We start from the raw sequence: 144,179 nt of genomic DNA on the forward strand, positions 1-144,179 counted from the left end.
TTCCGACTCCCCGACTCCTCTGTATGTATATACTATGCTAATGTATTTTCTACATCCATTGAAGGAAAGGAAGGCAACATACATGCCATTTCACCACAGAACTACTGGCTAGGAAGCCAACACTCTACTATAATGCCAGATTAAAGACAAACACAATGAAAACAAGGTTTCAAGGGTAGCGCATAGCGAAGGGGAGCCGACGGAGCTGAGAACACACCAGATGATTTTTCAGGCGTTTGACGCGTGATGACTCGTTGAACGGCCGAAAAATCGGCAGTGCATCTGTAAATGTATGGGGGGCTTTAGGCTAGGTTCACAGTTCCCTGTAACAGTGGAACACGACACAATGGAAAGCGGTGCCGCACCTTACCTGTGCATTACATCCCATATAGTGACGCATACAGTCAATGAAAAGCATGCTTCATGGTTACTTGACATGTTCGTTTTGTGGTAACATTATGCACTGCATGCATTGGGCTTTATTCTTACAGCAGAGAAGTAGTTCATTATGACTGTTTGTGAATTGGGACATTTCAACTTACTTTTTTAATTCCCATTTAAATTTAGTAGGAGTCGGAGTCGGAGTCAGTTAACTTTTTGCCGACTCCGACTCCAGGTACCCAAAATTGTCTCCGACTCCGACTCCTCGACTCCGACTCCACAGCCCTGGGAAAAACTCTAATTCCAACATGACGACTTTAACCCCTACCCAGCCCTGACCTTAACATTTTTACTTTTTTGATTGCATTCAATAACAGGTACACATACACAGAAATCTTAAAATCTTAATTATTATCAATTATACGAAAATATATGAAAATCTGCCATCCAGAAGGAACTCAAGAGGAAATTTAATCTAAAATAGTGAAAAACATTAATGCTTAAAATGCTTTATTCAATGTCATCCAAATAGCACACTTAAAACCATGGTGTCATACAAATGTCTCCATATTTATGAAAGTCAACACATCTTAGTTACAATAGAAGTATAAGGTAGACTTTATTGCAAAAAAAACCTTAGAACACTGTTTAAATTGTATTTATTTATTCATTCTTACAAGATACCAGGGAATAAATAAAAACCCATCAGGAAGTTTAATGAACCACAGAAAGACAGCATGATGGTGCCTGAAAGCCTTGATCTCCAAATGCAGTATTACATTATAATAGAATTCAGTGAAATATTTTGCTCAAAAATGACTAAGCACGTCATTAAAAATTGTCATCAAGGTGGAAAAAAGCCTGTGCTTCTTCAGACTCTTCAGATATATATACATACGATAACTCACAGCTGCAGATTAGCGTACGTTATTTTCATCATGCAGAAAAGCCACACAGCTTGGGCTGCATTTCCCATATTCATTAGTGTATGAAGTCACGTGCTCCATCTCTCTGATTCAGCTGGGGTTCTTGGTCAGCACTAATCAAATTTCATTTTCATTTAATCAATTATCACCAAATAAAGAGTTTGTAGGAATGTCCATGAGGATTGTCACAGTTGTTTTTAGGGGTGGTTGTATTTCCCAACCCAGTCCGAGGAAACACCGACAGTGGGTTGGGACACACCGTCCTACAGGACCTGTAAAGATGTACTGTACCTGTGGAGTAATCCATTTTCATCCAACATATGCTTGGGGCCTATACTTTCCAGCCAGCCTGCTTACCATCAGCCTCCTTCTCATGTGCACGGGTAAGAATCTCCTTGTAGAGGACCTCAGCCTCCCTGTACTTTCCTTGTTTCAGGAAACAAGATGCCTGCAGAAAAGAAATACACTTTGATGTAAAATCAAATAATAATATCATTGGGCAGTACTGGGGTGCGTGTGCACACACACACACACACACGTCTGTACATAATTAATCTAATTTCTATGAGAAAAACCCTAATCCCAATCACAACACCCTTAACCCATACCCAGCCCTTACCTTAACCATAAGTAACCAAACAAAATGCAGTCATAGATTTTTATAAAATTGAGTTTCCCTTGAGAGGACCAAAAAAACTATTCCCACCATGTCAAAATAACAGGTGTTATCACATTGTGGGGGCATTTTGTCTCCACAATGTAATCTATACATGACCCCCCCAAACACACATACACACACACACACAGACATTCTAAGAATCACAGACACCCATGTAAAAATTATATCTACTCCACTGAAAAGCTAAATATCATCATCGTCATCACTTGTGAGAGCTTCAGCTTGAATATAGAGTAACATTCTTACTAAAACCACCCAAAGAAGAAAAAACACAGTGTATTAACTTTTGCCCCATAGCTGTCAGGTAGAACCAAGGCTGGACCAGACTGGATTTACTTTATCCTGGTTATTTGTTTTTTTTTCTCCAATATGATAATGAAACTCAACTGTGATGGACAGGCTTAATGGTTCTCTGTAACCCAGTCTATACTAGGGAAATTAAATTCAAGCCAAAATCTGGAAGAGTTTGACAATATGCATTTAATATGCTATAATAGTACTTCACTGTAAGATCTACACCTTTATGAACTTCTTTATGACAGCAACTAATTTTGTTTAATACTCAAAGATAAGGGCTTTTTGCAGACTTTCTCTCACCAGGTTGTTCTTGGTCTTGGCCACATTGGGGTCGTCTGGACCGAGTCTGCGCTCGTAGATTTCCAAGGCTCGGCGATAGTAGCACTCAACCTCCCCATACTTGCCTTGGTTTTGACATAACAAAGCCAGGTTGTTCAGCTGTTTGGCCACATCTGGATGATCCTTCCCCAGCACCTGATTGCAATACCAGAACGTTAATGAGGAGAGAAACCAAACAAGGGTAAAAAGGCTTTCAGGAACTCCCCATACCTGCGTTTCCGCTTGCCTCTCCCTCCTACGAATGCTGCCATAGCCACACCTGCTGGCGCTTACATACTGGACTCACATAACTGTTTGCAGTTTCTCTTTGGCTAATTGCACATTTTATTTCCCCCACTCCTCCTGGGCTGTGCTGCTTGGAGACACCAAATTATCAAGATATCCTGCCTACCCTGCTGCCTGTGACATCTCCACTACCTGTGGCGTCTTTCCGGCCTGGTCACCCTTCTGCCTGTGACATCCCTCCTTCATGCCCTGCTGCTGTACCGCTGTTCATCCTGCCATCAGAAGCAGCACCAGCACCTGCCTGCCCCCTGCTTTTAGACTCAAATGTTAAAATTGGGACAGTGTGAATTGGGACATCTTGCTCATTTGATTTCCTCTGCTGGCCCTTGGAGGATGGGCTCCCCCCCTTTGAGTCTGGTTCCTCCTAAAGAATCTTCCTTCTAGGGAGTTTTTCCTTGCCACTGTCACCTCTGACTTGCTCACTGGGACCTCACTGCAGGATAATGTAAAGCGCTTTGAGGGAAAGTAATGATGTAAAAATGTACTATACAAATAAAACTGAACTGAATTAGAAGTTCTGCTGACCATGAATATCTGTACTTGACATTGTCCCATCAGTCACATGACTAACTTACAATCTAATACAAACTACTCTCTAATATGAAATACCTGCAGGATATCGGCACTCCAGGATTTGGGCTGCATACCGCTGATTTAGATGAATAGTCACTGTAGAGCTTTTCACCCACCAATCCTCAATGGCCACTCTTACAGTGAACATTGAGGGACAGGCAAATGCTGCATTTCCAGTAAACACACTGTTCCTCATTTGAAACCAAAGGAAGTCACACGGTCCAACGATTGCTTGGCTGCACAATGACAGGTGCTTTCCATTCCGCTTTCCCGTGGACGTGTCTTTCCCTACCTTCTCTCGGATCTCCAGCGCCCTCTTGCAGAGGGGCTCAGCCTCCTTGTACTTGCCCCTCTTCCCATACAGCACAGCCAGGTTGTTCAGTGTTGCAGCCACCTGTCAGTCACATTTCAGACATGGTCAGATTCCTGCTCCTAAGCTGCTTGTACTCATACTGACTTACATGGATACACTGGTAGCCTGTCTCTGATTTGACCTCTGCGCTGCTCATCATACTGTGACTTAGCTATCAAGTCCCAGAGTCCTCAGTTCCCAGCATCCAAAGGACATTACATTCTAGAGTCTATGTTCTATTAAGCTGACAGTCTCTGTGTTTCACATGTAATTACAGTGCAATTCAGACAGGGGTCGCTGTGGCACCGCACCTCGTATAACCAAAACTCTAACCCTTTTACTCTAAATAATGAATGGGGGTTTGACTGACAGCTACTCATTCTGACATCACAAGTGATGGTTTTGCTTATACCATATTTTCCCCCACTTTCAATTCATTTTGTAAAGGGAATACAAAGGGTATTCATATGACAATGGATACTTAATAATAATAATATTATTCTTCTTCTTATTATTATTATTATTCACCTTGGGGGAAATGTTTGTTGTTGAACGATTTTGAAAAATGTTGTTGTTGATAAATTGGTTCATCATTAATGAGCACTGACAAAAATAACCAAGATGAAAAATGCATTTCCTTGCATGACATGGTTATTTTGATGGTTATCATATCAGTCAAACTAAATCCCTCCACAGAGTGGGTTCACTTCCTGCTCGCCACTTACTGCTGGGTGGTCTTTGCCCAGAGTCTTCTCACGTATAGATAAGGCATCATTTAGCAGATGGGCAGCCTCCTTGTACTTGTTTTGGTCCCTGAACGCAAAACACAAAAATATACATATAAAGCTACTTAGCCACACACACACACACACACACAATAATAACAATAATAAGTATCCATTGTCATATGAACATCCTTTGTATTCCCTTTACAAAATGAATTCTAATTGGGGGAAAATATGGCACAAGCAAAACCATCATTTGTGATGTCAGAATGAGTAACTCTCAGTCAGACCTCCATTCATTATTTAGAGTAATAGGGTTAGAGTTTGTATTATAAAGGTGCGGTGTCACAGTGACCCCTGTCTACATTTTGCTGTAATTACAGTATGTTTTCCACTGCACACACGCGCACACACACACACACACACACACACACACACACACACACACACACACACACACACACGGTGTTCTTCATTGTGTGGTACAGGTATGCCGGGAGCTGGGAGGGACATTCTCATGGTCCCCGACAATATGGCTGAGAAACACTTGCATACACTGTTTTAATAGTCAAAAAACCTACACATTTTTGCACTTGTTTGTGTGTATTTTCAATAAAAAGGGGCTCTTTCTGTCCCCGGCTAACGCACCGGTACACCAGCGCCAGGATGTTGAGCATGGTGGCCACGTCGGGGTGGTCGTGGCCGGAGGTCTTCTCCAGGTCCTCCAGCGCCTGCTTGCACAGGGGCACGGCCACCTCGTAGCGGCCCTGCGAGGCGTACTGGATCACCAGGTTGTGGAGGGTGCGCAGGCGGGCCGGGATCTCATAGCCACCCTGCTGGGCCGCCGCCGCCGCCGTGCTGCTGTGCTGGTGCTGTGCTGTAGAGGAACGGGGGGGGGGGGGGGGGGGGGGCAGTTAAATGCTGTCACAGGAACCCTTATATCACACAGGCTCCTTTTAAATGACCGTCTTTCAGCGTCCAGGATTTTGTACATTACATCTACTTTCTCGTAAGAATAGAAACAAAGCCCAGTTTCATTCTACTGCTGCATGTTCATCAGAAAGATAAAGTAACATTAGAGCTTACAATTCAGTTTCACAAATAGTATACAGAAATGAGCATAACTTTTAGTAATGCAGCGTAATAATTGTATTATTGTTTGAGTAAACGCAGATGATCATGTAAACCAGTGTTTCTCCCAGCTCCCTGCCAGACAGTCCACATTTTTGCTCCCTCCCAGCTCCCTGCCAGAAAGTCCACATTTTTGCTCCTTCCCAGCTCCCTACTGATGTAAACAATGAAGACTGCGTACTTGCATGAGCGTGCTCCTCTGCTTCACTGGGAAAGAGATCATCCAGGCACTCCTTATGAGGTTCACCTTCCTTTTCTTCCTGTAAAAGTGTGTGGGGGGGGGGGGGGCATTGCAGTCCAATGGGTCAAATTCACAAGCAATCAGAGGCATTGGGGAGATATCAAGCATTGCTGTTGACTGAGGTACATGCAAGAAGTCAAAAATGTTCTGATACTGTATTTCCCCCTTAAATCTCTGTATATTTCAGAGATTTTAGGTTATTCGCCTCCTTTCGCCCCTTCTAATGATCCACTTCTTTCATTATGTCAGATTTCTTCTATTTTATACCTGTAACTATATCTGGCCATGAAAGCAAGACAGCAATTTGTAATGATGTGGAATTGATGCAAATGCATTTGGTTACTCATCAACTCTGGGTCTGCAACTCAGCCGCAGGTCATTTCATTTAACTGCGGCGTGATTTACGGTATTATACTGCATTTAAAGCCAACTAACTTTCCTGTTTCAGGCTAGCTCAAGGTCCTCAGGCTATAAAACAGCTTTATTTTTCAGCATAGAGTGTCAAAGTCTTGAAGAGCCAGACAGAACATCTGCCCATGAAGTTGCTTAGCTAACTTATAAAGAGGCAAATATGAGACTGACAAAGAAAAGCCTGGACAATGCTGAGAGGGTTGTTGATAAACTCATTGTTGGTCTCACTACGAGGAATCTCTTGACTGACTGTGAAAAAACACTCAAGTCCTCTCAGGAATTTAATATTTAAAGCCGGCTGCATTTCACAGCGTCCTTTCAGCCCGAAACACAATAACGGCATTCTTATTTTCGATCCAGAAGGAAAGTACATTTGTGCTTGTCGTCCATTTACTTCCGCATTTTGCAGGCCAAGTTATACGATGCACAGACAAGGAGGCAAAGTGAATACTGTTACCTTGAAAAGGAATTTGTGAAGAAAGAAAAAAAAATACTTCAGAGAATTTTTCCACGCCTCAGTTTTTCACAAAACCGGTCATTTTTGCTCTGTGAGAGCTGCTCTGCTTTTAATTCTGTCATCTGAAAGAACAAATCCACTTACAAATTCTGGATAGAAAGACAAGCTGCATGTCTCCCGAGCCACAAAGCTGGAGAGCGTGTGACGACGCCCGATAAGACGGCCCCGCTCACCAAGGGGGAGGCGTCCTCGTCGTACTTCCTGAGCTGGCTCATGAACTCCAGGTGCTTCACCTCCTCCTCCAGCTGGGCCACGCTCTGCTCGCTGTGCTGCAGCTTCTGCTGGCTCGCCGCCAGCTCGTCGCGTAGCCATTGGTTCTCCTGGCAGAGGCGCCGCACCTGCGCCCGCAGCTTCTGCTTCTCGGACTCTACTGCGTTCAGGTGGCCTGACAGCGCCGTCATCACCTGCGCGGAGGGGACCCGGCGTCACCTGGCAGCTCGCAAAATGACTCAAGTGTGGCCGCTTTAGGAAATGTATTTTCCGCTATTTCAGCCACACCCACATCACTACAGTGTTTAAAACTGAGAACAAGTGATGTTAATTAAGCAGTTGCCACACTCAAGGGCTCAGACTTCACCACATTGAAACATATATGTCACCAACCACTACTCCCCCTGCTGGCCAGCATGATATCTGCCACATCTGTCAATGCCCCACCCCAGCCATATCGTTCGCTCGTTGTCTGGCCTACCTGTGCCTCCTCCAAGCCCAGTTCGATCATCTCCACCGACTTGTGCAGCAGGCTGGACTTCTCCTGCACCACATTGGCCTCCTCATCCTTCTTCAGGCTGGTGATCGCCTCCAGCAGGCTGTGCAGGATGGTGTTGTGCTCATTCTTCAGCGTCTCCAGGCCCTGGATCACCTGCTTGGTGCTGGAGATTATCTCCTCCTGCGAGAGCTTCTCCAGCTTTTCTTCCCGTGGGTAAACTATTACGGACATGTTCCGAATGGGCCGTCCTAAGAGTGGGTGGGGGGAGGGGGCAGCATTAGAGTTAGGCCTGTACCCAAACTTTCTGCAGTACACTCTTATTTGAATTTGATAAAATTAAGCAGTTGTTCTGAAATTAAATAACAACAATAATAAAAATACACATTTAATGTGAGTGCAAGATATATTTAGAAACAACATTCTGTCCTAATACTGACATAACGAGAGCAGTCTAACACGAGTACTAAACAAGACCACAATTTACTACTTTACTGCACTTAATCTACTCCTATGCAGCACTTTCACAAATGAGGGTTTTCTTTGAAAGTTATCATTGCATAAGAGATATTATCAATCACATTAACGGTAGATATTTATGACAAATGCACCCTGTCAGTCTCCATGAATCAGACATGTCCCAGCACGGGATTATATCACCAGGGTTCACACAATAATGATCGGGACAGAACTGAATGGATGGATAACTTTAATCCCAGAGGGAAATTATAATTTCATTAAAACATTAAAACGAGCTACTGCCTATTCTGAAATAAATAAATAAATACACAAATAATAAATAATACATAAAACATAATACTGTATTTAAATACAAAAAACCAAAACCCTCAGCCATAGCCCCAGAAATGTCTGTGTTTTGATCAGACACACTCAACAAGCATGCAAATGGATTTGTTCATTGCACATTTAAAAATAACTACATAATTTTTAATAAACGTGTTCAGAGCATTACCAGGAACCAGGTGCTCTACCTAGCATCCCACAGCAACTTAAGTTAGTGGCCATCCTCCATTTATGAAGAATCTGCTACTTAACACTGCCACACACTACAGGACAAATATGGACAGGTCCACGTAATGACCAGGTTATTAAAGCTTCCAGGAAGGCTCTCTAAAGCCCTGTTTTCCAACCTGATCCTCAGGGAACCTGAGGCAATCCACGTTTTTGCTCCTTTGGAGTGAGCAAAAATGTGTACTGCCTGGCAGGGAGCTGGGAAAGAGCAAAAACGCGGACTGTCTGGGGTCCCCGAGGAACAGGTTGGCAAACTTCGCTCTGAAGTAACTTAATATGGGTCTATTTGAAATTCACCATTACCGTCTCTCATTTTAGTTAACAGTGGGGAAATGTTAGAATGATGATGTTAGAAACAATTCGGGCTCCTCCATCTCAAGAAGTTCTCATTTACCACAGGAATAGAATAGAATAGAAGTTCTGCCATGCTTCCTGAATGACGGACTAGGATATTGTCAGATAAAATGTGATTATGATGAGCTTTAATTGCCTCATAGCCTGCAGTGTTGGTTCTTAAACACACCACGAGCAGCCCCATCCTGGGGACTCAGTAAGTGTTTGTTTGTCACAGCCCTCACAGGCTGTGTGTCTACCATGGGGTACACCCGGATGGGGGGGGGGGCGAACACCGGCGCCATCTGCGGTGGAATGTTGTTTTAGTCTAATGACATAATCAATGCAGCCTACAATCTGTGACATTATTGGTGCAGCCTACAGTCTATGACATCAATGGTGTAGCCTACAATCAGTGATATCATTTCTGTGGCTTACAACCCGTGACATTACTGCTGAGGCCTACAATCTGTGACATCATTGGTGCGGCTTACAATCTGTGACATTATTGGTGCAGCCTACAGTCTATGACATCAATGGTGTAGCCTACAATCAGTGATATCATTGCCGCGGCTTACAACCCGTGACATTATTGCTGAGGCCTACAATCTGTGACATCATTGGTGTGGCCTGCAAACTGTGACATCATTGATGTGGCTTACAATCTGACATCATTGGTGTGGCTTGCAAACTGTGACATCATTGGTGTGGCCTGCAAACTGTGACATCATTGGTGTGGCCTGCAAACTGTGACATCATTGGTGTGGCCTACGATCTGCCGACTCACACATACCTGCACAGAGAGCTGTCTCTCTCATGGGCTTTGACTATGACCATAGCATTCAACCTGCTTTCATTCTCTGTGTATTATATAAAAGTTATCATGCCTGGGGGGAGGGGGTGGCTTCTCTTCTCCATTGCCTTCTGCTATTATTATTTAAGTTGTTTTACTGGGACATCATGACATATTTATACAGTATGTATAAGTACAAACATACCCAGTTTTGTATTTGCTCAAATAGAAACAGTCACATGCAGATAACCAAAAGTAAGAGAAATGAGGGGGGGGGGGGAGACAAAAAAAATGGAGGGGCTCCACCTTCCCAGCTCCCTGTTGGTCCTCTTCTGGTATTGTGTCCTGTTTTCCCTTTATCATGTATCATGAACTGTTTAGCGTGAAGGAACTATTATCAGATTGCCCCACATTCTTGTCAAGTGGCTTGGGGCGACTTTGTTATGCGGGAATCCATTTGTATGCAAGTATACACTCACCTAAAGAATTATTAGGAACACCTGTTCAATTTCTCATTAATGCAATTATCTAATCAACCAATCACATGGCAGTTGCTTCAATGCATTTAGGGGTGTGGTCCTGGTCAAGACAATCTCCTGAACTCCAAACTGAATGTCAGAATGGGAAAGAAAGGTGACTTAAGCAATTTTGAGCGTGGCATAGTTGTTGGTGCCAGACGGGCCGGTCTGAGTATTTCACAATCTGCTCAGTTACTGGGATTTTCACGCACAACCATTTCTAGGGTTTACAAAGAATGGTGTGCAAAGGGAAAAACATCCAGTATGCAGCAGTCCTGTGGGCGAAAATGGCTTGTTGATGCTAGAGGTCAGAGGAGAATGGGCCGACTGATTCAAGCTGATAGAAGAGCAACTTTGACTGAAATAACCACTCGTTACAACCGAGGTATGCAGCAAAGCATTTGTGAAGCCACAACACGCACAACCTTGAGGCGGATGGGCTGCAACAGCAGAAGACCCCACCGGGTACTACTCATCTCCACTACAAATAGGAAAAAGAGGCTACAATTTGCACGAGCTCACCAAAATTGGACAGTTGAACACTGGAAAAATGTTGCCTGGTCTGATGAATCTCGATTTCTGTTCAGACATTCAAATGGTAGAGTCAGAATTTAGCGTAAACAGAATGAGAACATGGATCCATCATGCCTTGTTACCACTGTGCAGGCTGGTGGTGGTGGTGTAATGGTGTGGGGGATGTTTTCTTGGCACACTTTAGGCCCCTTAGTGCCAATTGGGCATCGTTTAAATGCCACGGCCTACCTGAGCATTGTTTCTGACCATGTCCATCCCTTTATGACCACCATGTACCCATCCTCTGATGGCTACTTCCAGCAGGATAATGCACCATGTCACAAAGCTCGAATCATTTCAAATTGGTTTCTTGAACATGACAATGAGTTCACTGTACTAAAATGGCCCCACAGTCACCAGATCTCAACCCAATAGAGCATCTTTGGGATGTGGTGGAACGGGAGCTTCGTGCCCTGGATGTGCATCCCACAAATCTCCATCAACTGCAAGATGCTATCCTATCAATATGGGCCAACATTTCTAAAGAATGCTTTCAGCGCCTTGTTGAATCAATGCCACGTAGAATTAAGGCAGTTCTGAAGGCGAAAGGGGGTCAAACACCGTATTAGTATGGTGTTCCTAATAATCCTTTAGGTGAGTGTACAATTGCCATATAAAGCAATATGAGCATGAAATCAATCAAATTATTTGCGCGGTTGTAGCTGAAACAGCAGGAATTAAATTTCCAAAAGGATCTGCACACTTATGAGTCACCTGCATCAGAATCAGCTTCAGTCAGTGAAGCATTGATTTTATGAGGTGTGCAAGTGATAGAATCAAAAAATACACTGCCCGGCCAAAAAAAAAATTGGATGGATGGATGGAAATTTGAATTTTTTGTTGGACCGCCTTTACCTTTGATTATGGCGCATATTTGTCATGCCATTGTTTCCACAGGCTTATGCAACATCTCATCCTTTATTTTCATCCAGATTTGCATTCATTTCTCACCAAGATCTTGTATTGACAAGTGAGTTGAACCACTCCATAAAGCCTCCTTCAGCACGTCCCAAAGACCATCAGTGAGGTTAAGGTCACAACTCTGTGGTGACCAAGTCATGCGTGAAAATGATTCCTCATGCTCCCTGAACCACTCTTTGACAATTCGAGCCCAATGAATCTTGGCATTCTTGTCCTGGAATATGCCCATGCCAACAGGGAAGAAAAAATCCATTGATGATGGATGGAAGTGTAACCTGGCCATTCAGTAGATTCAGGTACTCAGCTGATTTTACTTTATTGCAGCATAATATTGCTGAGCTGTAATAATGATTCAGTCATTGGCTCTTAAGTATTTGCTGATACAAATTCAAATGCCGACCTTTTTATAGCCAGGCAGTGTACATTGTCTATTGGACAGTTACTGTAAATACCGGGGTAACATTAGGGAAGGTTATAAAATGCTTAAGGTAACACACTATTACAGACATAATACCATAGATTTACAGTCGGCTCCAGTTAAGTGCACGATCCGCCTAACTGCACGACCGGTCTTCGGTCCCGTTTTTAGCCCAGCCAAGAGATAGGCAAATGACATCGGTTATGCGCACCAGCGATAAGCGCACGATCCGCTTATGTGCACGCACTCATTTGGTCCAGCCTGCATGTTGCTAATGCATATTGAGTTCGGATATCTGCACGCCTAAAATCTCAAAAATTTGGCTACAGTTAATTAAAGTTTAATGAGAATATGGCGTCGACATCTCGTACGACCAAAACGTTATCACTTGCAGAACAAATGGACGTTTAAAATCGACTACACAGAAAAGAAAGTCAGGGGGCAGTCGCGCTTTACGGACTAACAGATCAGTTGCACGCACTAAATCGTAAAACCAGCACTCAAAAGACGATTAAGGACTACTTTTCGTAGCGTTAAACAGAACATTACGCGTTTTGTGCTTGGACTATATTATGCTGTCATGCTTGCCGTCATTGCGGTATGTACAGAACATGTTTTGCTGATTGAGATTCAGTGTGTAGTTCTTGTAGCGTCAGGTTTGTAGCGACGGGTATGGTGGGGGTGCACTTGATAACCACGTGGCTGGGTCAATACGGATAAGCGCACGCTCCGTTTAAGTGCAAGTTGTAGTCTGGACCGGAGACCGTGCACTTTACCGGATTCGACTGTACATCAACATGAAGATTGCCTAAGACTTTTCCACAGAAGGTGTTTGATTGCCTAAGACTTCTCCACAGAACTATATATAAAATCTAGCTCTACTCCACAGGTCACAGGATTTAACTGACACTACTCTCACACATCAATCAGATGGCTACAGCAAAGCAAACAATGTAAGAATGCAGTATGACACCTGCTTAGTGCACACATTCAAAACCACAGGCAACCTGTACAGACAGGAATAACTGGGGGGTAGAGAAGTCATACAATTGTTCAGGAGCATGGTGGGAAAGAAGATATTCAGCTGCCAGTTCGTGCTGAATTAAAGAGATCTGCGGTGTTTTCTAGAAGTGGGTCTTTGTAACCAGTCATTCCCAGGATTTGGGGAACAGAAGAGACACTCCCTTACTCAGGAGTCATGTAGGTTCGCAATGAAGGGAAGACTGTCCAATTAGTAATGATTTAATGAGGTCAAGGGAAGCTGTCCTCAAAAGTAGTAATTTTGGCTTGTGCTGTATTAATGTTTTGGCAAAAATAATATACAGTATCCCACAGTCCTGAACAGGGCTCAGGGGTGCAAGAAATGCACACACAAGGGGTAGTACTGTACAGAGGGTGTAAATTTAACAGAGGAAGGTCATCTGTTAGCAATGCCCTGGTACCAAATGAGGCCAATGTGCAGCACTGGATGACACCTGCCAGTGCCCTCTGCCCATCACAATGCTCTGCAGTGTGTCTTTGAGGCTGTGAGTACAGCCATTTGGGATTTAACCTTAATAATACCACAGCCGGCTTTGCAACTAAAGTGAATGTGCAAATGCACAGAAGGTCCTTCACAGCTGTAGGCCAGCTATGGCCAGTCCAGCCATGTTCACATATAAAATACATTAAAGCTGGACGAAGACTCACTGCTGCTCCCAGATGTCTATCGTACATCTAAGAAAAGATCAAGGTGGTGTGCGGCTTGACAGGTTAGGTGTCTGTGGTCAGAAAGTCATGGGTTTGAATCCCATGGCTATCAGAGTAGAACATCACCACTGGGCCCAGGAGCAAGGCCTTTAACCCTAGTTGCCTCAGGAACCTTAGATAACCCTCCTCTCCATTCCTCACTGTATGTTGATTTGAATAAATGCTTCTGCTAAATGCATAAGTGTAACAAGGCAGTAGGTTTAAATCAGGGGTGTCAAACTCCAGTCCTGGGGGGCCGGAGCCCTACGCATTTTTGGGTTTCCCCTCATTTAACACACCTGATTCAACTCCTTGCATCTCCCTGTGCTAATTACCACACAGCTCTTGAGTTAAATCATTTGTGGTTAAACAGGACAAGAACTAAGTTACACAGGGCTCCGGCCCCCCAAGACTGGAGTGTGACACCCCTGGTTTAAATCATGAATCTCTTAGGTAAATAATCAGTGACATCTTTATATTGAGTTCCCTGCTTGTCTACTTGCCCAAAGCAGTAAGTGGCTACACAGAAAAATATATTATAAACAACAAATAAATAAAATCGATGCTCAGAAAAGCTACAGCAGAAACTAGCTGGCATATCTCACTGAGCAGCAAGAGAGACACGATGGCTGAAAATGGCCAGACCTGTGCTTGCATAGTGCCGTCCACACTGGAGAAACACCAGTTTGGCTTGGCTCCAAGGGAACCTGCCCTAGTGGCTTCTGCTGTTTAACTACAGGGGTCACTTCCTGTTCACAACAGGCATTATGTTCAGAAGCTTGTAGACGGAATGAGAGAAGCGGTATGACTAGTCCTGTTAATTCCCCATGCCACCTTACACTAATGGAAAGGGTGTTGCCTTTTTAGAGACATAAACAAAATAATCCTAAAAACTTGTCACTACTTGCAATAAAGCCAAATAATATTAACGTATCTCCAGTAATGCTAATTATTGCATCAGTGTTTCAGTCAGCATTTACCAAATAATAACCCACCAAAAAACAACTATGTAGCTCTAACAGCAATACTTCTCTTTCAGCTCTGAAGTTTATCCAACCTTTATAGCAATAAATGTGAAAATAAGCCAACTTTTTAAGATGGCGCCACAGTATAAATCGTTATAAAAGACAGTGTGAAAAACAGTGTTACTTTTCAAAAGCTGCTGAAATGGATCTATCGCTTCTGAACCCGCACATACAGTACAAGTCGAAAATTAAGAAGAGCCAAGTGGGTTTTTGTTATCTATCAGACAATGAAAGAACAAGTGAATTAATAACCCAGCTCAGCACAGAATGTTTTTGTCTCTTATTTGAATGGTTTGCATGAATAAAACATCTTCTGACTTTAATTTCACCCTTTGATAAATCGGAGAGATCAGCATCCTTCCCTTGGAAAAAAACCAGTGGTGTCAGCCTTCATGCAAACTGAGAACATTACAGTTCCTATGTCATCTTCCCCTACAATCGTTCAGCAGTTCTCAGAGCCTCTTAACGCTCATTGATGCTGGCAGCCTTGATCTATGATGCCTAGCTGTGCTTCCGAAGGAATGACGTAACCTCATCAGAATGAACCAGACATGAGTATACCAAGAGCAGAGGTGCACCATTCAGCCCAATGGGTGTGTTCTTCTAATCCTGCAGGCCACCCACAGGAACAGTGCAAGGATGATGCAACAAAAATAATTAAGGACTCTGCCCACGCCAACAAGGGCCTCTTCTCACTGCTGTGGTCAGGGACGGGCTACGACTGAAGCCTGAAGGCCAAGAGACTGAGGAAAATCTTCAACCCCCAGGCTGTCCGTATACTGAACAAGGAGTCCCATAGCTTTATGCACTTTATGCAATAACACACTTTAATTGTACTCGCACTTATGAACGGACTGCCTTAATGCCTATTATATGAAAAATTTGGGTTGAAAATAATGGTTCAGAATAACAAACGCAGGCACTACTTTGTGATGCTCATTAAAACATCGCACGGCTTCAGCGGGTCATCGCCTCCAGGAACATCATACTACTGTACGTAGTTGCTGTTATTATTGCTGTATAATAATAATAATAATAATAATAATTATTATTATTATTATTATTATTATTATTATTATGCACTGCAGTATAATTTTTCTGACTTACCTGAAAGTTCACCTTAAAGGCAGACTTGGAGAATGGAGCTTGTTCGTAACCTGGGCACTGCCTGTATATAGACAGCAGGGAAGACCGGCACCGAACTAGTGCAATACATTTTAGGCATTGTGGTTGGAAACATGGGTTGGAATAGACCTGGGATGTTTCTAACTTTCAGTAGTGCATCCACAGTATAGCAGAAGTAGGCTTCCCTCCAAAAAGCTGTTGAGATAATGACTATGTTAGCGTTGGTGAAGATGCTGATATGGCAAATGCTTCACTGGGAGGAAGGTCATCAGAGGAAAACTCTGAGATGGAACTCCCCCCCCTCAAAAACTCATCTAGCAAATGTCAGAGTAGCCTGCCGCTGAGGTGATGATGGGAGAGCCTGCAGGCTGAGAGAAGGCCTCCACAATCCAAACGATCACAGGATCACATCTAGAAGCTAAGGGTGCCTAAAAATGACTAAGCTCCAGAAGTTTTTCTCGCTGTGAAGAAGACCAGCTGAAAAAGCAGCGATGACTCACAAGTTAATGCTAAGGACAGGCTGCAGCACATTCCAGGGCTTATGGATAGACCACCATGACTCACTACCAAGCAGACCACCCTCTGGCATCAAACGAAACGCTCAAGCAAAAACAACAACAAAAAAGATGATGTCAGAATGAGAAACACAAGGAAAGTCATATTCAAAGTATCTGGTGATAAACAAAACCAGGAACCTGGGGTCCTGTAGGTCGAAAAGGAGTTCTCTATAGACCACTGTTACACACCTCCGTTTTAAAGAACATATCTTACAAAACATAAAACAACAGCGGAGGTGAAGAAGGTTCACCAATACTGTCCTGTAGCAACTGCGTAACATGAGGAGCATTAGGATAAGAAGGGGCTGGGACCACCAGCTCCCACCAGCACCGGTCCTATCAGTACTTCCTCTATAGCTGGCACTAAGAGCTGCCATATCCACTGTACAGGAAGCAGCAATAACACCCAGTTTAGAGGGTCTGGATCAATGTCAAGGTGCATCTGACATCTGAACAGATCTGTTGGTGCAATCATTACTTTGCATCATGTATTTAGCATTAAACTCTTCTCCAAAGCAAAGAAAAGACGAGGCAAATTGCACAACTATCATATTTATCATTAACTGCTAACCAGACCAGTGAAAAGCACCATAAACATGGCCAGTCACGGACTCATTTCTCGAGACCCTCTGCGCAGATGTGGTCTATCTTGCAGACAGCTGACAGTGAGGGTCAGGAAGACAAACTGCCTAAATATGGCCTTTGTTTCAGCTCCCAAACACCAGCAATGGACAACACAGAACAGAGCAGCGGCCAAAGGCCAGCAGGACACCAGCCTGCTGGTGAACGAGGCCCTCAGACTGGTCCAGGCCGCCGAGGCTTATTTACCAGGGGGTCCGATTCAAAGCGCTGTTTGTTCACACTGCTTTTCTTCCCTCAAACCTCATGAATAAAACTATTAAATAAACAGGATGTCAGCTGCAAGAGTTTATCAGAGCGTTTCTGCAAGGACTGTCAAGCTGCTCACTACTAATGGCGTGATTTATGCCGACTCATACAGCATTAAGGGACGCGTTCCCATTAAAAAGGGCCTCATCCGACTTCAGCCTGAAACACGGTGAGATGCGGTTTCCATTCAGTCCAGAGTATGACACAGAATTCACACACCGGATTTAAATGAGAGGCAAGACTGACAAGTAATCATAAATCTTTGCTGGACATATCAAAGTGAACGGCTGCCACAGGTTATGCTGAAATATCTTAAAGAAAAATCCCAACAGAATCTGAAACACCAGGATGCAGAGTCGACAACTTTGACAGGCAAAGCAAAGCGCCAGCGGTCTGAAATCTGTAACGTTACATGACGAACAAAAAGTCTGAAGGGGCATTTCGCTTACCACGCTTTTTGAAAACCCCAAAACAGCACTCTCCCACACAGTTCAGCTAGCTTTGTTTGGATCCAGTACTTCTCTGTAATGTGTTTCCTCCTTCCCCCCCAAACCTGTTTGTTTTGCCACGCAAGCTTGCATCTGCCCAGAGCACCTGACGAGCTGTCGTCCAGGAGACCGGGAGGGAGGGCAGAGGGTGTAATGGAGTCCCGGAGAGCGAAAATGACCAAAACACACAGGATGAGAGAGCAGCGAGGTTTACTGTTCTTACACTCTCTGTGAAGTGGAGAAAAGCGTGTCACCAAACACAGAACAGCACCTCAGCATTTGTGCCTGACTTCAGTAGTAAATACTAACGTGCTCCACTCTTCTGCTATTTGACCTGCACAGACTATGTGGATGACATAAGCGCCTTTGACGCTATTCTGAGGAACCAGTGGTACTCATAGACAGTAAGAAGGCCTTAACTGTGGTCAGGGACTGTATGCAGCAGAATTACATTTTATTTATGTAGTAGATTCTTTTCTCCAAATCGACAGACATTTTTGAGAAAGCAGGATCAGGCAGTCACTGGCCCAATGGTGAAATCACTCTGACAATGGGACTTGAACTAGCAACCTTCCAATCATGTCCTAACCTGCCCCTAACCCAGCACATACCACCCCCACAAAAGCACTGTCCGCTTCGCCCCATCAGGGAACGTTTGCCGCCATGAGCTGGATTGAAACCGGAGCAGCTACAACCTGACTCAAAAGCTACCAAGCGCCTGTTATTGCATGAGAACTTATGACTGAGAGGTTTTAGGATCACGCCTCCTGAAGTCTCCAACCGGGGTTTCGTCATGTGGCGGGCGCGGCGATGCGCTGTACAACTACATGCTCAACTTGTCCTGACCTTCCACTTAAAAATAACATGCCCGTTTAATTATTGTGACTTCTGCCATTTGCCACATGCCGACTGTACAATCAATAAACAAATTGCTAGCAAATAATTTGCCCCCTAGCTAGCTGGGTGTTCACCTGTAGACGTCTTGACTTATTGTCTGTAAACAATACGTGGACACTTTACACTCCCACAAATGCTAGGTATTTTTTTCTTTAAACACTGGATTGCGCCTGTCGGATTATTTAGTCCAATAACCAGTTACTGGGTTACTGGCCTGACCAGCTCCTAGTTAGCAGGACCTACCTACATGACATAGGGAAGAGTTTCATATTGGAGGGGAGGCAACTTAATAATTTAAATGTAAAGGGAAATGTATACACATTATATATATTTTTTATATATTAGGTTTTAAATTTTTTTTTTGGGGGGGGGGGGGGGTGAGGGTAATAATACTCCTGTATAAGTGTTCCTGCCACAACCATGAAGAGCTGCATGCTGCTGTGCAGGTGTCAGTGCCACAATGGCCAATTGAAAAGATTCCTGGTTGTGGGCTGGTGTAACTGGGAAACACATTGGAAAGGAAATGAATATAAGATTAGATTAGATTCAACTTTACTGTCATTGAGCTGAGTGCAGGTGCAGAGTCAATAGGATGTCATTAGCATTAATAATGTGTCCGGGACCCAAATTTTGGTGCTAGGTCCCTGGGTAGGAAATACGACAAGACGCAATGTCAGTCCCACTCCTGCGAATGCCAGCATCAGGTCGTGAAAAACAGGGGAAGAAATCGGGAAATATGGGGGACATGGGAGATGCGGGTAGTAATGTACTCCGGAGAAGTATGGACGAGGAAATGAATTAACCAACCACTTCGGTCAGCAAGACTATAGACGTTATCTGTGATGAAAATATAAAAATACTTTTATTAGCTGTGATTTTTTTTTTTTTGGGGGGTGGGGGGGGGCAGTGGTTTCTAACAGTATAAAAGCCAATAAAATATTTGCGGCTATTTTAAACTACAGCCTATGAAACTGGGGGTTCAAAAGAGGATCGAGATACCATGCAGCTACTGTACAAGCCGCGACATACAGGACAGGATCGATACAGCCCGTGATTCAAGTTACAAGACTGGTTGACCGACCTTCTTAAACCACGTGAGGGAATATTAACATTTCTCAAATATTCAAGACAGCTCATCAGTCTGGCATGAAATATTTATATTATGAACCACACCTCAATGTCCTAATTTAAATTTACATTAATTAAAGCGCACACATGTTTGACACACTGCAGGAAATTTCCACTAGTCTACATGGAAAGTTTGATTTTTTTGAATGCTTATTTCTAGAGATATGGTAACTTTACGCTGTTGCGTTTCATTTTCCTTGACAACCTAATATTTGCCGGTTGCACAGTAAAGCACAATGCTAAAATAAATCCGACCTAACTGACATTTTACTTTAATCATTCGACCATTTTGATGACCGCAAACGCTTTAATCCCAGTAAAACACGATTAAGTTGTGGTTGAACCGGTCATTGCAATCTCGTTAATTAAACAATGCACGACATAACCTTGCTTTATACGATAACTTAATCAGCACAAAATTAATGGCACTGTCAAAGAAATGCACACAAGTACGACACATGTGAACACATTCAGCAGGACAATAATTACACGGATTACTTTTTACTATACGTTTTGCAGGCTCATTTGGAAAATTCTAATTCTAGCTACCTTTTAATCTATCAGCTAATTTGATCTGGTCACTTAAAAAGCGATCTACCTTCCCTCAGTCCAGATAATCGTCAGTCGATCTGGTACTGGTATTAATTAAACAGGCGATTTCCACACGCCTGTAAGACACACGGTTACAGACGGGTACCGTAGACGCGCGGAGTTACAGTAACTCTTTGCCTGTATATTTGCAGTCAGTGACGATAACATTCGGACGTCAACTGAATAAGATAATATCCGATCCTTAAAAAATATTCAACTAAAACCAGTAACGTGCACACAGTCAGAACCGGTTAGTAGTTCAACAACGCCATACTTTCCTTTTTTCCCTTCAAGACTAAACGTTCTTCCTCTTTTCACCAGACGTAAGTAGAATTAAAATATAGAATAACTTACGATCGCACCACACGATCGGAGTCCTTCAGCGACAGGAAAGCGGCACAGACACCGCTTGGGCTCTCGCAGCTGTTCAGACCTTCTGAGACCTTTGAAATGAAGCAGCCTCGCCTACTATACCGTCCCGAAGGCTGCTGCTCAACCGGCTCACACCGTGACAGTATTGCCACCGTAAACATCTATCATAGTAATTGCTTTTGTGTAGAAGTCATATGGTGCCATGTATCTCACAGTTTATTCAACAGCGCGCGTGATGATTATCGTTATTATTACAATCAATCAATGACAGAATTACAGCAGTTAACAACTTTTCCCAAGTCCCTTTAAATCCAATATGTCCGCTCTCCAGTCTCCCAGTAGCCCTAGCGCGCGCTCATAATAATAATAATAATAATAATAATAATAATAATAATAACTAGAAACTGCAGGCAGTTACGAAAGGGTCCAAAGCGCAGGACGATCGGACTGGTAGGACAGTAGAGGAATAACGGCAGAGAACTGGCGGCAAGGGTAGTAGAAAGTCAGACAGAATTAGACTGCCATAACAGGATAGGAGATGTAGGACAGAGCAGGACAGTCTCAGTAGTAGGCAGACATTACGATGTAGATGCTTTTAGTGCAGGTGTAACAGGCCAGTAAACATCAGAGAGTACACCGTGCACATCAGGATACCTAGCTGAAACACCAACCTAAGCTGGGTTCGAACCAGCGACCCTCTGATTACAGGCACACAGGATTAGCACACTGAGCCACCCACTGCTGTTGGTAAAATGAGTGAGATCAGTAGACACCTTCCTACCTGATCTGGTAACTCATTATACAGTAGCTTAATTAGACTAGGTCGGTTTTAGACATATATGGACAGTGGCTATAGCGCTCCCGTTTGACCTATTGACACAAAATTTCAAGGGTCTCTCTGCGGTACAGTCATACATCAGTGAGCCAAATTTTGTAATGATTGGCTGAAGCATCCCTGAGATATAGCTGTCTGATTGAAATGGGCAAGACAACAGTACAGTCAGGGTGTGGCTGGTGGCTGTATCTTACTGAAAGTTTAAGTTTTTTCTCTAAATCTTTAAAAGGACTGTCTCCTGGTTTTAATGACACCAGATTTATGTATGTTGGGCGAAAATCCTACGAGGTTAACAAAATAACCTATTTTTAAACAACTATAAATCATGCAAAAAGGCAAAGATGTAGAACCAAGTTCTATATGCAGTTGAAATTCGTCATGACATAGTAAATTGGACTGGCAATAAATTTCAACTGTAGGCTTGACAGTTCTGTAGATATAGGCATAAATGCAAATCGGGGTGCTGTAGCGCCCCCCTCTGACTGACTGCGACGGGTCAGTGGGACTGAGTAGTGGGTAGGAATAGGAATCTTGTTGCCAAATTTGGTCAGTCTAGGACTTACGGTTTAGGCTGGGCATTCAGTTGTAGGGAAGAAAAATAATTATTGTTCAACCCTATGAAGGAGTCCCTGAGCCCGTCTAAATTATAAAAAAAGAAGCTTCATTAATCCACATCTCCCCAGCTCACTTTATGGAGGGTATGCTGTGCACATCAGGATGCGTAGCTCGAGTACCCACCGAAGCTGGGTTCGAACCTGCAACCCTCTGATTACAAGCATACAAGTTTAGCCCACTGAGCCACCCACTGCCGTGGGCAAAATGGGTGAGATCGGTAGACACCTTCCTACCTGATCTGGTAACTCATTTTAGCTCAATGAGCCTAGGTGGGTCTTAGACACATACAGACAGTGGCCGTAGCATTACCGTTTGACCGATTGACAAAAAATTTGTATGGTATCTCTGCGGTACAGCCATACATTTGCGAGAGAAATTTTGTAATGATTGGCTGAAGCATCCCTGAGATATAGCTGTCTGATTGAAATGGGCGAGGTACCAGTACAGTCAGGGTGTGGCTGGTGGCTGTACCTTGCCAAAAGTTTAAGTTTTTTTCTGTAAGTCTTTAAAAGGACTGTTTCCTGATTATAAAGACAGCAGATTTATGTAGGTTCGGTGAAAATCCTTGCAGTTTAATGAAATAACCTGTTTTCAAAGAACTATAAATCATGCAAAAACACAAAGATGCAGAACCAAGTTCTATACGTTGTCAGGTTTGACATGACGTTGTGAATTCGATTGGCAATAAATTTCAACTGTAGGCTTGACAGTTCTGTAGATATAGGCAGAAATGCAAATCAGACTGCTGTAGCGCCCCCATCTGACTGACTGGGATGGGTCAGTGGGACTGAGTAGTGGGTAGGAATAGGAGTCTTGTTGCCAAATTTGGTCAGTCTAGGACTTACGGTTTAGGCTGGGCATTCAGTTTTAGGGAAGAAAAATAATTATTGTTCAACCCTCTGGAGTAGTGCCTGAGCAGGTCTTAATTAACAATAATATAAGCTTCATTGACCCGCGTGGGGAAAGCGCCTTCACGTTTCCTCAGCTCACTTCACGGAGGGTATGCTGTGCACATCGGGCTGCCTAGCTCGAGTACCCACCGAAGCTGGGTTCGAACCTGCGACCCTCTGATTACAAGCATACAAGTTTAGCCCACTGAGCCACCCGCTGCTGTTGGTAAAACTGGAGAGATCGCTGGACACCTTCCTACCTGATCTGGAAACTCATTGTACCTCAATGAGCCTAGGTGGGTCTTAGATGTATATAGACAGTGGCGTAGCGCTCCTGATTGACCGATTGACACGAAGTTTGGAGGGTCTCTCTGTGGTACAGTCCTAAATCAGTGAGCCAAATGTTGTAATGATTGGCTGAAGCATCCCTGAGATATAGCTGTCTGATTGAAATGGGCAAGACATCAGTACAGTCAGGGTGTGGCTGGTGGCTGTATCTTACCGAAAGTTTAAGTTTTTTCTCTAAATCTTTAAAAGGACTGTCTCCTGATTTGAATGACAACAGATTTATGTATGTTGGGCGAAAATCGTAGGAGGTTAACAAGAAAACCTGTTTTAAAAACAACTATCAATCATGCAAGAAGGAAAAGATGTAGAACCAAGTTCTATATGCAGTTGGATTCGTCATGACATAGTGAATTGGACTGGCAATAAATTTCAACTGTAGGCTTGATAGGTCTGGAGATATAGGCAGAAATGCAAATCGGGGTGCTGTAGCGCCCCCATCTGACTGACTGGGATGGGTCAGTGTGACTGAGTAGTGGGTAGGAATAGGAATCTTGTTGCCAAATTTGGTCAGTCTAGGACTTACGGTTTAGGCTGGGCATTCAGTTTTAGGGAAGAAAAATAATTATTGTTCAACCCTCTGTAGTAGTGCCTGAGCAGGTCTGAATTAACAATAATAGAAGCTTCATTGATCCTCATGGGGAAAACGCCTTTACGTATCCCCAGCTCACTTTACGGAGGGTATGCTGTGCACATCGGGCTGCCTAGCTCGAAGTACCCACCGAAGCTGGGTTCGAACCTGCAACCCTCTGATTACAAGCATACAAGTTTAGCCCACTGAGCCACCCGCTGCTGTTGGTAAAACGGGAGAGATCGCTGGACACCTTCCTACCTGATCTGGAAACTGATTTTACCTCAATGAGCCTAGGTGGCTCTTAGATGTATATAGACAGTGGCGTAGCGCTCCTGATTGACCGATTGACACGAAATTTGGACGGTCTCTCTGGGGTACAGTCCTACATCAGTGAGCCAAATGTTGTAATGATTGGCTGAAGCATCCCTGAGATATAGCTGTCTGATTGAAATGGGCAAGACAACAGTACAGTCAGGGTGTGGCTGGTGGCTGTATCTTACCGAAAGTTTAAGTTTTTTCTCTAAATCTTTAAAAGGACTGTCTCCTGATTTGAATGACAACAGATTTATGTATGTTGGGCGAAAATCGTAGGAGGTTAACAAGAAAACCTGTTTTAAAAACAACTATAAATCATGCAAGAAGGAAAAGATGTAGAACCAAGTTCTATATGCAGTTGGATTCGTCATGACATAGTGAATTGGACTGGCAATAAATTTCAACTGTAGGCTTGACAGGTCTGGAGATATAGGCAGAAATGCAAATCGGGGTGCTGTAGCGCCCCCATCTGACTGACTGGGATGGGTCAGTGTGACTGAGTAGTGGGTAGGAATAGGAATCTTGTTGCCAAATTTGGTCAGTCTAGGACTTACGGTTTAGGCTGGGCATTCAGTTTTAGGGAAGAAAAATAATTATTGTTCAACCCTCTGTAGTAGTGCCTGAGCAGGTCTAAATTAACAATAATAGAAGCTTCATTGATCCTCATGGGGAAAACGCCTTCACGTCTCCCCAGCTCACTTCACGGAGAGTATGCTGTGCACATTGGGCTGCCTAGCTCGAAGTACCCACCGAAGCTGGGTTCGAACCTGCGACCCTCTGATTACAAGCATACAAGTTTAGCCCACTGAGCCACCCGTTGCTGTTGTTAAAACAGGTGAGATCGGTAGACAACTTCCTACCTGATCTGGTTACTCATTTCAGCTCAATGAGCCTAGGAGGGTCTTAGACACATATCTGGCCAAGTGAGGTGTCCTTTACAGGGAGGGCTGAGGGTCAGAGGACAAATATACCACCGAAATTTGATTTGGATTGCTCATCGTTAAACCTGTCAAATAGCTGCTTGATTTTGATTGGCCGATGGCAGCCACTCTTTAAGGACTGATGACTGCCATTGTAGGTGACTGACCTCAGGCTGGGTGCTAGTACAAATATCCTAAATTTCAGTTGGATTGGCCAAGGCAGTCAGGAGATATTGGCAGATTTTAGTTGTAGCGCCCCCTATGGACGAAATGCGGCCCGCCTCGGACCATGCCCCCAGAATGGTGTCCAGAGATAGGCTTTAAAATTTGGTCAAGGTATGCCAAGGCACGGCCAAGTTATAGCAGTCAGACCAAAACGGGCCAGTTTTGGACATTGTTTGGTCGTGGCTAATGGCCGTAGGACATAGAAATGTCTGAAATTTGTGGATGATTCTTGATCAGCTCAGAGTTGTGATTCGTTTGACACCTCATTTGTCTGATTTGGTAGGACAAGCTTGGACTGTAAGGAAAAAGTAAGATTTGCAAAATATGCAAATAAGCAAAAATCTACGTAGACGGAGCTTCATGGTCCCATTGACTTTTTGGTAGGGCATGGCTGTCTGCATCAGCAGAAAAAAAAATTTCAGTTGTAGGACAAACAGGACAGGAGATATCGACCGAAACGTGTTGGGGGGCGCTACGGCGCCCCCCTCCGGCTGAGTCGGACGGGTCGGACAACCTGAGTAGTGGGTAGGAATACCAATCATCCTACCAAATTTGGTCGGCCTAGGACTTACGGTTTAGGCTGGGCATTCAGTTTTAGGGAAGAAAAATAATAAAAATAAAAATAATAATAATCTTAACAAAAACAATAAGGTTCCATAGCACTACGTGCTTTGGACCCTTAATAAAAAGAAGAAACACGCTGTACTGTAATAAGCAATGCAGTAGTAGTGTGCGGTTTTGTGCGTTGTGATCAGTTTTAATTACTGAATTTTTAAGATGTAATAGATAAATGTAATAAATTCCAGCATGTAAGGACGGAATATACTGACACTGATGTCAGGAGACATTAATATGGTGAATATTTTTTTTTTAAACATTCATACACTTATAAATAGGCTTACAGTAGGCCTTATTATTTAGTTCCTAACTTTATTCATGATTTTAACTAGGCCTACTTGCTACCAGATTAGTAATTTAAAATCATATAACGACAGTAAAGGGTCCTGGTTTAATATTAATATAAACTCGATAAGCCTTCTCTATATCCCACCTGCTAAATTGCGTTTCCCTTCCTTTTCCCCTGATCTGCCTGCGAAGCGCTTAAGCCTCCTTCCGAGACGATGCTGGGCAAGCTGGCTGCTCTTTTTATTCGGCCTATTGAAGGTTTGTGTTCATTCCTCATTATAGGATTTGTGGGGGTTACAACCGCCTATGCTCCTCATTTTCAATTTTTAGTCAAAGACGGCAATTAATTGTTGTGTGCCAATCAATGAACCATTCAGGTGTAACTGAAGTAAATGGTGTCTTAATTAACCGTAGAGTATAACTCTGTTTGTGAGTGTTGTGGATATGTGCTTTGCACTGGACAGGCATCCCATGCACAGTGTATTTGTTCATCGTGATATTCCCACGGCGCATTTAAAACGCTCCACAAGGTGGTGCTACAGGCCATATTGTCTAGTCTTCCGGGACGTTTATCTTACACGTTATTTAATTCTAATGGTATGTGCATGTGTACTGAGAGGGTAGCCAGAGAATAACAAAAGGGAAGAACACAGAAGGAAGATTAAAAATGTTTTAATAAACACCGCTGCTCATGAGAGCATGAAAAAAAAACAAAACAAAATATAAAATTACAGTATATATTTACAACCATTGTAAAACATGCAAATATTGAACCATGTTACCGTTAGTGGTAAATTAAAAAATACTGTCATATAATTTAAAACAAAGTTTGTGCAAAGGTGCCTGCTATCTAGAGTATTAGTAGCAGACATAGCCAAAAATGTTAAATACAAGTATGACGACAGGCCAGCTTGAACAAAATTTTGTGTTGTCTCCTTAGATTCTTTCCAAAATTAGTGCTTAGAAAAAGCTTTCTTTTCATTGGCCAGTGACAAGTGTCTTAGACAGTCTGAGATTAGGAGGACACCCAAACAGTTCAGAAGCCAACCAGAAGTCACACAGGACATTTTAAAAGGTGTAAAATGTATAGGAACACATATAGTCCTTTTATTAACATATCATGTGAAGATGCACCACTTATGGATAAAAAGTAACACCTAAATAACCTGTCGTCATATTAGCCACAACAGACCTTTCACACATAACAAGAAGAGAGTATCCCTCATAGAAAGATTTACTGCTTAAAAACAATTTTATAGTGCTTCGTAAAGTGAAAGTTTAACAGAAATGGCTGTTAGAGCCAGTGGGTGTTTTCCTTTTTACCAGCTTTATGCAAAATGATTTGTTTGATTCACAGTTCATGTGATATATGCTCATGTATATCACTACTTTAATTTATTTTATTAATGAAGTTTACCAGGGGGTTTAAAATTGTGCTGTAGTGCTTAGAAAGTGCATACCTCAGAAAAATAAAATATTTTAACATCAGTAAAATGTAACAGTATCAAGGCTAAAATTAACTTCAGAATCCATATGTTACTATTTCTATTGAAAGAATATTTAATTCCTAATATGTCTCCCTTTGGCCATTAGAACATTCATTAAAATGAATTAAAATAGGAGGTCACTAATGGAGCTGATCTTTCAGTTTTAATTATTCAATATGGCTTAAACTTTATCAATGAATTAAAGTGTGTGTTAATATACTTTTCAGAGTTAGTGGTTTTCTACAGGGTATTAAGTAATATTTTTTGTGCTTTCTGCATTAAATAACCGATGATGCACAAGACATCTATAAAGGCCTAGAAGAGATACTGTGTGTGGAAAACAACACAGCAAAAAAGACATAGTTGTGGTTCAAAATTCAAATAAAAACTGGGGATTTCCAAAGCGGGGCACTTTTAAAATTAAAGGAAGGTTTTGAATTTTCCACCAGCAACAGCGAGCAGCACATCAGAACGAACAAAAATGCAAACGCAAACACACGGAAATCATCGCCTTGTTCGTATGTTGAAACTACCTGTCAATCAACAGCAATCAAAATCCTTTTACACAGCAACCTTCAATTAAAAAAAAGCCTTTTTTTTTATTTCAAATGTGAAGCTCTTCTAATCCATTCATGTCGGAAGGTGGATTTATAAACAAACTCAAAATTCATAGTCTTTGTGTAAGTTCAATGGCAACATCAGGTGTGATGCAAAACGTATCAAAACATTAGTATTAAAACTTCTGCTTAATGAATATCCTGTAAAATAGCATCAACGCACTTAAAATGAACATTTTATCCCTTTGTACAGGCAGGTAATTATCAATCTAGTGGAGTTTATGTGACATAATACAGTCTACTAGACATCAGTCTGCCAGTTTGTAAAGGGTTTGTCTGTAAAATCCCAGCGGTAGAAAAATGTTTAAAAAAAAAAAAAAACTTGGCTTGACACACAGAGCATATGTTGTGAAATGTGTCACTTATGAAGACATTCAGTGTCCGCTGGGAGTCACGAGGGCGTCATACTGAGAGCCAGCCACTTCAATGAGGCCTCACTCCCTGCCCCCAACCACCCGCCCCCCCCCCCACCACCAATCAGCACCTATGGCAAACTCAAGCTATGAGCCAAACTGCAGAGATGCTGCATGTTTGCAGATGCAAAAACACAGCAAACCCCTGACCCCCTCCATTTCAGAGTCCTTTAAAAAATTGATTCGGTAAAAAATCTCATCAAGAAAGCACATGACCTCACACTTGTGGGCAGTGACATGCAACCCTCCCCCCAAACCATCTTCATGACTATTTCCTCATACATAATACAAACAATTCAGGTACAAACAATAATGGATGGGTGTAACCACATAGGGGTAATCAAGTAAATATACCATTTGATGTTTGCCTTGTGATTTCATTAGGAGTGACCTGGTAACAAAAACATTGCAAGAAGAGAAGACAGAACATACTTAATCTGAATGTAACCTTAACGTACTGCAACGTAACCTTTTTTTAACAAAGCCATCAGCAAAAGGATTCAGAAAAGTCAGATGAAATGTGAAAAACTACCAGCAGGGGGAGACAAGCATTCCATGCCCAATAAGCAAAAGAAGAGAGATTTTGACAGCCACACGCGATGCACACGCCTACACACAGGACCCAGGTAAATGCACATCTAAACAGTCAGACGCACTTGGTACTCAGCTGCTAGAGAGAATTACAAAAGAGCGAGAAACGTGCCTCGGCGATGAGGCAGCCGGCGATGACGCAGCGTCTCCCGCTGAGAGCGGCTTCCGTCGGTTCGCGCACCCGTGACTCCTCACACCGCTGAGATCCTCCGAGGCACGCTTCTGAGGCCGTCCTTCAACGTCAGTGCCAACATTTTCTATACTGCCTTCTGTCTGTAAGGTATAGTTCGTTTTTTTTTTTTTGCTTGTTTACACAGTGTTCTTTAAAAGTAAAAGGCCAGTTTGCTCAGAATACGTGAAGAACGCGAGCAGGTCACTCACTCATCCACCCACCCACACCCACACACACACACACACACACACACACAGAAAATTAAACAGCATATCTGCTGGAAGTGGTGCACTGAGGGTATCACAGCAGCATTCTCATTGTGCATCTAAAGAAAACCAGCATCTGCACAACACAGCCTGAAACCCATCAAAGAAACATTGTACATGGAACAGTTACCCACATTGGATTTCACAGAAATAATAACAAGATAACAATACGATACAAACACAGCAAACACAGCTGCTGTCATTGAAGAATGACGTCTCTCTTCTAACCACAAAATTGATTTCAGTGGCAACATAACGCTTAAAAAAAGATTCATTGTTCCTTCTGCTGGTGTAAAAAAAAAACAACAATAACATCAACAGCTGAAAAAAAATAAGAACACTGGTTTGAGATTGTAAAGTTTCCACAGGAAATCGATTACGGTTTTTGCTTGGTCAATTTCTTTTCCCGAAAAAGTCTATTGGCTGCTACCAACATCACACAGGCTTGCTGTAGCCGAAGATCCCCACTGGGAAGTGCTTGACGTGGGTGGGCCACTGGGCAGCCAGCTGGAAGAACTTCACATCATTCCACTCCACACCATCAATGGATACTGTGGGCAGAGGACACAAAGCTCAGAATGTTCTGGAAAGATGAGGATAATCAGGATAATATATATTTTTTGATTTCATATATAGATGAGAAACTACTGTATATATTACTGAAAGAGATAATGTTGAGTCACAAAATTGCTGCTCATTGTTATACCTCCATATACCACCAGGTGGAGATCGTTCAGTAGACGAGCTACAGTTAGTAAGATTTAACTCATATCAAGCAGTGACACAACCCTGGAAAGTCCAAATCACTGGAAAAAAAATGTCCTGTGACAAAGTTACAGCTGACTGAACCATTAGGAAGGGACTGGTTGTTACACAAACCACCGTTTCAGCCGTTCAAAGTGAACACTGAAAAGGTGTTGTGAGGTGTATTTTGCTAAAAGAAAAATGCAGAGTGACAAAATTACACTTGACTGTAATACATAATAAGATCACTAGGAGACAACTGGTTACACAAACCACCATCACACAAGGTCTATTTGTTCTGAAATTGAGTGTTGAAAATGTCTGAAAGGTTAAAAAATTAAAGGTGCCATAGAATGATAATCTGACTTTACCGTGGCATAACTGAATAAGGGGAGTTTGGTACATGGGACAGACATACTGTGAATCTCAAACACTGTTCTTCCCTCTTTCAGATGTAAATCCCGCATATGTAAAAGGCAGTAAGACAAGCCGATTCAAAAATCCTAGACTGTTACGTAACAGTCTTAACCACACCCACAATCTTAAGATACACCCGCCCACTTCCAAGCCCAATGGACCTGAACAACCTGCAATACACATTTTCTCTCTCGAGGGGCGTGAGCGCATAGTGTCCACAAGGGCACCTGGCGAGGAAAAAAATACCAACAGCCATTGATGTGAGGTTATTATTTACCAGTAGGCTAAGAAGGTAAGTCCTGTTCAGGTTAGCAGGGGGGTAGCAAACATTACGAAGTCTGTGACACTGACAAGAGGCTTTTGTGCTGCCTGTAGCTGAACAAGCATGTAATCGACACTGAAGTCAAAAACACTGAAAGCAGAAGTCCCAATTCATTACCAACACATTTACGCGCTGCTCAGCTTACTGTTTGGAGTTCTTGATTAAAATTGCATGACGAAGCTAGCATTGCACAATCATTTGTTGACTGAGGTGCAAAATAATTACAGTGTTATGATGCTAAAAACAAAGTTATGATGATGCTAATATTGTGCCTAAGCTGAAATGGGAGTATTACAGTTACAGAAAGAGGACAATAATGGTAGAAGTACAGCATAGTAAATACATAAACCAGTAACACAGTTGTTTATTATCAAGTACTATGCACTGTACATAACTGTGCGTGTTATACTTTTACATGAATGGCAGTGCAGTAGATTTATTTACACCAGCATCACCACAAACACGTGAGTAAAGCGTTGCGCTATGACATCACAGGGCGACAGGAATTTTTTAGCTCCATTATAATCTTATTGGACCACTGTTGAAAATGCAGTGTCGTTAACCGAAACGTTAAGTGGTTAACTGTACAGTTATGGGTTCTGTGTGTGAAAATGCAGTGCCTCACTATAAACCAGCCAATCATGGCAGAGCTCATCAACATATTAATGAGCACACCAAAAAAGGAAAAAACAGCCTGTTTTATTCTAGGGCCAAATAATAAGGTTGTAAAACCGCTTCTGGACATTTTTCAACCAAACTAAGTTCACGCACCTATTTAGACGCCAGTGAACAATTTAAAATAATGAAAAAAATACACTCCATGGCACCTTTAAAAGCAATAAATTCCGTGCTTATGGAATTGCTTTGCTCATCAATCACCATAAGCGGCTACATTTTAAAACAAAGCTTTAACTCATTCTGTTCTACCCATCTGTATGACGGGGCGTGTCAGAGTTTAGTCTGCAGTCCACAGCTGGGCGCTCACCTCTCAGCATGGTGTGCTGATGTTTGGCGGTGCAGATCAATCTGCTGATCCCGTCGATCACCTGGCTTTTGGAGTCTAGCTCTTTTTCCTTGGGTTTCTTACTGAGGAATATCACTATTTAACGTAGAATAAGAAAGCACCGACATGACATGACAGTAAGAAGCAGCTTAAAAGTGACGAATCCCTGTTACTAATAATTAATATAACTGGAGACCTCAAGTTCGTTAGAGTATGCATCAATGTTAGCTTGTTAGTCTGCTTCTCTGTTCTTCTATAATTGGGGTGACCAGATAATCCATAGGGACACATTGAGCTACTTCATAACGGCTCGTCTGTCTGGCTAAATAGTTCAGTATTTAATGTGCTTTCACTGGCTTGTTTCTTCGATGGACTCATCCAGCTGTTAATATCAATGACACATGCATGATTATAGGAGACTGACCAATCAGCACACAGCAAGAACTCGGTGCTTAAGTGAAATCCAGGTCCATTTAATTGAAATGTCAGTTTACAAATCCTGTCCTAGCTGAAACACCTCCCTGACATGGATTATCTGCTCACCCTATTTGAATCCATTCCCTATGTTTATTATCAGCGAGGTGAATAGGAATGTCAATGCTTGAATGAGCTGATGAAGCCTACTGTTGTATTTACATTGATATTTCATTCTCAGCACACCCCCTGGTCCCAGGTGACGAACAGCAGAACATCTGATACCCAGGCAATTGTGAAAGTGCACAGATCGCATGCGGATATATTTCCAGAGTCAGTTGGCAGGAGTTTTACTTGCAAGAGAGGAAACTCACCTTTCTTGTTTTTCTCCTTCATGACCACTGTCATGGACATGCAGGGTGGGGGCGTGAGCTCCCCCCCGCTGGGGATGCGGCTGACCTGCAGAGAGCGGAAGTTGCTCTTCAGGGTGTTCTTGACGCCCACGTCCCTCTTCTCTCCCTCGCGCTTCTTCTCCTGACCCTGCCAGGTCCAGTAGTCCACCTGCAAGCCCATGACCTCGCCGCCTGAGCCCGGAGACCTGCCAACCACACACGCACACACATTCGTATTCATCTCTTTCTTATGCGCACTGTCCATTCATTCCTAAGGGAAAAACCCTTACCCCAGCAATGACGACCTTAACCCCCACCCAGCCCTAACCTTAACCATAAGTAACCAAGCAAAAGACAAGACTTTTTGCATTTTTAGTTTTTTGATTGTAGTCACAGATTTTAATTAAATCGCTTTTCCCCTTGTGGGGACTGGAAAAATGGTCCCCACAAGGTAAAAAAAAAAGGGTTTTGTTTATCACATTGTGGGGACATTTGGGCCCCACAGCGTAATATAAACATAACCCACATCCACACACACACACATAAAACCCTTTATGGGGACTTTCCATTGATTTCTATGTGCATAACCCTAATCCCAACTACGACAACCTTAACCCCAACCCAACCCTAACCTTAACCAGGAAAAACAAGACTGTTGGCCATTTTTTTAATTACATTCTCATACTGACATGCAGGGGAGTCTTTCAACAATTTTCTTGTATAAGCAGTGTGGCACCTCCTGTCTGTCAATGTCCAAAAAGATAATTGATTGGTCATCCATCCATCTACTTTCACTCGGTACTTTATCCGATTATGCAGTGATGGGTCAGAATCTATCCCTAAACACACAGTGCGTGAGTGCAGAACATTGTAGATTAGACATCTCAGACCTCAGGTACCCTGAGCAAGGTCCCTCCCCCAAGCACCGCTCCCTGGGCGCTGAATTAGCTGCCCCCTGCTATGTCACAATGTCACATATGGGTTAAATGCAGAGGACACATTTCGTTGTTGTGCAGTGTGCGCTGATCACTGATCACCAAATTCCAATAAACACCTTTGTTCACACATGCTGGGGATGCACGCTAATGTAGATGCTGAGAGCAAGTTAGTCACTCGGACTGCGCTGAGTTTTAATCACCTGACGACCTGCTTACTTTTGTTTGGGGGGGGGGGGGGGGTTGAATCGGAGTGTCAGGAGAAACCCATGGAAACACACAGTACGTTTACAGGCACAGCTAAGTTGAGCTACGGCTATAACTCGACTACACCATTTAGTCAGACTACTGTCCTTGTCCCAGTATACATGCATGGGAGGGGAATCGATTTATTGACCGAAGTATGTTTGACTCCGCTCCAATAGGGGGCGATATGGCTCCTTTCAGCTCCTTAGTACTGGGCTTTTTCTGGTTGACCCATTACATCACAAACATAAAACAATCATAACACTAATAATAATGGATGCGTGGACGAATGAAGTGACACAAGCTTTAGCTGCGATCTGGTCGGAAGAACCAGAGATCAGGACGGCATAACAAGAAAAAGTATTTTACATAATATACTACGACAGTATGCTGCTGGAAATTTTTGCAATGTGATTTTGTTGTAATAAATATTGAGGTATATTGAGGAGTTAAAAATAAATTTCTCATGAACCTGTCTAGGAGTGATTTAAACAGCATGGATGAAAATGATTGTCTGGGAGAACACATGCAGCGCTCATGCAAAAGCAGCAGAGGTAGACTTTAAACTGATTTTTAAACATTTCCTAGATAATCTTGAAAAGGATTAATCATTAAAATGGCAAAGCTAGGTAAGTTTTTCCCTTATGCCAGAGGAAAAATGTTTTAGCGAGACTTAAGCTCCCTGCGCTATAATCTCTATCCAGAATGAAGGTAAGAAAAAGCCTAAACTTAATCTAGCTGACTAGTGAAGTAAGAACTGCATGTGCATAACATGCGATGCTGGTGTTAATACCAGACATTGAGCAGCCCTATAGTATACTACAGCCATTTTTCGAATTCAGTACAAAATACCCCGGTTTGCGTTGTGATGTGTGCGTGCGTGTGTGTGTGTGTGTGCGCGTGTGTCAGTACAGTACCAGTTCTTACGCCAGTGGACAATCAACACCTCTAAGTACCATACTTTTGGTACCTTCTTGAAGTACCTGGTGCAGTACCTGGTGTGGCGGAAAATCTTGAATAAGGGACTTAATCTCTGTAAACTTCTGCTTATGAGTGATATGTAGAAGTGTGATTTTTCTTTGAGTTGCTGTTACTGGGACTGCTGTGTAACACGACCGTATCTGATTATGCTGCACATTTTGTCGGCCTCATATATCGCTGTGTATGTGGAAGCGAGGGGGGGGGCAGGTCATACCCAGCTCCGGAGAGTGCAGCAGAGACGGAGGGCGATGAAGGGGGGGTGCATGCCATCTCCTTTCCGTACTGCCCCCCTGTTTGGGGTGGCGGAGAGGCCAGCATGTTCATACTCCCAACCATGGCGTCATCGGAATCCACTGGAAAGGGGGAGGCAGCATGTGAACTACTCAGGCTGGACACTGTACAGTAACACTGAGTACGAAGCAGCATGAAGTGACTATGCACTGCCTACTGCACCACAATCACCCAATCATGTATTTTTCATGTGTTTTTTAATTACTTCATTGCTTAGTGATGCAAAAACCACAACATCAACCTACTGTACAGATCAGCACTTTATAAATGTGAATGGATGCAATACAGATTCTATTCTGAAATCCGCTGTGCTGTGCAGTGATTGTTTTTTTTAATCTAATTTTATCAATGGAGGTCTGGTACTGACTGTACACATCTTGTGGTGGTAGATCATAAAATACCGAGAGGGAGAGAAGATCTACATTAACATTTAGATGTGTAGCTCTGTGTGGCTGGTCATTGCTGAACCCTCTATGGGATTCTTTAAATGAAAGGCTAATGGTTTGACATATGGCAGTCTCTGGCAAGTCAAAACACAGACCAAAGTCAGAATGGGCTTCAGCTGCCTAGTAAGGCATCCAATACAAAGACTGGGTGCTTTTTCAAAAAGGTCAACTAGAATTCGGATTAAGTCCGAACGTCTCCCAGCTCGCTGGGCTGCAATAATTACTCATGGGGTCGCTGACGATGTCCTTTATCAACGACCCAAAAAGAGACACACAGATTGAGAGGGGTCAGCGAAAGAGCTGACTCTGCCCTGCTGACGTTCATATCAATCCAGGGCAAGTCAGGGTTGAAGGACAGATATATTTTTCACCTTGTTGTACAAGCCCAAGTGACATCTGCTGCTTTGGACCTGCCACAGAATCTGTCTGCTGACCTCTGCTCCAAAGCCAAACTCTCACACGAAACCCGCAAAGCTTCAAGTGTTACATGCAACAGAAAACCATCCTTCTAAACCTTCACTTGAAGATATTGTTATATCTTGCTGTTATATATAAGATCTGAACTCTGGACATGTAATCGCTCATAGTGAGAGAGTTATTTAACAATGAAGAAATGAATGAACATTTTAAATCCAGCGCATGTGGATGCCGGCGTCAACTGGCTTTGTGTTCTCTGGTTATCAGTTTGAGGAACGCAAATGATGGAGATTTTACCTGAGGTGGAGAGGCTGTGTTCCACAATGCCCACTTTCACCACCTGCAAAAGGACAAAATGACAGGGTTGCATTCTGGGAAGCCTTTGCCTCTTTGATTCAGATTAACCCCCCAGTCACTGCTCTAACGTTGACTCTCAACGCAGTGTTTCCCAACCCAACCCACAGGGGCCAACAGACGACCCACATTTTTGCTCCCTCCAAGCTCCCTGACGGACAGTCCACATTTTTGCTCCTACTTACAGTATCTGCGGGATCCTGAGGACTGGGTTGGGAGACACTGCCCTAACGTATCTAAAAGCGGCCTCATTTAGCGGCTACAGGGCCTGGAACGGCTGAGCTCGCTGTGAAGAAGCATTTACAGGTCTTGTTGCCCCCCCTCCCCCCCACCATCAGAAGAACAAGCACAGAAAATGGCCTTACTCCAACAAATGGCACGAACTTCTGACAGGAGTCCTCATCCGGGCTGGGGGTGAAGAAGAAAATGTCAGTTCAATGGTGGCAGAAAGGGCCAACTGTCTTTTTTTTGCGGGGTGGGGGCGACAGGGGGTGGGTGGGGAGGTTTTACATATGGAAACCCTGCAGGCTGGAGGTAGAGTGCAGGGTTACATAGATGTTCATTTGACCTGGGAGGTGCAATGTTCTGGAGATGTATGCATGTCCATCTGTAACGACAGCACATGGTGGGCGTCTGGAATGGGCTCATTTTCCTGGACGGGGTGGGGCCAGGAGGTGTAGTGACATGGATGTCCACACAGCTCTTACAACCACAGCAGAGGATGTAAGACATGTAATGTTCATGGAGGTGAAGACTGTAGATGGAGCAGGCTCCAGTATGATTGGCCATCCTGACCAGTAAACTTTCCTGACCTTCCCTATCACCACATCACCAGGCCGGAGAGACTCACTGGTCCTGTATGGTGGGAGGGGAACCTCTTCCCTAACATGTTGACAGTGGGACACGGAGCCCTGTCTGTCTAATGTGGGGGGGGGGGGGGGGTGTTGAGGAGTGATACTCCAGCCCTCCCAGCGAGGCTCTTCAATTTTTGGACCTGAGTGTATCTGTTGGGTAGAGGAACAATGGTACTATGTGGTCCAGATAGGGGGATTATGTGACAAAGGTCACCTCTCAGGTTTTGCTCATTAAAAATGCAAAGTCCTCACACAGTGCAGCGAATCGCTACCTTTCTGTTTACGCAAGAGAGTGTCAGGCAGCCCCGGGCCCCCAGGAGCTGGGGAGGTTTGTAAACTAAATAAAAATGTAGTTCACAGCTAGCTAGCTGGTTAGCAGAACATGCTGGTTCAGCGTCTCCTAATTAAAGAATACATTTATTTAATATTTAGTGTAGTGACTATTTGTGACCAATAGGGGGCCTCTAGGGCCACATGCGGATGAGTAGTGTGAGTAGTGGTAAACACTGCCCAGAAGTTCCCCTTCTGCCCACAAAGGCCAGCCTACCCAACTATAAATCATGCACTGTCAGCCAGGGGATTGGCTGGCAGTTTCCTTCATGAACCAATGGTGTGGATTTGCACACTAACGTGAGTTAGCAATGCCAGCCCCTCCACACTGGGCCTTTCGGGGGCTCTTATAGGTGGATCATGGCCAATCTCATTTACGCAGATATTGCAATTTCCCAGTTACAGCCTCAGGGAAGCTGACTGTAGCTAACCTGCGCAGACACAGACCATGACGCGTGCCAGTGTCTCATGCCTTGGTGTCTTATGATTACTTGGCCTTTTGTACTTATAACAACTCCGTCAGGAAGCTACTTTTGTGTCCCCATGAAAAGTACTAAATCATTTTCAGGCTTTTCCCATTAGTGGTCAAGTAATCACCCATGTTCACCCCCCAGTGTCAGGTTCTCTTTGAAGCTTTGAGATCAAAATAAAAAGGGCAAAAGGTATGGAAAGCACATCAGATCATGGGGATGCATCGTCATTGTTTAAGGCTGTTGAGCATGCTGGATCATTCATGGCATTGATCACAATATATAAGGTTAAAAACAAAACAGGCATAAGGGGTCATTGTTAGGCTTTGGATAGGTATTTCCACACAGAACAAAAGACAAACGAGCATGGTTAAGATCAAATCACGACAGGGTCTCAGGAACGGAGGCCAGGACCGACATGGGCGAGAGAGTGAGGTTACGTGGACGGGAGATCAGACACGAAGCTTGACAAACCGGCAAGGAGTAAGAAGGAGGAGTAAAATTATAAAAAGGGATACCTTATGTAAAAATCAAAATACAAACTTCTCTTCCTTGAATGCAAAAAAGAAAAGGGAAAAAAAAATCAAAGAAAAGCAAAATGTTACATTTCACACTCACCGGACTCCTGCAGTTCAGTAAAGTAAAAACGAACCAAACCCTCAAATAAAAAATAGACTGGAAAACTCACCAGACAGAAATACAAAAAGGACATACGTCATATTTAACGATGAACTGGGAAATTCTTTACGAGGCTGAGAGAAATTACTGCAGCTGAATGATAAACATGCCCTGATTCTCCATTAACAGAACGCTTTGACCTAGAATGACCCATAGATCAACGATAACAAGAGTGACAGTCACTAATGACATCGTGCACAGCAAGACTGGGACACAGTTACAATGCTAAAGGAACAATACGGACAACGGGTGCAGGAATCCCGTCCGGGATGTGTATGCGAGCTCCAGGGGATGGATGTGGTGGGGGTGAGGTGGTTAGTTGCCCTGTTGCCCAAACGAGGTGTCCTGCCACATCCCCGCCTAGATGCACACATGAAGACACAAGGATGGCCTACTTTACCTCTTCTGCTTGTAGGTAAGCATGGCTTCTGAGATGGGGAACTGATGGGACAGGTTGGCTCCAGTCAGGTACTGTGTCACGCGACCAGCTACGTCAATGTTGTCTGTGTAGATAGGAAGGAAGATCCAGTGACTCAGGGGGGGGTGGCGGGGGGCACGGACCAAGCTCTGTCCTAATCTAAAGTCTAATGAATTTTTTTATTATCGTCTGCAGGTAGTGCCAGGCCGAGGCATGAGCAAACTAATCGGCTTAGTGCCCAGCGGCCACCAGGGGGCCCCCCATCTGATCAGCCTGTCAGAATGATAAGGAAGATGACAAATGACAACTAGGTTAATCAAATTTTGCTTAGGGTCCCGGAAAAGATTGAGCCAGGCCTGCCTGCAGGCCTTGTGAAAGGATTTTTTTGAGATCGAAATTTTCCAGTGCCAACGACAGTAAATCAGGGTTCCCCAGTTCCGGTCCTGAAAGGCCAGAATCCAACAGTGTTTACCAATTCCCCTGGTCAAACATACCTACCTAGAAATCAGATGATTAATATGTGTTTGAGCAGCGAAAATGAGTCGGATTCTGGCCCTTCAGGGGAACTCTACAATACATCCTTTAGTCACTATGACATTATTTACATTATTTATTTGCCGAGGCCATATTGTAATACAAGATTATTACATAGATCACAATATGTTCAAGGGACATAAAAATGAGGCTTAAATGTTCAAAAATAAATGACATAAAAATAATGATTTTCCTAGTTAGTACAATGGAGATTATCAGCAGGGCGCCCCTAGACCTCTGATTGGTCATTAGGAGGGATCGCAGATGGGCCCGGCACCGTTTGCACAGAGCCTCTGACGGCACATTAATTCAATCACTCTGCTGGCGTGAGCACTGTGGTGAGTCACGGCTGTGCCGGCGTGTCACGTGGCGGCCCAGAGCCGGGCCGTACCCGAGAGCGGTGGCTCTGTGCGGCCAAACAGCTCCCTCCAGGCCGTGTCCATGAAGATACTGTTGAACTTGCCGTCAAAGGACGCCATGTACTTTGCCAGCGGATGAGAGCCTGTGGAGATCAACACGATGTTAGGAAAATGGCACCTTTTTCTGACTCTAACAGGACTGTAGTCCACAGGCAGTGAAAGCTTCTGCCCTGGGTTCTGCCTCTTTAAACACTGACTTTATATGTGATTAGAACTTAGGACACCTGTAAACAACTCAACACTTTCAATGATCTCTGTTTCTTGTCTTTGTGCTTTGACCTATGTGTCACTTTGGCTAAAAGCCTCATCATAATGAATATATATATACAGTAACAGTCAAAAGTCTGGACATGCCAAGCCAGCTACAAAGGAGAGTGATAGAGTGTCACATCACATGACCTGGCCTCTTGACCTAAACACAGTAGAAATGGTTTTGGATTCTGATCAGAGAGTGAAGGAAATGCAGCCAATGAGTACTCAGCATATGCGGGACCTCCTTCAGGACAGCAGGAAAAGCATCCCAGGAGGCCACCTCATGAAACTGGCGTAGAGGAGACAGTAGGGCCAGCCAGCCCCTGGAGCAATTGGGGTTAAGGGCCGGGCTCTAGTGCTCAATGGTGGGATCACTTTGCAGACCCAGGGATTTGAGCCAGCAACCTTCTGAGTCCCAACCCACTGAGCTGCCCCCCCAACAAATCATAATTTTTTTGGTCAGTGTATTATTCCATATATGTCATTTTATAGTTCTGATATCTTTACAATTATTCGAAAATGTAAAGAATAGTTAAAATAAACCTTTCTGCGGTTAGGTGTGTCCAAACTTTTGACTGTGAATGCATTTTTTTTTTTTTACACGTCCTCATGAGGTTCAGAAGAAAGATCTGAAGCATGGCTGGCAGGGGTAGGTGGGGTTACTGTCTAGGCTATCACCAAACCTACCGATGGGGATGACCAGGAAGCGGATGTAGCTCAGCCAATCGGGCGTCTTGTTGGCCAGCTGCTCCACGAAGAACCTTAGGATGGTGCTGAGGTAGCTTTGGTCCCCTGCCATGGCCACCTTGATGGTAGGGGGTGTCTGGGCATTGCAGTTGCAGCTGATGAGAAGAAGTGACAGCGAAATGTGATGGGGAGTTGCTCTAGTCATGGCCTGAATTTAGGCCCAGCGGCACAAATGAAGGGTGAATTTCAAATTCAAATTTACACGCTAAGTGTGAACTTTTCAGTACGGTTCAGATATTCTGATTATGTACCTCTCAGGGGCCTGCTGTGAGATAACAGCATTCAGGCCAGTTCTGCTAAAACAGCAGAGGAGCACTTGAAAATAAAAACAAGCCTGTCAATGGAAGTCGTCTCTCTGTGCCGAGAACTGCGATGTTCAAAAGTGACAGAGTGACTCATTACGAAAACAACAGCTCCAGCAAGAACCAACATCTGCAAGCTACACTTCTGTAGAGCGCTTAAAAATGTTGTTAATCCTAAAATTTTATTTGAAATACACGCACCAGTGGCAAAGATTCTGAACTTGTGGCAGTGCTGGATATTATATGTTTTGCTTTCATTTAATAGAGTTAGTAACGTTATGTGTCACTAACATCAACAGTTATAAACTACAGAGCCAATACACTTGTACCATAGTGTGGACGAAAGAGAACAAAGTAATTATTTACTAGAAGAAACCAATTGTTCTGTTAACTGCTTCAGGCTATTAAGGCAGTTTTTCCTATCCAAAAACAAAAAAAAATTCCATTAATTCACCTTATAGCTGTGCGACCAGTAAAGATTCATGGGGAAGCATTGGAGCCTGTCTAAGGAAACAAGGGTACATCAGACACAGGACGCCAGTCCGTCGCGCAAACACACACACACACACACACACACACACACACACACACACACACACACACACACACACACACGCACGCATACAGACACACCAGGGTTGGCACCATTTTGGAATGCATTCATCAATTCCAGACCAAATCAGGAAATGGAACTGGAGTTAGGATTGGAAAAAAACTATGGGAAACAGAATTGGAATTGAATTCGAATTTCAGGGAGATTTAAATTCCAACTCCATTTCCATTTCCTGATTTGAATTGGAACTGACGAATGCATTCCGGAATGGCCCCAACCCTGACAGACACACACACATACAGACACACATACAGACAGACACACACACACTTTGAGCAACTGAGAAATGCTAATTAGCTTAATGGTGTGTCTTTGGACTGTGGCAGGAATTCAGAGAATGTAGAATAAAATCACACAATACAGGGAGATCATGCAAACCCCCAACCACAGAGGTGCCACCCACAAAAAAAACAAGTATCATTGGCTAAGGTTAAATCACATCCAAAATTCAATTGCCAGCTGAAACATCCTGCACATTAAGATCCTGTTGGAAAAAACAGCAAAATTGAACTAGGCCAAGACTATGACAGAACACCACTCTACTCCAAAAGCGGATCAGAGCCCATAAAAGCAGGACCCTGCTTCCTAGCAGGCCTGGCCCGTGCTATAGGTAATCCAGGCCACATGTCACTGTGGCACACTGCACCCAATTCTACAATCCTGCTGGCAGATGGGATCTTAGGACCCAAAGGCAGAACCTGGCTGTGATCTCAGTACGGCGGCGAGTTGGACTCACAATCTCTGAATGCGCGTGACGATGGTGTTGAAGGCGGCCTGCACATCGGCTGCCGAGCAGGTGGAGACGATGGGCTGGTTCTGCTCGTGGAGGATCTCTGCCAGGTACTGGAGCGACGGCAGCGAGAGAGACAGACATGGCAGAGAGTCAGTGTGTGACTAAGCTGGGCAGGGGAGAGCCACTCCAGACGCAATGAGCTGTTCGTTATGATCGCCTTTGTGTAGATGGAGAGAAGCATACTCTAATGATAATGGTACTCTATTTGTCATTTATACAAGCATAAGTACATCGGAATTCTCTGCTTGTAGTATATCCCATCTTGGACTCCTCTGAGACACACAGTAATGATGGTAAAATCTGCATTCGACACGGTCAGCCATGTATCCCCCTAAAGCAGGTATTTTATTAGCGTTAATTGCCTTGTTCAATAACCCAACTATGATATGAATACTCTGCCGGCCGTGGGATTTGAACCAGTGACATTCCGGATATGGGTTTGTAACCCACACACAATGTTTACCGATTAGCTGCATAGAGTAGCATGGCTCTTCCCAGGCAAGCAGGCAAAACAAGAACATGACATAAGGTGATTATCTACCTCACAGTTACTCAATCCGCCTCATGGTGGGGAGCTCTCCACCAACGTATAACTGACTCAAGTAAATGTGGAGTTACGCAAAAAATATCTGTAACACACAGAGATTACAGAAACACTTCTTTAGTAGGAATTACTAAAATATTTTGGCTTATTTTTACTATAAATTGTGTTGAATGGTATGGGAAGGTAAATGTGACATATGTAAAATCTGACTTGCATAGAAAGGATTACTATGTGGAGAACTGCCTTTATATGTAACCAGTCCAAAATGTGACTGAATTGCTGCCTGTTCATATTCTACTCATGTACTTTTTGTATATGTCAGACTCTGAGAGCAGGGATTAAAAGGACACTGATGAAGCTGACAGGAGATCAGATTTACGCTGCGCCCGCAGACTTAAGGAGGAAACCACAGCCCCCTTCAGTAACGTATGCATTCTGCCTGGGGCGGCTCTCCACCTGGCCCTGTCACTCAAGGCGCCCCTGTAGCTCCTCAGTCTGGGGCTCCGCTCTGGCCCCCCTGAGCAGGTGCCGGACTTAGCGCCACCTACTGCCGGCCCCCTGTCCTGCAGGCCGCTCCTTAAGCTTGGGCTCACCTGGCCCTGCCAATCCGTGGTGTTGATCAGGATGATGCTCTCAGGCAGCTGCTCGTCCGAAATCAGGATCTGGTTCAGCTGGTCGTACACAGACTTCCTGGGGATCTGGGAGCAGGACCAGGAGGTTGAGTAAGCGAGAGGATGAGCGGGGGGGGGGGGGGGGGGGGGGTTTAGTCACACGCTGACTGATTCACATTACAGCTACCCACTTAATAACGAACTGATCCTAATTCGAATTCGGATCTCTGTTTTAACTTGTTTTAGTTTTTTATTAGAAAAATGTCTCAAAAATAATGTATTTGTTAACACTAAGCAAATGCAGTCTTCGGGCTGCAATAGAGTGATGAACCTCATCAATGAAAAGTGGCTTTAATCTAAATAAAATACAAATATCTAAGGTCCATTATATGAGGTTAGGATATGTGAGCAGAGCTAAGACCAAAACCTTTCTATCTGTTTCCAGAACCATCTGCAGGACTCAGGACAATCACACATGGTTCTGAGAGCCTGGTTAAGCGGGCAGGGGGCATCCTAGTGCAGGAGGCACTGGCAGAACGGTAAACGGCACGTGTGAGAAGACCTGGGCGGTGAGCCGCGAGTCGGGAGACGTCTCGCTGTCGATGCTGCTCGTGCGGTCGCTCTGGGCCTTGGAGTTCTGCCGGTCCTTCATGGAGGTACTGCGGGGGCGTCTCTGAAGCTTGTTTTCCGCTTTGCTGGGGAGAGAGAGACGGGCGTGATTTCCCCACGGGCTCCCAGCGGCGGCAGGGACCCTCCCAGGCCCAGACGGTATCACGCCGTGCTTTTCATTCGGCGAGCTCCAGAAACCAGGCAGCAGAGCCAGTGTGGATGGAGCAGCGGCGATGCCGGGAGGAGCCGCATCATCAGCTTCGCGGTGAACCGCTTTCAGGGATCGCAGTAATGAAGACGAGCGGGATCTGAGTCCGAGCTACGAACACAGCTGCGTTCGGGACTTTGTGGCAGGCCTCTGCGGGGTTTGCCGTTCGAGGGGCAGAGAACCTCAGCGCGCGACAGAAGTCCAACGCGATCCGTCGTAATACGCACAACCCCACTGAAGGTGTTGTCAAAAGGGCGAATCGAAGCCACGGAGATTGAGGCAATTAATGCCGCACAGCCCGAAGGTGGACTTTCACAGAGCTCAGAAATCCCTCCGGGCTGAGAGGAAGCCCACAACATCTGCTGAGTCAGTTGGGCTTTTCGTTCGCGAGTGCAGAAGGAAAGCAGAGGACCTGGAATGGGCTGAGCGCAGCTCAGGGCGGAAAGAAGAAAAAAAAAAAAGAAGGAAAAAAAAAAAAACGAAATCCAGCAAACAGCGGCATTAAATTTAAATTGCTTGTCTAAATCGTTCCCACCTGTTACATGAAAATGATACGTCTAAAGGACATAATTTGGATTTCACTCGAAAGGAAAACAATAGTTGTTAACAGCAGCTATCAGAAATAAACGCAATAACTGCTGTTTTTTTTTGCAAAGTAAAACACGGCAGATTAAATTAAAAGTAATAGAAATAAAAACTGGGCCAAAAAACGTTCCAAACAAAGCATGCCACTGCCAAAAATATTTAAGCTGGACGTTCAGCTGGTTGTAAGCAAGTTTTTCACCCATTTACTGTATTCATATATTTTTTTATGGATTTTAATAGATCCATGTCAGTAGTAGCAAAATCTGAAGACTTCAGGCAGAAAATGAGGATTAAAAGAGGCGTTTAATTAGCTTTCATTAGTGATATTCTCCCATGTGAATGATACCTGGGTGACATGTGTGTCTGGGACTCGGTCTTGCAGAGCTTCCCCCCTCCAGAAAGGGGTGGCTTATCAGAAACATCCCGGCTGCCACCTGTGTCCCCTGTCCCTGTCCCTGACCCCACCTCCTCGATTTCCACCTCCTACAAGCAAAAATAAAAACAACATTATTCAGTAATATTTACCAGACACCAATGCAAACTACATATCCTCTGCAGATAGATAGATAGATAGATAGATAGATAGATAAAGACAGACAGATAAACTGACAGACAGACAGACTGGTCGACAGACAGGCAGACAGATAGATACTACGCTCCCTTAAATGGCCAATAAGACTCAGATTGAAAGCCAATTGACAGGTAACATCTACGCTGTCACAATAAGTAGGTGCTGGAAAGAGAGGTTCGTAATAACAGTGGCCATGACGATGCGAGGAACTCAGGCGTGGGGCTCCTTTAAGAGCCGGATCACGTGACCGAGCATTTGATCAATACCGGAGAAGCACTGTGAAACTGTGTTCCCTTTGGCAAAAGAGGAGGATCTACATTTCAGACCTGGCGGAGTTTCAAGAAGCAAGGCCTGACAAATGCGGGAGTGAAGGTAGATAAGGGAAGATCATGATGCGACAGGCCGGTGTGGCAGCAGGGCACTGTGTGGGAGGGGTATGAGGACCATTAGCATCAGCCAGAACACTTACTCCAGGCCCAGCTTCAATAGCAGTATCGTCCTGATACCTGGACCCAGGCACCTTGCTCAGCTCTGCAGACATGAAGTCTCGGCCCTGTAGAAGAGCACATATTTAACAATTACTGCTCCATCCTAAAGGGGGCACTGCTGAGACTTGTTTGGCATTCCTATAGCATGCTCAGTTACATACATTTTCTGTTGTATTGTTTAGGTCATAAGGAATTTTTTTTAATTGAAATTAATGGTGGGGGAGAGGTGTTGGGGTCGGTGTAGACTCTGAGGTCCAGGGGCATGGGTTCAAGTAAAAACACTGGAAAGTTCTCCATGAGTTCATAAAAACACCGTTTGTGTTTTTTAAAACAATCTGCAAACTATTAAGGTAAAATTCAACTGCCCTTCTTATATGACTAAATTGTACTGTGATCATGTACTGGAGATGCGGTGAAGGCAGATGGATGGATGGATGTGACTAAGATGTGTTTACATGTGCCTGTGAGAACTGACTGGTATCCCATCCAGTTTGTTATGTCCTATTGCATTCTGGGATTGCTGCCAGCATAGCTGATGCTTGGCTATATAACTGATATAACATATGGATGAGGATCTGCTGGCTGCGCACCTGTGCATACTGGGGTAGACAGTATGGCAGCAAGGCCGGAACACCACACGCTAACCAGGTACTGACCCAACACTGACCCCTTAATTGTCAATTATGGCTAAAGAGCCAAACATGGACCCCCATCAGTATCTGTAGGTCCAACTGTAATCAGGAAAACAGGGTGTCAATGCACTGATGCCCTAGGAACTAGCTGATCGCTACTCAGCCAATGGCTAATGGCTTGTCTTAACGTGTGGGGCAGGGAGGTCAACTCACGGCACAGCTGGTGTCCCTGTGCTGGCTCTTCTGGCTGTGCAGGCTGCCGATCTCCGTCTGCGAGCTCGAGTGGGACATTCCTTCGAAAAAGGGCCTGGAAAGAACAGACGGGGTCTGCTGAGTGTGCGGGCAGCCGGGCAAGCAGGAGCTCTGCTCCGCAGCAGGTAATGCGCGTCCACAAGGGGGCCGCAGGAAAACACAAAGTCCAGAAGATGTCAAAATGCCAGGCAACCGGCAAATCATGCCAGAGGCGGCCAGCTGTAAAAGTCCATTCACATTCAGGAAGCCAACGCACAGCATCTCACTGGCTAGTGTGATCGCCACAACGCTAAAACTCCTATCAACGACTCCTAATCTGCGACCTTGAACATATTTCATACTCAACATAAAGTGATACACAGAAATGAATAATGAAAGAGAATTTGACGAAAGATTCTTACATAAGAACTGGAAGAGCACCTTGTTTTTTGATAAAATGTCACTGCTTCAAAAGAGTCTACAGATTACTCACTACATAAATTCTTATTTTCACTATTTTTAGTGTTATTTCCATAATTTCTAAATTACTTTTTTTATTAGCATTTCAGCGTTTGAGAGAGATTAAAGCATGTTTATGGAAAATTTCACAATTTATGCACATTAATTTAGACAAAGTGCAAAATGACAGGCAGACAAATATCTGCAGAAGATAGAGGAATCAGGAAACAGAGATTCTCCACAGAGTCTGAACCATACCTGAGTTTGGGTTTGGGTGTGCTGAGGACACTTTCATTGTCCTCCATCTCAGGCCCACTGTCACTCTGGTTGTACACCTCCAGGCTGTCATAGAGAAGGTCCAGATCCTCCTCAACCTCTTGTGTCTGGTCCACTGGGTCTGAGTCCAGAACCTAAATTAGCATATCAATAATACATTAAAAAACACATACCGAAAGTCTTAACACGTAAGACTTAAACTTAGCATATATAAGGCATAGAAACCCAGATCGCCGGCTGGGAAGCAGGTTTATAACCAGCAAAGTGTCTGGCCTCAAGGAGGATTATTTTAACTTCTTAATTGCTAGGTTAAATAGTTAAAAAGGCGAAACGACATTCACGGTTACAAATAAGATCTCTGAATGATGATGGTAATGTGACGACATGAGGAGAAAGCAAGAAATGAAGGGCTTTATTGCTTTATAGCACAGATGGCTAAAATGTACAATCCTGTCTATGTCAAACGGATTCATTTTGGATGTAAATCGGATGGGTGTTTACATCCCACTCCAGCTGCAATGTTACAGTATGTTGCAATCTGGCAACTTTCACCCAATCAGGGGCCTCAGGCCTTGTGCAATAAAGGCCCCCTAATATGTTGAGATGCACCGATTGCAATTTTCTTTACTGATTCTGATTTTTTTTTGCAAGCGTGACCTGCCGATACCGATTTTTGCCGATTGCAATTTTCTTTCCAAGAACTATAATCGGCAGCATATACAAACAAAAATGAACTTTTCTTCAATGCAAAATTTTAGCTTCATAATAATAAAAGAAATTGTTACACTTTACAATTTCAACAAAACTGCACTAAGTTACAGGATCTTCTCTTGCTTAATCAAGTCTCAAAATGAAGTGATTGGAAAGAGGTACAAATTGAAAATGAATTGCTGTACAACCAATTTTATCTGACACATCTTAATTTACCAAACAAGAGCAGGTGCAACAGATTTAAATAACAAATGTCAGTTACTTGTATCATTTTCCAGCATGTATAAATTCACCAGATACCACGACCTTTTTCTCTCTTTTTTTTCTCGTCTTAAAATAAAAAAGTCCATAGGTTACAAACCGAAGTGTACTATACTATTCCAAATAATAATAGGTGCAGAATAATATTATTAATACCAACACTGTGTGTTGTGCACATACAATTCTTACATGTCTACTAAGCTAGATTAAGATCAGGCTTTTTCATGCCTTCATACTTTACAGACATTATAGCGCAGGGGGCTAAAGTTCAACTAAAACATTTTCACTCTGTCATAGGAAAAAACCTTTAGCTTTGCGATGTTAATGATTATTCCTTTTTAAGATTACCTAGTATACGTATGTTTAATAATCAGTCCAACATTTAACTGAGAATTTTCACTGCATTTTCTTGGTGGTTCCCCCACGGTTTACAGGTACTTCGGCTTTTCATGTATTAAAAATTGTAAGCTTTGTGTCGTCTTCACTCACAGTAAAGAACTTCCTTGCTGACGACATGTTAGCGTGTGGCTGTGGGTTTGCTGGCGGCTGTGGGTTTGCTGGCGGCTGTGAGTTTGCTGGCGGCTGTGAGTTTGCTGGCGGCTGTGAGGCTACTGCCTGTGCTGCTGTGCGTATGACGTGTGGTGCATCTGAGAGGTGATGCTGTCGCCCCCCCCCCCCAATCTGCAGGACAGGAAAGCTGCACTTTCGACAGCTCAAAAATGGAAAAAGTGACTTGGACAAATGCCACCTCTTGGCAGGAGACAGCACAGGTCACAGCCCTCCTGATTACGGCCTGAACGGTCCTTTTTCACCTGCCAATGTATGTGAAATCGCAGAACTCCACCATGGGTCTGAATACCCAGGAGCAGGAATCCAGGAGGATTCAGCTGAAAATGATAATGAAATGAAACCCAATCACGCAGGAACTGGGGGCGTAGAGGACATGTGCTCCTCTGTGAATCACCCATCTAGACCCTGCGAGTACGAGCAGGCCGAAATGGAGCGGTGCGATTTCCGTATTGAGGGGTGTGACACTTGACAGCAAGTAACTGCCTTCAATCATGTTTACAGTAATGGACCATTTAGATTGCGAGCAGAACAATTTATTATTACACGTCACTGTGCTGGGGCCTTTCTGCCTTGATTTACCTTATGTCAGTCGATTTTGATTGAAATGTGAGTTTTGGTATGACATCCGTCTCGGGGTGAAATTCCCAGCTTGTTATAATATCCTGCAGCCCTATGTTACACTTGAACACATTCATAATGCTTAAACATAATTAAGTTAAGCAGCCTATTAAGAATCAGCTTTAACACTTTATCTGAGTTCTTTGCATGTTTAATAGCCTAACCGATTAATTGACTCATCCAACGTGACCTACGGTTGACAGACAGATAATAAAATATCGTTCCGGCCTGTCGATTTCTTGTCTCGATGTGTAACATCCTGAGGTTTGAGATCAATCGAGGCATTTCAAAACATGACATAACAGCTCAGACTTCCTCTAAAGGGAAAAACACACAGGACGGTGAGCCCAGCTGTCCACCACAATCTAGGTATTTCTAATGACGCTTGAAACTTCCTCAAGCGTGTTTTAACAATACTACCGATAAATCATCATGCATCACTGGATGGGAAACCTTAAGGGAATTTCACTGCCAAAAAAAACTGTAGCAGTTGTCAGTTTGCTGATTACATATGGAGGAAAAAACCACAGTTCCCCTACTCAGGTCTGACATACGGGCAAATGTTGTGTTTAAAGTATAACCAGGTTTAATTCCACTTTCTTTATGTCAAGCCACAAAGCAGATCATCGCAGTCATTCAAGGTTTTCAGGGAGCGGAAAAAATAAACCCCAGCAATCGCACAGGCACTACCCTTAGCTAACCGGCACCCAAAAAAAACATTCCCCTGTTGACCAGGATGTGCTTTAATTCCTACAATCGATTTAAATCATTTAAAATAAACTGCTCCTGATTAAATCAATGGAGGAGGAGCTCTGATGCCTTAGTCCTTGGGCAGCACGCCTGGCCTCTCTGGGGGAGGGAGAGCGAGAGGCTTCCTGGAAACCACCCCGGTGCCCGTCCTGTCTAAACTGGCTCCCCGCTGGGTGTGTTTAGAGTGCAGCTTGGGGCACCAGACTTGGGTGGCAGCTAAGCAGGGTGGGAGATGGAGGACCAGTGGCTGCAGACCAGCGATGGCCGGAGGCAGAGGCGAATCCAGGCATAGCCAGCAGCCTACAGAAGGAGGTGCAGATGTGTATATTTATGCAGCATACGAAGGGTTAAATCTGGCCAATCGATCAGCAAATTTCACCCTCAGCCCTCCAGCCCCACTCCACCCTGATCAACAAATTTTATCAAAGTGAATGATTGACATTTTAAATTCTCTCTCCTTTCGCTCATAAAAATAGCTCAACGGGCCCACCTTGGGGGGGGGGGGGCTGCCATGTCAGCCTGGGGACCTCAGAGATATTAATCCGCCCCTGACCAGGGGTAGAATGAATGGTTAGATCTGCTCCAACTAGAATTGCAGCCCGGACAACACAAACACCTGAGCTGCCCGAAATTAAATCAACACTAATTTATCTACTGCAGTTTGCTTAGAGGGTCATTCATCCAGTGCAGTTTACAGTGGTTACCAGTGCACACTTCCTACAGCTGAATGAGGAAGCTCAGATCTACATGCTCAAGGGCATAACAAGCGCTGGTTTAGTACTAGTCCATGTCTGGCTATATATAGGTCTATCTCCTGACCTATATATCATTACAGGAGAGGCGTTGGGGTGGGGCAGACATGAGCTAAGCAAGGATCCGTTACAAAAGCCGCGCAGCGTGACCCGCGAGCCGTGACACACAACCAGAGATATCCTGCCCATCCCCCGCAGCGTTGCCAAGCCCTAATGCAACTACAGCCCAGGACAACAACTGCAATGACCGCAGGTGGCTGGTGCAACCGCGGCCACTTAACTAACTTACACCTTATTAGATTACCGGGCACATGCGACTCGGGTCATTCCAGACGCGCTAACTTCATATTCATCTTCAAACGCAATAGAGAACCGGTGGTCAGATGTCCTGGCCAGCCTGCGGCACGAGCCTGACAGAACGTCGCTGTTAGAACATTTACTGCTGCGATGATATATATTTTTTATAGCCCCACATATATTAGATGATGCCCCAGAAAGTCGCTTGGAGAATCGCTCACCGGGGACTTAATGTCAAAGAGCCTGCGGCAATTTAATAAAGGCCATATTTCACAGTTGGCTGACCGTGAGCCACGGATGCGAAAACCATAAACGCACAGCTGAGGAGGTTAATGTTTCCCAAGCAGCCCACCCCCCCAATCCCAACCACCCCCCCACCCCCCATCCCAATCCCAACTACTCCACCCCCTGGGCTGACTGTACTGGCCAAAGCAGGTTCAGGAGACACCGGCTGAGGTACCAAATGACAGCTTTCTCCTGGACCTGAATTTGATCACAAATAACCTATTTTCACTCCATCCACATTATTGTCCAATCAGATTTACTCAGGCTAAGCCTAACCCACCAGAGAGAGAATGTTCAAACGAGTACACTAACCCAAATAAAAAAGCTTAATGCATTTGTGATATTATGTGAGATTTGATATTATGATGCAAGTGAATAAGTATTGTAATAACACAAACACCCGCGAGGTGAATGACATCGTCGTGGTTTTATGTTTCACACAGGAGTACAGATGGATAAAATGTGTGCTGTGTAAGTTGTGAAACATGCAGAAGATGTGTAATTTGCTCTGGATAAGAATATCAGCTAATCTTAAGAAGGCATATAATAATAAACGAATTAAAACAATAATACGATCGATTACCATGCAGATTATGGGTATAGAATATAAATTATAGGACAACAGAATGAATCGATGGGGATGATTTTCTGCCTGGCCTGCTTTGACTGGCTGACAGACGTGATTATAGGGCATGCCACGTTTGACATCCAATTCTAAACCTCTGCTGATCAAAATTCATCAACCTGAGGCGTGATGATCCTCCCCGACACGATAAAACCAGAATGTGCCGGAAGGCCGCATGACCGTAAGCAAATTTGTTAGACCTCCCTAAATGTCACCGCGGTGTCAGACTTTACACTCACCTCGTCTGTCACTTTAAACCTCTTCAGCAATGCCACGAACTTCTGCTTGAAGTTGGGTTGCTGCCAAAACCAAAGGGGGAGAGGTATTAGAGCTCCTGCGGTCGAGATCACTTCTGAGCCTCGGGTCGAATGCAGCGTTTGGAATGCGGCGTATCCTCGTGTATCCTGTCACGGCCCTGTCGTCATGGTAATTGTGGACAGGAATAATAACATGCTGGCAGACTTTATAAAGAACACTCTAACACTCTAATCTCTCAGGCAAACATCAAAGCACATTTATATGGCAGAGTTTCACACATGGACTGGAGGCCGTGGTGCAGAGGACGGATCTTTTTCTCCATTTCCTGCCAGTGATAGTTAATGCCCCCGCCCCCCCTCACATGCACGGATTAACAGCACAAACCCAGGTCACCTTAAGAGACTGGGGCTAGTTTCACAAGTGACTAACCAGGTCACCCAGAAATGGCAGAGAACACAGAACTACAGGAATGACTGATATTTTCAACCTGGAACCAGCAAAATGAAGGGTGCATGAAGGGGAAGGGGTGATATTTAAATAGAAATGACGGCAGGTTATGAACTACTTCCTGCGCGCGGCCGTTTCTCATTTTACGCTGAGAGGATTAAGGGGAGACATTCTGCCGGCTTCCACAAAGCAGTGAGACTTCATTAGACGTCAGGTCAAATGGTACACAGGCTGGTCCCCTCACTGACCCCGCTGCTGTGTCCCTTACAAGACGAGCCTCTATAAATAGACAGTCTTCCCCCATAACGACCAATTACGCGAACCGGAGCCAATGGTTTGCATGGATAATTCCCCACACCTATCTTAGCATTAATTTTCATTTCCCTTGCCAACTGCAGAAGAAAAAACAGACAGAAGTTGTTCAGCGGCAGGGTCCTCGTACCCGGGTCATGGAGGTGGTCCTGATCATTTTCCTGCGGGACTTCTTTGGCTTTCTGACCTCATCGTCTTCATCGTACAGGTCCTGCGGGGTTTGTCCGAAGAGTTAGCCATGTCTCTCGCCATCACACCATCCTCGCACATCGCTGCATTTTCACTTCATTACTGGGCAGCCAATGAGGAGCGGGACGTGGTCCCTCTTAAGTAACCAGGGAGACGACACGTCCAAACCCGTGAATCACGCGTCAGGTTCTACAAGCCGCCTTCCTCCCAGACATCTCTTGCATCCCTGGAGCTGAGTCTAATGTATGTTACGGCAACTGGCGAATTAACATAATGGCTGGTCATGTGTGTTACCTGCGAGTACACTTCCTGTTTTGCTATCTGGGCCGTTTTAAATTAACAAGTAAACAGAGATAGTGTGGCGTTTGGGAATGCCATTAACAGAAACAACGAAAAATTAACTGTAAAATGGTGAGGCTTGATTACTTATGAAACGAGGACACAGTAATGAGACATTGACATTGACACCTGTGGCTCCCCACAGCATGATGTCATCACCTGCCGTGTGGCCTTTGTACTCAAAGCCCACCAGGGTACAGAATGGCAGGAAGCGTCTCCGTAATACACCGGACTAATTAGACTGGCTCTTTTAAACCCCCTTTTTGTGGTGAAAGTGCAAGACAGAGCAGAAAAAAACAGCAGCCTATGAAATCACAAAGACTCACATTCAATAATGATAATTGGCACACACTATGCACGTATAAAAATGGAAAACTGGGAGAATTTGGATTCTCTGTATTAAGAGTTTATAGAGCTTCAGCATCGTATTTATTAAGCCTCTCCCCAGGTTACGATGGGGTTACGTTCCAATAAAGGCAAAAATGCATTTTAATTCAGTATACCTAACCTAACAAATATCATAGTCTAGCCTAGCCTACCTTAAACATGCTTAGAACACTTACATTAGCCTACAGTTGGACAAAATCATTAACGCAAAGCTTATTTTAGAATAAAATGCTGAGTATGTCATGTAATTTATCGAATAATGTACTGAAAGTGAAAAAAAATTACCCATCGTGAAGTCGAAGTATCGTAACAAGGACCATCGTAACCGTAAGTATTGTCTGTATATATGTGCAACGATATTGCAACTGAAATGATGGACGAACATGATTTGAACAGGAAAGACAGCACAAGCTGAGGCCTGTGTGTTTGCCCACGTGCATGTCTGGATTTCAGATGGTCGACTTGGGTGCGGCTCTTACTTGGCCGTGGACGGCATCGTCGCTGGCTTCTTGCTCGGAGGAGTAGCTGTCGTCATCGTCCTCCGAGTAGTTGTCGATGTCTGGAGAGCGATCTGCAGGAGACAAGCCGACACCCTGTGAGTGAGCTCACTGTTCCCACACTTGAAGGTCACTCCTGGGGTTTGTGCTCCAGATGCCTCGCAGGCCGGCAGCAGCTCTCAATCACATCACCAGTAAACCACATTTCCACAGAAATGCCAAAAAGACCTTAGAGCCTTGATACAGAAACACTCTGTAGCCATGACGACCATGTTATTCTGGGTTAGGGATTTCAGCCTTATTTGCATGCGATAAGTGATATGTGCTGTACCAGTCACTACAGTCCCATGTCAAAAATGAACAATAAAATGGATGATAAAACAGATGATTCTGCTTTTGCTCAGACTAAAGGCAACATTTTCTTCAAAACCGAATTCATCACATCTGCAGGCCCATCATCATACAATGAGCCCACAGGGGGTCGCGGGACTGTGAAAAATTCTTTGGTGGAAATGGTGAACAGACCCATGACAGAATGCATAAAACCCCAATCACTCAGCTAGGAGATCTGGGTGCTTACATTATATACCACATGATATGGGTTACAGGCTGAAACCAGGCCCAACATGGGGTATAACCTTTCTGAAGGACAGGTGGAAATAATCAAAAACACCCCAGTCAAATGACTCCCAAACCCCTTCTAGCAGTAATTTCATCACGATTTTAAATTGCAACTCATTTTGCGTTCGATTTTAGTTTTTAAAAGACCAAGAAGATTTAATATGCAGTAGCAATGCTTCCCACTGATCTGTGGGTGACCACAGATTGTAGGGTGACATCCCGTTGTTCTCATTATCCATGCAGAAAATGTACCACTGGGGGCCTGTTCTAAACCTCTAGGTCGTGGGGGGGGGGGTGCCTCCCATCTTAGGAAGGTTAAATTCTTTTCCCCAGCTAACAATTAGCCTGTGGCTCAGTGCCCGAGGTCTCCGCTTACATCTGCTCGAACGTCGTATACTAGTGAGGATGGGGCGTGGGGGGGAGACTGCAGAGTGACCCCCCTCCAGGGATCAGACCCTTAGATGTGGGCGGGGAGATGGACTGCGGGCGCATTTCATTTTCACAGGCACCCGACCTCCTCCAGATGTTCATGCTCGGCACATCAGCCCTCGGCACCGCGGGGCTTAAGAACGCGAGGTATTAGCGGGCAGAATGAGGGAGTCCGTGTGCATGTGTGCATTCCAGGGGTTCTGCAGGCGAACTGCCAAGAGGAGCAGCAGCCTGGGGTCTGCTTCTGGAGGGGTCTCCCTGGACCATGCGATGTGCGCACTTCACCAGTATAATACTCCAAATGCATTATTCTATAAACTGGGACATACAGATATCTATGCCGAAGGCCTGAAGTCATCAAAGCAAGAATGATGCCATGGAGGAACTGCGATGCAGTTTTAATGCGCTGATACGCTATGCGTATCTGCTCTGACATCGTGCATTTTATGCATGGACATTATGCGATTTATTATCAGCACAGTCATGTATCCATGGTAATGAGGAGAGATAAAGTTAAAGCATAACTGAATTAGTGAATCAAATACATGAGACAAGGCTCCCACCTGAGGCCTTGGTCTTGGGACCCGCCTGGACGCTGCTGTCCTCGTGGTCGATTGGCTGGCTGGACAGCGAGTGCACGCTGATCTCGGCCGCACGGACCGGCGCCTCCTTCACGTTGCTATGGAGACCCAGGATCTGGCCTCCCTCTGTGGGATGCTGCATCACCTGCAGGTCCGTAAGTGGGGCCTTAACTTCACCCCGCACAGTCACACAGTCCGTCCACTTCCTGGACTGGGGATTCCTTCAAAAACCCATCATGTTTATGCAAAACGCAGGAGGGTTTTAAAGACCATAAAAATTGTTTCACCCTGTTGTAAATATATTCAGAGACAGAAAATGTTCATTTCAAATGTTCTAATACCATAGCATGAAATCCAAGGCAAAGACAGTGACTGTAAAAATGACCAGTTGAGAAAATGCATCCATCCATCCATGCATCCATCCATCCATCCATGCATCCATCCATCCATCCATGCATCCATGCATCCATCCATCACCACTTATCTGATACAGGGTCACAGTGTGCAGCCGCCTGTATCTAGATCAGTGTACATGTTGTCCATTTTCTTAGCTGGATTTTTCTTTGAGTGATTCCCGGCGCTGTTCCCATGATCTGCATTCCTACAGGCAGATTCCTGCACTACAGCTTCCTCACTCTCCTTCTCCCCTTCGTCGGCCATCGTTCAGACCCGAGCGTGCTCTGGAACCCACGACATCCGGAGCGTGCTCTGGAACCCACGACATCCGGAGCGTGCTCTGGAACCCACGACATCCGGAGCGTGCTCTGGAACCCACGACATCCTCCAGCTTTGGCTCTGCTTCACGCAACATACGCCTGCCAGCGCTCAGGCCGCAAACGTCCTCCTCCGTCCCAGATGACGTGCGCTTGTTCACTTTCGCAAACCCTTTATTTCCCTAAGCACCAGGAGAAATGTCACTAGACATTTATGAAAAGGCTAAAGCCCCCCTAGAGTTCCCACACCATATACAACCGCAAAATAGCAGAACGCCAACCGATGGCAGATATGTTGAGTAGTATGGAATTCTATCAAACTAGCCATACACATATAACCACACTGGTAGATTACTATGTATGGCCTGAAGTCCACACTAGTACCCTTCAGAATAAAATAATGACTGAAACCCCATGGTCCCCCCCCCCATTCACTTGGACTCCCCTCCCCCACAAGACTGGCCAGCTGAGGGCACGGTGGTACTATTCAATTGCCTCAAAACATAATGGTCGCCTCTACGAAGAACTTTAGAAAACATGGAGAAGAAAATGCATTAGCACGGCTCACCCCCACAGCAGACAGACAGCATAATTATCTCACGGGATCCAATAAGCAACGATCAGCGCAGTTATTGTGCCACCCCCTCCCCCTCCCAAAGAAGAGCATTTTAATCAACAGGAACCAGGCATTAAGAGAAAATGGAACGTGACTGAACAGAACAGGGTCTGTAACAGACACCCCCAGGCACAAAAAACTGTGGGACACGACAGCTCGCGGCCCATTCCGGGCTCCCAGTAGCCACCTGCGTCAGAAGCCAGCTCCAGGATCCAGCACGCCAGGGCGCGGACACTCACCGCGGAGCCGCTTATGAAATCTCGTCCAGATGGTCCACAATTTCAGCTATTTTTTTTTCCCCTTTCCCCGTGTTTGTTCTGTGAACGTGATTCATCTCGCGTACACAAGCGCCCTTCTCGGACGACAGCAGAGCCGGGTGCGCCTTTCGTTTGTAAACAAGGCGTACGTGATCATGAAAATGTATTCTTCCTCGTGCCCCGCGAGGGCAGTCACTCGGGCACCGGTGCCCGCCTAAAGCCGCGCCCTCACGCAGCCCGGCGCCAGCTCATTGGAGAACGCGGGCGTTTGGTGAGGGAGGCCTGTCTGATGGGGACGGGGGAAGCGTAAGCAGAGACTTTTAAGCAGAAGGAAACGCTAAACTAGACAAGAGATCTCCGCCCGATGGTGCTAGCTGACCTCAGCCATGTTGAGAACTCCCACTGCCAGCGTCTTGTAGCCCAGGATGGTGCGATTCTTATAGCGCTTCCTCCGCTGCAGCATGATCTGCAGCCTGTTGGCATCCCTCTTGAGGAAATGTGGATACTATCAACAGAAAGGACAAACACATCAGGGAGAGTGCGATTGAGTCACTTTTTCCCACAATACTTACAAACTTATGTATTCACGGCAGCTCCCTTGTAATTTTTTTAAAAATTTAATTTTGATTCAGAAGGTTGTTTAGAAGCTGCTGATCAGGCCTCTTCCCGCGCACAGCGAGGCCCAGATCCACCTCGCAGGCAGAGGAAGACAAAGAAGCCGCTTATCTGCCACAGTTTACCTGCAACGAGAACGTGAGCTCCAGGTCCGTCTCCATCAGGCCACTGGGGGGGAGGATGTACTCGTTCGACCTCAGGATCCGCTTGGAGCCCTGCAGGGAGACCTCAGAAGATAAGCTTGGAGGTGCTACTCCTTGGCGTGGATTTTTACTGTAACCCACCCTGGACGCAACTGCTCCCCCCCCCGGCCCCGACAATATCTGGATCAGCCTGAGCATTATTGTGATGACCATGCCTGTAATTACACTATGTAAGTCCCCGCGTCCCCTAATGAGTTCTGTCCTTTGTGCATTCAGACTTCCCAGCAATAAATGGTTCGGGCTGGACAGCACAGCCGGGGAGAGCGGGGTGCTGTGAGAATCTGCCAGCGGGTTCCGGAATCCTCTGCGAACTGGGCGCAGAGACAACATTGGGCAGAAAGGCCACAAAGCAGCTGAACACAGTCCTGGCTGCTTCTGCCTGTAATATAAAAATTGCAACCTCTGTAACAGTCACGAAAAGCAGCCTCTCACGTCAGCCCCATTTTCCTCCAATCTTATTTTTTAAATTCCAAAGCTTACAGCTCATTACAACCTTGAAACGAACATGTAGATGTAAGAAATCGCACAAGAATAACAGGGGGTTCCTGCTTACAGATTTGAGATTTACACGCTTCGTTATGAACCCAAAGAGAATCAAAGAGGTCTATTTTATGTAGAGCACATCTCAGAAACACACGTATCCTCACATCAAGCGAGCGCTTTATTTGTTTTTCCATTTATCCGTTTGTCACATACGGATTGCATGTTGAAAGAAAAGTAGTACTTGCGGGAAATGCATACCTATTTCACCCGACAGAAACAAACAAAGCAGACGTGGGAGGACCTGAACTCCGGCGGCACGGTGAAGCGAGCGAGCGGAATGCGGCTGGTGAGCGGCAGGCTCACACTTCACAAATCAGAGCTCTCGGCTCATCCGTGTGATAAGCTGCTTCACCGGCAGCTTCAGACCTTGAAAGGTAACAAAAATGTTCACGGTGAAAAGCGCAGAAGTGATTCTCATTCTGGAGCTCTACCATCCACAGCCAACGGGCATCGAAGTTACTGCCTTTGGCTTCATCGTGTGTCACAGGAGTGCAGACAGCACTGGGCCAGGAGGTCAATGTTAGCGTCCTATCAAGTCAATTAGTTAATCCAAGCACTGCTGGTTTCCAATGGACAAAAAACAGAGAGGACTGACCTTCAATGATATATTATACATTTTCATTGTTACACTGTTCTGTATGTCGATAGACTGCCAGATTGAAAGGCTACCAGGCTAATCTTCATCGGCACGCAAGAAAACCAACAGATTAATATCTTCCAAGCATTTGTTTTCACAGGGTTAATCGGTTTAAGACATACGGGCTGTTAGTATGTGCCCACACTTGATGATTATTGTGTATGGCCTGAAATCAGCAGCATTACGCATCAGAATATATTTTTTTTTTTTAGTTTTTGATCACATACTATGGGGGAGAGCAGGGTGCAGTCAGATGACCAGGGCTGTCAGGTGATTTGAAGGCATTCATTGATGTCATCAGTTCTTTTCTGCTCTGAATAAACATGATCCCATCATGATACTTGCTACCATTTAATAATTCAGCAAAGCGCATATATACTCATTCATACCAAAAAGCTATTCTTCATTGTGATGACCCTGATCTGGCCAAACCCTTCTGAGTCCTGAACAATGAAACTCTGAACTCAATAAATGTAGCTTTCACTACAGTTACATTTGCCATCCAGACTGACAGCCTGGGGGAGAGTATCCACGCCATGCCGAGTTTGGTTCAGTAATGGTAAAGAACCTATACCCTCCTGCTCTCCATAACAGTCAGAGGAGAGCATGCCTGAGGGTCACAGCATGGGGACCTGTGGAGCTTGGCTTTAAGGGCCTTGCTCAAGGGCCCACAGCCGTGAGGCTATTCTGCTGAGGCCGGGCTTGAACCGAGCACCTTCTGATATCGGCCAGAGAGGTTTAGCCCGCTGAGCCACACACCGCCATAATTCAGCCCTGATTAAAACCCAAATTTCTAACTGAAATTCTTTTCATTTGTCATTTTACAGCTACTGGATGCCAATAAGTACCAATCACTTCAGAGTCATCTCTTAATTAAAGAAAACATTGCCTTCCTGCAGGGAAACCATATTACTTAATCATCGCAAATAACGGTTGTTTTACAACTCACCGATAAATTTGCTCTCTCGGTAATGAAATCTGAAGCACTCGTCGACACTCAATATATCCAGAGAAAACACCTGACACTTCACTCCTTTCAGTAACTTTCAACATAGTGCTTCGAAAGGCATTTTACAGAGGCAGGCCTGCGCGGGATGCTGCAGGCCTGCTACTATACCTCTATAGAGCTTAGGCGTTACGCTCACGGTGCCCAGAAACAGCAGAGCACTGACCCGTGCCTAGAAATTCTGCCAGATGAGTGTACATTTTACTCAAGATTATCAAATCTAATACTATTCACAAGCACACTCATTATTTACACACCAAGTGTCAGCGGGAAAGGCAGTTTCAGATAAACATTTAAAGGATAAAGTGGGTCTGTTTTGGCTGTTCAGGTTCCTGCAGATTTTCAGGCTCCTTGCCACCCCAGACTTTCAGGCTCTGTGTCAGTATGACATCTAAACAAACCTGTACAAACAAAACCACATGCTGTCCATCAGTGGCAAAAGAGGCTGTAATCACTGCTGGATTATCTATGCAGACGCTGCAGGAATATCAGGCACATTTCACTAGAACAGGGTTCCTCAACCCAGTCCTTGGGGACACCCAGACATTCCATATTTTTGCTTCCCAACACGCCTGTACCAAGTACCAAATGTTCTTGATTATTTGGTTTATTCTTGATTGTTTGGTTCAAACGTGCTGGGAGCTGAGAGGGAACAAAATGTGGACTGTCTGGAGGTCCTCTAGGACTGGGTTGAGGAACACTGCACTAGAACAATAGTCCTCAATCCTGTTCCTGGTGTCTCCACTGCCAGAGTGTACTCATTCCAACTCACACTACGTTCAACCTGCCACATCCATTATTAGCCTGTTAAGGACCATATAAGCCTGCTTATGGTAGGGTTGGAATGAAAACATTCTGATGTGGAGGCAGGGGGGCAGGAACAGGACTGACAACCACAGGACTAGAATAATTCAGAGGGTTTCTGGCAGCATTCATGACATCAGCAAGAAAGCAAACTTTAAAAAATAATCTTAAATATAAATGTAACAAAATTGTAAAACAAAAACAAAGGTTTTATTTACTTGGAAAAACAACATTTGCTGTACCTCCAGATAATTACTTGCTACCTACAATAATGAAATTGCTCTAACAGCAAGTTTGCTAAATGTAACCTGCCAGGATTGTTTCATATAAAATATGCTGTTTCATTTGCATTGTTGATGTTGCAACATCTTTCTGACAGTGCCTGCGTCGGCTGCCCTGGACGAGGCAGCCAGCGAGGAGAACAGAAGATGGAATGTGTGAGGTAAACACTGCAGCCTTCAGTTGCTGTATTTCATCCAGCCCTCACCTTTGTGTAACTCTTGTGCTGCTTGTTGCTGCATTGTGTCCTGGCACAACACATTTTTCAGGGTGAAATACAGTGATGTGCAATCCTTCCAAGCTCCCTGCTCTCTCTCTCTCTCTCACACACACACACACACACACACACACACACACACACCGGCATTTAGCTACAGTCTCGTTACCATGACGATACTGAAACAGTGCCACGCAGTTTTGTTAGCATTATTTATCCCGTGACTGGCGTTTATGATCCCAGTCTACCAGAAGCTTCTCTCTTACATTTTGTGAAAGCCAGGGCTGTGCTTCTCAGCCGGACAAAGAGCTGCTCCTCCTTAATTAGCTGCACTGCATTCACAGCTTCATTATTGGGACGCTTTCTTAGGTCAATCAACCCTGTGTGATTCCCAGACAGATCGAACGCAATGACACTGACTCAAAAGCCACAGATTCTCCTACGGAACAAGCGGCACGTGCCGGTCCCATTAGTGGGCACTGGGCAGGAGAATTAAACTTACTAACTAACAAGGCAACGAAGAAACTTTTAATGAGCTGGTGCTACAGTACGTCAGCGGAGTAACGACCCATCAAGGCAACAGAGATGGGACTATATAAATATCTAAATAAATATATTAATGGCACGTAGGAAAGATGGATAACGGAAGCACTGAAACAGAAGCTTAACAAACCAACAATAATTTAGAAGGGACTCGGCAAACTAAAGACACCCTTAATGTTGTATAATTAATCCCTAGCTGATGAAAATACAGACAATTGGCATAGCAGTGACAATGGTAGAATCAAATGCAAACTTGGACAAGAAAAAGGGTGTAAATCACCACTTAATAGCAGCTAAACAAACGAGTATCTATTACATACATTATGGCTGAGCGGCTGTACTTCTTAATGCTTCTTTCTAAATAACCAGAGCAAATTAGGAATGAAGAAGGCTTTGCATGAAAATTCAAACAATCAGCCTATTGGTTCAAAATCAATGGTTGTATTCTCTCTCTCCATGTCTCATGTCTATCGATGTGTGACAGAGGAACAGCTTGACCTTGAAGCTCCAAAAATCTCGTAATAAATCAAGAGAATTAACGTTCTGTCCATAACTGTTTCCTGGGACATTTGCTTTCACATTCCGATGTGTTGACCAGAGTAGAATTCAAATACTTGGCTGGCTGACAGGTTTGATGCAGTCAGTCATATTTTATTAGCTTAGAGCATGAGTTTTGAAAACACAGACGATGCCTTCGGTTTAAAAACGTCTCCCATAAACATCTACTGTAACTGGAGGCACTGGAACACTGGGAGAGGCTAATAAATGGCATGGCCAGAGGAGGTTCTGGAAAGGACAAGGCTATAGCTTACTTGGAAGGAGCACTTGGTCCCTGAGGAGTAAGACGACACCCTCCGGGGCTCCAGGAAGGAGCATACCACCTGTCCTCAACGTAACCCACCTACTCAAATGCAAACATTTAGATCAGGGTTCTCCAGTTCCAGTCCTGGAGGGCCAGAATCCAACACAGTCTGCAGACCTCCCTGCTCAAATATACCTATAAACCTGGTAATTAGCTGGTTAACTTGTGTTTGAGCAGGGAGGTCTGCAAACTATGTTGGATTCTGCCCATCCTTGACCAGAATTTGGGAACCCCAGTTTAGATATCGAGAGATCAGTTGAAAAAAAGTTGAGTAAGCTTGGCAGTCCTTAGGGACCTGTAGACATTAAGGATTAAGGATGCAGGATTAAGAAACACCGATATATAGAATAGGTTGCAATATAGCTGAATTAAAATCCCACCACAGCAGATCTAGAGTTTTTTATATTATTTTTAAAACTTCACAATATCTGGATGTTGAAGGTTATGATGTTCACAAAGGAAATGCTTGATCGACCATTGAGGCAGTAGCTGAAACAGGATCAACCGATTCCCCGGACACTCTGCTTACTGCATGGATTTCTCAACCTGCCAGTTCCTTAACACCATAGTTCACTGGATTTTTCCTCCTTTGTGAACAGATTGAAAAGCAGCCTGAATGAGGACCTGGAAACCACATATCCAATAAATATTTGCATTCATATGTCAAAATAACTTTTTAAACAATTTTCAAGGCCTTGTCCAAATTGGTTGAACCCCGTAGTTTAAATGTCCCATTATGATAATCTGTGGTAAAAATTTATATGTGACTAGTAAAGGAATTTGCTGAGGGCTGAGTTTCAGCAGTCAAACAAGTTCACTTTGCTTTAGTACCAAAGTCTGCAGAATTCAGAAATGACTTGGAAATATAACAACTACAGTAGAGGAACAGCACTGAAAAGTGAAAAAACCTTTCAAAACCTTTGGAAATTAGAAAGATACAATGAGTGTGCTGGAATGCTATGAGTCACAATTAGAAGTAAAATTGACAGTAGAAGGGATTAAAATATGATGATAGCTTTAAAAAGATCACATTCGAACATCATGTTTATACAAGTCTCCAATACAATACCACAATTAGCTTGATACTACCAGAACTATTACCTTATATTTTTTTACTGATCATAAATGGTTTCACTTTAAAATGAAAATAAAACAATAGTATTCACACAGAAAGGCGAACACTGCCAACTGAAATGAATGGCACTTGGATGCAAACTATCTGTCCATTCCAAGTAGCGTGCTAGTTACACTGAATAGGACTGCTATTTTAAACTCACATAACATTAAGTAAGACTAGGTGGCTTAGTGGGTACCTCTGGAGTCTCACATCACCACTTCTGGCTCTGCGTAGACTGTTTCCATGTGCTTTGCATTCTCTGCTTTCTCCTGCAGTCCTAGTGACTCCATCATATACTCTGTAGCCTTCAGCAAACACACAGCACCTTCTAAATATAAACCTGTAGCATGTGTTATTTAAAATTTATAATATGGGTATACAGAAATCTACACTATTTAGTTTAAGAAGCACAGTGAGCTGGCATGTAGCGGTAGTGTGTCCTTCCATTCGGCCTCCGATAGGCCGTAAACACTAAAACCCAGGGCAGCGTTGCGAGTACATGGTCGCCAGGTTACTGCTTCCGCCACCCCTGCCTCTGTGCCCCCTCTTCCCTTATGCCCACCTCCCTGCCAGGGAGGGCTTCCTGGAAATTGGATTTAATGCTCCAGTTCCGCACAGAGAGACCGCTTTCATTCCCTGGGCTGTGTGGTAAAAATGAAAGGATTTCATGCCTCGCAGAAAACATGGGATTACAGAAAGCTCACTCCGCTGCTTTTTCTTTAAGAAGAAAAAAATCTCAATGGCCTTCGGAATGGGAGAAACACGCAGCACAGAATGACTCAGTCCTGCAAAAAGTTTCAAAATTTCACTCTGCAGCGACCAAAAACAAATCACTACTTTCACAGAATGCACTGAACAAAATCTGAACTCCAGCAATGAAAAAATATCGGAATAAAATTACATACCCAGCTTCTTTCCACAGTGAACATCACCTGCCATACAACTACAATGCATCTTACCTGGAGACACTTTTAACTGTCAGTCAGATTGGTTTGGGTAAGTTTTGGTAAATGTTTTTCTTTCAGTTAACAGGTTGATCATTCATTTAAAAATGAATGTTTCCGATTGATTAGGTTACTTTCGGCTTTGAGGTATAGTTAGTTTCTTAAACTTAAACACACTACAGAATGTAATGTGTGCATTAATCGCACATGCTGAGTTGCTCTCGCATCTCTCTCCTTTAAATGGATCCTGACAATGAGAATTTTCTGTCACTAAAAGTACAAAGGGACTCAGAACTGAAGTAGGCACCCACTTTGCTAAAGAAATGGGACATTCTGGAACTAAATATCAGCTTTTGATTTCTTCACTCAACTGTCCGATCAAGAAGATAATACTTAAAAGAGGCAACATTTCTGTGAAATAATTCCATACAGATACCTCTCAAAAATAACCTACTAAAATGTAAGTATTACATAATCATTGAATTTATACAAAAAAATAGATAATCCTGAAGTTGAACAGAAAAAAGCAGATAACTTTATATTCACAACAATTAACCAAATGAGATCAGTAAGTAATCACACAAATAAAAATACAATAGCTTTTCTATTGCTACAGAAGAAAGCACAAGTCATTCACGTTGTTTGTGATATAGATAGGCAAGTATACTCTTTACAAGCAGTGTGCATAACATGCTATACTTACAACTGCTGATATTTAGTTTCCTCTCAGACGTGCAATTGTCTCTGCAAGGATCTTTATTTAAAACTGGATCAAAATTAAAATCAAAGAGATGAAAGATGCTCAAGGGCAAATTTGCCCTAATGGCTAAGGCATTGTAATTATTGCTAAGACCTCTTTAGCGTTGCAGTCTGAATGATCAGTGAAACAGGATCCAGTGCACAAGATACCAGTGGCAGGCCCACCTCCAGATGGTTCTAATCTGTAATCACCCAAGTCTGCATTCAATCTATCAGTCTGTTTAGGATCACTCTGGTCAGAGCTTCTTTGTCTTGGGTTTGTACATTTGTGCTCAGTCATGCCAGTTTGCTAGTCACTGTGGGTTTTTAACTTTATGCCTCAGTGATCTGGACTGGGTCTGTCAGTTCTGCTCTGACCCCTGGATCGTCCCCCTTTTGGCTGTCTAGCTTAGCGCACCGAATTCTGTTTGCCGCCTGTCCTACGCTGCTTTGATCTACGATCTCTTCCCGGCTACTGCCGTGCCACCCAGCACGTCCCACACAGCCACCTCATTTGTGTATGCCGCAGTCAGCAGCCACAGGGCTGTCAGCACTGAGTACTCAGAAAGCAGCCTGTCAGCACCGAGTACTGAGAAAGCAACCTCTTTGCACTGACTACTCAGAAAGCAGCCTGTTCGCAGTGAGTACTTGGAAAGCAGCCTGTCAGCACCGAGTAAACGGAAAGCAGCCTGTCAGCACCGAGTAAACGGAAAGCAGCCTGTCAGCACCGAGTACTCGGAAAGCAGCCTGTCAGCACCGAGTACTCGGAAAGCAGCCTGTCAGCACCGAGTACTCGGAAAGCAGACTGTCAGCACCGAGTACTCGGAAAGCAGCCTGTCAGCACCGAATACTCGGAAAGCAGCCTGTCAGCACAGAGTACTCGGAAAGCAGCCTGTCAGCACCGAGTACTCGGAAAGCAGACTGTCAGCACCGAGTACTCGGAAAGCAGCCTGTCAGCACCGAATACTCGGAAAGCAGCCTGTCAGCACCGAGTACTCGGAAAGCAGACTGTCAGCACCGAGTACTCGGAAAGCAGCCTGTCAGCACCGAGTACTCGGAAAGCAGCCTGTCAGCACCGAGTACTCGGAAAGCAGCCTGTCAGCACCGAGTACTCTGCAAGCAGACTGTCAGCACCGAGTACTCGGAAAGCAGCCTGTCAGCACCGAGTACTCGGAAAGCAGCCTGTCAGCACCGAGTACTCGGAAAGCAGACTGTCAGCACCGAGTACTCGGAAAGCAGCCTGTCAGCACCGAGTACTCGGAAAGCAGCCTGTCAGCACCGAGTACTCGGAAAGCAGCCTGTCAGCACCGAGTACTCGGAAAGCAGCCTGTCAGCACCGAGTACTCGGAAAGCAGCCTGTCATCACCGAGTACTCTGCAAGCAGACTGTCAGCACCGAGTACTCGGAAAGCAGCCTGTCAGCACCGAGTACTCGGAAAGCAGCCTGTCAGCACCGAGTACTCTGCAAGCAGAATGGTCAGAGAGGAAAGATCTGACAGGCAGAGGACCTGGCACCACGTGTGTACACAGCTTGGTCTGTGTCCATCTGCTGCTGTCACTGCTCCATGTTTTAGAACTTAATTTTTTTTTAATTCTCTCTCATAGTTGCGACAGATTGTTTTGAAGCAAATTGCAGAGGGTGTTTAGGTAAAATAAACATGCAGTTGCATGAAAAAAGAAAAGGAATCCAAACCGCTGTGAAAGTCTCATCAGCAGCTAATGTATTTGTTAAAGGTCACTGCTGATAAAGGAGGATCCACCAGTTACAAAACAAAAGGGTTCACATACTTTTCCCATCAATTACCTTGATCGCTCAAATGATTTGTTAAATAAAAATATGCTCTACAATCCATCCATCCATCCATCCACTGTCTGCCGCCTATCCGGGTCCGCGTCAGACGCTATGTGTTATTCATCATTTCGACTTTATTTTGATGCTCTTGTTCCGTGCTTAGGAGCTGGTCATGCAGAAACACAGATAGTTCCAAAGGGTTTGCAATTTTTTTTCCTCGGAACTGTAGCCTTGAGGAAAAACTGGTTTTCAGCATGTGGACCTTAAATGTAAAATAAGAATGGCTTTTAAAAATTATATGAAGGTTAGATAAACCTGTGTATATACATGTATCATACAACTGAACAACAGAACATGAAATGAAAAATGTGATGGAGTCACTAGAGGAATTATAATATATAAAGAACATAATGTTTTCCTTATATTGTGAAAGGAATCGTGGTTTTATAACTATAGAACATTTTCAGTTTGCAGACTGCCAAGGACGAACTGCAGAGAATAAAGGAAAGACAGGAGGGAAAGGAAAAAAGATCATCTGGAGATGAGATGCAGACATAACCAATCAAAACCCGAATATCAGCACAAGAATGGGAACTTGCTTGATTATACATGAACTATGATTTTCAGAGCAAGCTGACGTTAACCTTCCTGTGCTTCAGTATGTGTGACGACCTGACAAAGCAGAATCTCCGTCCCCCGGACGGCTTACGGGACAGAGGCATGATTGCCCTCTTAATGATTAATGTCTAATAAATATATACTAGGTTCACATGTACCTTGGCAAACTCCCCTCTGTCCTCAGATGCATGTTGCTGTATTTCAGCTCTTACAAGTTGTCCCAAGAATAATAAAGATGTTAAAGCTGATGTCATGCATTTGGGCAGCAAATCGGTACCAATTAGCTGTGGCTACCCCGGAATGGACGGTGTCTCCCCGGGACACGGGGAAGAATTTGCTGCGTCTTCCAAAGAGAACAGCAATGGTTCTGTACCCCATAACCACACCTCTGCCTTTCTCTCTGCCGTTCCCACACGGCGGACCGTCGCCTTGGCAACCGCGCCGTCCAGTCACTGGAACTGATGAGCTGACGGCAGAAACTGTGTCTTTCGGTGGGGGATCCAGATTAAGCCTGAATAAATGCGGTCAGCTGACTGGCGCGGGTGCCCAGTGAGCTCCGGCCCGCTATGTGCTGGTAAACACGAACACATACATGAGCCAGTCTCATTGCCGGACTCCCACAGATGTGAATAGGAAAGTAGGACGTACCAATGCAAGAACATTTGTCACAGACTTCATCTATGCTTCAAACACAAAATGTATGCATGACTATTACATGTGCAAATTATGCTGGGCAAATTATATTCAATGCTATATTATAAATAAAATACTGAAAATAAATTATGTTTTATGGAGTTTTCATTAGGTTACTAATCCTGCTGAAATTGCTTACAGTGAAAATCTTCATTCATCTACAGATACCAAAGAAAACACAAATCATGCATAACACGTGTGTCCTAGTAAATGTACAATTACCGACTGCCTAAGAGCAGACTCTGAGGGTTAGAATGAACCCTTTTCCTTCAGCTAATCATTGACTAAGCAGCCAACCGAGGCTAAAGAGCTATTAATGATGCAGGACCTAACAAACAGGTCAAATGGATGGAAAACATGCTGTTCCAGGCATCTTCTGGAAAACCATGCAGACGTCGGGGGGAAGGGTAATGTGTGGGACCTTCCCCTACAGCCAGCTTCCACGTTCAATTATAAATCAAAGGAAATTCCTCACCCACCTGGATTTTAACAGCGATTACAACAGAGTTCAGGTCTTTATCCAGTTCCTTCAGGACAATTAACTTCTTCAGGGTGAGGCTGCACAACCTATGTGAAGAAAGAGAGAGAAGATGAACACTGGTCACTAGTGTACACCTCCATGAAAGCCCAGGCAGTGATTTCCCAGCTGGCATCCCTTCAGAGACCCGCCAGAGGACCTTCGGAGCAGAGCGCATCGCCGCATCTGCGACCACGTGTCACCTGACGTCTCATTTCCCGCTCATAAATATCAGTAAAGCGTGAACCGTGCCGGATTGGAGCCCCAAAGACGTTCTTACAATAATATTTTTCCCCGTGTTGGAGATCAGGAGTAGGATACAGGTTTGTGCAAAACCCACATACTGCTGCTGAGCACAGAGTCATACCCTATGCACCAAGGGCAAGACGGTAAGTAGTGCAAGAAAGCTGAAAGCAGACAGGATGAACATGTGGAAGGTCAACAGGATAGGGCGCGGCAGATGGGACCACAGTTTACCGCCCCCCCCCCCCCCCCAACACCTGGTAACCTACTTAGAGGATGCAGAGGGGGCACAGGAGGAAGAGCCAAACCACAAAATGGGCTGTGTTTCTTGGCTATTCCGCCCGACTGCAGCCTTTCAGCATGTCTGCTCGATTCACTCCATGGCATTCTCACGCCTGCTTTTTCCAACCACAGCACTTAAAAATTCGACCTCTAATTTTAATCGCGCTCTGCAGGACAGCCGCATCACTGTTAGGCCCTTGAGCGAGGCCTTTAGACCCCTTGAAAGTTGCTCCAGGGATATCCGAATGGGCTGACTCTGCTACACGTGTGTACATGTCTTGATAGACAGCAAGACGCGTAAATGAAAGCATTCCGACATACCTATAGCCGAACTCGCAAATGACGCATAATTACATTTAATTCACTGACATGTTTATAACTGAAGCACCGAGGAGAATTCAATCCCACACATGACTGTCACAATACTCAGCTTGGCATCGCTGCTTTTCTAATCTGGGTCACCTGACTTGTCTCATAGAACAGCACGGCTGACCTGTTTGCTGTCCGCTGTGACATAGAAAAGCTTCAGAGCCGAGGGATACAAAACTTGCTGCTGGATCAGCACAAAACAAAGCAACTGAGCAGGCACATTCCTCACAGGGCTGCCCAGTGCTACTGAGAAGCTCCAGAGAGTCAGAGAGAGGCCCTGCCGATGAAGGATTCTGATCCCCGCATGGTCGTGCGGCGCACAGCTAACACACTTACAGATTACTCCATGCGCTTCCTGTAAACGACTGCAAAATGCTGATACGTGCCCGGAATTCCAAAAACTTCACATTTGGCAGGGTGGCAGTGGAGTCGGACTCCATCTGACTGGCAGTGCCAATGACTCGTTTGAAAAATATTTGCTTAGCAGACACTTTTATAGCAGGTTAATTGCACACATGCATCAATTTGAAAGTTGCTTCGTTTGGGATGGGGAACGGAGATGGGGGAGGAGGGAGGAATGGGGAGACGCTGCCAAATTTATTTGACACAAAGTGGAGAGGAAAGACAGCCGGCTTCAGCACAAGAGAAGCACAGAGCAGAGGAACTGGGGCATGGACAAGACTGCAGTTGGGTACAGAACCGGGTACAAAGTCGGACCGTGCAAACTGGAGCCAAAACACAAAACAAAAGTCTGTTCCATATTATTGGTGACTGAAATGTCTTTTCACCAGCCTCCCCCCCACACACACCCGCCCATTGCAGATAGCATTTACGGTAATAATATAGCTTACAAGACATGTTTTGTTTTTTAAGATATGTGCTGATGTAATTCTGGCTACCTTGCTGAAATATACAGTTTATCTTCCATAAAGCCAAGATTAAGGAAGATGATATAAGCCGAGATAAGAAGATAAGAGAAGATAAGAGAAGATAAGAGAAGATAAGGTTGGTGCTTTGATGACCCCAGAGGGAAATCCTTCAAAACTAAACTAAAAGTAAACCATTGTTAACCAAAAAACCACAGCTTGCTGCTCTACTGGATAAGCCTGGTTTCACAGAGTGTTGCAGCGTGGATCTGAACAGAGAGAAGCTCTTTCTGGTTTCCTCTCAGACAGGGTTAGGGTTAGTAGGTTTCGTCTCTCACCACAGCTGCTGGGTGCGTTTTCACTGGTGGGCTCATTAACGAGTCCATTTCCCCGGCCAGGCTTAGACAGAAGTCACAGTTATGACTCTTATCTAGGCTTTCGAGCCATTCATGGCCATTGTTTCCAGCAGAACTCCCATCCACAAAACAGAATTTGGCTGTGAAGCAGGAATGATGTGACACACCAACATCAATAAACTCCTTGTGGTTTGACGTCAGAGTGCTCAAGCTGTCTGACCCCATCTATCGTTCCTCTTTCACACCCTCAGACACATGCAAGCGGCATCTTGCCTCCAGTCTGTTTCATTCCCACCTCCAGTCAAAGAATAATGATGATGATGATGATGATGACTGTGGTTAGGAAGAGGGTGAAGATAATGGAGAATGTGGCGGAGGGCGTTCAACGCTCATGGTTCTCAGCAGAACTTCTACATCGGGGCATCAAAACAAACCGATGGCCGGCATGAGGAATTTACCACAGGAACTTGTGAGATTGTGCAGGCCGTCACCAGCAGAACTTGGCCTGAGATCAACCAGAGACTGTGAGGCGTTCTTTGGGAGGGAGATTGAAGGCCACTGAGCTCCTTTCCAAGTCTCTGTCCAGGAGGTGTCATCGCATGTTATTACATATGGTGATGATGCCGCAGTCTGGCCAGTAGCCGGAGAATCACATGACAAGTAAAACACATGACGGAGGGGAAGAGATCCACCAGTGACGGCAATTCCAAACCACATTCCCTCTCCAGTTTCACAAGTTCCAATTCTACACAACCTCACCAGTTCAGTCACACAAAATATGACATGAAAGTGAACACGAACCACAGTACTGTCCTTTAACACCTCAAACTTTTCCTCTTGTTTTAATAAGTAACATAATTAAAGACAATTTTTTAGTCTCAATCAGGAGAGACTAAGTAAGTGGTCTTAAGGCAACTAGCTGATATATGGTTCATATAAGCACATATTTTGTTGGCTTTAGCGAGGAGATTGTGGTGTCCTGATATTCAGTTTATCCATTCATTTGTGGCCCTGCTTGGAATACATATTTTATAATAAAATGATAATGATAAACATACTTCAAACAAAAAAAAACAGTCAATGACTGATACCAAAACAGAGTTAGACATCTTACAATCCAGGTCAATCCAGCCTAGCCTTTAATCCCGTTGCTTTGTGGTATCTTGCAATGTATGTATCTGACAGAGAAAAGAACAGATTTTTCAGCAGACACGGGTTGTAAAATAAAACATTAGATGCAAAAAGATAAGCAGCACAGATCCAGAAGCACAAACCTCAAATCCACATATTAACCTTTTGACTGCCTATACCAGCACTGAGATCTTATTTCTGCTTTGCCTTTGCCTTGTATAATCAATTTGGCTCATTTTTCCCTAGTGATTCATTGCTAGACCTCTTTATAGACAATAACTTCTAAACCATTAGAAGCTGCTCTAATCCTCAGCCCAACATGAATCCTAGGCAATTTCTGTTCATGAATAGAACAGTCTGGTTGGATACAAGGGTCCACCCCTCCCAGAGTAAAATATGAAGCTATCTGTCAAAGCCCCCGCGATTCTCTTCCTCATTTACGCGACTGGCGCCTCATCACAGTTGCAGAGACCGAAAAGTTCTTATCTCCATTAAAGGCTTTATGACGCCTGCAGCGCTGTCGTAAAAATGATAATTACAAAGCAGACAGGATCGAAGGTTATCAAGTGGGGGTGGGGGGGGCATGAGCACACAGATACAGCATCTTAGAGGCGAAGGTGGGCCGAGCGGTTCGAGTAAAACCTCGGGTGCGTTAGGGTGCAATCTCTCCACCATCTTGCAACAGACGGTCAGCCAAATCTCCCACAGTTGAATACACCACATGCAAGACCGTGTGCCTGTTTACCTCCACTACTGAACCGGCGAGGACACGGGGAATCTATCTGACTCGCCACACGGATCTCCTGTGGCTCGATGCAGAGTGAGGAGCTGAATTAAAGAGCGCAGCGGAGCAGGAAGCCCCTGCTCACTCAGTCACTTTCTCTCTCTGTCTCCCTTATCCGACTGTGACGCATTTACTGCGATGCATCACTGCGAGACCCATTTGCCGCTTGGTATCCCAGGATCTTCTCTTCACCCATCATCAGTGTCTAGAATCAGACGCGCCGCTCATATGCCTGCATGTCCATTAAATGTCTGACATCAGTCTGCAGCTTAGATCTGAGTGATGAAATTGGTTTATCATACCGCTGTTGGGTGGAGAGGGTCACAAACCTTTTAAGTCATCAGTGGATCAACAAACGTTGACATAAAAGACACAAAAATCCCAGAAATAAATATTTGTTTACTAGTAGCATGTGCTCTGTGTGATGCGGTATCTGACAGGCGTTTGGCCTGCATCCCAGGCTAGATGACTTAAGAAGCGTTTGAAGACAAAATTATAACCAAGAAGACCAAGCTGTATGGTTCCATTCTGTGATGTGAAATCTTTTCATTTTAATTTTTCCAATAAAATACGTCAACATTTAAAAGTGCAGCATAAAGATACAAATAAGCAATATGATGAAAACAAATAAAAAATGTACTGTAACCAAGAAAAGTTTCATATTCATAATTTCATTTTAGAGAAACATTTTGCTTTTAAAACTTGACTTCATGTTGCATGTGTTCAATTTTGATAATATTGCTGTTTGTCAAGTCTTTTACCACAGTTATCACTGACATTCACCATACACTCTTAAATAAACATCAGAATAAGAACTCAAGAAACAACTTGTTAGTCGCTACTTGTCTACAGTAAGGAGAGACACCCTGACTCATCTGTCAACAGCCAAACGAAGTTCAAGTGTAGATGAAATGCAACGAACATTGACCTCCTCTCCCCGGTATTTTTCTGGCCAATGTTCAATCAGTTGAAAATACAATGGATGATTTTGGATGGAGATTAACCTTGTAAGGGGAAATGAAAAAGTGCTGTAGTTTCAGTTTTATGGAGACACAGCTGACCACCAGCACTACGCTGTCCAACTCAACTGCCTCACAATTTACTGCATAGATCAGACCGAAGATCCGGTAAGAAAAGAGGGGGAGGTGTTTGTTTTCTTATAAACAATATATGGTGAACAGATGTGAAAACCGTGTCGCCCATTTTACCAGCCGAGGGAGTTTTCCTTTGTTTTATGATCTACATTCCATTATAAGGAAATACTGATATTGGACTGAGAGCACAACATGACATCCTAATGGCAAAAATGCGGGAATATTCATCACCATGGAAAACTTCAACCAAGTGAACCGTAGGGCGTCTTATCAAAGGTCCCCCAAAAGTCTCCTCCCCCACTAGTGGTGCAAACACACAGAAATACAGCAAGCCTACTGCTTTCTACCTCTCCCACACTGTGGCCAATCAGATCAGACCTCCATGCTCCATCTTCCTGTTTACAGGCAAAGACTGAACTGTGTGATAAGGACGAATGAGATGCTGGAAAATTGGAGAGGTTATAGAATTGTTGAGTCTGTGGACCGTAGCACATTCAGGGACTCTTCATCGATTCTAGACACACATACATCAGTTGAGAGAGCCTTCATTAAAAAGTGTGCTGTTGACTGAATTCCCACTAAAGCAGTTGACACACCTTCCATCCACAGACAGCCATGGTTCGAGGAAGATTCGGATTTAATCATAGCAGTCTACAGATACGCAGCTCAATAACAAATCCGGGTCCAATCTCTGGAAGGCAATAAAACACAACAATAGAATATTGGGACAACAGGGAGTCACTACATACCAGCCTTCAGGACATGCGTCAAATGTGGTAGGTCATTCACAAGCTCCCAGACCACAAGTCAGAAAGGAACTTTGCCGTGCCCAGTATGACTGAGCACCTGAATGCATTTAATGTTCCCTTTGATCGTACAAACAAAAAGCCTCCCATGCAAGCCTCAAACGACACTGGCTTCTCAGTGTTCGAGCGAAGGGATTGGTGAAAAGAACTTTAAAAAGACAAATACTCACGAAGGAGTTGGTCCACGCGTTATTTCAGGACGCACTCTGAAAGCCTGCAGTGACCAACTTGTTTTTATGGACATTTTTAATTTCTCTCTAAGGGAGTCCACAGTTCCCAACTCTTAAAACAAATACAGTCACTCCGGTCTCAAAGAGACACCAAGAGAAGATTCAAAAAGGCTCCAGTCCTTTGATACTCAACCTTCTAGCCTTGAATGGTTTTGAAAGATTGGTAATAGGAACCATAAAAAGTGATATCCTGAAAAGTTTATATGTTCTTCTGCTTGTATGCCTCCACAACAGGTCTACAGAGGATGCTGTCTCACTGACACTCTATTCCGCTTGGATAATAGAGATTCATACGCTAGGCTACTGTTTATAGAATGTAGTTCTGCTTTTAAAACTGTGATCCCCTTGAGGCTTGTTACTGACTTACTGGACATGGGATTCAGCTGGATTCTTGATTCTCACTGGCAGATACCAGCAAGTGCTGATGGGAAACTCCACCCTAATCCTGAGCACAGTGACCACACACTGACTGTGTCACATGACTGTGTCACATGATAGCTCCGGGTCCATCATCAAGTTTCCCGATGGTACCACCACTGTGGGCCAGATCACCAATGCCAATGAATCAGCCTGCATTGAGAAGGTTAGGCTCCTGGCAGAGTGTAGCTAAGACAAACGCTTCTCCCTTAATGTCACCAAGATCAATTTCAGGAAGCAGAAGGCAGACCGTGCTCCCATTTACACTGATGGGGAAGCTGTGGAGAGGGTTCCTCCAGACACCATCACAACCTTACATGGACACAGCACACACCTGTAGCAATCAAAGAAGCACACCGACGTCCTCACATCCTCAGAAGCCTGAAGTACTTCCCAATGTCCAAACAAATCCAGAAGATGGAGTCTAGGGATGGGCAATTAATCAAATTTTAATTCCGATTACGATTTTGGCCTCCAACAATCGTCAAAACAAAATAACAGAGGTAAAAAGACTCTGGTGCCATATTTTGTCTTGTGTTATAAATCCAGGGGACCCTTTTTCTTTTTGTTGTCAGTTGAGGTTTTTTTGTGAAAGTTCAATAAATGCACGATACTTCCAAAGTCATTGAGTAATTGTGTTAAATAATCATGATCTCAATAGTGAGCAAAAAAATCGTGATTATGATTTTTGCCATATTCAAGCAGCTCTATCGGAATCCTCCGTCAACTGATGACTTGGTGGCATGACCGGTGCTCAGTTTAGCACCACCTGACCGTCTGAGGGACAGCCTTACCTCTCCTACCTCTCTATTGCCTCTGCACATTTTTAGACACTCGGTAATCCTCTGACATCCAATACTCCACACCTGTCACACTTTTTTTTCTCTCTCTCTTTCTTGGCACGGCAAAGACAACAAAGTGTCACCGCAGTCCCTGCGGACGCCGCAACCGCTTTCCAATTTTCACCCTGCGGAAGATGACAAATTAAGTCGGGCAGGGAGACTATTATCTATTACTCTTCTTATTATGAAAGATGCTGCTTTCAGCCACAGGGACTAACATGTTTCATAATATACTAATTCATAGCTGGGAGATATACTGAAAAAAATTATTCTGGCAAAACATCCTCTTACATAGAGTAAAGAATTTCATTAACCGCTACGCCACCTACTGGGGGTACATTAACACTGTTACTTGTGAGGCAGGTGTCACTGGTAATGCCTGCCCCTGTCCTCTATGACTTGGTATAAGGGTCAAGATGCTGATCATGATGGGTGAATCGAACCTGATATACAGTCTGGACACAAGTCAGGCAAGACATACTGAAAGCCTGGAGCTTGAGATACAGAAGATTCATTACATTTAGGATTCTGATCAATAAAGTGCTCGTTGGATGAGGTCGCAGGGGAAACGCGGATGTTTAATGAATGGGAACCACTCTGGTCACCTACTGCTCTCTCTCAGGCTGCTCCACCTCCTCCCACTTGCTGACCGTCTATGGGTGCATGGCAGCTGGGATTGGTAGAAGAACCAGAATCATAATCGGGTTTATTGGCCAACTATGTTCACACACAGAGGGAGTCCGTCTCCGGTTGTCAATGGCTCTCATGCGAACAGTAGCACAAGCATTCGACAGCGAAAATAAACGGCAAAATATCTGCGAGAACAGCAAGAGCAACCGCTTTATTCATACAGCACAGCACAACGCGCACGCAGCGGCATAATGTCAGCTCCTCGCTAGCTCAGGCGTCGAGGGACACATTCGAGATTCACGGAATCCTGTCAACACAAGTTTTTGCATGACAAAGGATTCAAAGAAATCTGAATAATGAAACCCAACGAGCAGGGGACCATCTTCTTTTTCAATGTAAATCAATGTAAATACTGGAATGGGGACTGTACATACAAAATCAAAATGATAACCATAAATTACAATAAACATTCAGGCATTCATAATAATTACAGAATGGACTGTCCATTTGATCAGCCCTTCCGATGAGGTGTCACATACCAACTGCAGTTGTACAGATGATTTCTATGCTCTGAAACAATTTACATCATAAACAGAAGCGAATTTGCTTAGACCAAAGAGCTTCCCTTCTATGCTGGAAGGTCGATTCGCTTTTTTGTGTTCGCAGGTCATGGAGAGTGGATGAAAAAAAAATGAACAATGATACTGGCAGGAATCAATATAGCCCTTAATCACGTACTGTTGTTCCCAGACCTGACGATTAACCTTTTTAGCATGCGCTAAACATCAGAGCAGACTGGACCCTTCACATCTAGAAACGAGCGAAGAGGATGAGCGTACACGGGCAAGTGGGGCTTAGACACTGTCTAATCCTTTGTAATTAGCCCGCCTCACTTTTCTTCTTTCCCCTTTGTGGGGCTATTGCCACGTCTTCCTGCCTGCCGTTCCATTATATATGATCTCCGATGAAGATCCCATTCCCTCTCCATACGGGCATTCTTGCAGCGCACAATAATACCTGCCATCAGACGCAAAAGATAAATACAACTCTTGCACCTCTCATACCCTGTTCTTAAAATTCCCCTGGGCTCAAACCAACAATCTGTCACGTATTTCCGATCGGCACAAGGACCGGGGTACTGTGCGTCATGGGACACCTGCAATTTACTGGTAAATTTGAAGCTTATCTGGCAAGACAAATAAAACACGTTCTTATCTTAGGAAAACCCTTTGAGAAGAAACAGTTTGAATGCCACAGTGCGAAAAAGTGATTAAAGATTGTAAATATGAATAATTGTAAGCTTAGTGTATGAAATGCCCATATCTAAATCAAAGGCCGATCTGCAGCATATCAGTATACAAAATCTGTTGGAGTATAAATGATTTGTGGAAAATAATGAATATCCCCTTGGGATCAATGTAGCATATCTTATCTTAAATGCCGCCAGACTGATATATTAGACTAGATATACTGGGCTGTGATCCACCTCTATGGTTTCACCATGAGGTGTGTGGTTCTAGGCCACCACACAGCTTTCATTTTCTTCATACAATGATAGTTAAGTTGGCCCCTTTGAGACGTCCTACGGCACCACTACATGCCTTTGCCAGCTAAATTCCCACAGCCAGCTGCATCTTGGGAGTTCGGACAGCCACAATCCCAGCAGGCGCCATTTGGCACCAGATGATTCTGGGAAACTTTTTTTTTTTTCTCCCCTCTGAACTCAGAAAAATAGCCCGATTCCAGAAACAGACACGAGACGCTAAACAGGGGGCGCTTAGTAAGTGTTGGATGGAGGTGAGAGGTCTATATTAACTAGATCTGAGAGTGAGGCTGTTAGCTCAGACGCCCAGGATCCTCCCGCGATGTGAGAGGCATGCACCAAGCACTCCACTCAAGTTTTTTTTTCATATGTGGGGGCGCTTCATCTGTGCACTAGGACCCAGTGTTCTACCAGCTTAAGCAAACAGCAGATAACGACATTAAGTAGCACAACAGATGCCTGACTCTCAGTCATACCCACAGAGCCTAGCTACAGCTCCTGTTGAATGAGGACCACAGGGACTTGCCCTCACCATTGAGTAGGAACAGAAGGACATGGTTCACAAAGCATTGTAGGAAGCAGTAGTGAAATAGTAATAGATTATCAATCCATCCATCCATGCATCAATCTTCTAGTCGTTTATTCTAGACAGAGAAACGGGGGGGGGGACTTACTTCTCTGGGGGACCTAGGCTAACATGGGTAGAAGGATGCTATTTTTCAATTTGTGTACCACCCTAGCGAGACAGTATCAGAGACACGGGATATATGTCGTCTTGTATCTTTGTGACATTTCCTTCTTCTGTTAGGCTACTTTGTGCCAATTCGTTTGGCAGTGAAACAACCGGTAGCCAGACTCCAGTGTTAAAAGAAAGATGGGCAGCTTGAAGTCTCAAAGTCCATTACAGCCGGGATGGGGGACAACTTCTGATCTGCTGCTAGAAATGCAAACATACTGTACATGTTGCTACGATTTAAATGATCATACTCTGTTATACTAAATGTAACTTTTGGAAATTCTGCCTTCAAGGGGGCCCTCGTTTTTGGGGACTTTACACAAATTACTCAGACTGAAAAATATTTGCTGGCATAGTTCATTGGAGCTGTTCTATTTCACAGTCCATAAACTCCACTACGTATTCTATAACAACTAATCACCACTATTTATCAGACTTCTTTACATTCTTCATATTTCTTACAAACCCACTTTTTCTGCCATCTGGCTTAAGCTGGGGGGTCACAAACAGGCCAGCAACACCGGGGTCTCCAACGCGTTGTCCTGATCCAGTACTGCGGCAGGCCTCTGCCCTGTCCCCCTTCAGGTCCTCTTTTCCAGGCAGGTGGATCCCTAAACTCACTTTCTACCAGAATCAAGCTGTTTCTCATGGGCCGTTAACTTCTGCATCGTCAGCTGTACCACATCACTGCTTCCCAGGGGTGCATCCCTGTACCCTGTATCACATTTCTGCTCATATTCTTCTGATTTTCTCTGAATGAATTGTCATTAATGGCTGCAATGCCATGCCACAATAAATAAGTATTTCCTTTGATTTGATTTGACTGCTCATTTAGCTACATTGTTACTTCAGTGTAGGACTTGTCGATAACAAAACATCCACAATCGTTGAAAATAAAAACTCCTCAATGAAAATAATTGGTTTTGGTCGATTTCAGTATGATCAGCTTTGCATTAATGTTGTTTACGAGGAGTGAATATATTTTGTGGTTGTGAAATGGTGCCATTCACAGCCAATCATAAGCCTCAGTTGGTTGCTGTTTACGCACTTCGTGACTGAAAGGCGAAAGGTCCCAGGCAATTTATGTCACAAAAGCAAACTAGCTGTCAACGCAATGTGAATGACACACTATTGACAACCCTATTGTTGACAGCCTAAGTCCCTCTTGTCAATGATAAGGAGTTCGCCTGAAGACGCTCTTGAAACTGAGTTTAAGGAGCTATTTAATAATTATCACTGGTTCAAATGGTTCAAAGCAATGTTTTGATTATGATCATTCTTGGCCATATCGCCTATTTTAACCTGAAAAGCAAACAGCCATTAGTGGATCTAGAATCATGGTTACAAATGGTTCATCTTTGTGCCTGGTGGAGCACCAGGTTGGGCACTGAAGAAAACCCCAAATAACACAAAAAGAGTTGAAAGGATTTTGCGTTTCTTAGCTGGTTTTGAACAAAGTCTCAAGCCTCTGCTTCAAACCATGGCTTTCGTTCTGAATAAACCTGAGATACGCCTATAGGGCTGCAACCAGCAAGAGGAACCAGCCATCAGAAGCCAAGAGGGGTCAGAACGTAACTGTCACAGCTCCGGAGACTCACATGTGAGCGATTAACCGGTGGTACAGCAAACAAGCAAAGAAAAACCCGAGATACGCCGGTGAGAATGAAGCACGAATCAGAACCAGCTCTCAGAAGCCAAGTGGGGTGACGACGTAACACTCGCAGCTCCTGAGAGCCAGATGTGAGTGACTGACCTGCAATATGCCAAAAAAAGACAAGGAAAAACCAAAGATACGCCAGAGAGGATGAGGCAGGAAGAGGATCCAGCCTTCAGAAGCCAAGTGGGGTCAGGATATAACACACGCAGCTCCTGAGAGACAAGCGTGAGCAATTAACCTGCGCTATAGCAAAAAAAACAGGGAAGAAACTAAGGCTAAGTGCAATATCAAGGAAGCAGCAGCTAAATGAAAACACATTTTGGCATTTTTTCCAAGCAAAGTCCAGATGTTTTCACCGTCAGCCTTCCTCAGATGGCAGCACTGCACTCGTCTGGAGGGGGGAGCGATACCGAGTCGCTCCGAGGTCTGAGAGGTCGACTTCTGAGAATCGGGCAAGCAGTCCAGGCAAGAGACCGGCCTAAGGAGATGCTGGCTTTATATCCTCTTAGTGCCAGTTTTTGCTTCCAATACCTCTGAGCTACATTCCACACCAAACTCCAAACCACCCACGGATACAAAAAAAAAAAAAAAACACAAACACAAACAACAAGCAATTTAAAAATCCGAGGCATTTTCACCGCAGAAACGGTGGATCGCAATGTCATGCTCGCATTTTGTTCAGCAACATAACATGAAGACATACCAGCCATCAATTATACTTTTTTAACCAAAGTGGGTTCATTAACTCCATATCAAACATACAAGTAAAATATGACCACCTTGAATGTGTTACCCAAAGCGGAAATCCGCTAAAAAGAGGCACATACCTTCACTATTATCATTATATTTTACAAATTAGGTTTAACGAAACCAACCATTACTGCTGAAAGTATCTTAGCATGTGCTACAGGATGGATTTAAACTCAGCCTCAGCCAGGCTTTAGGGATTAACTGTGCAATCAAAGCATGGCCTGGGGGCAGGTCAAAAGGTCACGGAGTAGGTAGCTGAAACGTATGACCCTGCATTTTAAAAGGCCAAGGACGACATGCTGAAGTCTCTACTCCAGAAATACAGACCCAGAATAGGGTATCGTGGCCTCACACCCTATGGCTTTATATGTCTGAATGAAAACCCGTAAAAACACACACACACGGAAAACATGTGTGTGTGTGTGTGTGAGTGTATATATATACATCATACACGCGCTGTATAAACAAGAGGAGGAAGCAATTCATTGGGCGTATTTAATGGCCTCTGTGTCACGCTGTCCAGTAAACATCCCCCAGCACTGATGCTTGAGGCCAGTAACCTGATGCTCTGGAAAACGGGGAATCGGCAGCCCAGACCAGACAAGCTGTGCCCATCCACTGCTCACTGCCTATGCCCTTTAAATACCTGCACTAATAAGCCCCCAGTATGGATCCAATTAACCGATTAATGGCGGCTGTAACCACAGTAAGAATCACAGAGTAAACAGCTCGTTACGTGAGGGATAATAAAATAAAAACGTAGCGTCCCCATTCGTGTGCATCTCACAGAGAAACGTCCATTACTGCAGTTCCCTGTAGTGACATTTTTTTTTTTATTTTGAAGGCATGATTTCTAAAGTAAAGGTGGGTAAAATGGGGGAAAAAAATGTAAAAATTACTTGTTCATACATAAGCTGTGGTGACAGAAACGCCATCACCCCCTGAAAGTCCCTCCATGGGTGATCAAATTCATCTGGAAACAGGAAGAGCATCCAGTTTTTTTGTTTGCCAATCAACTTTGCAGGGACTGTAGATGGAGCCTTAGAGCCCTTAACCCCTCGGTCCCCTAGAGGTCAGCGGCGAGACCGGGGGGAGAGGGGGCGGGGGGCTTCACGGCACTACAGTCTGAGCACCATTCCAGCCAGGGCGCTATAAATACGACAGGAACATTCCAGTTCAGTTGGGGTCTGCCAGAGGAGCAGGTGTAGGTCATGTTGGACTCCAGTGCCACTCCTGGCCCGTATCCCCAGTGGGATTTCGGAAAGTGCTGGCAGCATGCAAAACGGACTGCCGTGTCGGGACGGGAACATCAGGGCTACCCTCGCTGGTACCTGTGAAAAACCTGTTTACAAAAAGGCTTTATCAGAGGCTATTAATATCCGGCATATACACAGAACTTAATTACCAGTAAGGACACAGACGATAATATATCAGAGCAGCGGTACAGGAGACAGATAAAGCAAAATGAAAGTAAAACTGAAAAAAACTGAAAGAAAAACAAGTTATATCATGTGTTTTAAGCCATTTCAAAGCTTAAAAAAGCTACACATCGAATAACCAAATCCTTCTCACATTAACTGTTTTTTTTTCCTAGTTAAATAATTTCAGGAAGATTACACTTTGAACAAGGCACTGAATGTGATGAGAAGCCTCTGTATCTAGTCCTCTGACACCAGGTTACAGATTTTTCATTAGAGAAATGCAAGGGCGTAACTTTGGCTGGAACATTGGGGGGGTTGAGGTCTCCACCCATTACAGGGGAAACATGATTATTGGGGGGGTTGTATTAGCTGGTTTTGATTTATTGGGGGGGTTATAACCCCACCACCCCCCGTAATCTACGCCCATGGAAAAATGTCACTTTGCTTCGTTGACGAGCGGTGGCGTGTCTGGGGACACGTCCGTACGTCATGGTTAGAGGGAGGTAAATAGCTGAAGCATTTTTCAACAAATGGGCGCGATCACAATCACGAGGACAATGCAGCGTCCTTACAGACAATCATGGCTGTTTGCTACACCGGGACTTTTTGTAAACCAGCCAGCGGGGATGAATGAGGGCTGTGATGAAAGGTCCCCTAACTCAGGTGCTCCTATGTTCACGAGTAGCCACTCAGAAGGGCATCACAGACAGGCACGCCCCCTCCCACGCTGCAGCGAACGTGGCAGACGAACTTCGCGCGGCTCAAAGTCACAGTGCCGTCCTCAGCCAGCCAATGGGAACCGGGTGAGGAGGCAAAGTGGGTCTCGAGTGTGATGTGGGGCGCGCCGTGAGGAGGACCTGTCCTTGTCGCCATGGCAGGGAGTGTCCTCCGGTGCTCAGATGACTCTAGTGGCAGCGTTGCGGTGGCATGTGAAAGGACCCAGATGACAACCGTAGACCTTGCTGCTCCACAAACGGCCTGAGCCGGCCCACTCACACGGGGCGCTCCTCCCAGTGCTCATCTTTAACCCCTCACGTCCTACAGAAGGACAACGCATCAGAAAATGCCTTTATAAACCTGCCCCGTGTCATGAGTCTGTCTGCCAAAGGCAGCGAGGAACTCCCGACGCCATCCAGTTTTACACAGAGCTACTAACGTTCCGCTAACGTAGTATTAACATGCTGCTAACGTACCGCTAACGTAGCATTAACATGCTGCTAACGTACTGCTAATGTGCTAATAACTGGGTGCGCGACATCAAGCTAGGACTATCTGCTCCCCAAATGATGCAAGACAGAAACATAAACACGATAAATAAACAGTAACAACCAGCCATAACAAGAAAAAAATGCGTAAATTCAGACAATCTTTGGTTCTCCACAACAATGAGAAAAAAAATTGTGCACATGCCCAAAGTGAAAGGAAACCACAAGGAAACGTCAGGAAAAGCGAAGCTCGGCACCGCGGGTCGGCCATGCAGGCCTTCTGCATCTCACCATTATTTTCTTTGCCCTCACAAACCCCCCGGTGGTAAATCTGCCAGTTTCAATTCAGGTTGTTTCCTTTGGACGAATTCCAAAATGCCAGCTAAAAAAAGGCCTTCACAACACTTCCTGAGATGTCTTAGGATTGTCTGAGCAGGAGAGACCATTTTATTCAGGCTGTTACAGAACGATGGGTTGTTTCCATTTTGTTCAGCTCGAATGCGAGTTCACCTTAACAGAGCGCTGGGCCGGCCCCATCTCCTCCTTCGTCTTTGGCTCCTTCGTTAACGCCTCTAAATATATGTTAATTATAGAAACAAAACCTCTCCTTGTCTCAAGCGAAGTGACAAAACAGTGGGTCCAATAGGCTTGGCAGAAATCGCTCTGGCAAGATGAAAGACGCCTTCCACTCTGCGGGGCAAAAAACAGGCACTTCTCAGACGGCACGTTACGCTGAAAATAAAGGCAGGAGGCTTCAAATGGTCCTCACCATTTCCCACAGGAGGAGAAGCAAGCAAAGCACAGCAGAACTGAAAGACTCCATTGCTCGACAGGCTCTGATAGTTGCCCGTTAGGCATTAAGAGGCTGTCAGGGAATCCAACCAGGGCCACCCCCAACTGTACCATCATGCACCATCACTGGACTCTTGTTTACTGGGAAGTCTGTGAAGAAGCACGCTTTGGCTAGCTATCTGTGCGGAATGGCTCTAAGATTCAACTCTCACCTGAACAAACACACGGACGCTGTTCTACAGATAAGAGAATGAGGAAGCATTGTGTTTTCAAACCTTGGCTAGGCTCACGATCTCCTTAATGCAGAATTTCACCCATCCATATTTAACAACTTTATCCAGTTACACTGACTACGATCATCTGCACACATGCACCCACACACAAACATACAATCTCACATTACCATACATTAAGAGTGCTACTTCAAAAAGCATGCTTGATAATATTTTAAATAATTCATGCACGTTAAGTCGGAGTATTGCAGTGAATCTATATGTCTCCATGTCGTCTCAGCTGCTCAGATGATGCTTTTATCTAGAGTGACTTGATCTGTCGATACAGAGCAATGTTACTTCTTTTTCTGCTCTGTTCAATGGCCACTAACTTGGGTTCTGACCCAACAAACTTCTGGTCTGGATAACAAATACACTGCCTGCAGCCCTCATTAAGACACCAAGGTCTCAGGTGTACCGGAAAAAAAGAGATGATCAAAACGTACCAGGAATGCCAGCCCCCAATTATCGAGAACCCTGAATAATGAGAAGGCACAAGTCTTTAGATCCTCAGTCAAAACAAATGGTTCCTCTGGAAGGAAAGATGGGAAAATGAGTTGAACTAATAAGGGCCCTGGACAGCGCCGGTACAACAGCAGAGCGCTGACAGAGCGAGCCTTTGTCCCCCGATGAACGGCTTTTTTCGTTGGTGCTGGCAAACGTCATTCAGGAAATGCCTGAGCGCTGGGCCAAAAAAAAGAAAAGGGGGGGAGAGACGTTCGCAAATATTGGTTTCCTTTTCACATTTAATTTCATTCTCTTTGACATCCTCCCTGGTGAAGATGCCTTCCAAGGCACAGAACCCCACGGAATCATGCTGTGAGCTCACAGGGGCCCACCCCAGGAGGACGGGCTGGAGGGTGCAGAACAAGAGTTACCGCTGTACAGTATGTTCATTTGATTAGATAAAGTGTCTATTATTGAATAATTTGAAAATATATTTACAAAATGATTTCCTTGGACCCTGACTACAAAGGGGTGTTTTTCAGGACAGTGCTATTATTTCCCTGTCATTGTACAGGCTGTCAGGTCAGATAATACTCAGTTTTTACGAGTTAGAAAATGCCGTGGAGGTAGTCGAGATTGACATAGATAGGAAAAAATGAACCAACTTCAGGCTCATGTCAGCACTGAGTAAAACTGCGAGTGGCTGCCCATGTCTAATGAAGCAGGGCCGATCTAGTAGCCCTATTTCTACATCTCAGAGCTTCAGACTCATTTGCAGGAGTGTGAGCAGAATGTGGGGCAGCACCTCCAGCAATCCGGTAACTTCTCAGCAAAAGGCAGAGTGACAAAAATCACTTTGGATCCAGGAAGCCTTGCAGGAGGAAGCAAGGGAATAAATATTCCCTGGTGGTAAATTGGAGATGGATGGGGGGGTGGGGGGTGGGGGAGAAGGAGACCATACCAAGAGTCAGGGAGGTGCGTTCCTCAGCCGCAGGCTTTCATCCAACACCTCAGATGGTGGTACTCTTCAAAGCCTGAGGTCTGACCAAACAAACACGAAGCCAGCGACTGACTGGTCAGAACATGCCATTGAAAAGGACATGAAACAGAGTATGAGAAACGCAGCACTGAATTCAGAAACATACCAGACAGGAATTCTGCCAGCGATCAAGGTTACGTTGGAACTGGGTGTCCAACAGAGTCGCTTGATTCACAAGAATGAGGACGTGCCAGCTGAGAGGAAACAAAGCAGACAGCATGCCGAGCCAATCGGCCCTTTCCATCAAAGATGCGCACGGTGAGACGCGTTACGGGCACTGGGGGGGCGCGGGCGATGAGGCAGCGCTGCGCCGGTGGGAGGCCCTTCAGAGGAATCCTGCATTATTCACGGCCCAGCATTTCCTGCTTTTAAACACCTTGTAAAAATCCACTGTAGATCCCGGGACACTGGGGATGGTTCGCGGAGAAGGCCTAATTCCGCACGAGGCAGACTAACGGAGCATGACGCCTCTGACTGTCCTCCTGCTTCTCCGCTGCGTCGGGCAACGCTAAATTAACACCACTTAATGCATCACAGTAGAAAGCGGGGCAGTGCAGGGGTACAGCGGGTAGCCACACGCCTCCGAAGACAGGCAGGAAGGTACACTGCTGTCTCCTGTTTACTCACAGTGTGCGATAATGTGCCTCAGTGTGACAGTCCAGTGGACTCCGAGGGTGGTCCCTGCCTTATGTAGTCTAGAATAGGCTAGAGGCCCCATGCAGCACTGTAGTGAATAAGCAGTTGGAAGAAAGATGGCATGCATGGATGGATGGGTGGGTGGATGGATGGATGGACATTGGAAAGAAAGAACTGAAACAGCCAGCAGCTCTTTGCCATGTAGTAGGTTTGGGGCCATTTTCATACTGATATACTCAAAATCAAGAGGCCAAGCCTATTCAGATACAAACATATTGAAAGCGTAAGAAATCCTGCAGAGGCTGTCCATCAAGGCTGACCGGGCAAGGCTGAAAGTCATGGCTGACCGTGTGACCGAGGCTGATCGTGCGAGGCTGATCGTGTGAGGCTGACTGTCATGGCTGACCTTGTGACCGAGGCTGATCGTGTGAGGCTGACTGTCATGGCTGATCAATGGACCGAGGCTGATCGTGTGAGGCTGACTGTCATGGCTGACCGTGTGACCGAGGCTGATCGTGTGAGGCTGACTGTCATGGCTGATCATGCGACCGAGGCTGATCGTGTGAGGCTGACTCTCATGGCTGACCGTGTGACCGAGGCTGATCGTGTGAGGCTGACTGTCATGGCTGATCATGTAACCGAGGCTGATCGTGTGAGGCTGACTGTCATGGCTGATCATGCGACCGAGGCTGACCGTACCAGGCTGACTGTCATGGCTGACCGTGTGACCGAGGCTGATCATGCGAGGCTGATCGTGCAAGGCTGATCGTGTGAGGCTGACTGTCATGGCTGACCATGTGACCAAGGCTGATCGTGCGAGGCTGATCATGCAAGACTGATCATGTGAGGCTGACTGTCATGGCTGACCGTATGACCGAGGCTGATAGTGTGAGGCTGACTGTCATGGCTGACCGTGTGACCGAGGCTGATTGTGCGAGGCTGACCATGCAAGGCTGTCCATTGTGCTTCTTTCAGAGGGTTTATTTACTTCAGTATTTTACCTAATCTCACTTTGATCACAGCTCAAACCCACTCGCTGTGAGAGGCAGCAGTTTAAAATCCCCGCTGACAGACATGATGGCTCACAATACCATGCGGGATTCCCAGTGTTTCTTCTCTACTTCCCCCTCCCGATGAGGCAAATTTAAATGGATAAGACGCACCGATTTGCATTTCATTTAGTGGGATCAGCCAGTGTCCGCCACTCTATTAATTCTTTTAATTAACCGGCCTTTGCCTGCGTTTACGTAAAAACATTATGGGTGGAGAGAGGGAATTTTCAAATGCATATACTAAAGTAAATTTAACTAAATTAAAATGAAATCAACCTTTTTTCCGGCACTGAATGTATGACTGAAATCACATCAACGCTCAACACGTTAAACTGCATGAAGCATCCACATGAAATGGTGAGAAAACTCCAATGCGGGGCCCGAAATGTGCAAGGCGGAGAGCACTTTGATGGACAGGCACCCACGCAGGGGGGCAACAGTGCAGAGACTGCTGAGACACAGAACTTACTGCAAAGATAACACTGTGTGCCCTGCATCAATATGAGGGTCGCAATTCATGCGATCCCCGCAATTCCTCTTACAGATGCACCCGTCACCTTGTTCTACGCAAGAAAAAAGCAGATAGGAGAATCATACTGAGTCGCTTAAAAGACTCTTCCCCACAAACCTTAATGCATTTCCAAAAAAATTAAACAGGACTGCAAATTTGCAGTAGAATGATTTAAGATGGAATTGCGCAAATACTGATTCCACAAAGGGCAAAAGGAATCTGGAATAAAATATGAATCTCAGCGTCATCTGAAGAACAGCTGGGCGAGATATTGGAGTTGCTGAGGTAACAAAACAACTGCATGTTTTCTCTGCTCCTCTTAACAAGCTTTGTCATTTTTATCTTTCTTTAGTTTATACAAACGACATCTCAAGCCTTTCAAGTTATGTTTATATACTGCAACGTGTTAGTGATGTACGGCACATGTTTCTATTGCTGTTCTGCACTTTAACCGGTGTCTTAACCCCTCTTTACTGCAAAATGAATTACCCACACTGCACTGGGGCATCAGATGGCCCAGCCAACCAAGGTGACTCAGTACAGATGAGTGTCACACACCAACACACACAGGAAACCATGAGGCTGCCTTATGGATTACCATGTCCTGATTCGTTGGGATGGAACCATGTGAACAGCAGAAGTAATATTTAATAGGCTGAGGTAGGGGCCATGGATGGAACCAGCAGAGATGGTTATTGGGAAGGTAACAGAGGTTGGGACATACCTCTTGCCCCCCAACACGACAAGGAGCAGCCTGCACCTCTCTGACTTCCTCGAAGGCCCACCCTTCACTTTCCCCATGGAGGTCAAACAAGACGAGTTCTTCCACTACGCGGGGATCTGACAGTTGTTTCCAGGGTAACACTCCGCTGTGCCCTAGCTACATATTAAAGTGCATTTTCACTGGCAGGTTGGCTGGAAGAGCACAGTAGAGAGCCGGGCCTCGCTCAGCTTGTAGGAAATGCCTCTTTTCAGTGGCCAGGCAGCGGCCTCCTAATGAAATCCGACTGCGGTCATCCTCAGGGCCCGACGATGTGACAGAGTGGGCTATCAGGGTGAGGCGGTGGCCCAGGGTGACCCACCTCCCCTGGGGCTCACATCCCCAGCACTGCTAACCTCGCAGCCCAGACGCCGACCCACACATGGGATCCATCTCCCGAAACGGGAGCCGTAGACGATCAGCCTCGTCTCGTCCCGCCATCCATACCGCCGGTGACCCAACGCGACAGGAAATGGATCACATGTCCGACAGGAAGCCTGGTGAACTCTTCCCCTCAGTAGAAGGCTAATTTACAGCAGCGCCAAATGCTAACCATGTATCGTAGAGTCCCTATGTTCTCCAGGACGTCTTAAGAAGCACAGAACTCCCTCCCAAACCCCTCATAGCCAACCGCTAAACTGGGACAATTTGGGACAGTCCAGTTCAGCAGAAACACACCTACAGCTTAAGGTTCATGGTTTAGTTTGGGCGGACAGTGAACTGGCAGTCTTTGTTTGAAGACCCCATATGCCCTTTCCCACTTTCTCTTCCATTTCTACTGCCCTACACCTAGAATATGCACCATCGCTCCACAGCAAAGAAAAAAAAAAAGACTCATAGCCTCCTTCCCATCATGTTTTTTTTTATATATAGATGGCAGACACAGAGGCCTTTAAATCACAGAAAGGTAGGGGGGGGGGGGGGTGGGGCATGGGTGGCAAAGAGAAAGAATTTTTTTTTTTTTAAAAAGCCACACACTGTGTTGGTTTACAGAGTATGACATCACCATCTTTCCAGATATCTGACTGTGCAACAGTGCATTACAGCACCATTCTATTCAAACAAACTGCAAATAAACACTAACTGGCCAGAGACCTGAGAAGGCTCTCCTCATTTGCGTGATTTCTGCAAGGAACCAGGAACCCGCAACGCAGCTCAGCTGCGGGAAATTCCCAAGCCATCCCCTCATAAAGCTCTCGCATTTCCCATCAAATATTAAAACCTCCCTATCACCCATACTTTTAATTCATAAAATGAACTACGTGATTTTTAATTCTGGGTTCATAAAATCAGCAGAGTGCTGTTGTACTCAGAGCCTCATTTCAAAACTTAATTTTTATAATTGGCTTCAGTTTAGTCCATCTGCATTGATTACATTTCTGTAGTCATTTATCCATATATTTTTTTTATTTTTTATTATCCACATAAAAATGAGCGTCTGAGTGGGAGAATATGAGGATGCAGCAGGTTCAGCCAAAGTGATGTTCAGGAAGCACAAAGAGCCTCTAATTCATACTAGAACAGCACAATTATACTGGAACATTTTTTAAACAAACATGAAAAGTACTCCGGTATATTAATAAAAAATATATATTACCCCTTACTGAAAAATATCAGCCTACAAAGTTTAATTACACTATTTCTGATTTAATCCTCCCATTACATCTTCGAATCCAGGAAATGTGCTTAGCAAGAAATCAAATTTGTGAGCAAAAAAAAAAAGAAAAGAAAAAGACTAGTCAGTTGTAAGTGAACTAATCTGAGTCTCCTTGTTCTCAGGGAACAGAGGCCAGTCAAAACCAAACTAACATCTGAAAACCAACGACACGGTCGCTGCTGGAACGGCCCAAAAACCGGACAATGAAATGGATCTTGCCGGCCCATTTGTCAGAAATAATAAACTGCTTACAGAGAGATGGATTGGGGGAGTTAGGCAGACTGCAGGGATACACTGAGTGCCTAATTAAAGCAAAAATTCCAGTGTTTTAATACCCTATAAAAGCTGCACCATAAAACACGTCCTAGAGTTACCATGGACACTGTTACCTGCCCCCCAGGCCAGCCTACCTAACCCCATGGCCCATAGCTGGTGGCTCTTCCAAGAGCCCGTCACGCTGACAGGCACACGGTGACAGAGCCGCGGAGCCTTGTCGACAGGCCATCTGTCAGTGAGATTTCACCTCGGTGCTGGCAAAGCCTGCCCTCCATCACGGACAAGCGAGCGGAGCTCCGGCCGTCAGCGGAAATAGGCAGAGCTGCATGCAGACGGCACAGCCTTCCTGTTCAACAGTGAAACCCCCACCCCCCAACCCCCACCTATTTCTGGGATTTAAGGATTCGGATCATTGTTTACGGACCTCTTTCTGAACTTGGCTTCAACAATCGAGCATCTTTCCAACAGCGCACAGATATCTAGGCTTTACTCCATTATTCTGCAAGGTAATTTGTCCCATTAAGTGATAACCAGAGGACTGGTCATGTATGAGGAAGTTGGACAAAAGAATATGAATCATCATGAATCGTTCAGAAAAAGGAAAAAAAAAAAAGCTCTTTCGAAACAAATAAGACATGCACTTACATCAAAGTAGCCTTGCGCTTATAAAAGGGGGCATTAGCTCGAACCCGCAATGAGGTACTTATGCACAGATCTTTACCTACATTGCATGTTCTCCAGATACCAACTACATAGCTGTTTGGAAAGGAAAAGCTGAATAAAAGCTAACTTGGCTAATTGCTAAATGCTAAACGCTAGTCGGCGTAGACTGACCTGAGTGTGCCGTACATCTGGAGGAAACACAGCAGCAGCTACTGAGCGCGTGCAACGGTTTCCCATGTAATGTTCCTGCACCAGTGGCTTCTTGTTTCTACAAATAGGAAACTAACTTTGAATGTTTCACTTTGAAAGCTTTGTTCTTGGTTGCTCAGCCTCATCATTCCTGCCACCTTGACGCCATTCTGTTGAGGACTGACTTGGCTTAAGATGACAGGAGGTCCTGCAGGAGTCCCCCCCACCCCCCCCAGCCCCCCCAGCCCACTCCAAAAGATCAAGATGATTCAACATGAGTATCATCTGGCAACAAGCCAGCCCCCTCCATCCCCTGCCTCCCACCTAAAGACCACTTTCCATACCAATCATAAACATCATGTCTTCTCTATAATCTCTGCAGTATTTTTTATTTCTGTGTATTTTTGGCAGCAGAAGAACAAAGCAGTTTGATCACTGGTCATTGACTGGCGCAGCTGTTGGTTGATAGAAAAATCCTGCCTTGTACTGTACAGCGTGGTGGACGATAAGGTATGCAGCCGTGGAAGCCAGCCTATGGGGGCAGTCACGTAGACCCCCCCCCCCCCAGCATCCTCGAGAGACGGGAGTTTGGGGGCCACTGTGGGCCTCGCATGTGCATCATCATGGCGCCTCCTCCACAGGCAACCTTAGCAGGACCAGAGCTGCTTGATGAAATTACTGCACGCTAATGCTAATGGCAAAATGCCAGATAGATCAAGCTGGGCTATTTGGACGTAGCTGAGGCAGATAACAACAGCACCCTGAACTCTATGTTCTAATTACTTCTTGTGGTGTATTAGCAGCACAAGATAAGTACCTGCTATAAGATGAAAATCAGTATTCAGATGTATAATAGTATGGTATGAGTTAATACCTGGGTCTTATTAATGTTTTATTAATGTCAAAGATTACTAATGTAATGAAAAGGTCATTTGAATTTATACCAATAAATTATTAAATGGCAATGAGTGCATTGTTGGCACAAAATTTGGTGATTTGCTCATGCAAATTCAAGAAACTGAACAGCAGCTTTAGGCACAGCGATAGAGAACCACATATAGTAGGTAGAATTATCTAAAGCAGTGATTCCCAACCCGGTCCTAGGGGACCCGAAGACAGTCCACGTTTTTGGGCAGCCGGGAGCCTGGCAGGGAGCTGGGAGGAGCAAAATCATGGACCGACTGTGGGCCCCTGAAGACCGGATTAGGAAACACTGACCTGAACTAAGACGCAGAGGCAAAAAAAAGCCTGAGTTCAGTGCAGGTTCTAATAGGGAAACAATCAAGAGCAGGACCATTTCACAAATCATAGGGCCTTTCTGACTTTCATGGGCTTGGAGTAGATAAGGAAAGCAAAGACACAGCCATACAACCTGTTCAGTATATCTCATAGAGCCTAAATCAGATAACGTTCTCTGAATTTTCTGCAGGTTGCGCAACTGTAATGCTTTCATAGATCAAAACGGAGACATGCAAAAAGGAAAACAAAATCAAAAAAGCACCAGTGGAAACCATATTTCCCAGACCAAAACCTCAATAACTCAATTATTTAAACATGAATGTGAAGTTAAATACCATGTTTAAGTGTTATTTTTCCCAGACCACGCAGAGAAACATTTAAGGAAAGCCTTGTCATAACCGACTTAATGGCAAACAGTGTTTAAGAGAGTAAAACAGACTTTGGGACTCGAGAAATTTGGTTTCAGATGGATGTACTCAGCAAAATGTTCTTCAAACGAGGAACAGAAATTGGGTTAACGGCAGGGGGCGGGGGGCATGGGGAGTGGGGGTAAGCTGCCAGAATGACATTAACTCCTTGGCTGACAGCACACATTAAACAGCTCCAGGAAATGACACTGGAGTTGCCATATAGCAGAGCCAGAGGCCCCTTGTCGGTGTGTGAACACGAGGCTACGTTAGCGAAAGGCTCAAGAGGGCGCTCTAAGGGTCTGTACACAGACACCACCCTTAATTAATTTTAAATGACTTCTGACATGTCATCAAATATTCAACGGGACTAAAAGCACCTAATGATTGCATAAAATCCCTTATACAAATAGATTCAACTGTTTTTTTTATTATTAATTTCCAGGAAAGTCTAAAGTACTTTGAAGGGAAATTTAGATGTCATTTTGCAACAGGTTGAGGCCTTAAACTAGGTAATAAAGTCTATAATAAAGGTTGTACTGTTCTGCAGGCGAATGGCTCAGTGTATCTCAGCACTGCGGCTGCAGTGACAGCTGACTGTCAGATCCCTGATGGCATCGGTCAAGCTGAGGCTTGCTGACAGCCATGAAATGCAAGGTGCAGCTTCTGTACCATGGGCCCCCTTACAGCCAACCTCTGCCACCATCTGTTGACTAGGGTCCCAACAAATACATCAAGGCTTAATAATACGTCCAGGACGGCCGAGCGAGAAATGGGAGAAATCTCTCGGCTTATTGTCGTGTTTCTCGAGCAGGACCGTACCCTTCCCACCACACCCAGTGAGGAACTAGCAGGAGGCGGCTTATGTGTGAGGTCACATGGCTTTGGGCACTAACAGGATGGCCCGCCTACCCCCGTCGGATATCAGGTCAGGACACACACCCAGATATGAGAGGACGAATGGATGTGGGGCCACTCAGTGACTATAAATGAATGTTCTACGATTTCCACATGATTTAAACAAGGATGGCAGCACAGACTGGCTGCAGTGCGTGTGACTGGCCCATGTAGAGTAAGGTGGAAGTTCCCCTTTGCCTGACCATCAGCATGTGACAACCTGCGGTTTCCTCCAATTACTAAGAGGGCTTGCTCTCTATTTCCCTCCCTCTCCCAGGGTACCAAAGTTGCACTGCGGTTCAGACTCAGCTCAGTGCTCCATCACAAATAATGGCCCATACGGCGTCCCACACCAATTAAACTCCAATAAAAGCCAATAAATAACTGACATGGGGCTGCCTTCCTAAACCAGACTCAAACACAGTTAATTACAGGAAACATTTATCCAAGGTTGGTAAAGATCACCCACTCACTGGAACGCGAGAAGCTAGAACATGCATTAGTTATGTATAACATGTCTTCTATCGTCCACATTATAGACTAAAATTAATTAGCGTTTTCCAACATCTTACAGTGAAGCTGCACTTATAAGCAGCTGAGGTTTTCAAAAAGAGTTTCATTTTGATCTTTCATGCGAACAGGGAAATATTCCATCCCACGCTTTGGAGTCCTCAGTCGTCAGGAAGCTTCACAGGTTAGAAATCCACTCCGAGCTTCGGGTGAAAGCTGCTTTTCGGCCATAGGGATTTTCACTGTTGTCATGGCTGCGTTCCGTGTGTTTCCCCTAAAGACCTCGCTTTTATTCCCCCCCAGGGACAAAAGCCCACAGCCTACTCAGAAACCTGTGCTCATTACCCAGAGCAGGCAGGCATATCTGGGCCACGGATGATTAATACCTCTGCAGGCTCAGAGAGCAAACTGTGAGCTTGTTCAGGTGTCAACGTCACGATTTTTACAGCGGTACTTCACCTTCCTGTACCTGCCTTCCGCAGAAAGATCACCAGGTTACCACTGCAGGGACAGACAAGCAGGCTCACAGTGAGGCATGCTAACTGGGAATAAGGGTGGGTCCCTCTGTGACTGCATACATCTGTGACTTCTAAAGCGCTCTTGATGAAAGTGTGACCTTTGAGAGCACTTTTCAGTATGCAGCCAATCAGTACTCTCTGTAAGTCATCTATCCTACACCCAACCTCCCCCTGACAGAAATGCCTGCCTGGCTAACAGGTGGGGAGGTGTTTTCTCATTTACTCACAGTTTCTGTCGGCTGTGCCGGCACAGAGTTCTGAGGAGAGACGGCTGCCTGTGCTTGTCATCTGTGAGATATCTAACATGCCTTTGCAGGTAACTGTCTCGGCATTGTTCTTCCATAGTGTCATAATGAGGCAACGAGGATGCGTGGTCATGATTATATTGCAAACTAACATCTGCTCTCAGAAGGTGCCAGCCACCTCCTGTTCTTTCATGGTCAAGATGGAGATTCTTTGCTGGCCAGGAGTCCATTGGAATGCTTACTCAATCAGCCTCACTCAGATCCAAAGGACTACACAAGACAGTACTAAACGATACCAGAAAGTGTAAAACTAGACAGTATGCAGCCAGTGGGTGATAAAATGCAGTAACTGTGCTATAAAGTGCAGGTGCCATTGATGTGCCTGGCATGGGAAATGCGGTTGTTGGAAATGCAAATGTCTCAGGGACAGAAGCTGATAGTAGCCAGTGTTTCGATGCTGTGAAACCTATTACTAGTCTCCATGGGGTCCAGGCTTTGTTCCTGCTTTAGTTATGGTCTGGAATTATAGCTTGTTAGCAGCATTTAAGGTGCAGCTGGTGAATGGGAGGTACTTCAGTCCCTGTGACCTTTTAGCCAGACGTCCATCTTGATCCTCTGTCAATGACATCTTTGCAGTTCCATTCAGAATCCTGTCCATCCTCCACGCAGACAGCCCAATATAAAGCCTGGATTTTGCCTTTACCCTGAGTTCCTCCACCCAGCTACATTTCAGCTATTTTGCTTAAGTTGCTCTGAAGGCCGTGATAGTTTCCTAATCTTTCCGACGTAATGCAGTTAGAGACTAACTGGAACTTACAAGTGCCGAACAAGCGGTTGGTTAGTGAACATTCAAGGTCAATGGGAAAAGTTGACAACAATCTAATAAGTAAAGAGCATCAACCGACAGAGGCCCCATCAGCCACTTAGTTATTAGGAATAAAACCCAGTCATGAAAACAGATCAACCCAAAGTTGGGACTTTACTATATAAGGAGGGGTATTTGAGAAACTGTGCCTCATTTATGGAATAGGTGCACATTTCGGATGATGATAAAAACAAAGTTGCTTGATTTACAAACATAACTACATAGCCAAAAGCTCATAACTAATATGTTAAGTCAATCATGTCCCTGACACACTGCACAACCATAAACGCCCACTTTTATTACCCTTACACAATCATGTTATTATCTTGTGGACAAGCCAATAAAATGGCTTGAAACAGCAATGGGACATAAATGAACTGGCCCCTGGCGTGTATTGAATGCACGTTATGGATTTCTGTGACGACGGCCGCAGGGATGTTATGTTACGGGCCAAGGGATCGACCTTTACAAACACTACGAAACACACCACTGTCAAGGTCTTCCAAGAGTTGTCCCTTTGAATGTGAACGACTCAAAGCACATCTACGGCTCCATCAATGGTGGTTCAGAGTGTCAAACTATGCAAATCTCAATTTTCGGGATAACCAAAAGGCCCACTCATTGAGGCATGAATCATCAGCAAACTGAACAAGGGTCAAATGAACCTTTTGCTCTGAAACTTAAACAAGAGCTGGACCATGGCTTCCAGACCCTGTCTCCCTAACAGTTTGCTTTATCAAGATCTCATCTTATGATGCATAAGCACAAAGACCCATCCCTAGAGATGTACAATATATCATTAATATATCGACATGGATCCAGTGTGTCAGTCTTGGTTGATGTTGCTATCCAATATATAGACTTCATACTGAGTCTATACATATTGACAGATTGGTTATTGGTATTGTGATATTAAACAAAAAAATATTGGTATCGGCCAAAATTTCCACAACAGTGCATCACTCATCCCCCATCCCCCTGCCTCAATACCTGCCACGAAAGATCTACAGTCTTCCAAAATTCATTCACATGCACATTTGTCAAAAGGCACTGTTATGCCACATCCACATGATAAAGAGTTTTCTGGCTGTTTTATCTTTCAAAAACCACTTAACCTAAATTGCTCCAGTAAAACACCCAGCTGTATTTCACTGGATAACTCATCAGTCCAGGGACTAAATGTCACATAAATATAATTACAATATAAATATTTAGTGTATCATAATTACACTGCCTTATCTTAATGTATTGCCTGATTTTCTAAATACTGTATCCTTGTATTTTATGGGATTAGAATTATAAAATTTATTGCGACAATCTACATTTTGCAGATGGTTTGAAACATCTGTGAAAAGTTTAAGGAGAAGTGCATTTAATGCCAACAATGGAGTTTGGACGGCCATGTGGAAACAATTATTAATATTTCCGGACATTTTCACGTCAATTTCAAATTTTATACGTATGAACACTCGTGTGAATTTGCTGTATCCCTCATCAAATCCATGTGTAGGCTACACACAGGCACTGTTAGGCTAATGTTAAAAAGACGCTGGAGTGCATTCAGCTAACACGCTAAACACGAAAGTCAGCTTGGGCCTCCTCTTCGGCGGTTCATACAGGACAGCCAGTCACATTTTTTCTGGCTTTAACAGCTGCTATCATAGGTGCAACACAACCGTTTAGACTAATAATATTCTAAAGTTATGGGTTTTGAATGGTAATGTGCGATGTTTTAATTATACTGAATTAATAGGTAATTCAAATACAACAGCCTAAACTATTCCCTGCAGTGTGGATGTTATTTTCATAGTAATACTGCACCCTTTACAGCAAAGAATATTTTAAATTCAGAGTTGGGAATACTGTTAATAATAAAGGTAAGAAAGTGTCGTACACATGATAAAAAATGAACATCAAAACATGAAAGTGACCAAATCTATCAAAGTCAGAGTGTGTCATCGCAGTTACTTCAAGGTTCACAGAATGTCGCGATAGTCTTTGTCTTTATACGGGTGCATTTATGATACCTTCCGAGATTCAGCATCACGCTGATAGAAGCCTGCATTATATACAGGTGTCATTATTAAATTATCACATAGAGCCTGATGGCTTTGAATACCCTACAAATCTCATAAAGGAACATGCAATATTGGTAATGTTAATACAGTATCTCCAAACTAATCAGGAAATGATGCAGTGACAGTGATGTGTAGCTGGTCATTGACATTATTACCACATACATGAATCGTTGTTCTTGCAGTACATACATGATATGTCCAGGTAACACAAAAGGGTGACCAAAAGATGAGCATTTTCTGACCAGATGTGTCAATCTCACTTAAAACAGGCATCCAGAAAAAAAAACATGGGAGAACATCACTAAACGAAACAGATGGTTGGGTTCAATGAGGATGTCCTTTTAATTAAAATCATGATCCGCAGAATTTGCCAGAAAAGACTTAACTTGGGATCACAGAATGCCCTGTTGTCTGACGTCATGCGAGCCAGCAATAAGCAATATCGTCTGGCAGAAGCGAGAGGGATTGTTGCTCGGAAAAAGATTTAAGAAACCTGCTTCCAGACAACTGGTGTCAGTTTTACTGCAGTGTATATGTCAGACATGTTTGCTTCTTATTAGACGTTGTCTGTCAATGACTGGAAGCCCAGCTGGTACCTACAACACAAGCACAAGATTCGTCTGCTTTGTTATGCATTCTGCTAATTCCTGAGAAATAATCTTTTCCAGACTCAATGTTATGACTCATGTAATCACGAAATACAATTGGTTGTGTCAACCGATTGCTGCATCACTAGAGGCATACAGTGCGATGTAAATTTGTGCATAGTTGCATGCAGATCCACTGAAATCCATTTAGGATAATCATTTAGGCCATAACTTTTGCTGCAATGATGTCAAACACACCCGTTTTACATTCTGATCTTTTAGTATTTCAGAGGTCTGTCTTCTGAAATTGACACTTCAATGGGGATTTTAAGGGCTTAGATAAGTGCTGTAATCATGAAATGGCTTAAACATCACAGCAGTCTTGGTACTGCTATAACCACTCATGAAGTTGAGGAGAAGCTCTCCTGGCCGTCTTCAGCAATAAAAATGTACGATCCACTAGGAATTTCTTCAGTCTAAGTCATGTCAACAAGTATCCCTGGCAAACAGTTTTTAGCTGGGGCAGCTGTTTGTGTAACATTTTAAGGTAAAACACAATCCTCACTGACATGGTTGACATTTTTTCCTTATTTTCCACATTTCAAATATCATAGCTCTGCTTATGCTGGTTAGCTCACATTCGCCTTATATAAGCACAGTTTAAATGACCAAAAAGTTTATGTAGCACATTCGAAGTGCATTTAGGAAGCCCCATTTTATCTGTAATAGATTTACAGGTTACCAGACTAAAAGATGAAGTTCTTCTTGATTCCACTCCTATCATATTGAAAGGAACAGCTCTCTCTCTCTCTCTCTCTCTCTCAATATATATATATATATATATATATATATATATATATATATATATATATATATATATATTTACACACACACACAAAGACGAAATCACGATAAAATGCTATTACACTTTATTACACTATTTTGTCAGTCCTTTTGTTACACATTATTTTAACCGTAACGTTTATCAAATAATCCTATGCTTTATAAGCAACATACATCATATTTTTGAACGGGCATTCAATCCCTTCTTTACCACGGTAAAAAAAAGGGTACACACGCCGGCACATCTTTTTCACATCCATTAATCTTACCGTAGATTGAGACAGCAACGTTTGGGTGTATTCCGAGACACATTAACACTGAGATACATGGTGAAATCAAGCACATGGGCATGGTGCCGATCAGACGGGCTCCCGGCCCCTGAGGCTCGTTACGGTACCCGGCACGGTGCCGATCAGACGGGCTCCCGGCCCCTGAGGCTCGGTACGGTACCCGGCACGGCGCCGCGCCTCCACAGCGTTCACAGCTGTCCGTGTAACGGTGCCGCGTCCTCAGACGTGAAGTTGCACGGCTCGGCGCATCGCCGCTTTCCGTGCTGGACACGGAAAAGTTCAGATTTACGTGCCTGCATCGCGGCTGGACGCTGCACATGTCCGCCAATGTGCCCGGGGCCGAAATGGTCAAATGACAGCGGCATTACACCGACGTGACACTGAAATCCTCCAGCAAACTCGCCAACAGCCATCTCCTGATGGCCAAACAGCCCATGCATTTGAAAAGTGCCGGATCGCTTTCTGCATTTTAACACAATAATCCATAAAAGAATGAGCGCAATCAAAGCAGCGGCTGAGCAAACATAAGCATAGAAAAGGGAGCGTGTACCGTACCTCGGAACGCAGCTCGGAGACGTGCGATCTATTTCCCAGGTTGCAAAAAGGTTCATAGGCACTGGGATCGGGCCAGAACCGGTCGAACCCAAGACGCCGCTTCCAGCCCCAGGACCGAGCACGACGGAGACAGGAGCCGGAGCAGAGCCGCCGCCGCCGCCGCTGCCTGGATTCAGGAAGGCGGCCCGGACCCCTCCTCTTTCCACAGCCGCCGCCATCATCGCCTCTCCCGGGTTGCAGCTCAAGCTGACAGTCTGGCGTTGTAGATCGCACACGATCCTCTCCCTAGTAAATCTGTCTCTCCCTCACTGGATCGACTCAGCTCAGTCCAGCCGAGGTACTCCAGACACGCGTAGGCGGGGCCTCTCCGCTAAAACTAACTACCATGCATTCTCATTCATGACCGCTAGGAGCTCTCTCTCTCTCTCATTTCTCTTTCAGCTGATTTACTTTTTTTTTTTTATTATTATTTATTTTTCTACTGCCACCTTTATTATATTAATGCATTTTGGCCATTTAAACGTGATTTGTGTTTTGGTTCAAGGGCATAATGTTAACTGGAATATTGTTCTAGTATATTTTCCTTTAGTCGGTGATCGTGCGTTTACTGTGTTATAACGCAGGAGAAAGGCTAAATTCTTCACCAGAAATAAATGACTATCATTATTGTATCTCGATTTTCAAAGCGACAACTTAAAATCCGATTAAATGGCCTGATATTTAATGACTGCAGTGTATTGCCTTTGCTGCTGTCATATTTAATCAATGCCACATGTTTAATAAAGGAGGCCATTTGCTTCTGTCAAATCCTTATCTGTGTTCCTGTTCACCTGTTCGGCTGCTAACTATAATGAAGTGTTTTGACCGTGCAGGGTCCCGGACACATTGTTCAGTAGCTTGCGATGGACATGCACAACGGATATTCCTTACCTTTTCATGAATACCCCCACGGTCATAGAAAATCTGAACCATCCGCAAACCAAGATTCAATGCCTTTCTGCTTGTCACTGTTGATGTGGAATCCCCTTTCAACGTATTCTCCTGCTACCGCCTCAAACTTAATCAATTCATTCGCTGTACTCAAAGGTTAAATGTAAATAAGTCTTTGCTTTCCTTGGTTTTGTATGAGAATCTATAGAATGAGTATTAATTCTATTCTTTGCTACCTGCACAATGTCCCTCAGTGAGGATGTTCAGAACATTAAAACAAACCAATGTTACGACATTTTATATGATTTTTTTGTTCTATTCGAAATGCCACCACAAAGAAGTTAAAACAGTTATGACTCTCATTCACTCATCTTCCACATCTTCCACACCCATGTACATGTTATATGCAAGATCACGGGGGCACAGCAGTGCTAACCACTGCACCACTGTGAAACCCGTCATTTCACAGACAATAAAACATAAATACCGACATGTTACTAAGCGGAATTACTGCATACATTTATATAGGTTATGTTTCTTAAAAATCTAACACAGTATTACCTTTAAGTATAAGGTTGGTGTGGTCCCTTTTGCATATCAACCTGATAAAGTATTTTTTTTCCAAATTAAAGAATGTCATGACTGTTTGCACAGTTTGCAAATAGATTCATTGCAGTATGGAATATCTTCCTTTTTAACTGTTCATAATGTTCTACCATAAGGCTAATTGCTATAGTTATAAATGTATTCTTTTCAATCATGTTCTGAAAGGTATCTACAATTCTTAATCTTTGCTTATCTGGCAGCTTTATAATAAAGCGCAATATTGTTCATTTTTCAAGCACAAACAAAAGAAAAAGCTTTATAATGAAATAATGAATATTTAAGAGGATGAAGTGCTATTCTGAACTTGGAATCACACCGTCCCCATTTTTGAGAACGTCGAACACCCCTTAAGGCTCTGTAACCATAGCACCAAAACACTCTACCCATTCATTCACGTGCAACTAATTTAAAAACTGTCAGGAAATTATTAATGACTATTAATGGTTATGCACTAAATTATTAATTAAACAGGTTTGCATTGTCGATTGGGGGCGAAATGGAGAGCGATATTCACAGAGTCATAGAGTAGCCTAGACGCAATGATACATGCATATATTTGCGCAAACGTAATGTAAGTGAAGCATTTATGAACTACTTTGGATACAAGCAGTTATAAATATCACAGATAATAAAGTTCATTAGCGGTTCTACCTTCTTTGCTTTCACAGGGTTACCCAGAGAGGGTTAACATCTCTGGATCAGCCACGCCCGTGCTGGACTGGCTTGAATGAGAGACGGGGCACCATCTGTGAGCGTGTGTGCACCAGTGCCTGGGCTTTTTCAAGCTGGCCTTCCTTTTGTTGTGACAGGTCGCGCACATATGCTTTGCTACGCCAGAGCTGCCTCTAACTTAACGCTCTCTCTCTCCTGCATGCATTATGTCTGCTATGTTGTCTAAGTATGTTTTCGACAGAAATTGTCTTCGTGTGCCTCCAGTATATTTCCAGTATAACCCACACTAAGATATATAACCTCCTTTCCAAATGCTTTTCAATTACAGTTCAATTCTCAGCCAAACTTAAAACTTGCAATCCCCCCCGCAAATTTATGTTCAGGAATGAGCCGCTATTTAAATTTTATGGCAGTGAATGGCATGTACATTTCAAACTAAGTTTAAATACAGTATGTTGGCCATAAGCTTTACCAGTTAATTATAAAAAGAGCTACCGAGAATCATTACCACGTTACATTCATTATGCCATTGCCAGTATTTTGTACTTTAATTGAAGTACTATGGTGCCCTCTATAGGCGTTTATTGCTTATAGTCACGTGATAATGTGAGCATTCAACTACTTAATAGGTTTTATTACCAAAAAAGCTTCGAAATGCACAAATAAACAGATAAAAATCCAATGTAATCGATATGACATATTGATTTAAATGACATCCTGTTGTAATTGTGGGCTATTCATTGTAGGCCTACTGTTTGTTTGGTATACTTTCACTCATAATCGGCTAACCTCAATTGGCTTAATTTATTTTAATAATACCTCAAACAGTATTATACTGAGGTTACATTCATTTAGTTGATCCATAGCATGCTTGCGTGGGGTTAGTCTCAGAAACAGCATATCATTAAGTAATACATATTTACATTTACATACATTTTTGTGTGTATAACAAACCAATCAGGTGGCTGCCTTTATCTACTTGTAATGAATGTATTAATTTTGCTTGTTAAACAATTACCATCCTAGGCGACGATCGCTGCTTTGGCATCTGAACGTAAATAGGAGTTGCGCTGATTATGCAAAATTGGCTTATCTGCATTTAACTGAAGTTTCATTCCATTTCTTGCTCCATTAGATTTTCTTGTTTTTTTTCTATGTCTATCTCAGTAGATATCTCGATGGATAATTAATACCACGAGTAAATTAAAAAATAGCTTACAGGGTAAATATTTTGAAAGAAAGAACTTACATCGAATCAATATTTTGCAAGGGTATGGGTATTTTAAATGTGCAAAATAAAGGCATAAATACCAGAAAGTTCATGGCTGTGTATTTTGCTCGACACAGGTAATTAATTTTCTGATTACCTGGACAGCAGAGAACATCAAACCATTACAGCCTGTACTGGATAAACGTTTGAAAGATGGATGGAAGAGCTCCCTCTACTGGTCAAACGAAAGTGCTTTCCTTGGCAGGAAACCAAAAACGTGTGGTTTGGCTGTAACATTTATCTTAAATTACACAATAAACAGTCCTGGGTAATTTCGAACTTTTTCAGTAATAAAAAATATTATTTTTGGATTACTTGAGTACTACTTTTTAAAGCAAATGTTTACGAAATACTTGGCTGAAACTAGCAAACATGGGGGCACTTAGAAAGTGGTATTATGTTGTATACAAGCCAGAATTCTGAAAAAGAATTCTTTCCAATATAAGGTTATAACAATGAGACTATGCTGTATATTATAAAACGTAGGAGGAAAGCAAATAAATCTATATTTGACCGTTGAAAAAATTCTCAAAATATTTTAGTTGAAATTTTTTTCACATTTCTTCTAAACTCAGGTTAATTTATGTTTAAAAATAGTATAATATGACTTCACTCATACAATCATAACTCCTTTTCTGGGAAAAAGTAACAGCATTTTCTTAAAACAGGGTGCATTTGCTAAAGCCTGGTAATCTCAGTCAAAACAAAATCTAAATTGGGCCTCAAACACATTAAACGATTAAACCCAAAAGACATCACTTCCGCAGCGGTTCACAAAAATGAGCATCTATAATAAAGAACTATTATCCTATTATCGCTTTCAGGGGACATAAAAAAAAATAATTTAATATCATAGTGAAGCTGGCATTTGGCCCTCCATAGGAGATAATTACCCTGGCCTGGGGTCAAGCAAAGCCCCTCCCTTACTGGGGGAGCAGTCTCATTTACGAAGCACTGACCCTTCTTCTTCAGCCTTCTGTAGATCCTCCATGGAGGCACAACAGGGAGCCGTTTCTGGGATTCAAGCTGATGTTTCTGTGTGACTGTGGACTTCAGGTTGCACTTACGGGGAAAATGAGCAAAGATAAAATGAATTACATCACTAACGATTGGTTAAATTTGCTCTGTCTCCGGTGGTTGGACAGACACACACGCCACACCCCTGACTCCTATCAATGTATGGTGTCACTCAATTTAGCTGTTTTCTATGCATATGGTATAAGCATTTTCTGAACCTTTCGCGTAAATTCACTTTTCCTGAACGGCGGTGTTCATGTTCTTGACTTATAGCTAATAACAACCTGCTGCCTTTGATACATCACTGTGTCAGGTCCTTCCTGACAGGCATCGCTGTGGAGCACAGAGCCTGGGTACGCCAGGATCGGAGGGATCAGTAGAGACTGAATAAGCTGGCAGGGGATTACCGGGTGCCGCTCTGTCCAGCTGAGTGGCTTGCTGGATGGCAGCTGCTCATCTTTCCGCTGCTCTGCGCACCTTTTCCTCACTACCTCCTTACGCTTTCTCTTACTTCCGGAAGATTTCTCTGCTGACAACAGACTGAAAATTGTGTAGCAATTCCTTAGAGTTTTGAATTATATAGGTAATAGTAAGAGATGAATTTCAGACCCCCCCCCCCCCCCCCCCCGACACACACGCACACACACACACACAGTTTCAGACTATCAATCTTTCCATGTCTGCACTGGAGAAATTTCATGCAGCATCCGTTGGGTAGCGCTTCTTCTCTTCTTGGATAGCATCTTACCCAGCAACCTCACTTATTCTTAAAAAATATCACACTTCATGGAAATCAGCTTCTCACCATGATTCTGGTAACAAGACAACACCTCCCTCGCAACACGCAGCTGATCACCAAAGGTCTCGCTGTGTAGCAGATTGCCATCCAGGTATGGCTGCCGTGTTCCTCAATACATCTCTCAAGCATCTCAGGCACTCCTCCCTGCTGTGCTGGAACATGCCGGAGCTGATGTACGACCAAACGGGATCGTGTCACACTCACATTGGCCGCAGGATGTAATGAAGGCAGGGAGAGGCCTACTGCTGTCCTCAAGGAACCCTTGGTCACACGCCTTGCTATGATCCACCGCAAAGAACTATTATCTGTCACAGAGTTTAGATGATGGATTCTATGTCATGCATGAGCAGTATTGCCATCATTGGTACTATACTGCATTTTTCAGCTGGTGATAATTTTAGTTATTACTTGCATTTAAGGTTGTTTCTTAACTATATTTAGGCAATTTCAAATAACATTTTACTCATTTGTATCCTGTATCGTTACTGCAGGACTACAAGGGAGTCCGAACCATGGAAGGAGTTTGCAGCGCCTGCTAATTAAGTCGATCACTGAGTACAATCTGTTTGCTTTTATCCAAAGTGACGTACAATTGAGAAACAGGGTCAGACAGTCTCTGGAGTGATTGGGGGTTAAGGGCCTCACTCAGGAGCCCAAAGGGGAAATCACTCTGCTGGCCATAGGATTTAAACCAACAACCTTCTGATCACAGACACTGCATCCAATTTGCACAACCACACACCACCTCCTAGTTCATGTTTTTTTTTTTTTACAAATGTATGTTGTGTCATTTTTTTGTAATAATCTGAATATTATGATCCTTATTCCTTCCTGTGTAGATTTACATGAGCATGTTAATCACAAAAATGAAGATAGTATCAATATGTGGAATTTCAGACCTCTTCAGCTGTGTATTGTTCTTTAATTCCTAAAGTTTTGATGTAGCATTAATTATTTTAAAAATGGATTATCCGAATGCCTTAACATTTTCCTGTGAATTTAAATTTACAAAATACACATGACTTATTCAGTTAGCTACATGGAATGGCGATTGTTCTTAGTTTTCAATTTAGTCAGTTAATTGAACACAGTATGTGTCTTCTGAGAATATCCTTGGCCCGCATGCATAACCATCTCCTACCGACAGTGGTGCAGTGGGGGATGAGTGTCTCCCTTTTGAAGGAGTGTCTCTTGATTCCAATTTGCAGGTGTAATTGCCAAAAGTTTATTTTATCATAATATAATAAGGCTCACATGATGATGTTTACATTTTGTATTGGACTTGTGAAAAGTTTTTTTAAACACCATTTTTGAAAACCCCAGTACAATTGTCAGGCTGTTATAAACGTGGATGTTAATCTGATTATATACCTTTGATCATTTCGTAATCTTAATGAAATAATCTTGTTAAACTGTTATTCTAATTTCACTGTCACTTGTCACTACTTATTGCAGATAAGCTATGTCATACCAAATTATCACATATATTATATGTCGTCATCAATTATTCAGCAAATGCAAAACCACAAACTGTGAGAAACAATCCATAATTACAGCTAATGATGAAAAACTGCCTCCGTAGACAACATGTTCATATTAAAATGCTGCAGTTATTGAATATGTGCTTTACATTACGATGATTACATCTCTAAACACCTCAATTGTAAAGCTTGGGGGCAGATTAAACCACCTTAAGTGAATTTACCCCACTTCCATTTTCTGTAACCGCTTGTCCTATTCAGGGTCGCGATGGGTCCGGGGCCTATTGGAATAAAGCAGGGAACAACCCAGGATGGGGCGCCAACCCAACGCAGGGCACAAGGCAGGGAACAACCCAGGATGGGGCGCCAACCCATCGCAGGGCACAAGGCAGGGAACAACCCAGGATGGGGCGCCAACCCATCGCAGGGCACAAGGCAGGGAACAACCCAGGATGGGGCGCCAACCCATCGCAGGGCACAAGGCAGGGAACAACCCAGGATGGGGCGCCAACCCATCGCAGGGCACAAGGCAGGGAACAACCCAGGATGGGGCGCCAACCCATCGCAGGGCACAAGGCAGGGAACAACCCAGGATGGGGCGCCAACCCATCGCAGGGCACAAGGCAGGGAACAACCCAGGATGGGGCGCCAACCCATCACAGGGCACAAGGCAGGGAACAACCCAGGATGGGGCGCCAACCCAACGCAGGGCACAAGGCAGGGAACAACCCAGGATGGGGCGCCAACCCATCACAGGGCACAAGGCAGGGAACTACCCAGGATGGGGCGCCAACCCATCACAGGGCACAAGGCAGGGAACAACCCAGGATGGGGCGCCAACCCAATGCAGGGCACAAGGCAGGGAACAACCCAGGATGGGGCGCCAACCCATCGCAGGGCACAAGGCAGGGAACAACCCAGGATGGGGCGCCAACCCATCGCAGGGCACAAGGCAGGGAACAACCCAGGATGGGGCGCCAACCCATCGCAGGGCACAAGGCAGGGAACAACCCAGGATGGGGCGCCAACCCAGGATGGGGCGCCAGCCCATTGCAGGGCACAAGGCAGGGAACAACCCAGGATGGGGCGCCAACCCAGGCAACGACACAGGCATGAGGAAGCTGTGCTGAACGCTGAGCCTCCATAGCACATAAATACCCACTTTAAAATACTAAATATAGCTAATAAATAAGTTTTATAACTAAATAGGGTAACTAAATAAGTTTTATAAAATAACCTTGTAAAGTTTTTGGGAAAAAAAAAGAAAAAAAAAGTTTTTGTATTTACAGATGGATGGAACACCATTAAGCAAGTGTCTGTTGTCCCAATGTTTCCCAGCACCAACTGCATGCCTGTCACACGTGGTCAAAGAAGCAGGAGGGACCTGTCAAGGAGCCCAGGGGCTGCTGGTCTTAGTAGCTCTGTTCCCTCTGCATGTCGTCTGATTCAGACTGGCTGCTTCTCAGCTTCCCACAGGTGATACAGAACTCCCCCTCCCGCAATCAGATGGACAGGCTGCGCTATGCACAAGGTGCAGAAAAGCCAGCTGTGTGTACCTGTGAAGGCGTTCCTAATGCCTACAGCAGCTGTGACTGCCATGTGCAGAGACCAATCACATTAAGACATACAGTGATGCAACCACTCAGAAGAAAGAAAGGCTGTGTGATCACCAGGTGTCCACTGCACGTGCGAGACAGATGTTCACAGGCACAGGATGGTACGGCCTGGTACGACACAAGGGGGTTCTCAGAACTTTCAGACTTACAAACTTCTTTCAGTCCATGTCTCAACCAGAGTCATCATCAAGGAACAATACGCTAGGATAATTTGCTAATACAAGAGTATTGCAATATCTGCTCACACAAGCCCTTCATGATATGAAATTGAATATTCCACACTTCATTCTCTTGCAAGTTTGACCTGAGCCCAGAATTCATTCGTACTGCCATTTTATGTTGTAAATACCCTTCTTGAGTACAACTAATAAGTTTCTCAATGGTGGCAAACCTTCTCAAGCCTATTCATGTTCATCTAGGACTCCAAAGTGGATATATTATATTCTTTTGAGAGGCATAGGCTGGGCTTACCCACTCAAACTCATAAAAAAAGATGAAATAAGAAGCACAGAGACTCTAATATATCACAGGAAGTGACGTATATGTAGCTGTTTTTAATACATTTCACGGACAGAAAATTTGGCAAACTGGAATGCAGTGAGACCAGTGTTTATTACTAGGCACTGGCGAACAATGCTGAAATTGGAGTTGGGGTCATGGTGCCAAGAGGTTCAGTAGACAGATCAGTCCTAGAAGGAACATAAGGGGTGAGAGGAAAGCACATGGGGAAGGTCTGACGGGCTCAGGTACAGATCAGGGCAGGAACAGGTAGATTATCGGGTGGATCAGGGCTGGAGGGAAGACAGGGAAGATAACACTGCTCAGTGTGTTTCATATGCGCACTGCAGTACCTTGCAAAAAAGGGAGTGGGACAGGACAGGTGTGTCCAATTATTTTGACAGTATTTTGACAGCATGACAGTACATTAATACTTCTGCTTTGCAGAGGTATAAAGTTACGGTAGAATTTTAGATTTTTTAGAATTTTTTTTAACTTTATTGAGTAGTTTAAAATTGCCCTGCTTTTATTTTTATTTCGGTATGTATGAAATATTGTAAAGACACTTTTACTCTGCTATTTACACTCTATGTGTAATGGCTGCTTCCATAATTTAACCTACAGGTTTTACTGGTTCATGTTCTCCCCCCATTTTTTTTTTACTCCATCAATTGATTGGACTGATCATATCCCAGAGCCAATCATATCAGAATCAGGATTGTTTATTTATCATAAATACGGTTACATACGAGGAATTAACTTTGCAGTATTGTGCAGTACAAGCAATGACAATCAAGTCAATCAACATGTAAATTAGGTACAGAAATAAAATAAATGTGCCGTGTGTCATAATGTGCATAATACGATATAATGTAACAGTAGGTTCTTTAGATGGTGGGGGGCTGTTGATGAGGCCTACTGCTGGGGGGGGGGGGGGGGGAGACTGTTCTTTAGGCTGTGGTTAGCTCTCATTAGACCTCAACCTCTTTATTTGTGTACTGTGTGCTGTCTGGCCATAATGACCTAAGCCCATATCAAAGTTACTCAGATCCCTGCCTATTACATCTGCATTCAACATGCTAACTATGGGTACATACTGTTAGGTCACCATCTAATACATCCCAGACCTTGGCACTCACCTTTTCTATAAGATATTCATCATTATTCACTTCATTGGGCTACTCATAATATCTTGCCTCATCTGTGCATGTTGACATATGAATCTATTTATTCATTTAGAAGAGTGTTTCCCAATCTGGTCCTCAGGGACCCACAGACAGTCCATGTTTTGCTCTCTCCCAGATCCTTCCAAGCTTGTAGTTTTGTAGAGAGAGAAACAAGACGTCCCCCATTCATACCACCCAACACCGCTTGTTCCTGCCAGCTTGATAGATTATGGCAACATCATGTCCTTTCTCAGAAGCTTTTATTAAATCTCCTTCTAAGATATCTTCCCCTGCACAATGTCCTCATCTTCCCTCTCTCAGTTAGACAGTCTAGGAACGTGGACTGTGTGCAAGTTTACTGGGGCTAATGCTTTTAAATGAAAGAGTACAACCAGTGTATTAGGGCCAATTCCCCTGCTCTTGTTGGGAGATGAAAACCTCAAGCAGGTTATTCTCTTTTTTTATCACAATACTCTCACCGCTAATGATGTGAGAGAGTTTCTGCTCGCACCCAACTGTGTTAATTAAAATGGATTTATACTTTGTTTGGTATTGATTGGAGGGGGAAAAAAGAGCTTCTCAAAAAGAATATTAGTATAAATTGTTTCTTAATGAAAGGCCTTTCTCAATTAGACTAGTTCCATAGTTTCAAAGCTACATTACACAGATTATATTTTGTCTGTTACTTACAGTACATACTATTCACATAGCAGCTGCAAATTTGTCATGATAAAATAAGGAAAGCATTATGTCTCTCTAGATCCATCCATCCATACATCCATCCTCCTTCTATCATCTTATCCTGGTCATGAATGATCAAACATTTTCCTTCGAACCTGAGGCTCATCCCTTACCTGCCAGTTCAGGCTTAGTCTCTTAGCTTACCGGACCTGTCAGCTTATTGGTAAGTCAGACAGCCAAACAGTATTTGACAGAGTCCTAGATGACTGATGAAGAAATAACAGATAAGACCCAATCCATGAGGCCTGGAGATGTCTGTCCGCAGAGATCAATGAGGATTTCTCGTCTGTCCATGAGAATGTGATGATCTGCAGTGCTGGAATCTGAAGGTAGAAGAACAGAAACTGCCACAATTAGGGGGGATAAGCAGGTCATTTTGTATGTTGACAAAGGGCAGCTTCTTTGGTGGCGTTTTCTGTGCACCCAGGATGAAATGTATCACAGGCATGATTATTCAGCAGGAAGGCAGCGAGAAGCTGGACAAATGACAATAACTGCTCATAAAATGGAAGCTAAACCTGTCATTCTGACTTTAGATTAGGGCGTGTTACTGCCAGGAACAGCTTGAAAGGTAAACTTTCACCATCTCTCTGTCAGCAGGTTTTAAATAACACTATTTCCATGTTTAATTAAAAAAGGACAGTACCTTCGGATGTACAAACTTTGGAGCATATCAGGAAGCTGTATGTGGCACAGTATCCTATGGGCTTGCACATATTTCTGACTGAAATTGTTTCGTGAACTTTATTAATAGTGGTTTAAATAGGCCGGTGATCTGGGTGGGGGACAGATAAAAATCAATTTGGTCATTACGAAGTGGAGAGCTGAGCGAGGCGGCGTCTGTTTACAGTGATATACCACCTGATTTTCATTACTGCCCACACCAGTTCATTTTATTTCCATATGGTGTCATTCCTATACGATAATTTTAACTTGTTTAATAATTTATTTATCAGGTAGCAACCTAATGTGTGTTGGTGAATTTTGGTGCTAATAAAGCACCTTAATTTTGAATCCTGTAGTTAGAACAAGCTTTGTCCTTCCTATGCACTGCATCCTTCTTTCCATAACCTGACACATCTTGTACTGTGTATATCTCAACGGTCCATGATAACGTTCTTATTAGTATTTCATTGTCCAGTATTAGCAGACTGGTGCCCATGCCTTGCTCTTGATAAAATAAAGAGGAGGATTATGGGAGAACAGCTCTGGTCCCAGAAACTCATTGTAGAGATTGAGAGGCAGCGGAAGCCTGGTTTAGCACCAAGGTGTCAGTCACCATTCTGATAATATTTAGGGGTTGGGGGCACCTGCAGATTCTGCCTTGCCATTGAGGTCATTATTATCACATCACCGCCTTATCCATCACTGCCTCAGAGAACCACCAAATAGATCCTCTCTTTCAAACCTAAGGCTGAATACACAGGAAGCAGAAATATATACTGTCCTAAAAACCCCCCACAAAAACTACTGTGCTTCAAAAATACAGAGCCTCTGCACGTTTTATTTTTTAAAGGCTCATCATAAATTTGTTATACTGAACAACAGCCCCAGTCTGTTCTTGTAAGAATGCTTCTCTCTTGTAGGAATTTTATCTTGCCATGGTGACAAGTCACTCCAGACAGCAACAATAGCCAATTGAATAAAGATTCAAATGTAAATGTCAAATGCATGTAATTAGCAAATTTGACCTGACTCATTCGTGTCTTAGATTTCAATAATGTCGGTCGAAAAAACATTTCCTGTTTTATTGTAATTATTACAAGCATTCAGATGGATTTCTTGTTCGAACCGGAAAATGTTTATGTTTATTTAATGAGCTGAGGATAAAAAGATGGATGGACATAATGCACTTGAAAATATACAGATTCTACATACAGATTTTATCCAGTAGATGGCAGACTTTTTCTTTTCTGTGTCTAATCTCGGCGTTTAGCCTCATCATCAAAGGAGCGTTTTATTACAGAAATGCTGATAGATGAAACGCATTTTAGGTGATACTGCGCCCTAGACTGATCCTAGGTAAGAATAAGAGTGTGATTTTCAGCTGGGATGTATTAAAAATGTAAAGGCTTGCGTTAGAACTGAAACTTTAGCACACAATTGGTTAATACTGCTGTTCGCTTCCCTCTCTTCTAATGTATAATGCATCGGATTTCATCCTTTTAAATTATAGTTTGTTGATCCGGCAGCTGTTTTCGGTCCGTCGATATGCACGTTTCATAAAGAGCATAATGTGGTACTCAACAAAAAAAAAACGTAATTTCTTAAGCGCACACTGAAAAGCAAAATTGACAAAATTGAGTAGCTAAACTGCACTTTTTTGTTGCATATTTAAAGCACCACCCACAAATTTCAAGTGATGATTTGCAAAATAGACAGCGAAAACAATGTCAAATGAGCATATCTTATATGTTATCCCTACTCAGGATTAAAAACAGGCAGCATATATAGAAATGATGATGCACCTGTCCCTAAGATGAATATAGGAGGCTTCCGTGTTGTCAGATTTGAAGAGTAGCATCCTTACCACACCCATATCTTGCTATGCTTAAGAGTAACATTTATTCTACAAAATCTCGTTATTTTCACCTGGTTCAAAAAAGCACCATAGATCAAATGGGGACTCAGTAAAGAGAAGACAGGGTGACAGTTTCATATATAACGTGCATTTAGAGGGCACATACTGAGTATGACTGAGAAAGAAGGTCTCGTGGCAACCTGAAAAAACTAAGGGTGACAGTTACATCTTCATGCTTTAGATGCCAGGGGAATGTTCTATATTCCCTTTAATGTCTCATCACAATGCTGTAATCAAGCTGGTGTTTTTCTCTTAAAGAAGGAAAGGGATTTTCGTCCCAGTTAACCGGAAAGACCCCTTTCTGTATCATTCCTGCATGTTGTTTGTGTAAGAAAACATACTGAATCTGGGATTCTTTTTTTCTATCACTGTGTTTTCTATGGCAAATGTGAATGATTTAAAGAATATTTTTGTTAGTGTATATTTCTTTGCGCATTATTGTTTTTTGCATTAATATTTTTAAAGCAATGCGGTACTTCTTTCAGTAATCATCATGTAGACTGAAGATGTGTAAATGACATCAAAAACTGTAACAGCAAAACTGACAATTTTTTTTAACCAGCAATCAAAAGTAGAAAAAATGATGATTAAAATCATATTTATTAACAATCCTATCAATTAATTTGTTTGTAGTGTGTTCTGACTCTACAGCACCTTATCTTTTATTGGACTACTAAAATAGATTATCATGAATAATCACAAATTATATGGCCAGCACTGTGTCATTTAATTTGCATCTATAGGTCACTGTTGTATTCAACTCAATAGTGTGTGTGTGTGTATTAGGTTTATATTACACCGTGGGGACCAAATGTTCCCCACAACGTGATAAAAACTTGTTATTTTGATATTGTAGGGACCATTTTTCAGGGCTCCACAAAGATCTGTGAATGCAATTAATAAATGCCTGAAAATGCCAAAAGTCTCATGTTTTGTTTGGTTACTTATGGTTTTATGGTTAAGGTTAGGGCTGGGTAGGGGTTAAGGTCATCATGTTGGGATTAGAGTTTTCCCCATAGAAATGAATGGAGCGTCCCCACAAAGATACAGTATAATTACAAATGTATGTGTGTGTGTGTGTGTGGTGCCCCACATGCCTATGCAGCACAATCAGCCACCCTGATCAGAAACACTTGTGCAATCCTGCCTATAAACCCGTCCCCCCTTGCAGCCAGTTTGAGCTTTTGATTCAATGCCTTCTATCCAGCCCTGATCTTGCCTTCCTGCAAAGTTCCAGCCCTGCTTCCTCCCCATTTTCCTTAGACCTTCCCAGTGTCAGCACCTCCTGTCTCCCGTGTTCATGTCGGACTAACAGCCCCAGCAACCGCTTCCATTGGATCAGTGACTCCAACTTGGGGACCAGCCTGTCAGTTTAATCATTACATGCCTATTTCCCCAATAAAGCCCCAGATGTTCGCATCTGGGTGTCCAGCATTCTGTTACTAATGTGTGTGTGACGAGAGCTAAATGCTAACAAGCTAATGAACGATGTTCATGTAAGATCTACAGTATTAATTAATGATAGGATTAAGTATTTGATGGTATGGTGCATATATGAAGCTTAGAGTATCAGAATCTGATTCTTAATAACAACACAAGCAAGGCTGGTTGGACATTTCTGTTCCCACTAACAACTAACAATTTGGGCATAAATAAATGCAAGACAAGATACACTATACTCATATCAAACCCTGGAGGCTGTAGCTGATAACAGTACAGTAAGTGCACAGCATGCCTGCAACCGAATGGAAGTGCAAAAGCAGAGCCTTGCAAAAGTCAAAAGCAGGAAATGTTTTAGCTTTTCTAAACATTTACATCAGACATGTGTCAGGGGTGAGACTACAAAGAGGGCAGCCTGGACTGTCTGCCCACCAAACAACCCACCACAGACCAAATGTATCCAGTCATTAGTGATTTGAGAATTGAGAATTGTCCTGGGACCCCCCACAAGAAGGAAAATATGATTCAGTACTGCTCTCCCCCCCCATGTACAACTCCCCCCCCCCCCTCCAAGACCTCTGGCATAATTCAAACATTGGTGCCCTCCCAACATGCCCAAATTCATCCCTCCCTCCAGGACCACATCCTGGTAACACAACTTACAATCCTAGTAAGGCTCTTTCAATACTATAAGTGTCACCCATACTTTACATTCAGACTCTGTTTGGAAGTCCCCTGTTCCTCCAGTTCTCATCCTATCCCACTCATCTTCAAAGCCACACAATAACTAAGATTGTAGGAGAGTCTCTAGCTTCATGCTGGTGACTAGCAATCTGCAGGTACCTGCCAAAATGACCAGTGTGAAATGGCAGGCAGACCACATTTCCCAGCTTAAAGCCCATCCTTGTCTTGGTGAGATGGTGCCACTTAGGGGTTCAAGGTCACAGCTGTCACAGTAGTTATCTGAGGGGTAGAGCCCAGTTTTCACTTGGCAAAAACACCTCTGAACTGATAGTAGTAGGTTTAACTAGGCTTGGGCTGCCACACTGCCCAGACATTACACTGCTCAGACATTACATTGTGGTGTATACAATTTTCAAAAGCAACACTATCCTGGCGTTTTGGAATCGTAACAATAAAATTTATGGGGGGGAGGGGTATATCGAGGTCCCTAGCTGTTACATTTTACTATGGGTTCCCACAGTGAATGTTACTGTAGGGGAACCATCCACTGGCCCAGTGGCGGAATCCAATTGGACAGCCGAAGGCTTGAAATGCATGTGGATCCTTCCGAGCGCTTCTGTAAAGTTACTTACCCGTTTTAGGTAAAGACCGAATTATATCTGACTCCAATTTAATTAAAGATCTTTATGGCAATTTTAGTCATGACATTTCTGTTATTTAGATTACTTCTGGGCTGTGCCTTCTATTGCTGAACTCCCACTAATCCCGGACGATGGGGCACATCGGATTCGCCTCGGCCGATAAGGCGATCCGTGGATCTGCTACTGTATGTAGGTTTAGAAGTTGGACAACCACTACAATGTGATACAGTGCCAGCCTAGATACCCGTCATGACCCGGCGGCCCATAACGCCCCAGAGGCTCAGCTGCCCGTCGTACTGTGACCATTCAAACGAGACCAAACATGGGTGTATGTGTCCCTAATGTTAGTCTGGGGTAATACCTCCTGTACTGGTGTGAGTTAGCAACGCAGCCAGGCCTTGTCGCTGGAATTTGGCTGTGGGGTTCTGGCCGCCCAGTGGGGGTGAGGTGTCCCTTTTGATGTGGTGATCAGGTGATTTGGGTCCAGTCTTGTCGGAGCCGGTGGACCTTTGCTTCAGGACACTGGGTGGAGCATTACAGGCTTGCCAGAGCTCAGACCGACGGGGCCTGCAAGGCCTCCAGCCTTACATTACTGCCAAGATTTCAAAATACCGCAGTATACCACATTACCCTAATACTACAAGCCTAAGTTCAACTCATAAACAGCAGTAGAGTCAGTATAGTGGTGAACTGATGAATCTCCTTACAAGTCTTATCGCATTGGCATGTAGAATACGCATGCCAGTCTGCTGGACAGTGCCGTGCAGTGCCGGAGGAGTTGGCTTACTGTACGTCTTTATACATTCCAAGAAGTTGTATGTGAATGTATGCATGACATTGTTACAGTAAGTAGAAAACCAGGAGGTTCCTCAGATGTGTCCCTTGGAAGCTCGTATATCAAATCCCTGCATGAAGAAATTGTCAGGTTGGGTGCCCGTCTGGCCCTGTCCCGTGTGCTCTTTCCCCATCCGGCCAGCAGTTCCCACTGGCCATACCGTTTGGTGCTGCCCTAGTCTGTTTTCCCTGCTCTCCAGGCTGCTGTGTGGCTCAGTGGTCTGAGTGTGCAGTTTAAAGGCAGACATCCATTCTGTCATGAGTTTGACCATGACCTAAAGCCAACGTCACCTTTGTTTGTTGCGGTCTGATAATGTTAATATATGTCTTTGCTTTAGTGTCATTGTTAATGGTTTCCCTGCCCATGCCTTGTTTAATTTATGTTTTGTTTTTCTTTCTTGTATCTCTGAGTATAGATAGCCCTCGGTGTTTGTTAAGATCTCCTAGTCTCTAGTGCCTGCTAATTGTAATATATCCCACCTGTTCCTTGTTGCCCTGAGTCTTTAGTGATTGGTTGATTGGTTATGGTTCCCTCCTGTCCTTTATCTTGTCTTGTTAGCAGTAGACTTAAGTGCCTGCCTTGTTCTGTTCCTTAGTGGGTCATTGTTGCCGTTGCCCTGTGTCAGTTAGCTGTGGTCGTGATTGTTAGCTGTGGTCGTGATTGTTAGCTGTGGTCGTGATTGTTAGCTGTGGTCGTGATTGTTAGCTGTAGTCGTGATTGTTAGCTGTAGTCGTGATTGTTATCCCGTGTATGTATGTAGGTTTCCTATGTTCTTCCCTGTCTTTGGTATTGTTGTTCACAGTGTTGCACCTCGCCCTTAGTTTCTGTTTTACCAGTTTTGTTTTGACCCTTCACGATCCCTTTGCATTCCATTTAGTCAATATTATCCTGTTGTTTTTTTTTTGGAACTGTTATGTGGATCGTCTTTCCCTCACTATGCTGTCACTGAAATATCATTCTGGTGATAGACCTAAATTTAAATGCAAAGAAAACTGTTTAATACCTTAATGCTTTTTCATTATATGATGTGGGAACCACAATCAATCCTGAGTAACAGCATCTGGCATTTCAAAAGTATATATGGAAAGATCAAAGCAAAGGAAAATGAAACAGATGAACATATAACATATAAAGTATTTTATATAGAGCAAGGTCATCTTCTGTGAAAGGCCTGTGGATAGTCTGGAGAGACATTTAACTAGGAGCATGCCAAAATAATCCCCCACAAAATCCTTTTAGGCATAAGGCAAAACACTGCAGCGTTTACTTCTAGATATGATTATGGATCCTTGGTTTTGGCCTTGGATCTTGCAAAGGAGTCAGCTGTCAAAAACCAACATGATGACTTCAGAATTTCTTTAAATGGAAACTGATGATATTTGAGCTGAAAGAAAAGTTATAATTAACAATATAACAATAATTAGGCTTATTATGTGAACATAAACTGAAACAGAAGGTACGCCAAGGGAATAAACTGAAAAAAATATCACAGTTAATTAAAGATAGAAAAATCCTATGTATTTTTACTGAAACCACCAGTGGCCACAAGGAATGAAGATCTACTATTCGCAGAAATCTCACAAAGGCTACAAAAGCAGGACATCTCAAAGGACAAGTTAGGTGATGTCAGCGGGTGGCAATCTCATTGTAGATATTGCATGCAGGACGCTTATCAGAGATTGTTATTGAATGTAGAAATTGGCGTTTCAAATGGCAGAATATGTGTGCGCAGAAATAGCCAAAAGCAAATTGTGACATTCTGCACTTTTGAGCTTATCTCAATCCCAAATATAACCAGTTTTGCTTCACTGTCCTAATACTTAGGGACGCTGCTGCATAATAAGCAGTCGCTATAGTTACAGTTTCCAAATCCTTTTTTCGTCCAAATGGATGTCAAACTTCTCCACACTAAAATTAAATGCAATTTTATATAGAATGCACTGGGGTCGCCCAAAACAATCTGAGCAATAATTTATCTGTCTGAAAAGACAGTGAGATAAAGGGAGACTACTCCACAGAGTAGTTAACGGGGCCTTTTGATCAGCATGAACTAAAAATGGCCAAATGGGGCTATAAAAAGCTAAGGGAAAGTGATGGGCGGAAATCAGGCCTTCACATCTTCAGATCTTCAGAGCATGTTTTAGTCCAGAGACTCCCACTGTACTATACTGAGACCAGCACTGCTCCTACAGAAATATATAATGTTGAATCTTTAAGATGCCATTGAAGTATGTCAGGTCTTCTTGAAGAATCTGTATTTGAATTTGTTCTGCCTTAGACAGGGACGGCATGGTCACCAACAGGTACCTCTGTCACCGCACACCTCCTTTGTTGGTGGTTGGTGTCCCTCTTTGCACTATGTGGAGTTTGCACATTCCCCTCGTGCCATGTGGTTTCCCTGCTGCCCAAAGTTTTAACAGTTTGCTTAATTGGTATCTTTGAATCACCCATCCACGACCCTGAATAGGACAAATGATTTCAGAAAATGGATGGCTGACTGAATCACTCATAATGTGTGGAGGGCTGGCATCCGTGTTGGTTATGTGAGGGATCACGAACAGAAGATGTAAGTGTGGATCAGTGAAAAAATTGGTGCATACAGCAGGACCCGAATCGGTGGGCATAAGCAGAAGTTGGGGGACAAATCAGGTGATGTACACTGGCAATCAGAAGGGCAAGGCAAAACTCAGGGTCTAAGGTTAGGAACAGGATTGGGTGATGTGTATCAGGAATCAGAAGGGCAAGGCAAAATGTAGGGTCTAAGGACAGGAACAGGATGAGGTGATATATTTTGGCAATCAGAAGGGCAAGGCAAAACTCAGGGTCTAAGGTTAGGAACAGGATTGGGTGATGTGTATCAGGAATCAGAAGGGCAAGGCAAAACTCAGGGTCTAAGGACAGGGACAGGATTGGGTGATGTGTATCAGGAATCAGAAGGGCAAGGCAATACTCAGGATCTAAGGACAGGGACAGGATCGGGTGATGTGCATCAGCAATCAGAAGGGCAAGGCAATACTCAGGATCTAAGGACAGGAACAACAGGAGGCGATGTATGTTGACAATCAGTTGGGCAAGGAAAAATGCAGAGTCTAAGGACAGAAACAGGATGAGGTGATGTATGTTGACAATCAGTTGGGCAAGGAAAACTCAGGGTCTATGGACAGGAGCTGCATCAGGCAACCAGACAGACAAATAAATATTCACAAGGGAAAGCGCTCTAGTTCTCTGAAACCAAGAAGATCTTGCTTCTGGCCGACGCACTACAGATGCATAAATACAGAAACAATCAGGGCAATTGGTAACTGCTGGGCAAAGCGGCGTGGCCGATAACAGGACACTGGAGATCTAAGGTGCATGCTGAACTGGGCATCCCTGCCTGGGCATTTCTCGCTGGTAAGAATCCCTCGGAGGGCGTGAAGGGCGGATCACCAATCGACATCCATGTGATCCCCCTGTGCCAGCCTGTGACAGGTTATTAGATAGATGTGTTTGACATAGTTAACTTTAAGCTATTTTTTAAGGCTCTTCCTGAATGCAGGTGGAGCTACAGAGTTCAGAATATTGAAATCTAGGAATAACCATAAGCACCTTCTCCTGACCTACACTTAACTGGCCTGCTCTCCTGATAGTCAAGTGATGGCAATGTGATCAACTTTTAATCTGTATTAACATCTATATAATGCACCCATCCATCCATTTTCCATAACCAATTGTGCACAGCAGGCCTGCAGTGAGCCAGGAACTGAGGAAGCACAGAGCACAAAGCGGGTTACTCCTGTCGATGGGATGTCAGATCGGATTAGAGTGCATCAGGAGAACAGCCATACTAGCTGGGCATGAAGGCCTTTGAAAACATCCCAGTCCAATGCTAAATTAGGTGAAAACCCTAGAGTTTAAAAAGGAGGGGAAATATATGTGCATGTCCACTGATATCTATTTTAACCACATTACAGTGCTGACATCGAAACAGTATGACACTTGGATTATGGGAAAGTTTCATCTGGAGGACATCCAATGGTGAGCGCCAGAAAGGTACACAGATTCAGATCCACTGCTCTGGGGCTGGGAGCCAAAGTTCCACCTGCTGAGGGAGAGAGTTGTCTAACATTTAGAGAGGAGTTTGGGAAACGGTGTCCAGGGACAGACTGGATAATCTCAAACTGAAGATCAGCAGTCGCTGGTAAAGACAGTAGATAGGAGAAGATATTGCTCACTTGATAATTTTCCTCCAACAAAACCTCATTGAAAGTGCACAAAATTTCAAATACAGCCATTTTACAATTGAGAACTGAATGACCAATTGTGCTCCTTCTCATTATTAGTTATTTGTTATTTATGCCTTGTCCATACGTACACGGGTATTTTTTAAAACGGTGTTTTTCCTCCTCCGTTTTTAAAAAAATCCCCGTCCACACATTGTCTTCTAAAATATTTCCGTCCACATGAAACCGTTAAAATGCGCTTTATAACTTTAACATTATAACTCTAACCGTACTGCCATGTTAGCCAATCAGAAGCCTAATTGCCAGTCCTGTTGAAAACCATGGCGCACATTCCGACGCCTGTGTTGATCAATATAATGCGAGAGTGACTCAACATTTATCTGTACACATGTAAGAAGTCCTGTCAGCAAGGTTAGCACAAGCACTATTTCGGCTAAGTCCGCCATTGCTCAAACTCGCCTAATGTATACAGCAAACAGCGCACGCTCTGATGATAAACGAAGTGGACAACAGCACACAATCTGACATTTTGAGCCAAAAACTCTGTTTTCCCTGTCTACATGTCGACGCTGAAAATGGAGTTTCTTAAAATCTTCACCCTTGGTGGAGTTTTGCAAAATCTCCGTTTTCAGTGACCTAAGACACCGTTTACGTGTGGACAAAAGCCCAAGACGTATAGAAAAAGGTACGTTTTAAAAAATACCCGTGTATGTGTGGACAAGGCATTAATCTGGTATTAAGAATCTCCTGCTGTCATTTTAAATTAAATTACTCTTTAAGTCATTGCTCTGAATTATGATAATTTTCTATTTAGTTAAAGATGGAGGCTGTGTGTAAATTAAGATTAAACTGTTCCTGTGTCCTCCCAGTGCGCTGCTGAGCTCTGCGTGGGCAGCGGAGTAGAGATCTCTGTGGGTCTCTAGGCCTTTGATTAATAAAACAACAGCAAATCTGCACTGTAGGAAGGTGAGAAGACTGGAGTCTCTCAGAGCAGGATGGCGACAAACGCGTCTCAGTGTGGAAGACAGGCACCTCTGACTAAATATTCTCCATTTACTTCATTTGTTTTTTTTTTGTTTTTTTTAACACTATAATTAATATAGGAATATTACTGACCCGACTTGTGATTGCACCATCATACTCTACATGACAAATGACCTAACTCATCGAACAAATGAAATCGACCTCTGTTAGACCGGATCCGTCCAACTTACTGTATACCGGCTTGTCTGGATCTGGGTCACAGGGTTCGGCATCCTGTCCCAGGCGGCATAGGGCATAATGAGGTGGTACACTGTACACCCTCCACAGGATACCAGACCATTGTAGGTTTTGCCTTAGTTATACATTATTATGAATGAATAGTGGTTAATCAATGAAATCTGCAAGCAAGACCTTTTACCGTGTTTATTCTATCCAATCCCATGCTGTGCATTGTACTGTAACTGCTGCATGAATCAGGAAAATTAATAAGGCCTGTAGGTGCATTTGGATACGGCTCCTTCTCTGCAGAGGTTGCCCTATTGTTTTGAAGTAGGTGATGAGGAAATATTTTACCAGCTTTAGCTATTTGCAGTTTTGCTGCTGGTATTCATGACATTGTCTATTCATCAGTCCATTGTCTGGAAAAAGTGCAAATGGATTATCCATTGCATATTAAAAGGCATTTAAAAATTCTGAATGCTATGTTATATGTTGTGCATTTTTTTCCCTACCTTGTTTACTTTCCTTGTTTTCTTTGTTTGCTTAAAGAACAAACGGGGGAGGTGGGAGCTGAGGTTTAGGTTTGTAGGTGTTGCGGATTGTTTCATGCATCCCGGTCGTTTTTGTCCAGACATCGCTGTCCCGCCCAGCAGGGGAAAGACTGTCCTGCTAATAGCCTCAGAACTGACGGAAATGTTCAGCATGGTTCAGTTACTGTAATAATGAGATTGCCTAATTATTTTGAGCGACCCTCCGGGATCAGGGTGTAAAACCACAGACAATAAATACAAATGATCAAGTTATGGCTCAGCTGGAAGGCAAGTCCACAAGTAAGGGGGGGGGGGGCACAAGTTATGCAAGTCTGATATTTGCATTTTCCACTTTAGCTGATAAAACCATAAAATTATCTGTTTGTCTACTGACTGAATTGAGGATGCATAAGTGTGCATGCCTTTGCTTTGGACTTGTTTTTGCTTACAAACCTTTTCAAAAAGCACTCAGAAAAATTGCTCCTCTCTCTGCCGATATCCAATTTTGGAAAAAGATTCTGAGAAAAGCTTCATCTGCACAGTTGTAAATTTGTTTGTCATGGTTTATGTGCATATCGATTGAGTTTTTATATCAGGATTTTGACAGTGTATAATTTTTAACTTAGATAGGTCGGGAGGGTAAATAAAACAAATGGGAAATAGTGCAAAAACATCTATTGGAAGTTTGAAACAAATTATTATTGAGGTCAAAGTCTGATTAAGCCATTCTATTATATATTTTATTTACATATAGAAAGAGACAGAGAGAGAGAGACTTATTGAATTATTGGCACCTTTTATGAAAATCATGAACATGACTGTATATAATGAACAATATACACAACTATTCAAATATCCGGCTCAAATGTTTGGGGGGAGCTTTTTATTTTAACAATATTTCAAATACAAAGAAATTTATTGATTTTTTTTTTTTCTGAAACCACATAGGGCCTATGCCTAAACGTACCCCTACAAATTACCCCCACATTCCTTATTTAATGGAGCGGATAACAGCACTGAGTAACTTTCTGTAAAAGTTGATGCACCCTGTTGGATGGTCCCTCGGCCACTCTTCTGTGACAGCCATTTCAGGATCCTTAAAGCACCCTGTTGGATGGTCCCTCGGCCACTCTTCTGTGACAGCCATTTCAGGATCCTTAAAGCACCCTGTTGGATGGTCCCTCGGCCACTCTTCTGTGACAGCCATTTCAAGATCCTTAAAGCACCCTGTTGGATGCTCCCTCGGCCACTCTTCTGTGACAGCCATTTCAGGATCCTTAGCAGCTTAGGGTTGTGCTTCTGAGATAACCTTTTAAAATCAGACCACATGCTAATACAGAGGTACCTCAGTTCTTGAACTCATTAGAACTCGAATTTCTTAAAAAAAAAATTACTTAGAGTTTGATCTGAATCTCAGAAGTCAAACCGCGAAAGCCGAAGATAACTTGTACGCGTGGGGAAATGAGTCACATGGCACGTCTGTCAGCGGAAACAAAGGGTAAAGCTTCAGTCTCAGCCTCGCATTCGCTGTGATAGCATCGTGCATTTTTACACTAGCTAAATACATATATTTAGACAGTAAAAATACATTTAGACAATGATAGACAGTAACAGTATAATTATTATTATATATTACATTTAAAAATAAAGATTTCTTATTATTTTAATATTAACAATAAACCATTAATACATTTAATTATAATAATATCCGTCGTGCCCAGCGGGGACGGAACGGAGACAAAGGCGCAGACGTCAGGGTATCGGGGAATACGGGGTTTAATTACAGGTAAGGCAGGCAAAACGCAGACGGACAATACAATGACCTTACTGGGGAAACAAACTGAAATGCAGACTAAATACAGAGGACTAATGACAACAACCAGAAGCAGCTGATCACACGGGAATTCCACACGGGGTTAACGAGGGGACATGGCACACGGAAGGAGCGGATGATCGGTGCAGGACACATTGTTTGGATACATTTATTTTCTGACTTTACAAATTACTGTTTTGATAAATGTGCTTAGATGTGTTTAGTACAGTATATGCTCTTCTTGTTTTATCCGGTTCATTTTGTGTTTAAATGCTAAAAAAAAAGAAAAATTTTGGTGTAATTTTTGGGGGCCGGGAACCAATTAATTGGTTTTCCATTATTTCTTATGGATCAGATCTCGAACTTTTTAGGATTCGATTCGGAGTTCTGAACGGATTAAGTTCGAGTTTTGAGGTACCACTGTAATAGGATTCAAGTCTGTACTCTGAGATGGCCATTAAAAAAACTTTGATTTTACGTTCCATTTAATTTCAGTGAGGCCCTGGGTCATTGTCTTATTGATATTTCAATCTTTGGCCAAGTCCCAGCCTTAGGGGAGATCTCTGAGGCCTGCCCTAAAGCATGAATGATCCACCTCTGTTTTTCCTAGTGTGCAGTCCACTTTTGATGGCAGGCATGCGTGTGCGTGTCCAGAACAGTTGTTCTCTCTTCTGACCGCAGCACACATTTGCAGTCATAGTTCCAATCATGCTTGGCAGGGTTCAAGCACTGAAATGTGGGTTATGCTCAGGAAAAGCTTCTTTTGTGCAACATGTTCAGAGAGGTTCTTGACATGGAGGTTGGGTTTAATAGCTGACTTTTAAAACTAAAAGTGGCCCTTGAGTCCATTAAGCTTTGTTCATAATCTCTTCTTTGCATTCTTCCTCACTTCTCTCACCATCTTTCCCACTGCTGTTCCACACATTTGAAGCTTTTTTGAATATTGACCTGATGGTGCTTAGTGGTATTAGTGTAACATGAACACATCAGGAACCAGTGACCCAAAGGCAGAGCAGACAGGTACCAAAGACGAGAGGTGGTAATCATGGTCAAAAGTACAAGTCAAGGTCAAGAAGGTCAGAATGTCGGTCCTGAGGGTGCAAGGAAAGGCTGGAACATGTGCAGACATGGGAAAGCGGAGACACACACGCACTGAGAAAGGGATCAGGAAACACTCTCACCAGACAGGGGATCGGGAGAATCACTCACACCGAAACACAAAATCAGGCACTTGGGGCAGAACAGGGATCAAAGGTAACACTTGGTGCATGAGATAACAATTCCTCACACTGAAGGAACTGGCTCGACTGATTAAGTAGGTTAGGTAATCACTGGGATGCAGGGCGACTGCCAGGGACAGGGAATGAAGTGGAGCTGTCAGTACTCAGGGGTGACAAATATGGTAATGAGTCTGGAGCTGAGGCAGGGACTGCATATGCTGGGGCAGTGTCAATGTCAAGGGGGGGCAGAGCCATTGGTTAGTCGGTGGAATGATGCAGTGGGCTGTTTGTGGATCTCATCAAGGAAAATGAAGACCTGTGAGTTGTCCCAGGGATGCGGAAGTTGTAAGGGACACTGGGAGCAGACATGGCTGGCCTCCCCGCAGTAAAGACAAAGACAATTTAGCATTCGCCATTGTCATTTGAGTTGAATCCCCCTTGCTGCATGGGATCTGTTCCCATGGTAGGAGGAGAAGTGCATGGGTGCAGGAAGAGCAGACACTGGGGATCGAGGTGGATTGAACCTTGCTGGTTCAAGATGGTAGCAGTCATTGAGCCAATTTTCCAGATGGATTAAGAGCTGGATGTACTGCTCCAGACCAAGATCTTCGCACCGGCAGACCATTTCTGTCTGAAGGTCTGGATTTATACCTCTGTGATAAACCATGAGGAGAGCTGGGTCACTCCATGCACTCCAAGGAGAGATGGTCTGGAACTTTATGGTGAGAGTCGGTGGAGTTCAAGCAGATGGAAGCTGAGGGCCGAGCTGCGTTGATGATATGAAGCTGTTGCCCAATCTCAGGCTTTTGAGGAGTGAAGTGATGAAGTTGGCCCAGTTGCTCTCTTGGGTGGAGAGTTGTGGACCTGGCACTCAGATGGCACTAAAGAAACCAGTTTGACCAGTTAAGTAGGTTACGTAATCACTAGGATGCAGGGCAGCTGCCAGTACCCAGGGCAGAATAACTCGCGGGGAAAACCAGTCGGTAATGTACTATAAACATTAGGGTTGTCGGTCGAATAATATACTTAATTGTGATTAATCGCATAAACTGAACGATTATTAACAATCACATATCCAATCAGGTTATACCTTCTTTGAAATACATTGTAGCTATATTCAGCTTCAGGAAAATTACTTATTGCAGGTCAGACACATTATTACATTATCAAACAAATAAGGCAGCATTGATAAAATTGTTCAAGTGCAACAACATAAAAGAGGATAACAGTGTTTTCCCCACTAAACAATCTATAACAAGCTTTACTTTGCCAAAATTTAACAACATAAAATTATTATAAGTATGTAGGTACTGTAACTATCTGTTCAAAGAAAAGAAAAGAAAAGCAAAGGCCTGAGCAATTACAGTAACAAGTAACAAAGTAAACAGCAGCGGGAAAATAAACTATAGATAGAGTCATATTACATTGGCAGAGACAGAGTCGCCTCTGCATTCCTTCACCACATATACATCAAAAAGTTGAACAATAATTATAGTTATTTTTAAAATTCAGTCAGGCTGCATTATATTCTACACACTTGCATTTGTGGATAAAACACATTGTTAGAATAATTGTTAATAAGACTTCATACTTTAGAGCAAACTTTCTGCATAATTAACTTTCTGCATAATTTTGATTTTTAAAAAGGAATTAAAGAAGTAGCAGAAGTGACAAGAATGTTTCTCTGTACTTATGTTTTTATTTTGAATCTATTTATGAATACCTCCATCCATCCATTCATCCAGTTTCTGTAACCGCTTTTCCTATTCATGGTCACGGGGGGGGGGGGGTCTGGAGCCCATCCTGGAGGCTCCAAGTGCAAGGCAGGGGACAACCCATCACAGGCCACCTTATAAAAACCTTTAAGGATGAAATTTGAAGACGTAAATGTAAGTTTTATGTGCTCTCTGTTCCCAGCGGTGGAGTCAAATTCACCATGTAAAAGATACATTTGTAAGGTGTCTTGTAATCAGCAACAAAAGCGGGACTTTGTTTTCTCTTTAAAAGATCATCATTGTCTCCTTTTTGTTATCTAACTTTATCAAGTGTCATAGATCAAAGGTGTAAAACGAGCGTTCGCATACATGCATTGTCCAAATTGAGCTTCCAGTCTGAAATACACAGAAGTGACTGCAGTAACCTTAAAAGCCCAGAACACATGACCGGAGTGGGTAAACTATGTGGTACTGAGAACTCAATAACGGCACTGTCCTTAGCCCAAACAGGGCTCTGCAATTGGCTGTGTGTTAACGTGATTAAAAAGTAATACCACACCATTCTTTTAAAATGAATTGCACATGCCATACTTACATACCCCACGACCCTGAGTAGGACAAGCGGTTTCAGAAAATGGATGGATGGATGAATGGATATTTATATACAGGAGTTGGACAATGAAACAGAAACGCTAGTCAATACAGTACTGTATTTGAGGTTTCACACCTATATATGCATCACCTGGTGGCCAATCTTTCATTGATTGCACTTACCATCAGTAAGAGGTTAAATAAGCAGAGTAATAGCACAGCTGTACATATAATATTGCATTCCACACTATATAAAAGGAGACATTCTAGAGTTCAAAAGAGGATACATTATTAATGCGTGTCTCGCTGGCGCAACTGTGACCAGGAAAGCAAGTCTTTGTGGTCGAGAGCCACAGTATCCAGGGTAATGTCAGCATACCACCACGTAGGATGGACCACATCTAGCAGGAGTAACTGTGGACACAAGAGGAAGCTGTTTGAAAGGAATGTCCGGGTACTAACCTAGATTGTATCCAAAAACATAAAACCACAGCTGCCCAACTCACTGCCAATTTAAATGCACACCTCAGCTCTCCTGTTTACACCAAAACTGCTCCACAGGGTCAATATTCTTGGTTGTGCTGCTATATCCGAACCTTTGGTCACTCACACTCGGTTTCAATGGTGCCAGCAGCGCAGATCTTTGGTTGTGGACGATGTAAAACACGTATTGTTCTCTGATGAGTCCACCTTCACTGTCTTTCCCACATACGGGAGAATTACAATGTGAAGAAGCTCCGAAGAGACTTACCACCCATACTGCTGCGTACTCAGAGTGCAGCCCTGGGGTAAATCAGTGATGGTTTGGGCTGCAAAAACATGGCATTCCCTAGGCTCACTACTTGCTCTAGATAAGCACATCACTGCCAAGGACTACCAAACCATTCTGGAGGAGCATGTTCACCCAATGGTTCAAACGTTGTACCCTGAAGGTGGTGCTGTGTACCAGATGCTACTGTGCCAATACACACAGCAGGACTGGTGACATAGTGACTGGTTACATCATGTTTAATAAACATGAAAGTGAAGCTGATCGTCTCCCATGGCCTGCACAGTCACCAGATAACACTATTATTGAGTAACTTTGGGGTGTTTTGGAGGAGCGAGTCAGGAAACATCTGCTCCACCTGCATCACATAGTGACCTGGCCGAAGTTCTGCAAGAAAAATGGCTCAAAATCCCTTTAGCCCACTGTTTTTCCGGTCATCCCCAGGACAAATTGATGCTGTACTGGCCACTAATTGAGGCCCTGCACCATACTAGTAAATCACTGTGGTCTAAAACCAGGTGTTTCGGTTTCATTGTCCAGCCCCCTATATAATTTATCTTCATGATCAGCCCCACATAACTTGAATAATGTTGACAAATGGGTGGCACGGTGGCACAGTGGTTAGCACTGCTGCCTCACAGCTAGAAGGTCCTGGGTTCGGTCCCTGGGCTGGGCACAGGGCCTTTCTGAGTGGAGTTCACACGCTCTCCTGTGCTCCCGTGGGTTTCCACCAGGGGCTCTGGTTTCCTCCCACAGTCTGAAAGTGTGCAGGATAGGTTGAGTGGTAACTAAGTTGGCCCCGTGAGTGTGTGTGCCTTGTGGTGTGTTGGCAACTGGCCAGGGTTGGTTCCTGCCTTTGCCCATTGTTCCTGGATAGGCTCCAGTTGTGATTGAGTGATTATGGTGATGGATGGATGGATCAATATGTCAAAGGCATAAGAATTGGGAAAGGATGATAAGACATTGTTATGTGTCAGAACATCTCTGAAATGGCAAGGTTTATGTGCCCTTCTCTTGGGTCATATGACAGTGACAAGTCTTGGCCGCCCAACACCAAGTTGGCAGATTATGGATTTTTCCCTTCTCTTAGTAGATACTCATCTCGGCTCACCATGAGCACCCCACGACCCTTGCAGTTTTGGAGATGCTACGACCCAGTCATCTGGCCATAATGATTTGACCATTGACCCATTTCTTCTGCATTCAACATGTTGACTATGAGTATTAAATGCTATCTTACAGTCTAATATATTCTAGGGATCAAGGCATTTTAGACTGATCGAGATCGGGATTAATGAGTAGATCATCTCCCCATCATTTTTTTTTCTCACCCATGATGCTGCATGTGCCACAACATGGCTGCTTTATAAAGTGGGACCACGACATGATGCATGCAGTGTGGAAATATTTTACACTGAAAAACGAGAGCTGTGCAACTGCAACTTGTACTGTCTGTAAATTAAGCATTTCACGAGGAGGTAGTAATACTGTAGATCTTCATTTAATACCACAAATTTGATCAGACATATAAAGTTAAAACACACGGCTGAGTACAGCGAATTCACTTGGCTCACTCGGGGAATGGCTGTGTTGATGCAACACACACTGGAGGAAACTTTCAAGAAAACAGCGATAACGCTTTTTGTTTAAACTGCTCATATTCATATGAATTCTGTTTTTATTGATTTCATTGAAGTTGCTGCACTTGAGTTTTCGGGATTAAAACCTTTCATTTTATTACAATGATTATTTTTTTAATAAACTCATACTATGTGAAAGTTCCCAAAAAAATTAGACATTTCTTTACCATGTTGATAAAAATTAATTGCATTAACAAAGGTGGTATTCCTTGCTGCACTGCAGATCTACTGAGTTGTCAAGCATATACGCTATAGATGTTAATAATTTTAATGTACTTATGGTCTATAGTTTGCACTGTGTGCTGTTGGAAAATACATGTATTGGTTTGAGACTCCGTATCGGCCGATACTTAATCTTAAGTGACTCGGATCGGTGTCGGGGACAAAAAATCTTTATTGGGACATCCCTAATATATTCCATACCCTGACATGCTTCTTAATGAATCAACATTATTCATTTCACATGGAAGTGGTCACAATGTTTTTGCTCATCATTGTGTTTGTGTGTTTACGTATACACTCGAACTTAATCCGTTCAGAACTCGGGTTCGAATCCTAAAAAGTTCGAGTTCTGATCGAATTTACCCCATAAGAAATAATGGAAAACCAATTAATTGGTTCCTGGCCCCAAAAAAATTACACCTAAATGTGTTTTTTTAGCAGTTAAACACAAATGCTATCAACATCAATTTCAGGATTTCATAACAATGCCCACTTTGCTTGGTTTTATTTAAGATATTCTTTAGGAGTTTCAATAATTCTGAAACAAAAATGTACCACTCAAAATCATTATGTTTATTGTGTGTTTAATGCAATCATTTTTGCTCATGATGAGTACCAATAATGCTGCTGGCTGTATTTTTGTTTTTGATAGACCTGTTTTTCACCCCCAGATCTCCCAAGTCCACATGCTTTCCACCCACCCTAACAGCTCATCAGCTTTTAAGCTGATGACTGAATCCATCCCACTTAATGCACAGTAATCTCAGTGTGTTCTGGAACTTCTGGGAACTGGTGCCAGTTGAAATATAACCACCAACAGAGAACATATGGTCTAAAAAAAGAACAGGACCCAAGTCAGTGTTTAGGCTTCTGCAAACTAGCCTTGTGCTGGCTTTTTATTCTCTGGCTGATAGTAATCAGCTCAAACACATCTGCCTTACTGTGATTAAATGCAGGAATGCATGAGCTACAGAGGACAGGTGTCTGTGTTGACATCCTTCCTCATGCCAACCTGCAGAGCTGTATTTCATACCATATTATTCCACTGAGTTTGTGTTTCTAACAAACTGATTTCTTTGTAACCGGCTTTGCACTTGCAAACGCTTAACTGTCTTTCAGATCTGTCCACATAATCTTCTCTGTTCCATGCTGAACTGTTGCCTTTCAGGAATGCCTCAGTAGGACCATGATACATATCAGACTGTTAGTGTGTTGAATTTTATGTAAAAATGGAGACTCAAATTCATAGCCTGCCCCAGCATGATATGCGATTGGTAAGGCTCAGATGTACCCACTGAACAAAAAAATAACTGTACTGCATTTTAGCGGCTATCATGAACCTAGGAAATCTTCCCTTTTTTAGTGTCAAAAAGTGTTAAATAGCTCCCATGTCTGCTAAGTAACTCAATAGGTGAAATTTCAATACAGAAATTATATGAAAAATGTGCATGTGCGGTGTGTGAAGTCAGTAGGTTAAGTTTTGAGTTTTATGTCTAACACCACAAAAAGAAATTCCTCATTATTTGATTAGCTATTGTATTTTGCAAAGTAACTTCACTGATTTAAATAACCGGATGTTTCTATTTGAAATTGATTAAATTCAGTCCAAATATGAACTCATAATAAACTACACTCGCAGAACTCTCACAGTAAACTCAAGAAAAATTCACAGAATACTCACAATGCATTCAGAAGAAACCGTTCGGCGATTTATTTATTGTATGAACATCATATGGCATACCTACACAAACCCAGATGCTATAGCTTAATTCACACCTAGGCTATATGGTATAGCCAAAATAATAAGTATAGTAAATACATAAACCAATAACATAGTGGTTTATCATTATGAGGTTTTATGTATTGTACATAATTGTATGCACTTTACTTTTATACAATTGTCAGCGCAGTAAGTTTGTTTACACCAGCATCACACAAACACGTAACACATTTTGCTGTAACCGTACAACGGCTACAATGTCACTAGGCAATAGGAATTTTTCAGCTCCATTATAATCTTGTTATAATCTTGTTGATAGGATAGATAGGTTTATGGTGACAGTGCACTCAGGGAAAGCTCACAGTACACAAAAAGAGTGAGTGTATGATCTCCTGGGGTGTCACCAAAGTCAGTGAGTGTGTGATCTTCCGGTGCATTGCCAAAAAGTGAGAGTATGATCTCTCATGGCGTGGCATGGTGCAGGCGGGAAAAAGGTGATAATCCACTTGCAGGTCCAAGACAAACAAGTGTTTATTGAATTAAGCAGAACACATGAGGGAAAGGCACAAATTAAATGCACTACAAGGGGTCACAAAAAAAAAAAAAAAATAATAAAACCATAAAATAATAACACCAGGGACCAAAACAACACAGGGCGCAGGACTAAGAAAGAACGAGAAACAACAGACTAGAAAACAGCGTAGACACAGGTACTTAAATATACTCAGGCTAGTAGGGCAAACAAGGGACAGATGTAACTTAATAATCAATTAACCAATCAGAGGCACAGGGCAGCAAGCAACAGGTGAAACAAATTAACACTAAATGTAGTCATTGCCACACGCTCAGTGACAGTTCAGGGAACAGGGAAAACACACTAGGGACTTAGATACACTGGGGCTGAAGGGCAAGAGACAGGGAGGAGGATGGGGTGGCCAGTCATGCAGGGTGGGCTCTGAGGGTACAGACCCTGACAGTGATCTTCTGGTGGATTACCAAAGAGAGCGAGTGCATAATCTCCTGATGACTTACCCAGAAATCCATTTCTCAGCTGAATGCAGTGATGAAGAAACGTTTCACGGCTGAAATTAATGCCTTTCATCAACGAGCTGCTTTGACAAATTGCTATTTTTCACTATTCAGAGTTCTGAGAAGGCTGTCTGACCAACTATGTTCGTCTGACAGGTCATGATGGAGACTGTGGTTCTAAACCATTTTCATAATTGCAATGGCAGTGTGCTGAATTCTAGAAATTCATTGTGGAAGAACGGGTATAGGAGATAGTAACAGTTAATGTGGGTTTTTGTATTTGATTCTGTAGTCTGGAGCATTTGTCTGACTAATTTAAATAAAAAATAACATTGTACATTCTGAATATTGAATATATTAAGGTTAATATGTATTCATAAATTGTCTGTCTCTGTAACACAATAATTAGAATGCTGGTTAATTGATGGTCTTATGGTCTACGTATGACAAAATTACATAATCATTAAATGTCTTAATATGACATCATGCACTGTGCCCAATCAATTAAGGTGGCTAATAAAGCCCAAAAGGGGGCTTCCAGTGAGCCAGATGGCTGGTATTTATCACCTGTCCATCTGTTTGTTATCCAGCACTGCATTCCTGCATCATCTATACTTTTGTTTAAACATTTATAAAAATGACACTGACAGCAAGCCACATAAATACACTGGTGGCCAAAACTGTGGAAATTCTTCTCATTTATAGAGATTCCATTACTTTGTTCCAGTTATTTATTTAATCGTCAGTGTATGATATTTCTAATCATTCTTTGATTGCCTATAAACATTACCACCAATATCCATGCAAAAATTTTTAAAGCGTAATGCCCAAAATTTTGGGCACTAGTATACATTTATTCATCTATTTCCAAAACTCCTGTCCACCTGAGACTTATGATTACATGTTAAGATTTCAGGGGAATTAGCTAATCTAATTAGTAATCAACATAATCGATGAAGTCCCCCTACTGCCACCAAAACAACTCTGATCCATTGAGGCATGGACTCCTCAAGGCTGCTGAAGGTGTCTTGTGGTGACTGGCACAAGGACGGGAGCAGCAGATCCTTTAAGTTCTATAAGTTGCGAAGGGCTTCTATGGATCGGACTTGATTGTCTATCACATCCCACTGATGCTCGACTGGATTGAGATTTGAGGGATGTGGAGGTCCAGTCAACACCTTGAACTCTTTCACGTTCCTCAGACCATTCCTGAACAATTTTTATGGGGTAGCACGACGTATTATCTTGCTGAAAGAGGCCACTGCAATCAGGAAATACTGTTGCAGTGATGGGGTGCACTTGGTTTGCAATAATGCTTAGGTAGGTGGCAAGTGTCAAAGTAACATCCACATGAATGCCAGGACCGAAGGTTTCCCAGCAGAACATTGCCCAGAGTATCACACTAGCTTGCCTTCTTCCCATAGTTCATCCTGGTGTCATCTCTTCCCCAGGTGCACACGCACTCACCCACCCACATGATGTAACAGGAAACGTGATTCATCAAACCAGGCTACCTTCTTCCATTGTTCCCTGGTCCAGTTCTTACAGTAGGCTCACATGCCAATTGTAGGCACTTTCAGTGGTGAAGAGGAGTCAGCATGGACACTCACCGGTCTGCGGCTACACAGCCCCATACACAGGAAGCTGTGATGCATTGTGTGTTCTGCCACCTTTCTATAATTGCCAGCATTAACTTTTTCATCAATTTCCGATACAGTAGTGATACAGCCTTCACTCCCCACTTGGGCATCCGTGACCCTGTCGCCTGTTCTGAAGTTGGCCCTCCTTGGACCACTTTTGGTAGGTACTGACCTCTGCATACTGGGAACACTGCATAAGACCTAACAATATGGAGATGCTCTGACCCAGTCATCTAGCCATCGCAATTTGGCCCTTGTCAAAGTCACTCAGATCCTTACACTTGCCTGTTTTTCCTGCTTCCAGCACATCAACTTCACGAAGTGACTGTGCACGTACCTATTATACTCTGCCCGACCAACAAAAAAAAAGTCGCCATTTGAATCTTTCGTCGGACCACCTTTAGCTTTGATTATGGCGCACATTTGTCATGACATTGTTTCCACAGGCTTATGCAACATCGTACTCTTTATTTTCATCCAGATTTGCATTCATTTCTCACCAAGATCCTGTATTGACAAGTGAGTTGAACCACTCCATAAAGCCTCCTTCATCACATCCCAAAGACCTTCAATGAGGTTAAGGTCAGAACTCTGTGGTGACCAAGTCATACGTGAAAATCATTCCTCATGCTCCCTGAACCACTCTTTGACAATTTGAACCCATTGAATCTTGGCATTCTTGTCCTAGAATATGCCCATGAAAACAGGGAAGAAAAAAATTCATTAATGATGGATGGAGGTGTAACCTGGCGATTCAGTAGATTCTGGTACTCAGTTGATTTTACTTTATTGCTGCATAACGTTGTTGAGCTGTAGTAATGATCCAGTCATTGGCTCTTACTGTACTGTAAGTATTTGCTGATATAAATTGAAATGGTCATTTTTTTTTTGGCCGGGCAGTGTATAATGGCACTCTAGACAGGTGCCAATGTAATGAGATAATCAGTGGTTTTAATGTTTTAGTCAGTGGTTTTAATACCCTTTATAACAGGGTTATTTAACTCACGGTCCTCGAGGTCCGAGCACTGCTGATTTCCCAGCCTTCCTTTACCTGTCAGTCAGGTGTGAAGCCTCTGACTAATCAGAATCAGTAATTATTAAACAACTACCTGGGAGAACTGAAAACACGGCCTGGATTTGGATTCGAGGTCCAGAGTTGAAGAACCCTGCTTTATAACAAAATCTTTAGTCTACCACACATTCTTTTTCTTTCCTCTGAATATTGATGTAATAAAAGGTGCTTATTAAAGGAGTACGTGCAGAAAAGTTCATTTATATTATACAGTATATTACCTGTATCTTGGTTAATCTTAAGATGCACTAACCCATGCAATGCTGAAAATCCTTGTAAAATTTTAACAATAAAATTTTGATTATTAAAAGTATTCATTGATTTAAAACCAATTTAGTAGCATTTCTCATCCATCCTCTGTTATGGGTTAATTTCTATATATTTTTATAGTTTTAAAATGATATTTTAATGGTACATTTTATGAAATCTGAGTATATTTGTGCCTCGGTGGTGTTTATTTGTTCCTGTATTTCAGGGAGGCCTCGAGGTCTCCACAGAGCTTCATTAATAATAAAAAGAAGCCTATTATATTTTTAAAATGTCTTTAGATGTGGCCCTCAGGATAGAAGACTTGGAAGGACATGTAGTAGAATTTAATAACAGTCATGGCAGGGTATTTTACAAAAAAGGCAAAAAGTGGTATGGTTGTATTCAGGCTGAAGAGACAAACATGGCCTTAGGGGTGGGGGGTGGGGGGGGGGCTGGCTTCATGTCAGTTCAGTACAAGCTGTCAGACAATCAATGACATGAGAAATACTGCCAGTGGGACAGGTTCATCTTACATGTCCAGTTATTTGGACAGTTAATAATTAAATGATGGTTACTTATTTTATTTAGTGCTTACTAGAATGAATCCCAGGTGTGTGCACTTGCAACACCCCCCTTCTCCGGCATGATGAAATCCTTTCCTTAATCACAGAGGAACTCCTCCCTAGCCAGTCTCCAAATGTGGCCGTGTGACCGAGACTCAGGAATAAAGTTGGCACCAGGGCTGACTTACCTGTTCCTTCCCCCTCAGATTCCCTCTGCTTGAATCACGTCAAGGTCCTTATACAGCAACCTGTGAAGGCCTGGTATCAGTCTCCTTACACTTGGCTGAACCTGCATGAAGGTCAATACGACTGAGATTGATATTATATTCGCATTAAAGAATGCAGGTGAAATACTACTCGTACACTAACACTGCCTCATGCTTGCTTCTGATAACAGGGATTCAGTGCACTTAGAGATGTATCTTGTTTGCTTTTCTGCTTGCTTAGTCACAGTGCTGTTGCATGGAGATAGAAGGCTCTCTGTAAACCTTTAACTCCCCCTTCCTTCTATAAAGGGGCTCCTGTCAGCACCCTGTCTGCCTTACAGTGGCAGTTGTGTTGCACCTTACGCATGATCCACTTATATGGTGTCACGCAAGGTAACCCTAAGTGCACTGCAACATTACCTAGTTAAATATTAAAAGATATGCACAGAGAACTAAAATACAACAATTAATATATGCTGCTAGACTCTAATAGTTACTAGAATAGGCGTGAATTCAGTCCCCAGAGTGTAGATTATCATTGAATGTCTCCAACTTAGCCTTAATGAGGATTAAGAAGTCAGTACTGAAACATATTTTACTTGGAGGAAAAAACACTGATAAATAAATCTGCCATATCTCGCTGTAGTGTATTATTTATTGGATAGAGAGTGTTGTTGCTGTACTGTTTGCTTGCTATTCTGAGAATGGAGAATTATTCCCGAGTGAGTTATTTCTGAGTTCTGCAGGGTTTTGAAATACCCAGCAGGTGGGCCAAAGTGTGTGTTCAATAATACACTGTGAAAATTCATCCAGTCCCCCTGCCATGGGAAGAAAACGCTACAATAAATACTGCAAAAAATACTTCAGTGACATGCTTCACCTGGATATGCTGTTGTCTGTCAGTTAAAAGAGAAACCAGGAGATTAGTCAAAGACCCACCAGCATGTTTCTGCTCTCTGAAATTTGCAATGGTGCCTGGTGATGGCGGTGAAGTGCAGACCCCACATTCGGATGACACTCTGAGGCAGCAGCTTGGCTGGTGATATCAACCCTTTTCCTTCCTCAACATAGTACCCATGCAGTATTTAATAGCACACACTGGCCATGATGTCCACACCAGTGTTTAACACAAGGAGGTCATTTCATGTTAAAGGGATTTAAAAGCAGTATTTGAAAACATAATTGCTGCAGAGTAGGGTTAGGGTTAACTTTGGGCCAGTATTTTCAACAGTGCTCAATAAGGGGTCAATAAAGTTTTAAGGATGCATGACATTGCAGTCATATGTCTTAAATAAGTTCAGTTTGAATATTAATTATTTAAAATATTACTTATTTTTAAAATAAATATATGATTCTCGCAGCGGCTTCACAGTCCCTGACATGTTACAGACTAATTCTAGCTGTTGTGAGATTCTTGCATTTTGTTCCGTCTTGCATTTCGTAGCGCGTAAGCCTGTGCCCCCTTTTTGAAAATAGCACCAGCAATTGGGCCTTCCCGAAATAAAACACTTAAAACATCCAAACAACTTGCACAAACATGCCCAAACATGTTCTAGTTTAAATCCTGACAGTACTAGATACTAACCAAACACAAACTGATTTCTAAAAATTGATTTTCTAAAAATTACAATCAAACTTGATTGTAAATAATTTCGGGCTCACAGATGTACTTACGTGTAATTTTCTTGGCATTATAAGCATTTTGGAGACTTCTGTCACTAGACATTGTTTTTAAAGCACAAACCCTAGATTATAAATCTTGTTTCCACCAGTGCAGCAACGACGACATATAACTAACTTTTCAAAATTTGGAAAGTTGCAGCTGTACTGCAGACGGGTTGAATTGGGGCAAGATGAGCTAACAAATACTGAAAGAGGAAATCTTGGTAACACTTTACTTAAAGCGTCCATGTATAATGCATCATGGATACCTTCATAATACATTATAATGCATTCATAAAATATTATAAACACAGCCGTAACTATTTTTTAAAAAGGCATAACACATTATAAGCATGTTTATTATGCATTATGAATGCTCTATGAAGCTCTCATCTATATTGCACTATAAATAGCTCCATAATGCATAATAATGGCCTATACTGATCATTATAATGCATTATGAAGGTATCTACAGTGCATTATGATGACTGCTTTAAGTAAAGTGTTACTAAAACCTATTTCAGGGGGTCATTTATTTTTCTAGATCTGGCCTGTGGGCCAACGTTTGGCAACCTGCAACCTGCCGTGACGTCTGGAAAGGGGGCCCAGGCCAGGTGCAGATTACAGAGTGGGCTTGCACACTTTATAATCTGATGACCTAGATTGGGAGAACAGGGCTTAGAATCTGTCAGCTCAAGGTCGATGTGTTCGGTTTTGATGACCACTAGTATTAATGACTTACTGGTCTTAATTAGAACAGGGGTACCTTTATTAAATTCATTGGATTCCTGCAATGCCCTAGAGTCCTATGCAGGCTGTGCATGACTGTAAGTCCTGTACTTCCTCTGAATCACTGGTCACCTAATTAAATGAGTTACATAACTTTAACTGTTTCGTTTCAACACATCGTGTGCCTTGGTGATTAAATGGACCAATCAGGAAAAACTGAAGCTGTGTTCGGAAACGATAGTTCCGGCTTCATATGTGTCGTCCACTGTTCTGTTCTACATTGACATTTTTCTGGAAGTGTCTGGCTTTGTTTGTAATAGGAGTTGCCAGCGTTGAAGGCTGCCCACAGACCCAGGCTTTTGGCAGC

General features: G+C 43.6%; 2 protein-coding genes across 3 annotated transcripts; both read right to left on the reverse strand.

The window, feature by feature from the left end:
* Positions 1-1,028: 1,028 nt before the first annotated feature.
* Positions 1,029-21,274, reverse strand: LOC111850709 (kinesin light chain 1-like). The gene is made up of 10 exons (XM_023824888.2): positions 20,933-21,274; positions 7,549-7,814; positions 7,031-7,261; positions 5,870-5,948; positions 5,206-5,434; positions 4,558-4,645; positions 3,773-3,874; positions 2,584-2,757; positions 1,665-1,755; positions 1,029-1,579 (listed from the first exon to the last, which is right to left on the reverse strand). The coding sequence occupies exons 2-10, from the start codon at positions 7,795-7,797 to the stop codon at positions 1,446-1,448; spliced, it is 1,377 nt and encodes a 458-aa protein (XP_023680656.1). The 5' UTR covers positions 7,798-7,814; positions 20,933-21,274; the 3' UTR covers positions 1,029-1,445.
* Positions 21,275-27,231: 5,957 nt separating this feature from the next.
* On the reverse strand, positions 27,232-104,406 carry LOC111850788 (phosphofurin acidic cluster sorting protein 2). 2 transcript variants are annotated; one of them, XM_023825047.2, is made up of 25 exons: positions 104,040-104,406; positions 71,312-71,399; positions 59,963-60,052; positions 59,602-59,727; positions 57,619-57,781; positions 55,988-56,079; positions 54,724-54,804; positions 53,816-53,875; positions 48,690-48,841; positions 47,955-48,048; positions 47,091-47,174; positions 46,397-46,533; positions 45,211-45,343; positions 44,631-44,735; positions 43,437-43,543; positions 41,726-41,880; positions 40,759-40,869; positions 39,816-39,918; positions 39,256-39,288; positions 37,449-37,491; positions 37,027-37,069; positions 35,790-35,928; positions 33,396-33,619; positions 32,590-32,703; positions 27,232-30,672 (listed from the first exon to the last, which is right to left on the reverse strand). In XM_023825047.2, exons 1-25 carry the CDS (start codon positions 104,258-104,260, stop codon positions 30,557-30,559), a joined length of 2,814 nt encoding a protein of 937 aa, XP_023680815.2. In that variant the 5' UTR covers positions 104,261-104,406; the 3' UTR covers positions 27,232-30,556. The 2 variants fall into 2 exon arrangements, with proteins under 2 accessions (XP_023680815.2, XP_023680816.2); XM_023825048.2 differs by lacking the exon at positions 39,256-39,288.
* Between the last annotated feature and the right edge of the window lie 39,773 nt (positions 104,407-144,179).

Source organism: Paramormyrops kingsleyae, chromosome 20 (genome assembly GCF_048594095.1).
Source record: "Paramormyrops kingsleyae isolate MSU_618 chromosome 20, PKINGS_0.4, whole genome shotgun sequence".
Lineage (NCBI taxonomy): Eukaryota > Metazoa > Chordata > Actinopteri > Osteoglossiformes > Mormyridae > Paramormyrops > Paramormyrops kingsleyae.

What these genes read in the sequence shown, in the direction of transcription:
- LOC111850788 (XM_023825047.2), bottom strand. Translation starts at nt 104,260, where the DNA reads ATGATGGCGGCGGCTGTGGAAAGAGGAGGGGTCCGGGCCGCCTTCCTG. An exon ending in TCCCAAGACCAAGGCCTCAG is followed by an intron (nt 56,080 to 57,618) that starts GTGGGAGCCTTG and finishes TGTCTCCTGCAG; the next exon opens with ATCGCTCTCCAGACATCGAC. An exon ending in ACAGGGACACCAGCTGTGCC is followed by an intron (nt 47,175 to 47,954) that starts GTGAGTTGACCT and finishes GCTCTTCTACAG; the next exon opens with GGCCGAGACTTCATGTCTGC.
- LOC111850709 (XM_023824888.2), bottom strand. Translation starts at nt 7,797, where the DNA reads ATGTCCGTAATAGTTTACCCACGGGAAGAAAAGCTGGAGAAGCTCTCG. An exon ending in ATCCTGGCGCTGGTGTACCG is followed by an intron (nt 4,646 to 5,205) that starts GTGCGTTAGCCG and finishes TTTTGCGTTCAG; the next exon opens with GGACCAAAACAAGTACAAGG. An exon ending in ACATGAGAAGGAGGCTGATG is followed by an intron (nt 1,580 to 1,664) that starts GTAAGCAGGCTG and finishes ACATCTTTACAG; the next exon opens with GTCCTGTAGGACGGTGTGTC.